Source organism: Lycorma delicatula, chromosome 12, assembly GCF_047948215.1.
Source record: "Lycorma delicatula isolate Av1 chromosome 12, ASM4794821v1, whole genome shotgun sequence".
NCBI classification, from domain to species: Eukaryota; Metazoa; Arthropoda; class Insecta; order Hemiptera; family Fulgoridae; genus Lycorma; species Lycorma delicatula.
Window position 1 is genome coordinate 71,477,502 of NC_134466.1, and position 144,179 is coordinate 71,621,680.

Genomic DNA, 144,179 nt, shown 5'->3' on the forward strand with positions numbered 1-144,179 from the left:
CCTCAGAGGAGTAGACACAGGCTTAGACCACTATGTAGTCAAAATTAAATTTACTTCTCAAAGAAAGCAACAAAACCAAGCCCCTAAAACTAAAAGAAAATTGAATCCTACCCAACTGATCAAGAGTGAAAATGACCAAAAAGCAATAGAAAAAAATAACAGTCACAGGTACACTCGAATATCTAGTTGATAACATTAAACAAATCACAGAAGAATTAGCTCCAATAAAATCCTGTAAAAAACATCAATGGTGACGAACAGTGAAAAAAGGCATCGAGCATGGCTATTTTACCAATCCCAAAAATCAGAAATATACTTCTAAAATCTAGTAAAACAAAGAAAAGAAACCATCCGAACCCGAAGGAGAATAAAGAGACAATATAAGGACACACTGAAATCAATAGAAGAATTCAATTAAACACAGTCGAGAGACTAGTACAAAATCTCCAAAAATACCAACTTCAACCCCAAACCCTGCTAATAAAGAATGAAAATGGTAAACTGGTCCATAATAATAAAAACTGTTTGGAAATCCTAGCTAAATATTTCAACAAACTCCTAAAACTGACTGAATTCCTAAATTTCAACACTAACACCCCAATAACAACACAACCATCATAACATCTACTCTCCCTCAATAAAAGAAATCTACCTAGCACTGGGTGAGATGAAGAATTACAAAGCGGCAGGAGAAGATCAAACTTTTGTAGAGATTTGGAAACTTGCCAGAAGATCAATAAAAATTGCACTTCATCAATAGCTTGTCAACATGTGGTTCAATGAAGAATTACCAGAACACTGGACGACAACCCTCATCCATCCGCTACACAACAAAGGGGACAAAACGACCCTAACAATTACAGGGGAATGTCACTCGCAACATAAAAAATTCTTTCAAGAATAATCTTCTGCAGGATCGGTCCACAACTCGAGAAAGAACTAGGAGAATACCAGGAAGGTTTCAGAGCCTGGAGGAGTTGTCCAGACCAGATCATGAGTCTCAAGCTAATAATGGATTACAACTGGAAAATAAAAAGAGACGTGGTCATAACATTTGGAGATTTCAAGAAAGCTTGTGACTGCATCCACAGAGAATCCTTACAAAAAATCCTGAGACACCCTGGACTATTTATCAAATTAATAAACATGATAAAACTGACCCTTGCATACATTGAGTCAGAATTAAAATTTAGAGGTGACCTCTCAGAACCTTTTGAGATCAAAACAGGACTATGCCAAGGTGATGGGCTCTCACCGCTATTATTCAACTGTGCTGTAGAAGTTTTAGTGAGGGAATGGAAAGTTTTAGTGAGGGAAAAACTGTTAAGTGTAATTTTGTATTCAATTTACGGCGCATAAAAATCAAGTCTGTTAAAAAATGTGAAATTCTGTTTAGTTTTGTTTTGAAAAATGTATCTTCACTAATGCCGAATATGCCGACATGATTTTCATCTATGGATTTTGCAATTGAAGTGCCGCAGCAGCGGTTACGGAATATAGGTCTAAAATTATTGTACCTACTAGACACATCTGTTTTCTTTTTTGTAACTTTTCTTCTAAGTTTTCATTGGTTTTGTTGTTAATTAAAGTCGACATGTTTAAAATTTTATTTCTTTTTTATTGACATTATTTACATCAATCTTCTTATAATTAAATTCTCTACAATTTATGTTTAAAAATGTATGATTTATTGCCAATTTAACGTAATTGTACGTCAGACGTAAAAAATGTGTTTTTTGACCCTATTTTTGGCGTTTTACACGGGATATCTTAGAAACTAAGAGAGATACAGTTCTGGGACATATTTTTTTTTGATTTCCCAGCTCAAAACCCATAAGAAACAATTGAATTTGCCCATTAATTGACCTTCCCAGAATTTCAGAAAGCCTTAATTTACCTGGAGGAACTAAAACTCGGGTGAAATGTTTCACCTGTATAACTCGTTAACGAAGCGTTTTCAGACCTATGTTTATATGATTTTTTTCTTACTTTTCAAGAATGAGTTGTCTATATATATATATATATATATATATATATATATATATATATATATACACCATCATATGTATATTTACATAACTAATTTACCTCCTTGTTTTTTTTTCTTCAAAACATCCAATATTTAAATCCAGTAATTAAAATTGTAATTAGCTGCTATAATTTTGTTGTGCTCATGAACTAAGTATTGCATTTTCAAGGTTTCTCTTACTGTATTTACTAGATTTATTACTATAGTTAAATTAATGTTTTTACTAACAACAAGGTCTTAAACCTTTGCTGCTGAAACTAAAATAAATTTGTAAAATAACATTAATATTTTTTTATTTTAAATGAATCAACAAAACTATATTTCTTTTAAAAATGTACAATGCTTGTATTGTATTGAATTTTGTATTATATATTTTAATGTATTTTGTTATTAAATAAATTAATAAATAAAGGTGACAGAAAAGTTAAATATTATTTGTTTATTGCCGACAAAATATACCTACATCTTAATCAACTGTCATTATCAGAAATTAATTTTTTTACAGAAATAACAGGTTGAATGAAGAAACAACGATGAAATAGACCGTTCTTCAATTCAAGTAGATATAGAAATTCAGTATTTCCATTAACCTTTTCATTTTTAAAAATATGTTCCCATATAATAAGAGGTGTTGAATTATATGACAAATTGAAAACCATCTCTATTATGACCTCATCTATTTGGGAACCAAAGTGAAAATTCATCCAAAGGAACTTGGAGAGAAGTTACATTAGATTCTACATTTTATTCATTTCACCTGGTGTTATAATGTAATTGATTTGGTCAGGTCTTGAAATTTCCTATTTATGACAGCAAGCGCAACCGTTAAGCATCATTACAATTTGTTATTCTCAATTGTAATATAACTTATATACATCACACCCTTTTTGAACTAGCATGAATAAGCTTGGTTCACTGCAAAATGACACACCAATTAGGTTGCTAATGGCAGCTTTAGAATATTATGGGCAGATGTAATTTTATGTATATGCATATTATTATAAATGTAATTATGTAAAATGTATAAATAATAATTTACTAATCGATTGTTAAGTGTATAAGTGCCCCTGATTTTAATATATATATATATATATTTTAATTCTCTGATTGTTTTTTGTTTTTTAACATTATATATATGTTATAATTTTTTTATTACTGTGAATTGAAACTAATGTCATTGAAGTTCTGGTTTAGTTAGTAAGAAGTAATTATGAAGAAAATAATAATAATAATAATGAAAAGAAATGTGAAGTTTTAATAATTCTTCATCGATTTGGCACAACACCTCTTCATGTGCTACTTTATCCACCCATCTGATTTTTAACGTTCTTCTATAGCATCACCTTTCAAAAGCTTCTAATCTTTTCTTTTCAGGTACTCCAATTGCTCGAGTTTCACTTCCATATAAAGCTACGCTCCAAACATATACTTTTAAAAATACTTTCCTTATGTTTAAATTAATTTTTGATATAAGCAAATTATATTTCTCAATGAAAGTTCATTTCACCTGTGCTAATTGGTATTTTATACTGCTCCTGTTTCATCCATCTTTAATAATTCTACTTTCCAAATAACAGAATTCTTCTACCTTCATATTCTTTTCTCGCCCTGTTTTTATATTCAGTGGTCCATCTACATTATTTCAACTACATTTCATTACTTTCATTTTGTTCATGTTTATTTGCATATGGTAGTTCTTGCGTCGGACATTATCCATCCTGTTCTTTGTTTCTTATAAATCTTTTTTACTCTTGGCTAGAATTACTGCATCATCAGCAAATTGTAGCATCTTTATCTTTTCACCTTGCACTGTTACTCTGGATCTAAATTGCTCTTTAACTGCTAGTTCTATGAAAAGATTAAAAAGTAGTGGGAATAGGAAACATCCATCCTTGTCAGACTCCCTTTTTTATTACGGCGTCTTAATTATGTTCTTCGATTATTACTGTTGCAGTCTGGTTCCTGTAAATGTTAGCAATTGTTCTTCTGTCTATATTTGAACCCTAAAGTTTTTAAAATACTGAACATTTTATTCCAGTCTGCATTAGCAAATGCCTTTGTTTTTCTTTAATCTTCTTTCTACTATTAATCTGAGCCTCAAATTGCTTCCTTTGTCCCCTATACTTTTCCTGAAACCAGATTTATCTTCTCCTAACACGTTTTCCACTCTCCTTTCAATTCTTCTGTGCAGACTTCTAGTTAACATTTTTGATGCACGAGTAGTTTAGCTAACTACTAACAATTAGCTATTGTTCTGTATTCTTCACATTTATCTGCTCCAACTTTCTGTGGTGTCATGACAATAACACTCTATTTGAAGTCTCACGGAACTTCCCCTTTTTTGTAAATATTACATACCAGTTTGTATAATCTATCGATCGCTTCCTCACCTGCACTGCGCAGTAATTCTGCAGGTATTCCGTCTATTCAAGGAACCTTTCTGCCATTCAAATCTTTTAATGCTCTCTTAAATTCAGATCTCAGTATTGCTTCTCTCCTTTCATCCTCTATAACACCATTTTCTAATTCATTTCCTCCATATAACTCTTCAATATATTCCACCCACCTATTGACCTTTCCTTTCATATTTAAATCGGTGTATCATCTTTGCTTAACACATTATTAGATTTTAATTTATGTACCACAAAATTTTCCTTACCTTTTCTGTATGCTCCGTCGTATTTTAACAATGTTCATTTCTCTCTCCATTTCTAAACACTTTTCTTTTGCTAGTTTGCACTTCCTGTTTATAGTATTTCTTAATTGTCAATAGTTCCTTTACGTCATCAGTAATAGTATTATATTTTCTACGTTCATCCATCAACTGCAACATATCCTCTGACATCCAAGGTTTTCTACCGGTTCTCTTTATTATGCCTAAGTTCACTTCTGTTGATTTCAGAATTTCCTTTTTAACATTCTCCCATTCTTCTACATTTTTTAACTTATCTTTTTTATTCAGACCTCTTGCAATGTTCTTCCCAAAAATCTTCTTTACTTCCTCTTCCTTAAGCTTCTCTAAATTCTACAGATTCATTTGACACTTTTTCTTCAGGTTTTTAAACTCCGTTCTACATTTCATTATTACTAAATTATGGTTGCTATATGGTAAGTATCGTCACATACGAAATATGTTAGGTGAAAGCTGAAATATATGCTTATTTGGACTTTCGCCGGTATATGTCGACAAACATGGATAAGCTCTGGTGGGAATTGAAACAATAATTAAAAATTAAAAAAAAAGAAGAATACCTGATATCAATGTACAAAGTAAATTTTTTTTTTGTCTTCAGTCATTTGACTGGTTTGATGCAGCTCTCCAAGATTCCCCATCTAGTGCTAATCGTTTCATTTCGGTATACCCCCTACATCCTACATCCCTAACAATTTGTTTTACATATTCCAAACGTGGCCTGCCTACACAATTTTTTCCTTCTACCTGTCCCTCCAATATTAAAGCGACTATTCCAGGATGCCTTAGTATATGGCCTATAAGTCTGTGTCTTCTTTTAACTATATTTTTCCAAATGGTTCTTTCTTCATCTACTTGCGCAATACCTCTTCATTTGTCACGTTATCCATCCATCTGATTTTTAACATTCTCCTATAGCACCGCATTTCAAAAGCTTCTAATCTTTTCTTCTCAGATACTCTGATTGTCCAAGTTTCACTTCCATATAAAGCGACAAACCAAACATATACTTTCAAAAATGTTTTCCTGACATTTAAATTAATTTTTGATGTAAACAAATTATATTTCTGACTGAAAGCTCGTTTTGCCTGTGCTATTCGGCATTTTATATCGCTCCTGCTTCGGCCATCTTTAGTAATTCTACTTCCCAAATAACAAAATTCTTCTACCTCCATAATCTTTTCTCCTCCTATTTTCACATTCAGTGGTCCATTTTTGTAATTTCTAATACATTTCATTACTTTTGTTTTGTTCTTGTTTATTTTCATGTAATAGTTATTGCGTAGGACTTCATCTATACCGTTCATTGTTTCTTCTAAATCCTTTTTACTCTCGGCTAAAATTACTAATTATTATTATCAGTAAATCGTAGCATCTTTATCTTTTCACCTTGTACTGTTACTCCGGATCTAAATTGTTCTTTAACATCATTAACTGCTAGTTCTATATAAAGATTAAAAAGTAATGGGGATAGGGAACATCCTTGTCAGACTCACTTTCTTATTACGGCTTCTTTCTTATGTTCTTCGATTGTTACTGTTGCTGTTTGTTTCCTGTACATGTTAGCAATTGTTCTTCTATCTCTGTATTTGAACCCTAATTTTTTTTAAAATGCTGAACATTTTATTGCAGTCTACATTATCGAATGCCTTTTCTAGGTCTATAAATGCCAAGTATGTTGGTTTGTTTTTCTTACAAAGTAAATAGATTATGAGAAATCATCGTAAAAAAAGGAAGTTAAAAATAAGCCAGACATAAGCTGTGTAACCCACTGAGTGGTGAATGCGTCTTTCCAAATCAGTTGAGTTGGAAGTCGAGAGTTCCTGTGTTCAAGTCCTTGTAAAGTCAGTTATTTTTACATGGATTTGAATACTAGATCGTGGATACCGGTGTTCTTTGGTGGTTGGGTTTCAATTAACCATACATCTCAGTAATGGCCGAACTGAGACTGTACAAGACTACACTTCATTTACACTCATATGAGTGTAAATATCCTCATTCATTCTCTGACGTATTATCTGAAAGGTTTTTACTGGAGGCTAAACAGGAAAAAGAAAGAAGACATAAGCTATACTCGCTAACCTCGTGTTAAATACACAAATTATATATGATATTCTCTAACACTCTGGAGGCGATTAATCAAATTCACCGCATTCAGTATCCACTGATGGTAGAAGTTGAATAAAGATATTTAAAAAAAAATTGAGCATTTTTGAACATTACCGTTCATCAATGCACTTAGCATATTCTTTATATCCTGATTGGCCCTTCCAAATTATAAAATGTGGAAAATTTGATTAACTTTTTTTATAAATGAGGTGAATTTGATTAATTGCCTCCAATATTAGAGATTAACATATATAATTTTTATATTTAACGTTAATTAGACGAGTTTAGCGAGCGTAGGTATGTTTTGCTTAAATTTAAACTTTTTTTTTTAGAAAGGTTTCTCGTAAAAAATTATTTACCTTAGAGATTGGTATTAGATGATTTTTGTTTTTTTAATTATTATCGTTTCGACCCTCACCATAGGTTAACTGTGTTTGTCGACATATACCGGCGAAAGTCTGAATAAACAAATATTTCACTGACTTATTTGGTATGTGTCGACATTCAACGGAGAATATCGATATGTGCCATATATTGATTTTTCACAGTAACATATACTAAGCTTTTATTATGATGATTAGTCAAGAAATTAAATTGGTATTACGTAATAGATATATCCGCCATACTGTGTGTGAAACTTCTATTTCAGTTATGTCAATCTGTAACCTTATAAAATTAATACATTCAATCGAGCTTGAATATATATATATATATATATATATATACGAGGTGTGTGAGAAAAGTAATGAGATTGACTTTTTACTTACTAAAGTTTTTATATGTTTCAAACAAAAATATTATACCCTTCAAAGTAGTTCCCTTGGGCAGCTATACACAGGCGGAGTCGTTGTTTCCACTCCTGGTAGCAGCGCTGGAAGGCTTCAACCGGTAGGGCTTTTAACTGATCGGTCACAATCTTTTGAATGTTCTCCAGAGTTCCAAAATGACGTCCTTTTAAGACACGTTTCAATTTCGTGGAAAGGAGAAAGTCACAAGGACTCGAATCAGATGAAGAGGAGGGTTGAGGAACGGTAGAAATGCGTTTTGAGGTTAAAAATTCCGTGATGGAAATAACTGTGACACGGGGCATTGTCATGATGAAGCATCCACTTGTCAGCAATGTCTGATCTCACGCGAATCACTGTTTTCCTGAGCCTTTCAAGGACACCTTTGTAAAACACTCGGTTGACAGTTTGTCGTGGAGGAACAAATTCTTTATGCACGATATCCCTACTGTCAAAAAAGCAAATCGGCACGGTTTTAATCTTTGATTTGCTCATTCGACATCTTTTCGGTCAAGGAGATGACGGAGTGTGCCACTCTTCGCTTTGTTTCAGGATCGTACTCAAATATCCAGGATTCATCACCTGTGGTCACACGATTGAAGAATTCTTGGTCATTGTCAATCCTCTCAAGAAGATTAACGCACACGTTTCTTCGATTGTTCTTCTGTCCCGTTGTGAGGTTTTTTCGGCACCGATTTCGCATGTCCAAATCGTCTGTCAAAATTTGATGTACGGTGAAAGAGTCTAAATTTAACTGTTCACTCATCATCCTTATAGTTAAACGACGGTCTGATCTCACAAGAACCTACACACGCTCAACATTTTCATCAGATTTTGAAGTTTAAGGTCTCCCTGAGCGAGGTTGATCTTCGACGTGTTCTCGGCCTTCCAAAAATGATTTGTGCCAGCTGAAAACTTGTGCTCTTGATAGACAGCTATATTTCAACAAAGTTTGTTTCGTTAAAGGACACTCAACTCAAAATCTAAGCTTACAAAATAAAATGCAACAGCCTGTGTTTGGACAGAAAATGAATACAGTAAAAGATCTGATGACATCTCATCCTTCTTTTTGATTGTTTGAATGCCACTAACCTTGAACCCTAGGGCATTGTTCGCCTTATAAGTGATGGGTGCGGAGAACAAAATAACAATTCTATTTTGACAACTATGATAGGTAATTGGTTATAAATTGCACCACCCCATATTGCAAAGCTGCAGATTGTATTTCCTATGACCGGGCATAGTTTCCTATCTCTGGGCTGAGTATTCAGAAATATCGAAAAAGGAGAATAAATATGATAAATATAAATATATAAATATGATGCTTTTTACGATAGAAATAAGATGAAAATAATTACAATGCAAACTTTTTTTAAAACATATAATATACCATGAGGTTGACTGAAGACTTGAGGTTGTGTTTTGTTCTGCCCTGCGATAGTACAATTTGTGATACGGTTTTATGTTTGTTAAAAAGGATTATTTTACGTATTAAGATTAATTTGGATGATGGACTATAACATGTTGCTGTTATTTTTGCGATTGGACCTGTTACACATAGGATACAATCTTTTTTTATATATTTTATTGTATATAGTATAGTTTTAATAAAAAAAAGATGTTTATTTGTTTACTGCATCGGCAGTAAACAACTTGTTTTGTTTGAACATTTAAATTAAATTGTTTCTTATCAGTGATTAATAATTTATTTTGACTTTAATAATAAATACTGCTCGAGGCATTCCAGAGGTCACCTGTGCGGAGTAGTAGTCTTGGTTCAAGTTCTGAAAAATACCATATATTATTGAAGAAAAGTGGAATGCAATTGTTAAGGTGTTTTGGAAGACCGATATTTTATGTTTGTGATGTCTTTGCCTGGGACATCTACTCCAGTTGAGAGTTTTTTCAATTACAGAAAACATTTGGTCTGTAGAAAGGAGTAGACTATCAGTATCTACTGCTAACCATCTGCTAAATGTTAAAATTAAGTCAGAATTTTCTTGTTATGAATTTTATGATGTAATTAAAACAAATCTTTTCTGAGAAAGACATGTCTAGTAAAAAATACAACTGAGTAAATAAAGTTTAATGTTTCAGTAAACTGCTAAGACTTTTAAATTATTTCAAAAATATGTCCTGGGTCGGACCCAAAAAAATATGCCAAGCCAATTTAATTTCACGTAATACACACATTTGTGTAAGCAGACGGTTATGCTGCTAAACTCAACACAGTTGAATATCTGATATAAGTTGGCTGAACATTATTTTTGTAATCAAACTACTATTAACAGAGAACAAAGTCATGATTACATAGTGATATATTTTAACTGCCACAATGTTCAAGGAAAAAGGTATCCATGCAGCTTTAAAACAACACAAAATTCATGAACTTCATAAACAAATTTACAAAATATAGTAACTCAGGAGTATATGCCGATTGAAATTTAGTAACTTCACAAATATAATATTAGGTAGATTGGATGCAAATTTATTTTCAGATATTTGGAAGATATGCTAGCAATAATGCAGTATTTTTTTAATGAATTTTGTAATTAAATTATAACCAAATATAAATCTGTAGTAATAGTTGATTTTGATTGAACTGTATTTAACTGCAGTTATCTCGCCCCTCACATATTAATCGCAGCATAAATTGAATTCTTTGGGCCATGAACTAACAGATATCTTATTCTGATGTTGTCAGTGGAAAATCTCATTAGACACGATCACAAAATACGAGGCGTGAAAATTCTGGCAACGTTAGGACTGCTACCTAACAAATGTTTTACAGATTTGACGTATTATTGAAGAATGATGGATCACATAATTGATCTTGCGGAAATTATTTCCAGCAAGTGAATCGGGACAATCATTACTAATTTCACTGTAAGATGCAAACAGCTTGTTAGGAGGAAAACTATATTTTTTAAAATATAGCAACATTGATGTAATTTCTGAAGCGAGGTTATTTGCAGAATATCACCCTTAAGTATTTCAATTTTATCAGTCTCAAATAGTACAGAAGGCAATAACGAAAACAAATTTCCTTCCTAAGGTGTCTCTGCCAATGAAACGTTATAGTCCATGAGAAGTTCTGAAAGTGATTGATAAATAAATAAATGCAAATTTAACTCCAGGTTTCAATTTAATCACCAGTCATGTATTAGAAGCATCACCAGAAGCACGTATTAGAAGCATTACAGTCTAATTTTCTATCTTTAAATATATATAAAAATAAATCTATTTTTTAGTTAGTTATTTTCAACATCATTTTATGAATCTGACATTTCTGCAGACTTTTGAAAATACCATAACTATTATGATTCATAAGCTGGTAAATATCTATATGGTGTGAAATCTTACGGATCCATTATTCTCCTTCCAGTGTTTAACTGTTCTTCAGAAGCTGAAATCATTTTTCTTTGATTTTATGAAAGGACAGCCATAGAACAAGTTTTTCCATGTTGTCAGATCGGACAACATTATTTTTGAATCAAAGGAACTGTTTTGACTGTATCTGGATGTTTGATAAGGTGCGGCATTATTTTAAAATGTAAAAAGAAGAAAGCCCTACCATAATGTTTTATAGATAGTTCTATACCTTGAAGTAAGCTGTTTTTAAACTAGATTTAAGATTTTCTCACAGATTTGTACGATATAAAATCCAGTATTCAACAAGGAAGTGTTCTTGGCCCAATATTGTATTAAATGTACACTGCAGATTTGCTTTAAACTGACAGCCATTCTTGTTTATAGAAATCCACGTGTTACCTCAGAGAAACTGTAAATTTTTTAAATAGTCTTTGAAAGCAGTCAGGTTTACTTATGTCACGTTTACAGTATCTAGAAACAACTTCCTATACAGGAATACTCAACGGTAAGTTTTGTTGACATCACTCAAGCAGATGATGTACATAGGATTTTATCTTGACCATCACCTGTACATGAAGAAGCATATACTATCTAAAAAGGAGCATACATCTAAGTCTACAAAAAATTTATCGGTTACTTGGACGCAAATCTAAATGAAATAATTGAGCATTTGAAAGCAAAAACGCTCACAAAAGTGTTATCAGCAACAAGCATATCAAGATCTTAAAACGATTACTGTTATGCATGAAATAATCTAATTCAGTTCAAATTATCAATAAAGAGTAATCAGTTTATCATCAAGTAAAGTGTAATAAAAAAAAAAGAACTAGGTATCTTTCAAATAAGAGTGAGTAATGATTATGAAAAAGGAATAATAAGGATACTATTTTGAAAGATAAAAAAACAAAAAAAGGAACAACAGAAGGCCAGAAGAAGAAAAACAAAATTGAGCAAAATGTACGGGGAAGAAAAATATAAAGTATTTTTTTTAATAAATATAAATAAAATATTTACCACAAATAATTCTGTCACGAGTAAATTTAGAAATAATATAGAAGAAAGAAACTATTATAACAAAAATGGAGTATATCAAATAAAATGTGAGTGTAACAATGATGTATATAGGACAAATGAGATGACAATTTAAAACAGGATTTAATGAAGTATAAAATCATATAAATATGGAAAAAAGGATTCAAATAATGCAACGCATTTGGTACAAAAAAGGACATATTACCAGTGAAATGATAAAAATCCTTAAAAAAATTACACGCAGATAAAGGAAAACTTTTAAATATTCTAGAAGACATGGAAATATTCATGCTGAAATTTAAAGATCAGCTGATAATTAATGTACAAATAAACACTCGATTTGATGTAATTTTTTTATAAAAATTTAAAATTGTTAAAATGAAGAATCAGGATTATTTTCAAGAAATTATATAACTATTAGAGCAGGAGGGACAAAGTAGAATGGACCATGACAGTAGTATGGATGGGTAGTGGGAGTGATATTTATTCGATGATCCCATCTCAGGAAGACTCAGTGCTAAAAGTAGTTAAGAGAATGGAGGTACTCTGAAATGCGTAAACTACAAATGCTAGAGTAACAATGCTAGGACGGGCAGAAAATAACACTCAAATCAATCAACAAAGACTAATGAACATCCAAATTTTTTAGCACTTAACCTCGCTGATAGTAGTTCATTTTGTAAGATTAAAAAGATACAATTTTATATAATTATAAGATTTTGATTTGACGGTTAAAATTTTGGGTAATTATTGTGTGTAATGTAAAAGTTTTAAATAGTTTAATTATATTAATATTGATGTTGCCATAACCGTGATGACATATCTTATCATTGACACCCTATTCTTCAACTTGTATAATTGCTGTATAAATAGCAAAAATAGTTCTAGAATCAGTAATGGATTTGATAATAAAAAAGTGGGATACATGTACACTTTTAAAGAAGAAGATAATATTGAATAATGTATCAGTGACCAGATTTCACAAGTCTTTTGTTACAGGATTGTTTTTAATTTCCTGGGATCATAGCTAAGAGCTATGCTGCAAGAAGTTAAGTATGGTAATCAGTCAAAAATGGGGTATGGGTTTTTTTGCATTTCTTGATGTTCCATGACCCAGGGACCCCAAAAAAAGTGGGGGGTAACATTTTATGTACATATGTACACGTGGATATACATACGATATCTTCTATCGGATCAATATCTCCACAGGGGTGGGGAAGATAGTTTCTTTGGGATCAATTTTCTCAAAATTTTGCCAACATAATCCCGCTTCATATTAAGCTCAGCAAATGTGTGAATGTGTCTCAACCATTTAAAAAGAATTTTGCCCCCAAATTCTCGCTCTTTCTAAAAAATGCGTATTTTTTAATTGGATTTTTTTAATTTTCAATTAAAATATCGACTCTTAAACTTTTTTCATGTATATTTATTTCTCCACTATGTAGTAATAAGAACCGATGCCAGGAAAGTATAAAACTTTGTCGCCGAGTTTTTTTTATTAGTGAAGAATTTTTATTTCATTTTTCTGTACAGGCATTATATCGGAGAGCAAAAGATGAACTCTGGGTTCACTATAAACCTTTTTTATTCCAACATATTGGAACACAATCTTCTTTAGATTTTTAATGAGAAAGAGAATAAAAAGAAAGAGAAATTTCTGTAATGAAATTTCTTAGCGGCTAATGCATCAAAGAAGATTGCGACTAACCGATTTTTGAGAGTAATTTTATTAATTTTAATTATACGCTTTGTTCAATATCAACTAATAGGATACATAGATTTAAATAAATAATAATTTTCATTATATTAATATTATTAATATAGCAAAATATATAAAATACTAAATAACAAATTATTAAATTTGTGCTTAAATAGTTGGCAGCTCAAAAACATCCACTAGAAACTGTTGATTGGGAATGGTTGCCCCAACAAAACCAAGTAATTATTATTTTGTATTGAATATTGATTCATATTAGAAAAGCCAGGAGGTAAGTAAAGTTTACTTATTTTTTGTGAAATAATGGGACCGAATAATAACTGCCCCGTTGGAATATAGGAAATTAGTCATGATAAACAACAGTCAGATATTCAGAATGATACAGAAGGCATGGGAAACTCATTGGTTCCACACACGTTTGTTTAGTAGAAGCCTTGAGAATCCATGGTGGTTGCTAACTTGCTACCCTATTTCATTGTTTTTACATATAAGGTGGTTGGTAGTCATTAAAGTTATTTTTATTTAGTGAAAGAAGTGCGTTTTATATACGTGTCGTAAGTATATTAATATAACTAAATATAATAATATAGAAAACTCTATAATAACACATTTAATAATTAATCACATTTGCATAGCCAGAAGGTAAGAAATACTTACGTATTTTTTGTGAAATTATATAAGCTCACCGGTGATGGAGTCAGACTTTCTAATTAGCTAACGGGAAATTAGTCGTGAACAAGAGACAGATATTCAGAATTATTCTGGAGGCGAAATATTTTATGTATTCGCAAACAAGTATAATAAAAACATTAAACACATTTATGGAAATAGGCAGATTTCGATGTGCTTGTTTTTTCAGTTGAAATCATATCCTGCATATATATAATATTTTTGATTAAATTTGATGTAGTGGGGTCATGATTGTACAATTCTCTGAAAGATAGTTGTGGAAGGTTCTTGTAAACTTTCTATAAAAAAGATAATCTCATATTTTTCTGTTAAATTTTTAACTTTTCCACAATGGCTTCTTTGTACCACAGAAAATTAATGCAGTTTGGCTTTACAAGAAACAGTGTAATAAATTTAGATGTTTAGTTAATTGTATGCTTCTCCTGAAATTTTCATGCAAAAAATCAGTAATGTCTTTATTAATGGTGCAAAGGGCTTATGAGAGGCAGTTTTACAAGTTTTCATGTCAAATGTTACTATGTCAGTTAATTAAAAGGGAAAGACGCTTGTCAATTACAGTAGCCAAATAGTATGCTTGTGTTAAAGTATAACATTGAAATGTCATATTATGCTAATCGATAAGTATCAACTCTGGCGTTTGTCAGTCGGACTTGTGTGACAGAGTTATAACTAGGGTCAGCTTAGGACACTCCTTTTTGACTCGTGTTCTTCTAATAGTTCATGGAAGACAGCCTTATTTTATGTTACTGGCATCTTAACTCTTGAATAATCTTTTTACCTAAAATTAAACTAAAGATTAAATTTTCATCTTTTATACAAGTGAATTTGCTTCCATTAATACTTAAAAAGCATGCAATAATCTTTGTTTAATTTAGCATCGAAGTCTATATACCTTGCCTTAAATAAAGGTGACTAACATATTCATTTTATACCCACATTTAACATCGTTTATGAAAATATTTTATTAAAAGAGTTCAAAGCTATCCTTGCCTTTATCAAGCATGTTCAGTTACGAGAAACTTTGTTATAGGTTTCGATAATCCTTATTCTGTGTCGCTGCATTTTTGTTTCCAAACAAGGTTGATTGTTTTTTTATATTTACACCAACAACCTGTTTCTTTTACCAAACCATTTAGATTGTGGTTAAGATCATTTTTCTATTGATCTATTAATTTACTGCAAATGCCTACAATATTTCACTTTTCTGGAACTATCATGTGTGATTATATATTGAAAGGTTCCAGTTGAATATTATTATAGAAGTACTCACATGGATGAGTTATTTCTATGAAAACCAATTTGTTTTATCATTGTAAGAAAAGTAGATATATTTTTAATATTTGTTAATTATATAAAGATAATAAATTATTATTATTATTATTATTATTTTATGTTTTGCTGCAGAGTATGGATGCACAAACTGATAGTTCATTTTTTGATGAAGATTCATTATCTTTGAGTATTAAAAAAGAAATCAAGCATGAAACAGAGCGAACAGAAAATTTGATTGCTCCTGTTGCTATGACAGATGATAAACCGACAACATCTAGACAAGTAAGATATTTTCATTTACTTTTTGACGGTTTACCTAATATTTAGCATTCTAGTTTAACACTAGATATTTTGATTAAAAGCTTAAAAAAGTGATACCAAACTGTATGTGAAATGATAAAACAGTATGTGTAGGATAGTACGATTGACAAGTCACTCCTGAAAACTCGTGGCTTTTGATAAAGAATAAACATTCCGAGCGAGGTTTTATATAAGGTCTCTTGTTTCTTTCTTCCTAGTGCCAAAATATACTGTTCCTCATCACACAACAAACCTACTGAAATGCAGCTGATATATTCTTGCAAGTAAATTTATAATCTATTCACAGAAACCAGTTTTATGAAGAACATTGTTGTCCTCAGAGAAACTACTTCATTGTGTCTCTTATGGTACTGTAAATGTGGCACAGCCATAACAAATTCTGTAACATATCAAACTGTTTACTACCTCCCAACAGACAGCATGTTATATTATTGCTGTTAAAACATCCATAAAACATAGAAATGAATAAACATAAGAAATATTGTACTTCTTAATACCATTCTTATTGATCTTTGATAACAGCCATGAGGCTACTCTTCCAGGATCTATAATTCATGCATAGTTTTTAGTATGGTATTTATGAGGGTTCCTTGTGATTTTTAATGTGGTTTTATGCCATTTCTCTAGGATTTTTCAGTATTCCTTGATTAGAATCTTTTTTTCATGCGTTTTAAATTATAATCGGTAATTATAATAAAATGATTATACAATAGTAATAATAGTACTGCATGATATAAACCTGAAAATTAGTAGAATGTATTGATATGCCACTATTTTTTAGCAAAAAAATTGCTTTTTTGAAGCCATGGTGTGCATCAGCTTACTCAAAACAATTTCGTAGAGTTTCTTTGCACAGATAATTTTAGAAAACTTCTGTTTTAAGTACATGAACCAGGAGTATTTTCAATGTCCTTGACGAAATTGTTCATTAATCCTAGTTTGATATGTAACAGAGGTAGATACACCTTTTTAGGCTTTTCTTTTCTAATAAATGTTTTTCTGTCCCTACTATCCCATTCCTACAATAAACAACAGTAGTTTATGTAACCAAGCCGCAAACCAAGAATAAATGCAATCACTTTCAAATCACCACAAATACTACATTTATATACTGCATATTGAAGCTTTTCCAATATAGATTTAATATTTTTTAAGTTTCTTTCATAGTAGCAGAGTGGGCCACAGGTACTGACGGGAATTTATTGCCATTATGCAGAAGCCGGCTTTTAAACTAACTTTAGAGGAATCTATGAACAAGTGCCATTCTGTTGGGTTATGTTCATTACAAAGTGGCTGCATAAGAGAAGAAATGTCATTACAAAACGCTAAGGCATTTTCTTCAGAAAAACAACTTTAAATTCAGAATGATGATTACGATAAGTGCTACATTTCTTTGTATTCCTTTGAAGAAGATTCCATCCTTTTTGCCGGGAAGCAAGCATTCCAGACTGTTTTTTTGATACTTTAAATCTTTTATGAGTTCGTTAAGATTTACTTTAATCAGTAAATGAGGCTCAGATGAAATGCTTTGTTCATAAGTTGTATCACCAGAATCTGTTTATTTTTCTTTCTTACTTCCACCAGACTCTGAGCTCCCTTCATCTAATGTCACATGTTCTGGAGACTTTGGTGTTGTCAATTCTTTGCAGTATGGATCTGTTCTCATTGCGGATTGTAAGTTTGATTACAACACTCTATGTTTTGATTTTGATGTAATCCCTTTAATGTTTGCTAAGCAGAAATAACAGTCGGAAGAGTGATTTTTGGGTTCCTCCAAATCATAGGGATAGCAATGGCATATAGCGTGTGGCATTTCTCCACACAGTGAGAAACCTAGAACATGATAAACAACAGATGTATGGGACCCAGGCCCTTGTTTTCAAGTTCAAGAAAGTAAAGTGATTTAACTAACATAATACAGATTCCTCTCCAGTATCTTAACATCAATTTTTTTTCATGAAAATATTTTTGAAAACCCTATTCAATAATTTGGAAAACTGCTGCCAGTGAACATTGCATTAATAATTTTTTAATCCATAAATTTGCAAAAAAGTAGAAGTTACATTTTGCACAAAACCCCTCAAAGAATGATAACAAGATAGAGATCTAAAAGTACTCGAGTAAAACTCAAAATTATAAGTATAATTTATTTTTTAATGATTTCTCAATTTAAGTTGAAGCTTAACAGATAATCATATAAACACATCACGAGATAACTGAATTTTAATGAGTGGTAGTATTTTAAATCTAGTTCTAAAATAACTATTTTTTCTTACTTAGTTTTGTTAGAACCAAGGCTTTTACAGAATTGTAAAACAGCTTATACTAATAATGCTGAACATGTGCCTCACCTCATCCAGTTAGGTGATTGCAGATTCTTCTTTCCTTTTATTCAACTGAGTTTTGTAAACAGTAAACTAACCCGTGGTACAATGAGATGTTGTACTATACAATTCCTTAAAAAATCAGGTTTTCTTTAAATTTGTATTTCTAAATTCCCTGCCCTTGCAGATCTGAAATCGCCATAAAAGTAGCTATAAGACTCCATTGAATGAAAGCAACATGTAAGTGGCATCAGCCACAATAATTACTTTATTCAAATTAATAATACTCACTATACAATTAGTTCCTTTCAAGGTGTCACTAGTAGGGTGGATTTACATTTTAGTAGGTTTGACATATAAATTTACAAAGAAGTATGATTAGCTCACAGAAGAAAGTAACGGAATACAACTTCACTTTTAAATTTCTTAAGGAAGCTCATCGTGGGATTCTTTTATCATGAGATTGATTTTGCAAATTCAAGTGCCAAATATCTCATGTAATGTTGCCAATAACGATGGTCAACATGATTTTTGTCTCATGAGTACCAATAGGTGTATTTAATGCAATTCTTTATCCTGTTTTCAAATATGTATTCATAATTTCTCCATTACCTACAGCTTCTTTGTTATTTTAATTTGTATAAATATTTAAAAATTTTTTTTTTTCATTGTCAACTAAAAGATCCTAGAGAATTATAAATATGATTGAACCAAATGAGCTAACTCAAAGAGTAGTGTTGTTATTGTTGTGTAGATTTAGACGTGTATAAATATGTACAAATGTTACCTAGTGCAGCATACATTCATCAGAACAATGCCAGTTGTGAGATAGTGAACCAGGAAACATGTCATTGTAAGTGCTTTGTGTGTTACATATTTACAATTTTATTTCTTTAAATTAGTCGTTAGTTACAAAATGCCTAGAGTTTTTTTAAATCTTTTAACTTCTTTTTTTATGTATGTGGTGAAGTAGTGCTCTAGTCCCAAAGGCGAACTTTATTTTGGGTGTAAAGTCAAGACCAAACAAGGGCCTGGGTCCCATATATCTGTTGTTTATCATGATCTAGGCTCCCCACTTCCTTCTCACTGTGTGGAGAAATGCCACACGCTATATGCCATTGCTAAATTTACTAAAATTACTCTTTTGACTAAATGATTTCTTACAAAAATTACATGTGAATTTCTTCAACAGTAGGAATAGAGAAATGTGTTTTTAAACTACAGCTTTCATTAAAAGTTTTTTTGCAAAAATTAAAAGTGAAATTTTTCTCATCTGTATTAGTAGAGATATGTGTTTTTAAATTACTGTGTCGAATAAATGTTTTTTGTTTTTTTTGACAACATGAATATTTAAGTGTGACTCTAAAGTAGAACTCTGAGTGAAAGACTCCTGACAAAAAACACATGAGTGAATAAGAAGATGAGAAGATATGACATTCCTTTCTGTAACAGGTTTTTCTGTAATTTGCAAGCATGTTTCTTTAAAAGTAAAAGTGTTGAAATCATCATATTCTTCATTGAAGACAATCACAAATGCACTTATAATTTAATTTATTGCAAATCACACATTTTGATGTCTGTAAAATACTTCCAGTAATTCTTTCTTCCACATCATCGATAACTTCTTCAATAAGATCCTTAAAAAAAAATGTAGCTGTTGAGTTAAAAATCTATCGTAAAAATTTGTTATTTTAAATAATGCCAACTACAAATTGAACACTTTATACTTTAATATTAAATATCTTATGTTCATATTTAAGCAAGCACTTTATATTTGTTTCAAAGTAGCAAAAATAAAAATTTTGTTAGTATTAGCAGTTAAAATACAGAAAACAAAATGTAACACAATCAAACTATATGCTACATAGCGCAGAAATTAAAACTGGTCAGTCAACAGGCAATTTCATAATACCAAATAAAAAAAAAATTTTTTTTAATTTACTGTAGTTTAATTCTGTTAATATTAACTGAAAATAGAACCCTGTAAATAAATGTAGATATTTTCCAAACTCATCCCCAGATTAAGTGATTGGTCATTACATTTGTTCTTAAAACATCAAAGACAGCGAAGAGTAATAAAATTGGTTTTATCATTTTTATTAGATATTCATCTACTGGAAGAATTGAATGAAATGAAAAATAAGAGAAAACAGGCTTAGTACTGGATGGGTGAGTCAAGTAAATAATGAAAGAATTATATACTGAAGATCCAAAATTATATTAATTGACCATGAAAATGTCAAACAAATTATTTTAATTTCTCTTTAATACATTCTGATGCACAAAAATGAGAGTGCCATGAGAAAAGCAGTGTAATAATTGTATGTTATTTATCTACAAGATTGAGCTACACATTTCTAGAGAAATGTTATCATGTTTCTAAATCACATATATTCGGATACATATCATAAGTTTTTAATGCAATTTATAACCTGCTGAGAAATTTCTTAAAATATTTTTAAATGTGTTTTGATTTTAAGAGAACTCTATGAGCAACAACGTTAGATCTTTAAAAACATATAAAGTAAAAAACGATTTAATAATTCATCATATTTCCATAGCCAGAAGGTAAGAAATACTTATGTATTTTTTGTGAAATTATATAAGCTCACCGGTGATGGAGTCAGACTTTCTAATTAGCAAAACGGGAAATTAGTTGTGAACAACAAGAAACAGATATTCAGTATTATTCTGGAGGCGAAATACTTGGAAGTATTCTGAAACAAGTTTAATAAAAACATTTAACATATTCTTGGAAATAGGCAGATTTCAGTGTGCTTGTGTTTTTTCAATTGAAATCATATCCTACATATAAATGATATTTTTTATTAAATTTGATGTACTGGTCTTGATTGTTCAATTGTAGAAGGTTCTCGTAAACTTTCTATAAGAAGAGATACTCTCATATTTTTTTGTCAAATTTTTCACTTTTCCACAACGGCTTCTTTGTGACACAGATAATTAATGCAGTTTGGCTTTACCAGAAACAGTGTAATAAATTTAGATGTTTAGTTAATCGTATGCTTCTCATGAAATTTTCATGCAAAAAATGTGTGATGTGTTTATTAATGGTTGGTTGATAATGGCATATGTGAGGCTGTAGTTTTACAAGCTTTTCATGTCAAATGTTACTGTGTCAGATTAATTAAAAGGAAAAGAAGCTTGTCAATATTTTACTGGCATCTTAACTTTTGAATTATCTTTTTACATCTGAATATTTTTTGATTCTGTAAAAATTAAATTCTCTTCTTTTATACAAGTTAATACTTAAAAAAACTTGCTATAATCTTTGTTTAATTTAGCATCTATACCCAATCCAAACCACGTAATTATAATTATACCATTATAATTTAGTCTATATACCCGGTGAATACTTTTCTTATGAAAAATATTGTATCATTTTTAGTAATAAAAAATGATGACCTCTACTGTTATTGTCTACTCATGTATATTTTTTGGAGATTAAGAAATTCATTTGTATCATAAACTTTGGTTTTCATGTGGTGTTAGTTATAAATATAGATTATTTGTATAAAAAGTCATTTCCAGACATAACCGACACATATTAGTGCTTTAAAACCCGCTTTGATAGTCACACTATTAATATTACTTTTGTTTTGCAGAGTTTGGATCCACAAACTAGTGATTCAGTTTTGGAAGAAAATCCATTATCTTTGCCCATTAAAAAAGAAAAAATGCATGAATCTGTGCAAGAAGAACATTCTTTTGTACATCTTTCTAAGACAGATGATGGTCTGACAATATTTAAACAAGTAAGCTATTTTCTTCTTTATCTTGTTTTAAGTTAAAAACATAAAACCTAGTTATTGTAAGAATTCTTAATTATTCTATTCATTATGATATTTTTATTTGCTGTTTGTTGCTCACATATAATCATTTTGCATTTATGTCTAGCTTGAGATATTTTGATTTATGGTGTAAAAAACATTTTAGTAGAGTATAGGACGGTAAATAGCTTTGTTTAACCGATTGCATCTAACATTTTGTACAACAATACGTAACAAATAAAATACAGTGAGCAGGTGCCTCACGCCTTAAATGAAGGTGACTAACATAGTCATTTTATACCCACATTTAACATTGTTTATAAAAATGTTTTATAACAGTACAAAGCTATCCTTGCCTTTATGAACCTTGTTTAGTTTGTTACAGAAACTTTGTTATAGGTTTTGATAATCCTTATTCTATGACATTTTTGTTTCCAAACAAGGTTGATGTGTTTTTTTATATTTACACCAACAACCTGTTTCTTTTACCAAACCATTTAGATTGTGGTTAAGATCATTTTTCTATTGATCTATTAATTTACTGCAAATGCCTACAATATTTCACTTTTCTGGAACTATCATGTGTGATTATATATTGAAAGGTTCCAGTTGAATATTATTATAGAAGTACTCACATGGATGAGTTATTTCTATGAAAACCAATTTGTTTTATCATTGTAAGAAAAGTAGATATATTTTTAATATTTGTTAATTATATAAAGATAATAAATTATTATTATTATTTTTTTTTGCTGCAGAGTATGGATGCACAAACTGATAGTTCATTTTTTGATGAAGATCCATTATCTTTGAGTATTAAAAAAGAAATCAAGCATGAAACAGAGCGAACAGAACATTTGATTGCTCCTGTTGCTATGACAGATGATAAACCGACAACATCTAGACAAGTAAGATATTTTCATTTACTTTTTGATGGTTTACCTAATATTTAGCATTCTAGTTTAGCACTAGATATTTTGATTAAAAGCTTAAAAAAGTGATACCAAACTGTATGTGAAATGATAAAACAGTATGTGTAGGATAGTACGATTGACAAGTCACTCCTGAAAACTCGTGGCTTTTGATAAAGAATAAACATTCCGAGCGAGGTTTTATAAAAGGTCTCTTGTTTCTTTCTTCCTAGTGCCAAAATATACTGTTCCTCATCACACAACAAACCTACTGAAATGCAGCTGATATATTCTTGCAAGTAAATTTATAATCTATTCACAGAAACCAGTTTTATGAAGAACATTGTTGTCCTCAGAGAAACTACTTCATTGTGTCTCTTATGGTACTGTAAATGTGGCACAGCCATAACAAATTCTGTAACATATCAAACTGTTTACTACCTCCCAACAGACAGCATGTAATATTATTGCTGTTAAAACATCCATAAAACATAGAAATGAATAAACATAAGAAATATTGTACTTCTTAATACCATTCTTATTGATCTTTGATAACAGCCATGAGGCTACTCTTCCAGGATCTATAATTCATGCATAGTTTTTAGTATGGTATTTATGAGGGTTCCTTGTGATTTTTAATGTGGTTTTATGCCATTTCTCTAGGATTTTTCAGTATTCCTTGATTAGAATCTTTTTTTCATGCGTTTTAAATTATAATCAGTAATTATAATAAAATGATTATACAATAGTAATAATAGTACTGCATGATATAAACCTGAAAATTAGTAGAATGTATTGATATGCCACTATTTTTTAGCAAAAAAATTGCTTTTTTGAAGCCATGGTGTGCATCAGCTTACTCAAAACAATTTCGTAGAGTTTCTTTGCACAGATAATTTTAGATAACTTCTGTTTTAAGTACATGAACCAGGAGTATTTTCAATGTCCTTGACGAAATTGTTCATTAATCCTAGTTTGATATGTAACAGAGGTAGATACACCTTTTTAGGCTTTTCTTTTCTAATAAATGTTTTTCTGTCCCTACTATCCCATTCCTACAATAAACAACAGTAGTTTATGTAACCAAGCCGCAAACCAAGAATAAATGCAATCACTTTCAAATCACCACAAATACTACATTTATAATACTGCATATTGAAGCTTTTCCAATTTAGATTTAATATTTTTTAAGTTTCTTTCATAGTAGCAGAGTGGGCCACAGGTACTGACGGGAATTTATTGCCATTATGCAGAAGTCGGCTTTTAAACTAACTTTAGAGGAATCTATGAACAAGTGCCATTCTGTTAGGTTATGTTCATTACAAAGTGGCTGCATAAGAGAAGAAATGTCATTACAAAACGCTAAGGCATTTTCTTCAGAAAAACAACTTTAAATTCAGAATGATGATTACGATAAGTGCTACATTTCTTTGTATTCCTTTGAAGAAGATTCCATCCTTTTTGCCGGGAAGCAAGCATTCCAGACTGTTTTTTTGATACTTTAAATCTTTTATGAGTTCGTTAAGATTTACTTTAATCAGTAAATGAGGCTCAGATGAAATGCTTTGTTCATAAGTTGTATCACCAGAATCTGTTTATTTTTCTTTCTTACTTCCACCAGACTCTGAGCTCCCTTCATCTAATGTCACATGTTCTGGAGACTTTGGTGTTGTCAATTCTTTGCAGTATGGATCTGTTCTCATTGCGGATTGTAAGTTTGATTACAACACTCTATGTTTTGATTTTGATGTAATCCCTTTAATGTTTGCTAAGCAGAAATAACAGTCAGAAGAGTGATTTTTGGGTTCCTCCAAATCATAGGGATAGCAGTGGCATATGGCGTGTGGCATTTCTTCACACAGTGAGAAGGAAGTGGGGAGCCTAGATCATGATAAACAACAGATATATGGGACCCAGGCCCTCGTTTTCATGTTCAAGAAAGTAAAGTGATTTAACTAACATAATACAGATTCCTCTCCAGTATCTTAACATCAATTTTTTTTCATGAAAATATATTTGAAAACCCTATTCAATAATTTGGAAAACTGCTGCCAGTGAACATTGCATTAATAATTTTTTAATCCATAAATTTGCAAAAAAGTAGAAGTTACATTTTGCACAAAACCCCTCAAAGAATGATAACAAGATAGAGATCTAAAAGTACTCGAGTAAAACTCAAAATTATAAGTATAATTTATTTTTTAATGATTTCTCAATTTAAGTTGAAGCTTAACAGATAATCATATAAACACATCACGAGATAACTGAATTTTAATGAGTGGTAGTATTTTAAATCTAGTTCTAAAATAACTATTTTTTCTTACTTAGTTTTGTTAGAACCAAGGGTTTTACAGAATTGTAAAACAGCTTAAACTAACAATGCTGAACATGTGCCTCACCTCATCCAGTCAGGTGATTGCAGATTCTTCTTTCCTTTTATTCAACTGAGTTTTGTAAACAATAAACTAACCCGTGGTACAATGAGATGTTGTACTATACAATTCCTTAAAAAATCAGGTTTTCTTTAAATTTGTATTTCTAAATTCCCTGCCCTTGCAGATCTGAAATCGCCATAAAAGTAGCTATAAGACTCCATTGAATGAAAGCAACATGTAAGTGGCATCAGCCACAATAATTACTTTATTCAAATTAATAATACTCACTATACAATTAGTTCCTTTCAAGGTGTCACTAGTAGGGTGGATTTACATTTTAGTAGGTTTGACATATAAATTTACAAAGAAGTATGATTAGCTCACAGAAGAAAGTAACGGAATACAACTTCACTTTTAAATTTCTTAAGGAAGCTCATCGTGGGATTCTTTTATCATGAGATTGATTTTGCAAATTCAAGTGCCAAATATCTCATGTAATGTTGCCAATAACGATGGTCAACATGATTTTTGTCTCATGAGTACCAGTAGGTGTATTTAATGCAATTCTTTATCCTGTTTTCAAATATGTATTCATAATTTCTCCATTACCTACAGCTTCTTTGTTATTTTAATTTGTATAAATATTTAAAAATTTTTTTTTTTCATTGTCAACTAAAAGATCCTAGAGAATTATAAATATGATTGAACCAAATGAGCCAACTCAAAGAGTAGTGTTGTTATTGTTGTGTAGATTTAGACGTGTATAAATATGTACAAATGTTACCTAGTGCAGCATACATTCATCAGAACAATGCCAGTTGTGAGATAGTGAACCAGGAAACACATCATTGTAAGTGCTTTGTGTGTTACATATTTACAATTTTATTTCTTTTAATTAGTCGTTAGTTACAAAATGCCTAGAGTTTTTTTAAATCTTTTAACTTCTTTTTTTATGTATGTGGTGAAGTAGTGCTCTAGTCCCAAAGGCGAACTTTATTTTGGGTGTAAAGTCAAGACCAAACAAGGGCCTGGGTCCCATATATCTGTTGTTTATCATGATCTAGGCTCCCCACTTCCTTCTCACTGTGTGGAGAAATGCCACACGCCATATGCCATTGCTAAATTTACTAAAATTACTCTTTTGACTAAATGATTTCTTACAAAAATTACATGTGAATTTCTTCAACAGTAGGAATAGAGAAATGTGTTTTTAAACTACAGCTTTCATTAAAAGTTTTTTTGTAAAAATTAAAAGTGAAATTTTTCTCATCTGTATTAGTAGAGATATGTGTTTTTAAATTACTGTGTCGAATAAATGTTTTTTGTTTTTTTTGACAACATGAATATTTAAGTGTGACTCTAAAGTAGAACTCTGAGTGAAAGACTCCTAACAAACAACACATGAGTGAATAAGAAGATGAGAAGATATGACATTCCTTTCTGTAACATGTTTTTCTGTAATTTGCAAGCATGTTTCTTTAAAAGTAAAAGTGTTGAAATCATCATATTCTTCATTGAAGACAATCACAAATGCACTTATAATTTAATTTATTGCAAATCACACATTTTGATGTCTGTAAAATACTTCCAGTAATTCTTTCTTCCACATCATCGATAACTTCTTCAATAAGATCCTTAAAAAAAAATGTAGCTGTTGAGTTAAAAATCTATCGTAAAAATTTGTTATTTTAAATAATGCCAACTACAAATTGAACACTTTATACTTTAATATTAAATATCTTATGTTCATATTTAAGCAAGCACTTTATATTTGTTTCAAAGTAGCAAAAATAAAAATTTTGTTAGTATTAGCAGTTAAAATACAGAAAACAAAATGTAACACAATCAAACTATATGCTACATAGCGCAGAAATTAAAACTGGTCAGTCAACAGGCAATTTCATAATACCAAATAAAAAAAAAATTTTTTTTAATTTACTGTAGTTTAATTCTGTTAATATTAACTGAAAATAGAACCCTGTAAATAAATGTAGATATTTTCCAAACTCATCCCCAGATTAAGTGATTGGTCATTACATTTGTTCTTAAAACATCAAAGACAGCGAAGAGTAATAAAATTGGTTTTATCATTTTTATTAGATATTCATCTACTGGAAGAATTGAATGAAATGAAAAATAAGAGAAAACAGGCTTAGTACTGGATGGGTGAGTCAAGTAAATAATGAAAGAATTATATACTGAAGATCCAAAATTATATTAATTGACCATGAAAATGTCAAACAAATTATTTTAATTTCTCTTTAATACATTCTGATGCACAAAAATGAGAGTGCCATGAGAAAAGCAGTGTAATAATTGTATGTTATTTATCTACAAGATTGAGCTACACATTTCTAGAGAAATGTTATCATGTTTCTAAATCACATATATTCGGATACATATCATAAGTTTTTAATGCAATTTATAACCTGCTGAGAAATTTCTTAAAATATTTTTAAATGTGTTTTGATTTTAAGAGAACTCTATGAGCAACAACGTTAGATCTTTAAAAACATATAAAGTAAAAAACGATTTAATAATTCATCATATTTCCATAGCCAGAAGGTAAGAAATACTTATGTATTTTTTGTGAAATTATATAAGCTCACCGGTGATGGAGTCAGACTTTCTAATTAGCAAAACGGGAAATTAGTTGTGAACAACAAGAAACAGATATTCAGTATTATTCTGGAGGCGAAATACTTGGAAGTATTCTGAAACAAGTTTAATAAAAACATTTAACATATTCTTGGAAATAGGCAGATTTCAGTGTGCTTGTGTTTTTTCAATTGAAATCATATCCTACATATAAATGATATTTTTTATTAAATTTGATGTACTGGTCTTGATTGTTCAATTGTAGAAGGTTCTCGTAAACTTTCTATAAGAAGAGATACTCTCATATTTTTTTGTCAAATTTTTCACTTTTCCACAACGGCTTCTTTGTGACACAGATAATTAATGCAGTTTGGCTTTACCAGAAACAGTGTAATAAATTTAGATGTTTAGTTAATCGTATGCTTCTCATGAAATTTTCATGCAAAAAATGTGTGATGTGTTTATTAATGGTTGGTTGATAATGGCATATGTGAGGCTGTAGTTTTACAAGCTTTTCATGTCAAATGTTACTGTGTCAGATTAATTAAAAGGAAAAGAAGCTTGTCAATATTTTACTGGCATCTTAACTTTTGAATTATCTTTTTACATCTGAATATTTTTTGATTCTGTAAAAATTAAATTCTCTTCTTTTATACAAGTTAATACTTAAAAAAACTTGCTATAATCTTTGTTTAATTTAGCATCTATACCCAATCCAAACCACGTAATTATAATTATACCATTATAATTTAGTCTATATACCCGGTGAATACTTTTCTTATGAAAAATATTGTATCATTTTTAGTAATAAAAAATGATGACCTCTACTGTTATTGTCTACTCATGTATATTTTTTGGAGATTAAGAAATTCATTTGTATCATAAACTTTGGTTTTCATGTGGTGTTAGTTATAAATATAGATTATTTGTATAAAAAGTCATTTCCAGACATAACCGACACATATTAGTGCTTTAAAACCCGCTTTGATAGTCACACTATTAATATTACTTTTGTTTTGCAGAGTTTGGATCCACAAACTAGTGATTCAGTTTTGGAAGAAAATCCATTATCTTTGCCCATTAAAAAAGAAAAAATGCATGAATCTGTGCAAGAAGAACATTCTTTTGTACATCTTTCTAAGACAGATGATGGTCTGACAATATTTAAACAAGTAAGCTATTTTCTTCTTTATCTTGTTTTAAGTTAAAAACATAAAACCTAGTTATTGTAAGAATTCTTAATTATTCTATTCATTATGATATTTTTATTTGCTGTTTGTTGCTCACATATAATCATTTTGCATTTATGTCTAGCTTGAGATATTTTGATTTATGGTGTAAAAAACATTTTAGTAGAGTATAGGACGGTAAATAGCTTTGTTTAACCGATTGCATCTAACATTTTGTACAACAATACGTAACAAATAAAATACAGTGAGCAGGTGCCTCACGCCTTAAATGAAGGTGACTAACATAGTCATTTTATACCCACATTTAACATTGTTTATAAAAATGTTTTATAACAGTACAAAGCTATCCTTGCCTTTATGAACCTTGTTTAGTTTGTTACAGAAACTTTGTTATAGGTTTTGATAATCCTTATTCTATGACATTTTTGTTTCCAAACAAGGTTGATGTGTTTTTTTATATTTACACCAACAACCTGTTTCTTTTACCAAACCATTTAGATTGTGGTTAAGATCATTTTTCTATTGATCTATTAATTTACTGCAAATGCCTACAATATTTCACTTTTCTGGAACTATCATGTGTGATTATATATTGAAAGGTTCCAGTTGAATATTATTATAGAAGTACTCACATGGATGAGTTATTTCTATGAAAACCAATTTGTTTTATCATTGTAAGAAAAGTAGATATATTTTTAATATTTGTTAATTATATAAAGATAATAAATTATTATTATTATTTTTTTTTGCTGCAGAGTATGGATGCACAAACTGATAGTTCATTTTTTGATGAAGATCCATTATCTTTGAGTATTAAAAAAGAAATCAAGCATGAAACAGAGCGAACAGAACATTTGATTGCTCCTGTTGCTATGACAGATGATAAACCGACAACATCTAGACAAGTAAGATATTTTCATTTACTTTTTGATGGTTTACCTAATATTTAGCATTCTAGTTTAGCACTAGATATTTTGATTAAAAGCTTAAAAAAGTGATACCAAACTGTATGTGAAATGATAAAACAGTATGTGTAGGATAGTACGATTGACAAGTCACTCCTGAAAACTCGTGGCTTTTGATAAAGAATAAACATTCCGAGCGAGGTTTTATAAAAGGTCTCTTGTTTCTTTCTTCCTAGTGCCAAAATATACTGTTCCTCATCACACAACAAACCTACTGAAATGCAGCTGATATATTCTTGCAAGTAAATTTATAATCTATTCACAGAAACCAGTTTTATGAAGAACATTGTTGTCCTCAGAGAAACTACTTCATTGTGTCTCTTATGGTACTGTAAATGTGGCACAGCCATAACAAATTCTGTAACATATCAAACTGTTTACTACCTCCCAACAGACAGCATGTAATATTATTGCTGTTAAAACATCCATAAAACATAGAAATGAATAAACATAAGAAATATTGTACTTCTTAATACCATTCTTATTGATCTTTGATAACAGCCATGAGGCTACTCTTCCAGGATCTATAATTCATGCATAGTTTTTAGTATGGTATTTATGAGGGTTCCTTGTGATTTTTAATGTGGTTTTATGCCATTTCTCTAGGATTTTTCAGTATTCCTTGATTAGAATCTTTTTTTCATGCGTTTTAAATTATAATCGGTAATTATAATAAAATGATTATACAATAGTAATAATAGTACTGCATGATATAAACCTGAAAATTAGTAGAATGTATTGATATGCCACTATTTTTTAGCAAAAAAATTGCTTTTTTGAAGCCATGGTGTGCATCAGCTTACTCAAAACAATTTCGTAGAGTTTCTTTGCACAGATAATTTTAGATAACTTCTGTTTTAAGTACATGAACCAGGAGTATTTTCAATGTCCTTGACGAAATTGTTCATTAATCCTAGTTTGATATGTAACAGAGGTAGATACACCTTTTTAGGCTTTTCTTTTCTAATAAATGTTTTTCTGTCCCTACTATCCCATTCCTACAATAAACAACAGTAGTTTATGTAACCAAGCCGCAAACCAAGAATAAATGCAATCACTTTCAAATCACCACAAATACTACATTTATAATACTGCATATTGAAGCTTTTCCAATTTAGATTTAATATTTTTTAAGTTTCTTTCATAGTAGCAGAGTGGGCCACAGGTACTGACGGGAATTTATTGCCATTATGCAGAAGTCGGCTTTTAAACTAACTTTAGAGGAATCTATGAACAAGTGCCATTCTGTTAGGTTATGTTCATTACAAAGTGGCTGCATAAGAGAAGAAATGTCATTACAAAACGCTAAGGCATTTTCTTCAGAAAAACAACTTTAAATTCAGAATGATGATTACGATAAGTGCTACATTTCTTTGTATTCCTTTGAAGAAGATTCCATCCTTTTTGCCGGGAAGCAAGCATTCCAGACTGTTTTTTTGATACTTTAAATCTTTTATGAGTTCGTTAAGATTTACTTTAATCAGTAAATGAGGCTCAGATGAAATGCTTTGTTCATAAGTTGTATCACCAGAATCTGTTTATTTTTCTTTCTTACTTCCACCAGACTCTGAGCTCCCTTCATCTAATGTCACATGTTCTGGAGACTTTGGTGTTGTCAATTCTTTGCAGTATGGATCTGTTCTCATTGCGGATTGTAAGTTTGATTACAACACTCTATGTTTTGATTTTGATGTAATCCCTTTAATGTTTGCTAAGCAGAAATAACAGTCAGAAGAGTGATTTTTGGGTTCCTCCAAATCATAGGGATAGCAGTGGCATATGGCGTGTGGCATTTCTTCACACAGTGAGAAGGAAGTGGGGAGCCTAGATCATGATAAACAACAGATATATGGGACCCAGGCCCTCGTTTTCATGTTCAAGAAAGTAAAGTGATTTAACTAACATAATACAGATTCCTCTCCAGTATCTTAACATCAATTTTTTTTCATGAAAATATATTTGAAAACCCTATTCAATAATTTGGAAAACTGCTGCCAGTGAACATTGCATTAATAATTTTTTAATCCATAAATTTGCAAAAAAGTAGAAGTTACATTTTGCACAAAACCCCTCAAAGAATGATAACAAGATAGAGATCTAAAAGTACTCGAGTAAAACTCAAAATTATAAGTATAATTTATTTTTTAATGATTTCTCAATTTAAGTTGAAGCTTAACAGATAATCATATAAACACATCACGAGATAACTGAATTTTAATGAGTGGTAGTATTTTAAATCTAGTTCTAAAATAACTATTTTTTCTTACTTAGTTTTGTTAGAACCAAGGGTTTTACAGAATTGTAAAACAGCTTATACTAACAATGCTGAACATGTGCCTCACCTCATCCAGTCAGGTGATTGCAGATTCTTCTTTCCTTTTATTCAACTGAGTTTTGTAAACAATAAACTAACCCGTGGTACAATGAGATGTTGTACTATACAATTCCTTAAAAAATCAGGTTTTCTTTAAATTTGTATTTCTAAATTCCCTGCCCTTGCAGATCTGAAATCGCCATAAAAGTAGCTATAAGACTCCATTGAATGAAAGCAACATGTAAGTGGCATCAGCCACAATAATTACTTTATTCAAATTAATAATACTCACTATACAATTAGTTCCTTTCAAGGTGTCACTAGTAGGGTGGATTTACATTTTAGTAGGTTTGACATATAAATTTACAAAGAAGTATGATTAGCTCACAGAAGAAAGTAACGGAATACAACTTCACTTTTAAATTTCTTAAGGAAGCTCATCGTGGGATTCTTTTATCATGAGATTGATTTTGCAAATTCAAGTGCCAAATATCTCATGTAATGTTGCCAATAACGATGGTCAACATGATTTTTGTCTCATGAGTACCAGTAGGTGTATTTAATGCAATTCTTTATCCTGTTTTCAAATATGTATTCATAATTTCTCCATTACCTACAGCTTCTTTGTTATTTTAATTTGTATAAATATTTAAAAATTTTTTTTTTTCATTGTCAACTAAAAGATCCTAGAGAATTATAAATATGATTGAACCAAATGAGCCAACTCAAAGAGTAGTGTTGTTATTGTTGTGTAGATTTAGACGTGTATAAATATGTACAAATGTTACCTAGTGCAGCATACATTCATCAGAACAATGCCAGTTGTGAGATAGTGAACCAGGAAACACATCATTGTAAGTGCTTTGTGTGTTACATATTTACAATTTTATTTCTTTTAATTAGTCGTTAGTTACAAAATGCCTAGAGTTTTTTTAAATCTTTTAACTTCTTTTTTTATGTATGTGGTGAAGTAGTGCTCTAGTCCCAAAGGCGAACTTTATTTTGGGTGTAAAGTCAAGACCAAACAAGGGCCTGGGTCCCATATATCTGTTGTTTATCATGATCTAGGCTCCCCACTTCCTTCTCACTGTGTGGAGAAATGCCACACGCCATATGCCATTGCTAAATTTACTAAAATTACTCTTTTGACTAAATGATTTCTTACAAAAATTACATGTGAATTTCTTCAACAGTAGGAATAGAGAAATGTGTTTTTAAACTACAGCTTTCATTAAAAGTTTTTTTGTAAAAATTAAAAGTGAAATTTTTCTCATCTGTATTAGTAGAGATATGTGTTTTTAAATTACTGTGTCGAATAAATGTTTTTTGTTTTTTTTGACAACATGAATATTTAAGTGTGACTCTAAAGTAGAACTCTGAGTGAAAGACTCCTAACAAACAACACATGAGTGAATAAGAAGATGAGAAGATATGACATTCCTTTCTGTAACATGTTTTTCTGTAATTTGCAAGCATGTTTCTTTAAAAGTAAAAGTGTTGAAATCATCATATTCTTCATTGAAGACAATCACAAATGCACTTATAATTTAATTTATTGCAAATCACACATTTTGATGTCTGTAAAATACTTCCAGTAATTCTTTCTTCCACATCATCGATAACTTCTTCAATAAGATCCTTAAAAAAAAATGTAGCTGTTGAGTTAAAAATCTATCGTAAAAATTTGTTATTTTAAATAATGCCAACTACAAATTGAACACTTTATACTTTAATATTAAATATCTTATGTTCATATTTAAGCAAGCACTTTATATTTGTTTCAAAGTAGCAAAAATAAAAATTTTGTTAGTATTAGCAGTTAAAATACAGAAAACAAAATGTAACACAATCAAACTATATGCTACATAGCGCAGAAATTAAAACTGGTCAGTCAACAGGCAATTTCATAATACCAAATAAAAAAAAAATTTTTTTTAATTTACTGTAGTTTAATTCTGTTAATATTAACTGAAAATAGAACCCTGTAAATAAATGTAGATATTTTCCAAACTCATCCCCAGATTAAGTGATTGGTCATTACATTTGTTCTTAAAACATCAAAGACAGCGAAGAGTAATAAAATTGGTTTTATCATTTTTATTAGATATTCATCTACTGGAAGAATTGAATGAAATGAAAAATAAGAGAAAACAGGCTTAGTACTGGATGGGTGAGTCAAGTAAATAATGAAAGAATTATATACTGAAGATCCAAAATTATATTAATTGACCATGAAAATGTCAAACAAATTATTTTAATTTCTCTTTAATGCATTCTGATGCACAAAAATGAGAGTGCCATGAGAAAAGCAGTGTAATAATTGTATGTTATTTATCTACAAGATTGAGCTACACATTTCTAGAGAAATGTTATCATCATGTTTCTAAATCACATATATTCGGATACATATCATAAGTTTTTAATGCAATTTATAACCTGCTGAGAAATTTCTTAAAATATTTTTAAATGTGTTTGATTTTAAGAGAACTCTATGAGCAACAACGTTAGATCTTTAAAAACATATAAAGTAAAAAACGATTTAATAATTCATCATATTTGCATAGCCAGAAGGTAAGAAATACTTATGTATTTTTTGTGAAATTATATAAGCTCACCGGTGATGGAGTCAGACTTTCTAATTAGCAAAACGGGAAATTAGTTGTGAACAACAAGAAACAGATATTCAGTATTATTCTGGAGGCGAAATACTTGGAAGTATTCTGAAACAAGTTTAATAAAAACATTTAACATATTCTTGGAAATAGGCAGATTTCAGTGTGCTTGTGTTTTTTCAATTGAAATCATATCCTACATATAAATGATATTTTTTATTAAATTTGATGTACTGGTCTTGATTGTTCAATTGTAGAAGGTTCTCGTAAACTTTCTATAAGAAGAGATACTCTCATATTTTTTTGTTAAATTTTTCACTTTTCCACAACGGCTTCTTTGTGACACAGATAATTAATGCAGTTTGGCTTTACCAGAAACAGTGTAATAAATTTAGATGTTTAGTTAATCGTATGCTTCTCATGAAATTTTCATGCAAAAAATGTGTGATGTGTTTATTAATGGTTGGTTGATAATGGCATATGTGAGGCTGTAGTTTTACAAGCTTTTCATGTCAAATGTTACTGTGTCAGATTAATTAAAAGGAAAAGAAGCTTGTCAATATTTTACTGGCATCTTAACTTTTGAATTATCTTTTTACATCTGAAAATTTTTTGATTCTGTAAAAATTAAATTCTCTTCTTTTATACAAGTTAATACTTAAAAAAACTTGCTATAATCTTTGTTTAATTTAGCATCTATACCCATTACATACCACGTAATTATAATTATACCATTATAATTTAGTCTATATACCCAGTGAATACTTTTCTTATGAAAAATATTGTATCATTTTTAGTAATAAAAAATGATGACCTCTACTGTTATTGTCTACTCATGTATATTTTTTGGAGATTAAGAAATTCATTTGTATCATAAACTTTGGTTTTCATGTGGTGTTAGTTATAAATATAGATTATTTGTATAAAAAGTCATTTCCAGACATAACCGACACATATTAGTGCTTTAAAACCCGCTTTGATAGTCACACTATTAATATTACTTTTGTTTTGCAGAGTTTGGATCCACAAACTAGTGATTCAGTTTTGGAAGAAAATCCATTATCTTTGCCCATTAAAAAAGAAAAAATGCATGAATCTGTGCAAGAAGAACATTCTTTTGTACATCTTTCTAAGACAGATGATGGTCTGACAATATTTAAACAAGTAAGCTATTTTCTTCTTTATCTTGTTTTAAGTTAAAAACATAAAACCTAGTTATTGTAAGAATTCTTAATTATTCTATTCATTATGATATTTTTATTTGCTGTTTGTTGCTCACATATAATCATTTTGCATTTATGTCTAGCTTGAGATATTTTGATTTATGGTGTAAAAAACATTTTAGTAGAGTATAGGACGGTAAATAGCTTTGTTTAACCGATTGCATCTAACATTTTGTACAACAATACGTAACAAATAAAATACAGTGAGCAGGTGCCTCACGCCTTAAATGAAGGTGACTAACATAGTCATTTTATACCCACATTTAACATTGTTTATAAAAATGTTTTATAACAGTACAAAGCTATCCTTGCCTTTATGAACCTTGTTTAGTTTGTTACAGAAACTTTGTTATAGGTTTTGTTAATCCTTATTCTATGACATTTTTGTTTCCAAACAAGGTTGATGTGTTTTTTTATATTTACACCAACAACCTGTTTCTTTTACCAAACCATTTAGATTGTGGTTAAGATCATTTTTCTATTGATCTATTAATTTACTGCAAATGCCTACAATATTTCACTTTTCTGGAACTATCATGTGTGATTATATATTGAAAGGTTCCAGTTGAATATTATTATAGAAGTACTCACATGGATGAGTTATTTCTATGAAAACCAATTTGTTTTATCATTGTAAGAAAAGTAGATATATTTTTAATATTTGTTAATTATATAAAGATAATAAATTATTATTATTATTTTATGTTTTGCTGCAGAGTATGGATGCACAAACTGATAGTTCATTTTTTGATGAAGATCCATTATCTTTGAGTATTAAAAAAGAAATCAAGCATGAAACAGAGCGAACAGAACATTTGATTGCTCCTGTTGCTATGACAGATGATAAACCGACAACATCTAGACAAGTAAGATATTTTCATTTACTTTTTGATGGTTTACCTAATATTTAGCATTCTAGTTTAACACTAGATATTTTGATTAAAAGCTTAAAAAAGTGATACCAAACTGTATGTGAAATGATAAAACAGTATGTGTAGGATAGTACGATTGACAAGTCACTCCTGAAAACTCGTGGCTTTTGATAAAGAATAAACATTCCGAGCGAGGTTTTATAAAAGATCTCTTGTTTCTTTCTTCCTAGTGCCAAAATATACTGTTCCTCATCACGCAACAAACCTACTGAAATGCAGCTTATATATTCTTGCAAGTAAATTTATAATCTATTCACAGAAACCAGTTTTATGAAGAACATTGTTGTCCTCAGAGAAACTACTTCATTGTGTCTCTTATGGTACTGTAAATGTGGCACAGCCATAACAAATTCTGTAACATATCAAACTGTTTACTACCTCCCAACAGACAGCATGTAATATTATTGCTGTTAAAACATCCATAAAACATAGAAATGAATAAACATAAGAAATATTGTACTTCTTAATACCATTCTTATTGATCTTTGATAACAGCCATGAGGCTACTCTTCCAGGATCTATAATTCATGCATAGTTTTTAGTATGGTATTTATGAGGGTTCCTTGTGATTTTTAATGTGGTTTTATGCCATTTCTCTAGGATTTTTCAGTATTCCTTGATTAGAATCTTTTTTTCATGCGTTTTAAATTATAATCGGTAATTATAATAAAATGATTATACAATAGTAATAATAGTACTGCATGATATAAACCTGAAAATTAGTAGAATGTATTGATATGCCACTATTTTTTAGCAAAAAAATTGCTTTTTTGAAGCCATGGTGTGCATCAGCTTACTCAAAACAATTTCGTAGAGTTTCTTTGCACAGATAATTTAAGAAAACTTCTGTTTTAAGTACATGAACCAGGAGTATTTTCAATGTCCTTGACGAAATTGTTTATTAATCCTAGTTTGATATGTAACAGAGGTAGATACACCTTTTTAGGCTTTTCTTTTCTAATAAATGTTTTTCTGTCTCTACTATCCCATTCACACAATAAACAACAGTAGTTTATGTAACCAAGCCGCAAACCACTAAATATAAATGCAATCGCTTTCAAATCACCACAAATACTACATTTATAATACTGCATATTGAAGCTTTTCCAATATAGATTTAATATTTTTTAAGTTTCTTTCATAGTAGCAGACTGGGCCACAGGTACTGACGGGAATTTATTGCCATTATGCAGAAGCCGGCTTTTAAACTAACTTTAGAGGAATCTATGAACAAGTGCCATTCTGTTGGGTTATGTTCATTACAAAGTGGCTGCATAAGAGAAGAAATGTCATTACAAAACGCTAAGGCATTTTCTTCAGAAAAACAACTTTAAATTCAGAATGATGATTACGATAAGTGCTACATTTCATTGTATTCCTTTCATTGTATTCAGAAGATTCCATCCTTTTTGCCGGGAAGCAAGCATTCCAGACTGTTTTTTTGATACTTTAAATCTTTTATGAGTTCGTTAAGATTTACTTTAATCAGTAAATGAGGCTCAGATGAAATGCTTTGTTCATAAGTTGTATCACCAGAATCTGTTTATTTTTCTTTCTTACTTCCACCAGACTCTGAGCTCCCTTCATCTAATGCCACATGTTCTGGAGACTTTGGTGTTGTCAATTCTTTGCAGTATGGATCTGTTCTCATTGCGGATTGTAAGTTTGATTACAACACTCTATGTTTTGATTTTGATGTAATCCCTTTAATGTTTGCTAAGCAGAAATAACAGTCGGAAGAGTGATTTTTGGGTTCCTCCAAATCATAGGGATAGCAATGGCATATAGCGTGTGGCATTTCTCCACACAGTGAGAAACCTAGAACATGATAAACAACAGATGTATGGGACCCAGGCCCTTGTTTTCAAGTTCAAGAAAGTAATAAATAATTTGGAAAACTGCTGCCAGTGAACATTGCATTAATAATTTTTTAATCCATAAATTTGCAAAAAAGTAGAAGTTACGTTTTGCACAAAACCCCTCAAAGAATGATAACGAGATAGAGATATAAAAGTACTCGAGTAAAACTCAAAATTATAAATATAATTTATTTTTTAATGATTTCTCAATTTAAGTTGAAGCTTAACAGATAATCATATAAACACATCACGAGGTAACTGAATTTTAATGAGTGGTAGTATTTTAAATCTAGTTTTAAAATAACTATTTTTTCTTACTTAGTTTTGTTAGAACCAAGGGTTTTACAGAATTGTAAAACAGCTTATACTAACAATGCTGAACATGTGCCTCATCTCATCCAGTGAGGTGATTGCAGATTCTTCTTTCCTTTTATTCAACTGGGTTTTGTAAACAGTAAACTAACCCGTGGTACAATGAGATGTTGTACTATACAATTCCTTAAAAAATCAGGTTTTCTTTAAATTTGTATTTCTAAATTCCCTGCCCTTGCAGATCTGAAATCGCCATAAAAGTAGCTATAAGACTCCATTGAATGAAAGCAACATGTAAGTGGCATCAGCCACAATAATTACTTTATTCAAATTAATAATACTCACTATACAATTAGTTCCTTTCAAGGTGTCACTAGTAGGGTGGATTTACATTTTAGTAGGTTTGACATATAAATTTACAAAGAAGTATGATTAGCTCACAGAAGAAAGTAACGGAATACAACTTCACTTTTAAATTTCTTAATGAAGCTCATCATGGGATTCTTTTATCATGAGATTGATTTTGCAAATTCAAGTGCCAAATATCTCATGTAATGTTGCCAATAACGATGGTCAACATGATTTTTGTCTCATGAGTACCAATAGGTGTATTTAATGCAATTCTTTATCCTGTTTTCAAATATGTATTCATAATTTCTCCATTAACTACAGCTTCTTTGTTATTTTAATTTGTATAAATATTTAAAAAAATTTTTTTTCATTGTCAACTAAAAGATCCTAGAGAATTATAAATATGATTGAACCAAATGAGCCAACTCAAAGAGTAGTGTTGTTATTGTTGTGTAGATTTAGACGTGTATAAATATGTACAAATGTTACCTAGTGCAGCATACATTCATCAGAACAATGCCAGTTGTGAGATAGTGAACCAGGAAACACATCATTGTAAGTGCTTTGTGTGTTACATATTTACAATTTTATTTCTTTTAATTAGTCGTTAGTTACAAAATGCCTAGAGTTTTTTTAAATCTTTTAACTTCTTTTTTTATGTATGTGGTGAAGTAGTGCTCTAGTCCCAAAGGCGAACTTTATTTTGGGTGTAAAGTCAAGACCAAACAAGGGCCTGGGTCCCATATATCTGTTGTTTATCATGATCTAGGCTCCCCACTTCCTTCTCACTGTGTGGAGAATGCCACACGCCATATGCCATTGCTAAATTTACTAAAATTACTCTTTTGACTAAATGATTTCTTACAAAAATTACATGTGAATTTCTTCAACAGTAGGAATAGAGAAATGTGTTTTTAAACTACAGCTTTCATTAAAAGTTTTTTTGCAAAAATTAAAAGTGAAATTTTTCTCATCTGTATTAGTAGAGATATGTGTTTTTAAATTACTGTGTCGAATAAATGTTTTTTGTTTTTTTTGACAACATGAATATTTAAGTGTGACTCTAAAGTAGAACTCTGAGTGAAAGACTCCTAACAAACAACACATGAGTGAATAAGAAGATGAGAAGATATGACATTCCTTTCTGTAACATGTTTTTCTGTAATTTGCAAGCATGTTTCTTTAAAAGTAAAAGTGTTGAAATCATCATATTCTTCATTGAAGACAATCACAAATGCACTTATAATTTAATTTATTGCAAATCACACATTTTGATGTCTGTAAAATACTTCCAGTAATTCTTTCTTCCACATCATCGATAACTTCTTCAATAAGATCCTTAAAAAAAAATGTAGCTGTTGAGTTAAAAATCTATCGTAAAAATTTGTTATTTTAAATAATGCCAACTACAAATTGAACACTTTATACTTTAATATTAAATATCTTATGTTCATATTTAAGCAAGCACTTTATATTTGTTTCAAAGTAGCAAAAATAAAAATTTTGTTAGTATTAGCAGTTAAAATACAGAAAACAAAATGTAACACAATCAAACTATATGCTACATAGCGCAGAAATTAAAACTGGTCAGTCAACAGGCAATTTCATAATACCAAATAAAAAAAAAATTTTTTTTAATTTACTGTAGTTTAATTCTGTTAATATTAACTGAAAATAGAACCCTGTAAATAAATGTAGATATTTTCCAAACTCATCCCCAGATTAAGTGATTGGTCATTACATTTGTTCTTAAAACATCAAAGACAGCGAAGAGTAATAAAATTGGTTTTATCATTTTTATTAGATATTCATCTACTGGAAGAATTGAATGAAATGAAAAATAAGAGAAAACAGGCTTAGTACTGGATGGGTGAGTCAAGTAAATAATGAAAGAATTATATACTGAAGATCCAAAATTATATTAATTGACCATGAAAATGTCAAACAAATTATTTTAATTTCTCTTTAATACATTCTGATGCACAAAAATGAGAGTGCCATGAGAAAAGCAGTGTAATAATTGTATGTTATTTATCTACAAGATTGAGCTACACATTTCTAGAGAAATGTTATCATCATGTTTCTAAATCACATATATTCGGATACATATCATAAGTTTTTAATGCAATTTATAACCTGCTGAGAAATTTCTTAAAATATTTTTAAATGTGTTTTGATTTTAAGAGAACTCTATGAGCAACAACGTTAGATCTTTAAAAACATATAAAGTAAAAAACGATTTAATAATTCATCATATTTGCATAACCAGAAGGTAAGAAATACTTACGTATTTTTTGTGAAATTATATAAGCTCACCGGTGATGGAGTCAGACTTTCTAATTAGCAAAACGGGAAATTAGTTGTGAACAACAAGAAACAGATATTCAGTATTATTCTGGAGGCGAAATACTTGGAAGTATTCTGAAACAAGTTTAATAAAAACATTTAACATATTCTTGGAAATAGGCAGATTTCAGTGTGCTTGTGTTTTTTCAATTGAAATCATATCCTACATATAAATGATATTTTTTATTAAATTTGATGTACTGGTCTTGATTGTTCAATTGTAGAAGGTTCTCGTAAACTTTCTATAAGAAGAGATACTCTCATATTTTTTTGTTAAATTTTTCACTTTTCCACAACGGCTTCTTTGTGACACAGATAATTAATGCAGTTTGGCTTTACCAGAAACAGTGTAATAAATTTAGATGTTTAGTTAATCGTATGCTTCTCATGAAATTTTCTTGCAAAAAATGTGTGATGTGTTTATTAATGGTTGGTTGATAATGGCATATGTGAGGCTGTAGTTTTACAAGCTTTTCATGTCAAATGTTACTGTGTCAGATTAATTAAAAGGAAAAGAAGCTTGTCAATATTTTACTGGCATCTTAACTTTTGAATTATCTTTTTACATCTGAAAATTTTTTGATTCTGTAAAAATTAAATTCTCTTCTTTTATACAAGTTAATACTTAAAAAAACTTGCTATAATCTTTGTTTAATTTAGCATCTATACCCATTACATACCACGTAATTATAATTATACCATTATAATTTAGTCTATATACCCAGTGAATACTTTTCTTATGAAAAATATTGTATCATTTTTAGTAATAAAAAATGATGACCTCTACTGTTATTGTCTACTCATGTATATTTTTTGGAGATTAAGAAATTCATTTGTATCATAAACTTTGGTTTTCATGTGGTGTTAGTTATAAATATAAATTATTTGTATAAAAAGTCATTTCCAGACATAACCGACACATATTAATGCTTTAAAACCCGCTTTGATAGTCACACTATTAATATTACTTTTGTTTTGCAGAGTTTGGATCCACAAACTAGTGATTCAGTTTTGGAAGAAAATCCATTATCTTTGCCCATTAAAAAAGAAAAAATGCATGAATCTGTGCAAGAAGAACATTCTTTTGTACATCTTTCTAAGACAGATGATGGTCTGACAATATTTAAACAAGTAAGCTATTTTCTTCTTTATCTTGTTTTAAGTTAAAAACATAAAACCTAGTTATTGTAAGAATTCGTAATTATTCTATTCATTATGATATTTTTATTTGCTGTTTGTTGCTCACATATAATCATTTTGCATTTATGTCTAGCTTGAGATATTTTGATTTATGGTGTAAAAAACATTTTAGTAGAGTATAGGACGGTAAATAGCTTTGTTTAACCGATTGCATCTAACATTTTTTACAACAATACGTAACAAATAAAATACAGTGAGCAGGTGCCTCACGCCTTAAATGAAGGTGACTAACATAGTCATTTTATACCCACATTTAACATTGTTTATAAAAATGTTTTATAACAGTACAAAGCTATCCTTGCCTTTATGAACCTTGTTTAGTTTGTTACAGAAACTTTGTTATAGGTTTTGATAATCCTTATTCTATGACATTTTTGTTTCCAAACAAGGTTGATGTGTTTTTTATATTTACACCAACAACCTGTTTCTTTTACCAAACCATTTAGATTGTGGTTAAGATCATTTTTCTATTGATCTATTAATTTACTGCAAATACCTACAATATTTCACTTTTCTGGAACTATCATGTGTGATTATATATTGAAAGGTTCCAGTTGAATATTATTATAGAAGTACTCACATGGATGAGTTATTTCTATGAAAACCAATTTGTTTTATCATTGTAAGAAAAGTAGATATATTTTTAATATTTGTTAATTATATAAAGATAATAAATTATTATTATTATTATTATTATTTTATGTTTTGCTGCAGAGTATGGATGCAAAAACTGATAGTTCATTTTTTGATGAAGATCCATTATCTTTGAGTATTAAAAAAGAAATCAAGCATGAAACAGAGCGAACAGAAAATTTGATTGCTCCTGTTGCTATGACAGATGATAAACCGACAACATCTAGACAAGTAAGATATTTTCATTTACTTTTTGACGGTTTACCTAATATTTAGCATTCTAGTTTAACACTAGATATTTTGATTAAAAGCTTAAAAAAGTGATACCAAACTGTATGTGAAATGATAAAACAGTATGTGTAGGATAGTACGATTGACAAGTCACTCCTAAAAACTCGTGGCTTTTGATAAAGAATAAACATTCCGAGCGAGGTTTTATAAAAGGTCTCTTGTTTCTTTCTTCATATTGCCAAAATATACTGTTCCTCATCACGCAACAATCCTACTGAAATGCAGCTTATATATTCTTGCAAGTAAATTTATAATCTATTCACAAAAACCAGTTTTATGAAGAACATTGTTGTCCTCAGAGAAACTACTTCATTGTGTCTCTTATGGTACTGTAAATGTGGCACAGCCATAACAAATTCTGTAACATATCAAACTGTTTACTACCTTCCAACAGACAGCATGTTATATTATTGCTGTTGAAACATCCATAAAACAGAAATGAATAAATGTAAGAATTATTGTACTTCTTAATACTTCATGTATAGTTTTTAGTGTGGTATTTATGTGTTTTCTGGGGGTTCCTTGGGATTTTTAATGTGGTTTTTATGGGGTTTTTCAGTACTCATTGATTAGAATCTTTTTTTCATGTGTATTAAATTATAATTGGTAATTATAATAAAATGATTATTCAATAGTAATATGACTATTGCATGATATAAATCTGAAAATTAGAATATATTTAAGTGCTATTATTTTTTAGCAAAGTATCAGCTTTCTCAAAACAAGGTTAATTTCTTAGTTTCTTTTCACAGAGAATGGAATTCATATTTAAATGGTAGTATAAATTAAATTTGTGCTTAAATAGTTGGCAGCTTTAAACATCCACTAGGAACTGTTGAAACCATTCCCAGTATTGAATTCACTTTGCACAGTCTCTGGCCAATAACTGTTGAATCGCTTTATATTGGACAAGACTGAGCTTATTACAAGTTGCAGTTGTTTTTCTGTTAAGCTAACTTTTGCATGGATTTGTTAAGACTACATCACATAGTTGTCTATACGTCTTCATCAAGTACTTATGGTGTACCACTTCACTCATATTTCTTTACTGATCCAATCTCCCCAAAGTCTTCGATTAGTATTCGTACGCTATATTGATTAGGAACCAGTATACCTGGAAATCTAATAAAATACTAATCTTTCACTGTCTGTATATACTCCTTATGCTTATGAAGATGTGTTAAATGAGAAATATCCACTGTTCAGTGTGCACATGGAATGACAGCTTCAATCATATCTTCTTTAGTTGAGACACATATTCTTGTCGCAACATCCTGATCGGGTCATGGAAGCTAACTGCATTCAATACAGAATTACAAACCTTTGTAGAAAACATTACTCATATTAACACAGAATAAAATCCCTCAACCTATAATCATGTTTATGTTGGTATGTAGTTACTTTTCGAATGCACTGGATTATGAACTTCCTGTTAGAGCTCGCGCTTTAGAATGGTATATTTTCATCAAGTTAGATGGTACCAGTGAATTTAATTGACAGAATCTGATAACTGCTGAATATTTTGTCTACAAAGATGCTAATGTTGTTACCAAAATAGCTGTGAAAAAAATATGTTTGGCTTTGTGTGAGTTGTAAAGGGTGAGACAAATTCAGTCTCCTTCTTTAAAAATTGACCATAAAATACAAACAACTTAGTGATTGATTTGCCCTGTTAACCAGTTTTAGAGATCTTAGCAATGAAATTTATATAATTTATTTATAAAGAGATGGTTTCATCATTACTCGAAATTTGATCAATATTGACTGTTGAAGAAAAATAAGTAACTTCTTAATAATCAACTAATTTTTTCTAAACGATGTGTTACTGAATTTGGATCTCAGGTGTTAATTACATGCTAAGATGCTATTGTACTGTTTTATCACATTGTTTGGCCAAAATTGTGCAAGAATGTTTCCCAAACATTGATACAATAAACTGTAGCTTTGATACTGCAATAAATCCACAATTGATCCGAAGTGATGTTCACTTTTTTTTGTCTTCAGTCACTTGACTGGTTTGATGTAGCTCTCCAAGTTTCCCTATGCAGTGCTAGTCATTTCATTTCGGTATACCCCTACATCCTACATCCCTAACAATTTGTTTTACATATTCCAAACGTTGCCTGCCTACACAATTTTTTCCTTCTACCTGTACGTCCAATATTAAAGCGACTATTCCAGGATGCCTTAGTATGTGGCCTATAAGTCTGTCTCTTCTTTTAGGTATATTTTTCCAAATGCTTCTTTCTTCATCTATTTTCCGCAACACCTCTTCATTTGTCACTTTATCCACCCATTTGATTTTTAACATTTTCCTATAGCACACCATTTCAAAAGCTTCTTATCTTTTCTTCTCAGATACTCCAATTGTCAAAGTTTCATTTCCATATAAAGCGACACTCCAAATGTATACTATAAAAAATCTTTTCCTGTAATTTATATTAATTTTTAATGTAAACAAATTATATTTCTGACGAAGGCTCGTTTCCCCTGTGCTATTTAGGATTTTATGTTGCTCCTGCTTCGTTAATCTTTAGTAATTCTACTTCCCAAATAACAAAATTCTTCTACCTCTATAATCTTTTCTCCTATTTTCACATTCAGTGATCCATCTTCGTTATTTTTACTACAATTCATTTCTTTCGTTTTGTTCTTGTTTATTTTCATGCAGTAGTTCTTGTATAGGACTTCATCCGTGCCGTTCATTGTTTCTTCTAAATCCTTTTTATTCTGAGCTAGAATTACTATCATCAGCAAATCGTAGCATCTTTATATTTTCACCTTGTACTGTTACTCCGGATCTAAATTGTTCTTTAACATCATTAATTGCTAGTTATATGTAAAGATTAAAACGTAACGGGGATAGGGAACATCCTTGTCGGACTTCCTTTCTTATTATAGCTTATTTCTTATGTTCTTCCATTATTATTGTTGCTATTTGGTTCCTGTAAATGTTAGCAATCATTCTTCTATCTCTGTACTTGAATACTTTTCCTGAAACCAAATTGGTCTTCTCCTAACACTTCTTCCACTCTCCTCTCAATTCTTCTGTACAGAATTCTTGTTAAGTTTTACTGCGCAGTAATTCTACAAGTATTCCGTCTATTCCAGGAGCCTTTCTGCCATTCAAATCTTTAAATGCTTTCTTAAATTCAGATCTCAGTATTGCTTCTCCCCTTTCATCTTCTTTGAAATCCACTTCTTCCTCTATAACATCATTTTCTAATTCATTTCCTCCGCATAACACTTCAATATATTCCACCCACTTGTCGACCTTTCCTTTCATATTATAAATTCGTGTACCATCTTTGTTTAACACATTGGATTTTAATTTATGTACCCAAAAATTTTCCTTAACTTTCCTGTATGCTCCATCTATTTTACCAATGTTCATTTCTCTTTCCACTTCTGAACACATTTCTTTAATCCATCCACTTTTCTTTTGCTAGTTTGCACTTCCTGTTTGTTGTATTTCTTAATTGTCGATAGTTCCTTTTTACTTTCTTCATCACTAGCATTCTTATATTTTTTACGTTCATCCATCAGTTGCAATATATCATCTGAAACCTAAGGATTTGTACCAGTTCTCTTTGTTCCACCTAAGTTCGCTTCTGCTGATTTTTAAGAATTTCCTTTTTAACATTCACCCATTCTTCTTTTACATTTTCTGCTTCATCTGACACCTTTTCTTCAGGCTTTTAAACAACAATCTACATTTCATTATCACTAAATTATGGTCGCTATCAATGTCTGCTCCAGGGTAAGTTTTGCAATCACTGAGTTTATTTCTAAATCTTTGCTTAACCATGATATAATCTATCATCAGATAGATTATATCTTGCAGTATCGCCTGGCTTTTTCCATGTGTATATTCTTCTACTATGATTTTTAAACTGGGTGTTGGCAATTACTAAATTATACTTCGTGCAAAACTCTATAAGTCGGTCCCCTCTTTCATTCCTATTGTCCAGCCCGTATTCACCCACTATATTTCCTTCCTTGCCTTTTCCAATGCTTGCATTCCAGTCTGCCAACTGTTATTTAATTTTCATCTCCTTTTAGGAGTTTAATTGCTTTGTCAATTTCTTTGTATACACACTACTTCATCATCATCGTAGGCGCTTGTTAACAATCATTGTCGGTTTAAGTTTTGATTTTATCCTTATTACAACGATTTTATCGCTATGCATTTTGAAATACTCTACTCTCTTCCCTATCTTCTTGTTCGTAACAAAACCTACTCCTGCCTGCCCATTATATGAACCTGAGTCAATTATTCTAAAATCACCTGATTAAACGTCGTTTTCCTCTTCTCACTGAACCTCGCTATTTTTTACTACAGCTACATTTATCCTATCCATTTCCCTCTTTAAATTTTCTAACCTACCAACCTTTTTTAGACTTCTAACATTTCACGCCCCGACTCGTAGAATGTTATTTTTTAATTTTCTGGTGACCCCTTCCTTAGTACTCCCCAGCCAGAGATCCGAACAGGGGACTAGTTTACCTCCGGAATATTTTACCAAGGAAGGCACCTCAATCATTGCTATACGAAAATGCAGAGAGCTACATTTTCTTGGAAAAAAAGCAGCTGTAGTTTTCCATTGCTTTCAGCTGCGCAGTACTCAGTCCTCTGAGTACTGCTGATATGACTGATAGGACTGAGTGATGTTGATATGACCATTTAAGTCGTCCTGACCTACACCCTTAACAACTACTGAAAGAGCTGCTGCCCTCATTCAGGAATCATTCCTTAGTCTGGCTCTCAAGAGATACCTCTCCGATATGATTGCACCTTCAGTCCAGCTACTCTGTATCACTGAGCACTGAAACCCCTGGCAAGACCTTGCTGAAACGGCAAGGTCCCATGATTTATAGAGGGAGATGTTCACTAGCTAACACTAAATGTCATTACTACGTGTTAATTAATTTTGTTATTTTTTTAAAGATCTATTTGTTGCTCATAGAGTTCTCTAAAATCAGAACACATTTAAGAATCATTTAAACAAGACAAATTATTTCTCAGCAGATTATAAATTGCATTTTAAAAACTTATGGTATGAATCTGAATATATGTGATTTAGAAAGATGATAACATTTCTCGACAAATGTATAGGTCACTCTTATAGGTAAATAACATACAATTATTTCAGGTTTTATCTCAGCATACATTGCTTTTCTCATGGCACTCTCATTTTTGTGTATTAGAATGTATTAAAGAGAAATTAAAATTCTTTGTTTGACATTTTCATGGTCAATTAATATAATTTTGGATCTTCAGTATATAATTCTTTCATTATTTACTTGACTCACCCATCCAGTACTAAGCCTGTTTTCTCTTATTTTTCATTTCATTCAGTTCATCCAGCGGATGAAAATCTAATAAAAATGATAAACCGATCGTATTACTCTTCTGTGTGTTTGATTTTTTAAGAACAAATGTAATGCCCAATCACTTAATCTGGGGATGAGTTTGGAAAATATCTACACTTATTGCCAGGATTCTATTTTCAGTCAATATTAACAGAATTAAACTATAGTAAATTTAAAAAATTGTTTTTTTTTTATTTGGCATTATGAAATTACCTGTTGACTGACAAGTTTTAATTTCTGTGCTATTTAGCGTACAATTTGATTGTGTTACATTTTGTTTTCTGTATTTTAACTGCTAATACTAACAAAATTTTTATTTTTGCTACTCTGAAACTAACATATTGTGCTTGCTTAAATATGAACATAAGATATTTAATATTAAAGAATAAGTTGTCAATTTGTAGTAGGAATTATTAAAAATAACAAATTTTCGATAGATTTTTAACTTAACAGTTACGTTTGTTTTTTAGGATCTTATTGAAGAAGTTATCGATGATGTGGAAGAAAGAATTACTGAAAGTAGTTTACAGAGATCAAAATGTGTGGTTTGCAATAAATTAAAATATAAGTGCATTTGTGATTATGTCATCGATGAAGAATATGAAGATTTCAACACTTTTTCTTTTAAAGAAAAGTGCTTGCAAATTACAGAAAAACCTGTTAAAGAAAGGAATGTCATATCTTCTCATCTTCTTATTCACACGTGTGTTTTTTGTCAGGAGTCTTTCACTCAGAGATCTACATTACAGTCACACTTATCTATTCATGTAGTCAAAAAAAACTTAAAATGTAATTTTTCTAAAAAAACCTTTAATCAAAGCTGTATTTTAAAAACACATATGTCTACTAATAGAGATGAGAAGAAATTCACTTGTAAATTTTGTAAAGAAACTTTTAATCAAAGCAGTAATTTAAAATCACATCTCTATATTTATACTGGTGAGAAGAAATTCACTTGTAATTTTTGTAAGAAATCATTTAGTCTAAAGTATCATTTAAAAAGACATCTCTCTATTCATACTGGTGAGAAGAAATTCACTTGTAAATTTTGTAAAAAAACTTTTAATCAAAGCTGTAATTTAAAATCACATCTCTCTATTCATACTGGTGAGAAGAAATTCACTTGTAAGTTTTGTAAGAAATCATTTAGTCTAAAGCATCATTTAAAATCACATCTCTTTATTCATACTGGTGAGTCGAAATTCACTTGTAATTTTTGTAAGAAATCATTTAGTCAAAAGCATCATTTAAAAAGACATCTCTCTATTCATACTGGTTAGAAAAATTTTACATGTAATTTTTATCTAAAAACTTTTACACAAAAGTTAAATAAGGTTGACAGAGTGGTATAAATTATCTCTTATTTAGTATAGGGTCTTTGCAGTTTGTAGCTAGTTTTTTTCTTATTTTTTTTTGCATTGCATATACACTATTATTAAAACTAATTATTTTATACATCAGATCATTTGGAATGATTTATATAACGTATGTACAATTCTTTTAATAAAAGAAACTTTTTAATGACTTGTATATTAAATGATTCATATTTCCTTTATTTCAGTTTTTCTAAGAAATTTGGAGACATTGTATGCCAAAATTGTGAATACATTTATGGTTATTGAAAATTAACATTTTGAGACCGCATGCAACATTTTTTTCGATAAACTTCTACAATTTTTGCGTCCACACAATAAACCCTACACTATAGAACTTCTACGGTTTCTGTTCACCGACCTTTTGGTGTACGGCTTATGGTTTTCACAGACCTTTTTTGAAACTAATTTAACACCATTCAGGTTGTTGTTGCAGAGACTGAAACAAATCGATTATTCTGATAAGTAGAAATAATAATAAAGATAGATTTCTAAAAATCTTTATAATTTATTTTTTTTATTTTTAACGAGCTGATAAACTGCATTTGAAACACCGAAACACAAAATTTGAGTTTAATAATATTAACGTATTTATCTGAGTGTTGAGAGTATGAAATAACCCCTCTCCATCGTTTACGCAAAACATTTAACGGGATAAACCGTTTTAAATAGTTCTAGGTATGTCAAAATGAATAAACGAAAATAGAATTTTCACACGGTTATTATCGCTTGACTTGCAGTAAATAGTTTATGTTCAGCTTATGGTTTTTTGAGAAAAATATTATAATACATAGAAATAGATACACGCCGATTTAAAGTTATTTTATATAAGACATATGCATTTGAAAAGAAAATAATAATTAAATAATATTAAAGCGTTTTGCTTTAACGTGATAATTTATTTTAAACAAAAAATATTGCAGCAAGATGTTCTAATAAAATGTTATTTTATTGAAATTACTTGAATTCTATTCCTAACAATCTATAGACAATCAGAAAAATATATTGGGATTTGGGAAAAAGATTCATAGTACTCTTCTGATCGAAAATACTCTTTAAAGATTAATCGATGCAAAACTCTATTATTAATTTTACCTATAGAATAAAAAAAATTGTTTTTATTGTATAAAATTAGGGTATTTTTAAAAACGGTGTGAAAAATAGTAATAAAATTCTTTAAAAAATGTTAGAAAACATTTTTTTTTTTCATTTAATCCATTTATCTTAAAAATATAGTTTTATGTTATATTTAGTTAATCGTGTTTCTAACTTACTAGAAATTTTATAACTCGTTGAAAGGGGTCCATTAAGTGTTGCTTTCACAATCTTTATGACTGTAACGTATGTGAAACATGTGTTGTACAAATGATATAGTTTAAGAGCAGTAATGCCGATCTGTATACCCAGTCCATGCGCTGTCCCAGTCCCAGCGCTGAATACATCATCTACTTTTGAACGACATTGTCATGCTGATACGTGAAAGTAAATTTGGTTCAGCGAAGAAGGTATGGAAAAGATACTTCATGCCTCGTTTATTTTAGTAAGCCTGACACGGGATGTTTGTAATTATCGGGAACGGCTACTTAATTTTTAAAAGTGATTTTTCCTGTGTCAGGTTGTCTATAATCCTTTTAATTACGATGCCCGTTATAACGGGTACCGAATTAAAAGAGAACCGCTAACGACTAAACCCAGTCGCCGCATGTAACATTTTACGAATGAAATGAAACGATGAAGACGTAAGTTAAATTAAATTCTATAACTGCATTAGCAAAAGTTTATATATTTACCAAATTTTTACAAAACACGTTCGAAATAACCGTCCGAAGCATGCATCTTTGTGCTTGAAAGAGCTTATTGAGAGACGCGTGACGCAAAATGTTGTTGAAAATTCGTTTTCAGTTCATCGATAATGGTGGAGGATTTGGTTCGTAAACTCTTTCCTTGAAAAAGCCCCAAACGAAAAACCGAAGAGAAATCTGGCAAACGCTGAATCCATCGTCCTCTACTGACAATTCGTTCTTTTACACAAAAAAAAAACCGTACGAACGCATGCTAGTGAATTTTTTTATGTTTCTCCGTCGTATTTGAAGAAGCCGTCCCCGTTTCACCATTTGTTAACCGATAGTAGAAATCTACAAATATTGTACGGTAATACTTCTGTATCGACAATCCGGTCGCAAAATGGTGCTGTTCGATATCAGAATCGTATCGTACACCGAATTTCTCATCATGAAATGGACGAATAAACATCCGCTGTGGCTTTTCAGTCATCCTGTACCTGGTGCCAATCGAATTAACACGCCCGGTTAAATGAAACCGTGTTTCGACCGACATGAAATTGAGCATCATCGGGTCTATTTCTTCATCGGTTTTTAAACGCCGGATAGAACAATTAAAACTTTTCGGTTTCTATTCTCTTAAATTTTTGCAAAATCGTTACACGATACGATTTCAAATTAAAATCGTGAAGATTCTTACGGCAAGATCTGCATTTTTTACCGCTTTGTTGTGATAACTTAAGTATAAATGTTTTCCGACCGGCAGAAATTCTTTGAATATCAGCTTTTGCCTCCGGAATCGTTCATTTCGTTTTGCCTTTGAAACCGATCCCGTTGAACGCTACTTTTTAAACAAATCGTGTACGCTATTCTGCTGAGCTACTGGCATTCGGAAATCTTTCCGCGAGTATTTGACGCGTTTCCTGAAAGGATCCAGAACGCACTTACCGTTTCCCTTTAAAACCCCTTCCCTCGACCTAATAAGGCGTTTTAGAAAAATATAACGGTAAAGAACAAAACTATACAGCGCTGAAGCACAAACGGTTTGCAACCGACAGTTCAGACGTAGTAGTAGAAAGAAGCAGCGTTAAAAGTGACCTCAAATAATTATATTTGGAACCGGGTTCGGTTCTGTTTTAAGTCTCTCATCTTGTGCATATGTATGTAATTTCGTTCCGTAATAGATCATTTCGAACTAATATAAACTGTAAAATAATCAAATACAGAATTAGTAAACGGAATTAGTTTACGAAATAATTCGTAAAATAATTTTTCAAACAAGTTTGAAAAATTATTTTACGAATTATTTATTAAATTAAAATCTGCTAGTAATTCAATAAATATAACGTTTGATATACGAAATCTGTTAAGAAAATTACCGAACGCTTTTAATTACTCGTCAACGGATATATTTAGTGACGTGCGGCTGGCAGAATTTGTTTCGCATACCCTCCTCTGAAACCACATGTTCTTGGATTGTTATTTGAGTGCAACTCAAATAACAGTAGAAAGAACATCGAGTGGATGTTTGTCGGCGATTTCTTGAACAGACCGATCACGTCAATTTCGAAGCAATGTTCACTTTTTTCGATTTTAGTGAATTTTTGCCTGTATGTGAAACAATGTGTTTTTTGACCCTATTTTTGGCGTTTTACATGGGATATATTAGAAACTAAGAGAGATACAGTTCTGGGACCTATTTTTTTCGATTTCCCAACTCAAAACCCATAAGAAACAATTGAATTTGCCCCTTATTAACCTTCCCAGAATTTCAGAAAGCCTTAAATTTACCCGGAGGAACTGAAACTCGGTCAAAATCTTTCACCCTGTATAACTCGCTAAAGAAGCGTTTTTGGATCTATGTTTATATGAACTTTTTTCTTATTTTTAGCCTCTAGAATGAGATGCTGAAGTCTTTCCCTATCACTCTGTATAACGGAATTTCGAAATAAAATACAATACTATACTCTTTTTTTTTTCCCAATTTGTCACTTAGTTTATTTCTACTTTCCGGCTACAGCGATATATACTGCTACAACAGTTACAGCTGCAACGGGAAATTACTAGTAAATCGGTCAAAAAAATTAGTATTTTTTTTTTTTTAAGTTTGGTGCCTTAAGGTAACGTTAAACCCCCCCTCACTCCAAATAAATTTTAAATAATCTGTTTAAATAAATTTTATATAATCTGAAAAATAAATTTTTTATTCCAATGCTCCAAATTCAAAAAAAATATTTGTATCGGTCGGACGTTTGTGCGTGTGTATGTTGGCTTGTGTTTTGTCTTATAATTTTGGAACCCGTGGACCGATTTTCTTTAAACTTGGTAGACAACAGGCACTATCTTGGAGGGGGAAATGTATTAAACGTTTGCGAAAACTGGAAAACGGGATCAGGGTGTTTGGCCAAAATAAAATTTCAAATTTTTAACCGAGGCACTTTAACAAACAAAAGTTGAAAACATTTTTAATCGATATGAGAAATAACAAAAAAAAATTTTATTTAATATTTTCCCCCAAAGAATTTTTTTTAATTTACTTTACTTTAATTAGGGGTACGGCCGGACCGGGATTAAATTTAATAGAATTACACTTATGCAGAGAAATATTTTTCCCGTTTTATGAATTTTTAGTTACCCTTTTTGGAAATATATTATAGAAACTCTATAACAGTTAAGCTACAGACTATCGACTGACAGACTTCAATACTGCAAACAACTGGTATATACAGCACTGTACCAAATTTTTAGATCCTATAATGCCTCTACAAAAATTAAAAATTTTTAAACGGCGATAAATACCCAGCTTTTTTAAATAAGTACAAAATTTTATGTTATCAATGCCTTATATTTATATGTAGATAAACCGCAATATTTGAGCTAAATTTCAATTTTTAATGGATAACGGGGTCACATTAAGTCGGCATTAAGCAGATAATGAAAACAATTACAACAAATATAATTATAAATACGAGGGTTATTTTTTTTTCAAGGTCCAATCACTCACAATGGTGCACCATTGGTGAGAGACTTCAATACCGCAAACTGTGTGCGAGATGAGTTCCCAAGATGCTGTCCGACCATCACAAATAATGAGAATGGATGCCTCCCTAACGTTTCTCCAGCACTACCACAATGAAGGAGAAGATTTTTTGAACAAAATTGTCACAGGGGACGAGACACGGGTCCATTTCGAAACTGAAGAAACAAAAGAACAATCCAAACAGTGGATGCATTCTCCTTCTCCCAGTAAACCGAAGAAGTTCAAGCGAACCTTCCTTCTCCAACCGAAAGTGTATGGCTACTGTGTTCTGGGACCAGAATGGAGTTCCCTTGGTGGAATTCATGGAACGTGGCACGACCATCACTGCGTGACTCTTCAACGTCTACGAAGGGCGATTCAGAATAAGGGGAGAGGAATGTTGTCATCAGGCATTGTCATTCTCCATGACAATGGTCGGCCGCACACTGCAAAGAAGATCCTGCAGCGTTTTCATCGGGAAGTGTTTGATCACCCACCATACAGCCCGGACTTAGCTCCATCTGATTTTCACCTCTTTACTCACATGAAACGCCGGCTAGGAGGACAACATTTTGGCACAGACATCGAGCTGCAGACCACCGTAGAAACATGGCTGAAAACAGGCAGCTCCGTTCTATGACGAGGGTGTCGGAAAGTTGGTACCTCGCTACGACAAATGTCTAAATCGGAGTGGCGACTATGTAGAGAAATAGCGTAACTATGTAAGTACTTGTTACAAATAAAAAATTTTTTATTTTCACTGTGTTTTTAATTTCGTGACTGATCGGACCTAGAAAAAAAATAAACCTCGTAAATAATATTTGTTTTTCTTATTTTAAATGCGATTAAGGATACCAAAGTATGCCATGTTCCGGCATTTGCCCTATTGTATCAAGGGAAACCGTGGGAAAACCTTGATAAGAACAGCTTGAAAATATTTTTGTCTATGATACATTATCAGATTACAGGCAAATAACATAAGTAAAAAAAAAACTTATAGGTTATGATAATACTAAAATTTTAATTATAATAAATCTTTATGATTTATAAATTTCTTCCACATCTGATATCCATCCTTTTTCCCTGTTAAAAAAAAAAAAAAACAAAAATTATTGTAATAACGATCTACAATCTCTTATCAATAAACTATTGTTACCTGTTATCCCTATCTTCAGGAGAATATACAAAGAATTGAGTGAAAAAACACATCTATAATGATGGTTCATTGCAAGTAAAAAAAAAAAATCAGTTATTTTTCCATTATAAATAAATAAAAAAATTATTGTGCTTTAATGAGCAAAGATTGTTTACTATGCTCAATTTACAATGTATGAACATAATTCTGCCTTTCGTATGAACAACGTAAACAAGCAAATCGATTTCAACTTTAGATGACTGAGATAACATTTAACGAATCAATCTTTTTTTAACTAATATTTCTTCTGCTACCTCTTTAGGCTTCGTATTGATGGCATATAGACCCACAGTCTGGTCATTGGAACTCTTGCTAATTGTAATCTTACGTAGCAATTAATTTACTGTTAAAGCTAAATATTTAAAACTTATATTTAGGTATAAAATAAATAATAGGGTACATAGGCATACTAGGAACAGACTTTCCTTTTATAACTAGACTGATTTGGCTCTTTGATTGATTTGGCTTTATTCATCTGATTTGGCTCCTAATGATTACTTCCCTTCCCAAACCTGATGAAATGGCTCGCTTGACAAACATTAATTTCAATGATGCTCTAAGGTGAGGGAACAGCTTGCATCACAGAGTTAGAAAAATCACATGATAATGAAAGTATTCAAAAGTTGAAAAATCTGAGTAAATGTATCGAATTGTAAATGAACTAAGTTGAACGTTTGAAGAACTTATTGCAAAATTTTCGGTCTTCTTTATCAAGCTATAATTTTTCTGAACAACCCCTATATTTGTTTTAAGTTGACTTATAATTTCTCAGAATTAAATTTGTAATAACTGTGTTTCCTAATTTTTTTTATCAGTGATTTACAAATAATTTACACTTGTCATGTGTAAAACAATTAATTTTGCCTCATAATTTATACCAAAAAAATTACAGTGTATTATTATTTTTCATTACCTACAACTAAAAAATAATATGTTAGTGGTACTGACATGTATCCGAGTGCATGAATGAATTACAAGGGACTAGTGGAAAGATTAAAAAATTTCCACAAAATTTTGGGTTATCTTTATCAGAACAAGAGTAGTTAATATTCGTCGTAATATTGTAAAATGACTCTTAGAGATGCATTTGTCTAATGGAGGTAAAACATTTATGAATTATCTCGTACAGCCTGAAAGTCGTTTTCTTTCAACCATTTTAAAATGTTATCTTTCAACTGTTTTAAAATAATTTAAATTTCTCACTTGTCTCTTACTGTGATATGTAGATTAATCTTTTCAACTATGAGTAAATTAAAAATCGTGAAGAATTAGATTTTTATTTGATAAGTGAAAAATTAATTTACGGTATAAATATTTTAACATTTCTGGCAACATAATAATTTTGGCAAGAGACATAGAGATGAAAATCAAAATTCAAGATTTAGAAAATTGTTTAAACAAAACTGGTACATATTGCATACAATTAAACAACATAGTTTCCTAATAATAGAAACAAAATCCCAATATTGAAAATTTCAGAAGGATAATAGAAGAAGGAATAGATAAAAAAATCAAAAATTTTAATATTTAAATATAAAAAAATTACATATTTAGGTGAAATGATTATCATTAATGTATATCCAAAAATATCTGTATATTGGACAGTGGTGGCATTACATTTTGGAGATTACCGAGGCTGAGGTTCAGCAGGTTACTTGCAGTTTTGCAAGACATAAAATGACTCCCGGGTATGATGGGATCACCGTGGAATGCTTGTTCGCTCATTAGGTGTCAGCAGTGGTGTTCTCACAAGAGTTTTAGTTTTGAATAGGTTAATAAAAGGTCACCAACTTGGTGGCCCTCGGCCTTGTATCAGTTGCATCGTTGGGCATGTACTGTTGAAGAGATAGGGAAGAGATGCTACAAAGTTACTTTTGTAACCGAAATGTATTGCTTCATGATGGTGGCATTGAAGTGAGCAAGATGCTGTCCAAGGGGTGTCCCTAAGGCAGTGTGCTGAGCCCTCTGCTTTGGGTTGTTTATCCTGTTTTTTTTTTCACGTATTCCAGATTGTTGTGGATTATTATCTATTAAAATAGTATAGTATTTATCTGTTAAAATTTTATTTGGCTATAACTCTGGAACCGATGAAAATAAGTACCACTTATGATATTGTTGAAAAGCTCTCGATGAGAGAGTTTATTACTATCGTTAAGAAAAAGTCTAAAATCCAAATTTTTTTGGATTTTGTGCTTTTTTGACACTCTTGGTTCGGTCAATTGCAATCAAAAGGGGAGGTGCACAAGTAGATGTTATGACATCCCTAAATCCAAAATGTCAACATCCTACGGCTAATTGTTTTTGAGTTATGCGAGATATATACTATACGTATGTACGGACATCACTCCAAAACTAGTCAAATTGGATTCAGGGATGGTCAAAATAAATATTTCCATTGAAATCTGAAAAGTGAAATTTTTCATGATGATAATACTTCGTTTACATCATACAAGCAAGTAAAAAGAAAAAAAAGACGAAAAATCACATACTTTACTAAGATTCAAAGAATCAGTGAGACAAGGTCTGTGTGACATGGTCTCACAGACAGATTTAATGTGAGCCACATGGCAATCAATATGTTAATATTATTTGCTTGTTCTTATATTTTTAATAAAGAAAGCTTGCATTAGAGTCAAGTATAACCTCATTCAAGCCACCATAAAGCATAAACCAGGACAATCATTAAGTAATTACAAGTGAGATGCTTATGAACATTCTTTTTTTATACATATATTTTTTTTATTATGGATGTTTATTTTAATCTTTGTTTCTGTTTTTTGGCTTTTTTGTACAGATAATGAATGGGCCTGAAAATAATACTTTTATTAATGAATCTATTCCTCTTAATAAAGATATTAAATTAGAGAGACCGATCAGCAGAAACGATATGCTTTTATTTACCACATCACACAACTGAAACTGATGCATCTGTGCGTGTAAGCTTTTTTAATTTTATTTTGTATGTTTTGCTGACTGAGGACCATGAAGTAGTATTTTGCATTCATTTCTTATTCTTCTATATATTTTCATTTCTTGTTTTCTAAGAGTTCTTCATTCTTTTGCTTTAAAGAAATCAAACAATTCTTTATCTAAATCATTCATTTATTATTTCTCCGACGTATATTTAAATTTTACTTATTGATTTTGCCATATTTTGTTTTTTGGGTCCTGGGGGGGATCTTGGTCTGTTACAAATTCTGCCTTTTTGAATAAATTTTTAGCCTTATTTTCCGTGCAATTTATTTTAGCTGGTTTTCTTGTTCTGCTGCCTTTTTGAGGTTCTCCAAGAAAATTGTAACATCATCGGCTAAGGTTAAGCAGTTAATTGCAATTTCTTTCTATTTCCAATCCGATTCTATTTAGGTTGTCTCAACTTTTTTCATGTTCTTATCCCATTCTATTATTACTTTCCCTAGGACACAGATAAAAAGAGTTTATGTTAAACCGATTTGTTGTCTTCTGTTTTAATTTCCAATTATCCTGATATTTCAAACATGAATTTTACTTCTGAAGTTCAGCTTTTTTTTTGGCTGTTTTCATGATTTTTTTCTGTAATTCCGGTTCAATCAAGCTTGCACCGTTGCCTTGTTGTTTATTTTCTGGATGATTTTTTCATTAGGTAGTTTGGATTTTTTAGTTCATATTGCTGAATTTGGAATTTAAATCTAACCTCAGATTCCTGATAGTTTAATAATTTTCGAAGTACTTGTTAGAATTTTGTGATTGTTGTTTTTCCTAAACCAAAGGCTAGTTGTTTGGTATTTGGTAAGTTTATAAATTTTGGAAGTGTTGTTAATTTTAATTCAGATAGACAAGCATAAAACCCATCGATACAAGATCACATTAAAAAAATAAAAAACATAAGTACATAACAAAATTAACATTCATAAGCAAGGATAGCTCTGTATAATATATTACAGAACGTCCAAAATTCTGCTAGATATAGCCAGATGGACCGTATTTAGGTGCAACTCAATTTTGGTGAAGTTATTGCGTTTGGAATTTCAAATTTTTAATTCAGTTCTGCAAACTTTTTCCATCCAGGATATATTACTCACACATTACAAACATATGCAGGTGTGCACGCTCAAACATTTGCAGATTTTTCATAACATATATAGAAAAATTTACACAGTAAGCTTTATAATTTTACCTACACACAAAATATTTCCATAATAATACATTTATATACTGGTATATTTATAGATAATTTCACTTTGTACAATATAATACACATATATACACATTTGTATAAATATGTATACACACACACATATATGTATACACACACACATATATATATTCACATATGTGTGTGTATATATATATATATATATATATATATATATATATATATATATATAGATATATATTTTACACATGAAAATCTGTCATTTTATACTGTAATAAACAAACAGTTGGTGTTATCTATTATTGCAGAATACTACTAAAAAAAAAAAAAATTATGAAATGGTGAATTATTATGACAGAACGAATTGTCACCAGACAAAAAGTAGACATCACATAGTTCCAATAAACACTTCAATTGTACTAATCAGCTACGTCAGAATATTCCGTCAAAGAGTGGTAAGGGGTTAATAATAGTGATTATAAGTACACTAGAAAAACACTTTGAAAATTGTGTTTTTTGTAAGTACTTTTGGTGCAGGACAATCAAGAATATTTTTAATACATTGTTGCAATTCATCTGCAAAAATTTCTATTTGAATATCAAGTCCCAGTCAAGCATGGCAATTTTCTTTTCCTACAAAATTCCATTTCCACGTTCCAGTCAAAAGCTTCATGTTTAAGTGGCTGTAAAAAAATTAATATTATTTAGAACCAAACTCATCAAGGAAATTTTGTATCTTCCAAAATTTATATTTTTATAATCTGGTATATATTTTTCAGATATGAGATGAATTCAAATTATGGTCAATGTGGTAAATGATATTTATCACGATAAAATATTTCACCATAAGCAATATTAACACTAATGTCAGTAAGATTAGAAAAAACTAAATCAGGAGAATTACTGCAACAGTTTAATACTTGTTTGATTGTAAATATTACAATTTGTAGCATAAGTTTTAAGGTGAGTAGCAGCACTTTAAGACTTAAATTTGGATGTTAAAATTTTACAAAAGAAACATTTTAGTGGTTTTCCCACGCAAAACCTTGCACATTAAAGTCTAATAATAATATAACAGTCGCTGAACTTTTAATGTGTGTTGAAAGTGAATTAGAGTTGCAATTTATTATTATTTTATAAATTATACAAATAATCATAAATATATTTACTTTATAGCATTCAAATTTTGTTTTGTATTACAGGAATTAGGTTTACTACAACTAAAAGAGGAACCGCCAAATGTTATTAATGGTGATATTGAAAAAGATCCTTTAGCAAAAGAAGAGATGAACTTTGTTATATTAGAAAATTTAAAAGTTGAAAATGAAAGAGTAAGGATACATATTATTTTTGCTAAACGAATTACAAAGATTCAGTTAAAAAATCAGTAAAATAAAGATTGATAAAAAAAATCCTTTTGAAAAAAATATTTATTTGATTAGTCTTTAAATTTTTAAAATAATGTATTAATTTTTTTTTTAAATTACTAAGAAGTGTAGTTAGTTGGATATCTGGAAAATTGGTGCTCCACTGTGTTAACTTTTTATTATGTAAATTTTGGATTACATACAGTTTATGTAAGCTTGTTTGTGTGTGTGTATATTTAGTCTACCAAGCTGATCTAATAGTTAACTCTTTGGAAATCAGTTGTTTAACAATTGAAAATTGTTTAAAACAATTCTTTTTTGGCCTATTTTTTCTTTTAATTCTTGGATTATTCATTCAATTTTGTTTTATGCCTTTTTCTAACTGAATTGTATATGCTGCTCTTAGCTGGGATTCTATTATTCAGAAATTTTTTAGCGAATATTTGATGTGTTCCTGGAAAGGATTTAAGAACACTGATTAGCAACCCATTCCTTGATCTATTAAGGCGTCAGAAAAGCACAACTCAAGGAATGAAACTTATTGCAGTGAAGCATGAATAGTTAACAACTGACAGCAGTAGGTTAGAGTAGTAACATACGCACCAAAAATGATGTTAATAGAAGCAGTGATAAAGGTACATTTAAATAACTGCAGTTCAAGCTCTCTCAGTTCAGTTTTATGTTTCTCACCCTGTATGTGTAAATATACATATTAGCGCTCTTGCAGTGTGCACCACTTCATCAGACGTATTAAATACATTGATGAAAAGTTGTGTACCACACAAATGCTAATTTGTAAGAATTAAAAAAAAGCAAACAGTAGGAGGTGTTTTTATTTTAATTATTATAAATTTATCATTGTATTATTTATATATATATATATATATATATATATATATATATACACACACTTTATAATCTACAGGATGTCCAGACTAAAAGCATCCAAAAGTACACCTTTTATTAAGAGCAATAACTAATCTTAATATAATTTAATAACTTTCTTTCTTTTTTTTTTAAAAATAAACTTAGCAACTCGTCATGTTTTAATGTACGTTAGTCAACTTCAGTGTATGCACTTTTTTTTAGCTGGTCAGATGCCTAGACAATAATCTAACTCTTGCCAGATGTTTGGGAGCATCTGCGGCATTATAAGACCTTTTTTTTTTGTCTTCAGTCATTTGACTGGTTTGATGCAGCTCTTCAAGATTCCCTATCTAGTGCTAGTTGTTTCATTTCAGTATACCCTCTACATACTACATCCCTAACAATTTGTTTTACATATTCCAAACGTGGTCTGCCTACACAATTTTTCCCTTCTACCTGTCCTTCCAATATTAAAGCGACTATTCCAGGGTGCCTTAGTATGTGGCCTATAAGTCTGTCTCTTCTTTTAACTATATTTTTCCAAATGCTTCTTTCTTCATCTATTTGCCGCAATACCTCTTCATTTGTCACTTTATCCATCCATCTGATTTTTAACATTCTCCCATAGCACCGCATTTCAAAAGCTTCTAATCTTTTCTTCTCAGATACTCCGATCGTCCAAGTTTCACTTCCATATAAAGCGACACTCCAAACATACACTTTCAAAAATCTTTTCCTGACATTTAAATTAATTGATGTAAACAAATTATATTTCTTACTGATGGCTCGTTTAGCTTGTGCTATTCGGCATTTTATATCGCTCCTGCTTCGTCCATCTTTAGTAATTCTACTTCCCAAATAACAAAATTCTTCTACCTCCATAATCTTTTCTCCTCCTATTTTCACATTCATGGTCCATCTTTGTTATTTCTACTACATTTCATTACTTTTGTTTTGTTCTTGTTTATTTTCATGCGATAGTTCTTGCATGGGACTTCATCTATGCCGTTCATTGTTTCTTCTAAATCCTTTTTACTCTCGGCTAGAATTACTATATCATCAGCAAATCGTAGCATCTTTATCTTTTCACCTTGTACTGTTACTCCAAATCTAAATTGTTCTTTAACATCATTAACTGCTAGTTCCATGTAAAGATTAAAAAGTAACGGGGATAGGGAACATCCTTGTCGGACTCCCTTTCTTATTACGGCTTCTTTCTTATGTTCTTCGATTATTACTGTTACTGTTTGGTTCCTGTACATGTTAGCAATTGTTCTTCTATCTCTGAATTTGAACCCTAATTTTTTTAAAATGCTGAACATTTTATTCCAGTCTACGTTATCGAATCCCTTTTCTAGGTCTATAAACGCCAAGTATGTCGGTTTGTTTTTCTTTAATCTTCCTTCTACTATTAATCTGAGGCCTAAAATTGCTTCCCTTGTCGCTATACTTTTCCTGAAACCAAATCGGTCTTCTCCTAACACTTCCTCCACTCTCCTCTCAATTCTTCTGTTTAGAATTCTAGTTAAGATTTTTGATGCGTGACTAGTTAAACTAATTGTTCTGTATTCTTCACATTTATCTGCCCCTGCTTTCTTTGGTATCATTACTATAACATTTTTTTTGTAGTTGACGGAAATTCTGCTTTTTCATAAATATTACACACCAGTTTGTATAATCTATCAATCATTTCCTCACCTGCACTGCGCAGTAATTCTACAGGTATTCCGTCTATTCCAGGAGCTTTTCTGCCATTTAAATCTTTTAATGCTCTCTTAAATTCAGATCTCAGTATTGTTTCTCCCATTTCATCCTCCTCAACTTCCTCTTCTTCCTCTATAACACCATTTTCTAATTCATTTCCTCCGTATAACTCTTCAATATATTCCACCCATCTATCGACTTTACCTTTCGTATTATATATTGGTGTACCATCTTTGTTTAACACATTATTAGATTTTAATTTATGTCCCCCAAAATTTTCCTTAACTTTCCTGTATGCTCCGTCTATTTTACCAATGTTCATTTCTCTTTCCACTTCTGAACACTTTTCTTTAATCCACTCTTCTTTCGCCAGTTTGCACTTCCTGTTTATAGCATTTTTTAATTGCCGATAGTTCCTTTTACTTTCTTCATCACTAGCATTCTTATATTTTCTACGTTCATCCATCAGCTGCAATATATCATCTGAAACCCAAGGTTTTCTACCAGTTCTCTTTATTCTGCCTAAGTTTGCTTCTGCTGATTTAAGAATTTCCTTTTTAACATTCTCCCATTCTTCTTCTACATTTTCTACCTTATCTTTTTTACTCAGACCTCTTGCGATGTCCTCCTCAAAAATCTTCTTTACCTCCTCTTCCTCAAGCTTCTCTAAATTCCACCGATTCATCTGACATCTTTTCTTCAGGTTTTTAAACCCCAATCTACATTTCATTATCACCAAATTATGGTCGCTATCAATGTCTGCTCCAGGGTAAGTTTTGCAGTCAACGAGTTGATTTCTAAATCTTTGCTTAACCATGATATAATCTATCTGATACCTTGCAGTATCGCCTGGCTTTTTCCAAGTGTATATTCTTCTATTATGATTTTTAAATTGGGTGTTGGCAATTACTAAATTATACTTCGTGCAAAACTCTATAAGTCGGTCCCCTCTTTCATTCCTTTTGCCCAGCCCGTATTCACCCACTATATTTCCTTCCTTGCCTTCTCCAATGCTTGCATTCCAATCTCCAACTATTATTAAATTTTCATCTCCTTTTACGTGTTTAATTGCTTCATCAATCTCTTCGTATACACACTCTACCTCATCATCATCATGGGCGCTTGTAGGCATATAGACGTTAACAATCGTTGTCGGTTTAGGTTTTGATTTTATCCTTATTACAATGATTCTATCGCTATGCGTTTTGAAATACTCCACTCTCCTCCCTATCTTCTTGTTCATCACGAAACCTACTCCTGCCTGCCCATTATTTGACGCTGAGTTAATTACTCTAAAATCACCTGACCAAAAGTCGCCTTCCTCTTCCCACCGAACCTCACTAATTCCTACTATATCCACATTTGTCCTACCCATTTCCTTTTTTAAATTTTCTAGCCTACCAACCTTTTTTAAGCTTCTAACATTCCACGCTCCGACTCGTAGAATGTTATTTTTTAATTTTCTGGTGACCCCTTCCTTAGTAGTCCCCACCCGGAGATCCGAACGGGGGACTATTTTACCTCCGGAATATTTTACCAAGGAAGGCGCCTCCATTATTGGTATGTGAAAATGCAGAGAGCCACATTTTCTTGGAAAAAAAGCAGCTGTAGTTTTCCATTGCTTTCAGCTGCGCAGTACTCAGAGGACTGAGTGATGTTGATACGGCCGTTTAAGTCGTCCTGACTCACGCCCCTAACAACTACTGAAAGAGCTGCTGCCCTCTTTCAGGAATCATTCCTTAGTCTGGCTCTCAACAGATACCTCTCCGATATGGTTGCACCTTCGGTCCAGCTACTCTGTATCCCTGAGCACTCAAGCCCCCTCACCAACGGCAAGGTCTCATGATTCATAGAGGAGGATATTTAGAGGAGGATAGAGGAGATATTTAAATTACATTTAAATATTCATACAAAAGAGATAAATTATGTTTGTACATTCTGTCAGAAGTCTTTTAATCAAAGTTCTAATTTAAAATCGCATTTAAATATTCATACTAAGGAGAAAAGTTATATTTGTAACTTTTGTCAAAAGTCATTTAATAATAAAACTTGTTTCGACACGCATATTAATATTCATACAAAAGAGAAAAATTATATTTGTAATTTTTGTCAGAAGTGTTTTTATGAAATTTCTAATTTAAATATTCATACTAAGGAGAAAAATTATATTTGTAACGTAATTATATTTGAAAAATTATCTATGTAAATTTTGTCAAAAATCATTTAATGCCAGAAGCAATTTAGAGACATGTAAATATTCATACAAAAGAATAAAAATAATGTTTGCAACTTTTGTCAGAAGTCTTTCAGGGAAAGTTATGCTTTAAAAGTACATTTAAATATTCACAGAAAAGAGAAAAATTATGTTTGTAACTTTTGTCAGTAGTCTTTTAATCAAAATTCTACCTTAAAATCACATTTAAGAATTCATACTAGGGGAAAAAATATATTTATAATTTTTGTCAAAAGTAGTTTAATAATAAAAATCATTTAAAGAGACATCGTAATATTCATACAAAAGAGGACGATTTTACTTGTAACTTCTGCCAAAAGTTGTTTTATCGCATTTGTGATTTTAAAAAACACATTTATTTCCACTCTAAATAAAAAAATTAATGCTTGTAACATTTATCAAAAATCTTTTAAGTTTTTTAAGCATGGCACATTGGTATGTAATATTTTTATACATAAAAAATCTTTTAATAAAGTTATATTTTAGAAAGATATCTTAACGTTATTCTTATTAGAGAATCGTTATGACCTTTAAAATTCTTATAGTAAGAAAATTGATTAAGAAAAAATTAATAGCATTCTTTCAAGTGTGTGTAATTTAAGATTCGGATAACAAAATTTATTTAATGTTTATAATTTATTTAACATTACATTTTTCTCACTTTTATATGTTGCAACTAAAGGTGGAGAGGTTTCAATTTATATATTACTGTATTTTATAATGTGTGGGTATGTTTATGAACATTTTAAGTCCAGAACCATGGCAATCAGAAAATTTGGTGTAAAGAAGTGTGTGTAAAGTTCTTAAGTGAGACTTGTTATACAAATCACAAGTTACATGTGTTTTTCTTGAACATTTTTTCCTCAAGTGCATTTTCACAAATAACAGTGACATGAATGAATTTAAAGCCTCATTGTGATTTTATATTAAATAAAGTTAACTTATCTGATATCTGTGCCGCAACTAGTTTCACTGTTTTCCTCCATGCTTTTATGAATACCATCATTTAATTTTAATGGTTCTGAAAATTCAAAATAAATTAAACTTTAGAAAAGGCAATAGAAATTGTTTGTTCAGTTTAAAAGATTATAATTTATGCAGCTTATTTTAATTTTACACATACTATTTGTTCCGCACAAGATCTTCCCTTTCTAAACCACCCTGATGTATTCTCAAAGTTGTTTATTGATGTGCAATGTGTATTCTCTACAACTTTTGTAAGATTTTATAGATTACTGAAAGAAGAGAAATTCCTTTGAAATTATTAACTTCCATTTTGTCTCTTTTTTCTGTGTCCCAAATGTTCTAAAAATAATTTCTCTAATAGATCATATATTAATTATCTAATATTCATAATTTTAAAAATTGCATTGTTATTCTCACCAGATGCTTTATTATTTTTTAGAAATATGATTATATATTCTTTATTTTTTGTTTATTTGGGGGATTTGAGTTTTTTAGTTAAGTTACTGGTTTCAAACAGTTGAGCTTTTCTTTGGGTTTCTTAGCTGTTTCAATAGTTTTTCATAATAATTTGCTAAAGTTTTGCTATCACAAGTTTATTCAACTTAATTAAAAATATTTTTACTTAAATTTTATCTGCAATTAATTTTTTAGAAATTAATTTTCTTTGTGAGTAGACTTATTTTATTGTAATGAAAATCTCAATTTATTTAAATTTCAGTTTTAGAAATACACGTATAAAATATAATTGTAATTCTTATGTGATGATAATAATATTTTGTTAATAATATAAAATATTTCAGAATTATGTATTTTGATTTTTTAATATATCTGTGAAATTGAAACTTATGGATTAAATGATAATTTATATATGTTTATTTAATTTTAAAAGTTGTATTATCGATTAATTTTCAAATGTACATTCCACGTGGTTCATTTTTTAATCTAATAAACAAAGTTTTACAGAAAACAGATTGTTTTTTTATTTAAAACATTCCTTTTTATAAAAATAAATAGATTGTATTAGTGTGACTGAATGCAAGTTTATTAAAAATATTTTGTGTTATTATGATCATTAAAACTAAATTAAGCTACCCTTTTTACCCAACCTACATGGTGAAAGTGTTACTAAAGTATGTGTACATCCAGGTCCTTGGATTTCTGTAACCTTAACCTTTCCATTTTAAATGTTTAGTGTTCCAACTGTGGAGTTCTGAGTTTGGTGGCATCTTATCAAAAAATAGATTGTTTTGAGATGCAGCATTTATAAAAATATCATTTTTTTGTTAATGAAAGTAACAACTAATTAAATGAAATAAGTTGTAAATATGTAATACACAATAAATAATTCAGACACATAAAGTATTCATAATGATGTGTTTACTGGTTCACTACTTTCACAACTGGCATCGTTCTGATGTGTGCTATACTAGATCATGTTTGTACATGTCTATACACATCTTAACCTGCACAACAGTAGCAGTGTTACCTTTGAGTTAGCTCATTTGTTTCAATCATATTTACAATACTCTAGGAGCTTTTACTTGACAATGGACAAAAAAAGTTTTAAAATATTAAAAAAAAATTAAAATAACAAACTGTGGGCGATAGAAAAATTCTGAATATATATTTGAAAACAGGATAAAAAACTACATTAAGTACACCTATTGATACTTGTGATACAAAAATCATGTTGACCAGTGTTATTTATTTATTGAAATTTTTTACTTGTTAATACTTGATGCGCAATAGATGAAAGGACCAGTTTATTGTGTAGATGTGAGTGGGTGTGTCCACATGCACAAGCATGTGATTAATAACATTACTATAATTATCATAAAAATAATAAATTCAGTATCAAATCTTATACCAAACAACATATGTGACATGTGCCTCTATTTTTTTTTTTTATATTAGTCCATTGTTTACACTAACTCTGATGTAAAATTGCCCTAAAAACTCAAAAACATTCTTGAGAGATATATCAGTAAAATATACCTGTTAAGATTCATGTATGCTTTCCTCTTTATTAATTGTAAATAAGCAAACTGTATCTTCTTATTTTTGTAAATGTACATGAAGTGGTTATATTCATTTGGCCTATTTCACCAGCTAACTTTTATAATATTACTATTAATTATTGTATTGTGCAGTCTAATTACATATTTAATGTAGTCATCATCTACACTATCATCAACAATGCATTATTCATTTTAAACATAAAACTTCAAATATGAAACATGTAATGGTCATTATAACATATTAAACTTATATTTAAACAGATTGATCAATGACTATTTTGATTCTGAACCGGCGAACTTATTATATAGAATAATGACATTTAACTAAGGTATTGAACCAAAGCGGTTTGTTATTCAACAATACCTTCAGAAAAAATGTAGTATTCTCTTAAATTCTGAAAGTTACAAGTATGAAACTACATTAAGTTAGAGTAGCGAGATTATTTTACAAGATCATATTGATGTTATAGCTGTATGTCCCTTATAGTAAATACAATTTTTCATAAAGTGGGAAAGATACAAGTAAGAAGCTACATATAGTTGTGGCAGTGAAATTATTTTGATGGACTACAATTGTATTCAATTCGGTTTGTATAGCTGCTGACTCTTAAGAGTATACTGAACAAATTTTTGAGATACATTCTGTCATTTGACCCTACATTTAAGAGATTACAATGACTGTTTTCTTAAATGTAGGCCATTAGTTTTGGATGCTTTCAGCCTAGACTTCCTGTATATAAAATGCATGGTTAGGTGTGATCAACATGCATATTGATAAAACTTATATAATAACTATATTTACCTGTTATAAATTTGCAAAATAGTTTTGTTTTCCTAAAACATACTTGTGATAATAAAGTTTTCAACCAAATGTGTAAATATAAGATAAGTAAAGTACCTTATTATAATAAAGTTAACTCATTTATAATTAATTAATATCCAAAACCACTTTGATTATGAATATATCTTAAAAATATTCAATTTTTTTAATACGTGTTTAGTGACTTTTTACAAGATATAATACTTAATGTTATTGGAATTCAAATAGTTTTACGTTATTCATAATTACCTTTGAATTATTAGTTATTTTTAATTTACAGGTTATTATTGATAAAGGAACCTACAAGGGAAGTACCAAAAATCGCATTACTCAAAAGAGATGTGTAAATAATTCAGTATATGATGGAATTATGAAAGAAAAATCCATTGAATATAATCAAAGTTATAATTCAAAATCACATTTACATATTCATAAAAAACGAAAAATTATGATTGTAATTTCTGCCAAAAAAGTTTTAGTGATGTTTCTTATTTAAAGATGCATATTAATTTACACACCAAGGAGAAAAATTATGTATGTAAATTTTGTCAAAAGTCATTTAATATTAAAAGCAATTTAACGACACATCTTAATATTCATAAAAATGAGAGAAATTATGTTTGCAACTTTTGTCAAATGTCATTTAATTGTAAAAGCTATTTAAAGAGACATCTTAATAATCATACAAAAGAGAAAAATTATGTTTGTACATTTTGTGAGAAGTCTTTTAATCAAAGTTCTATTTTAAACATATTTAAATACATAAAATATAATATTTAAATTACATTTAAATATTCATACAAAAGAGATAAATTATGTTTGTACATTCTGTCAGAAGTCTTTTAATCAAAGTTCTAATTTAAAATCGCATTTAAATATTCATACTAAGGAGAAAAGTTATATTTGTAACTTTTGTCAAAAGTCATTTAATAATAAAACTTGTTTCGACACGCATATTAATATTCATACAAAAGAGAAAAATTATATTTGTAATTTTTGTCAGAAGTGTTTTTATGAAATTTCTAATTTAAATATTCATACTAAGGAGAAAAATTATATTTGTAACGTAATTATATTTGAAAAATTATCTATGTAAATTTTGTCAAAAATCATTTAATGCCAGAAGCAATTTAGAGACATGTAAATATTCATACAAAAGAATAAAAATAATGTTTGCAACTTTTGTCAGAAGTCCTTCAGGGAAAGTTATGCTTTAAAAGTACATTTAAATATTCACAGAAAAGAGAAAAATTATGTTTGTAACTTTTGTCAGTAGTCTTTTAATCAAAATTCTACTTTAAAATCACATTTAAGAATTCATACTAGGGGAAAAAATATATTTATAATTTTTGTCAAAAGTCGTTTAATAATAAAAATCATTTAAAGAGACATCGTAATATTCATACAAAAGAGGACGATTTTACTTGTAACTTCTGCCAAAAGTTGTTTTATCGCATTTGTGATTTTAAAAAACACATTTATTTCCACTCTAAAGAAAAAAATTAATGCTTGTAACATTTATCAAAAATCTTTTAAGTTTTTTAAGCATGGCACATTGGTATGTAATATTTTTATACATAAAAAATCTTTTAATAGAGTTATATTTTAGAAAGACATCTTAACGTTATTCTTATTAGAGAATCGTTATGACCTTTAAAATTCTTATAGTAAGAAAATTGATTAAGAAAAAATTAATAGCATTCTTTCAAGTGTGTGTAATTTAAGATTCGGATAACAAAATTTATTTAATGTTTATAATTTATTTAACATTACATTTTTCTCACTTTTATATGTTGCAACTAAAGGTGGAGAGGTTTCAATTTATATATTACTGTATTTTATAATGTGTGGGTATGTTTATGAACATTTTAAGTCCAGAACCATGGCAATCAGAAAATTTGGTGTAAAAAAGTGTGTGTAAAGTTCTTAAGTGAGACTTGTTATACAAATCACAAGTTACATGTGTTTTTCTTGAACATTTTTCCCTCAAGTGCATTTTCACAAATAACAGTGACATGAATGAATTTAAAGCCTCATTGTGATTTTATATTAAATAAAGTTAACTTATCTGATATCTGTGCCGCATCTAGTTTCACTGTTTTCCTCCATGCTTTTATGAATACCATCGTTTAATTTTAATGGTTCTGAAAATTCAAAATAAATTAAACTTTGGAAAAGGCAATAGAAATTGTTTGTTCAGTTTAAAAGATTATAATTTATGCAGCTTATTTTAATTTTACACATACTATTTGTTCCGCACAAGATCTTCCCTTTCTAAACCACCCTGATGTATTCTCAAAGTTGTTTATTGATGTGCAATGTGTATTCTCTACAACTTTTGTAAGATTTTATAGATTACTGAAAGAAGAGAAATTCCTTTGAAATTATTAACTTCCATTTTGTCTCTTTTTTCTGTGTCCCAAATGTTCTAAAAATAATTTCTCTAATAGATCATATATTAATTATCTAAAATTCATAATTTTAAAAATTGCATTGTTATTCTCACCAGATGCTTTATTATTTTTTAGAAATATGATTATATATTCTTTATTTTTTGTTTATTTGGGGGATTTGAGTTTTTTAGTTAAGTTACTGGTTTCAAACAGTTGAGCTTTTCTTTGGGGTTCTTAGCTGTTTCAATAGTTTTTCATAATAATTTGCTAAAGTTTTTCTATCACAAGTTTATTCGACTTAATTAAAAATATTTTTACTTAAATTTTATCTGCAATTAATTTTTTAGAAATTAATTTTCTTTGTGAGTAGACTTATTTTATTGTAATGAAAATTTCAGTTTTAGAAATACACGTATAAAATATAAATTGTAAGTCTTATGTGATAATAATATTTTGTTTATAATATAAAATATTTCAGAATTATGTATTTTGTTTTTTTATTATATCTGTGAAATTGAAACTTATGGATTAAATGATAATTTATATATGTTTATTTAATTTTAAAAGTTGTATTATCGATTAATTTTCAAATGTACATTCCACGTGGTTCATTTTTTAATCTAATAAACAAAGTTTTACAGAAAACAGATTGTTTTTTTATTTAAAACATTCCTTTTTATAAAAATAAATAGATTGTATTAGTGTGACTGAATGCAAGTTTATTAAAAATATTTTGTGTTATTATGATCATTAAAACTAAATTAAGCTACCCTTTTTGCCCAACCTACATGGTGAAAGTGTTACTAAAGTATGTGTACATCCAGGTCCTTGGATTTCTGTAACCTTAACCTTTCCATTTTAAATGTTTAGTGTTCCAACTGTGGAGTTCTGATTTTGGTGGCATCTTATCAAAAAATAGATTGTTTTGAGATGCAGCATTTATAAAAATATCATTTTTTTATCTTTAGTGATCAAATAGTAATTAAGTGTCTTTAGGGGCATAATTAGAGGTTTTTAGGGGCATCGAATACTTCGGTCATTAGCCCCATCCCACTTCAAAAAAAAAAATTAAAAAAAGGTTCAATAAACACATTCTCATGAAAAAATGATCAAAATTTCACATTCTTCTATAATTTCAAATCCAAAAGTTACCGCCTAGGCTTTCCTTTCAGCCAACCTTTCTTGCGTTTTTCCATTCTGCGAACGGCCTCAACTTCCGATGACAGTGTGTCTGAGGCTTCGGACATGGCATCGTCTTCTCTTTCTGATGCCAATGACGTTCTGCCGGCTTACATCAGGTGATGAAAGCTTCATTGGTGCTGTAAGCATCGTTGCAATTGAATTTAAACTCGCAAGCGATGCACTTTTGGCGGCTGATGAACTTGATTCAATGTCTAAGTCTGTGCTTGGGCCGGCTGATACAGATGCTCTCGCCACAGCTGTTCTCTGAGCTTTTGGAGCCTCTGTACGTACAGTTTTATTATCGTCTGAGTCTGGTGCTTTTTCAATAATTACTTGCACCTTCATTTTGGTTGACTCAGATTTTTCTTGTACTCTTGTCACAGTATCACTTTGACTCGTCGTCAGAGTGATCTTTTGATCTTTGTCAGATAAATCAAGACTTTTCTTCATTACGTCTATTGATGGCGTTATAATCGAAGGTTTTGCCAGTTTTTTAAACTGCGCTGGTACGGGTCTTATGTCAACGATGTCATTCCGGGAATGAGCCTTCTCATGTTTACTTAGTTGTGTCTGATGAGTCGACTCGATCTTGGAATCGATGATTCTTTCTATCATTGTTGTGAGACATGGCCAATAAAGTAATACATCCGAGGAATTTACTCGTTAGCCCCGTTAGCCAGCTATACGTATTGTACATAAGTACAGCTGTTGCCGCCCTGGACGTGGAATGTAGATGTTGTGTTCCAGACGTGGGGATTACCTACCTCAGGGCAAATCTTTTATTTATCATTATTGTAATGTTACTTTATTTTCTTGTTATGGATAATAATTTAAAGATAATTTGTTCCAGCATTTTTTTTATTTTTGACTCATTTTCATTCTCTTTTTTTCAGTTCGTTTCTTGTTTACATGTGTTGTTTTTACACAAGTTTACATGTGTTTTAACCTAACAGAAAGTACATCAATGAAGTACTGAGAAAGTTCTTTTTGTCGGCTTCAAAAGCCTAAAATTTTTGTATTTTTTTAAAGTAAATTCCAACCTTGCAGTCTTGATCCTAACAGTTCAGCTTCATCTTTTCATAAATTTAAATCCCAAATCAAGTCATTTAATTCACGTTGTGATATAAGATGTGTCTTATTGGAAGATAATTCAAAATCAAAATCATTGTTGTTTTCTTCAGTACTGCCTGATTCTTCATCGCTGCTTTCCAAACATACATTCTCAGATGGCTCAGGAACCAGAATAATTTCACTATAGGTACAGGCCTGATTGTAGATTGCAATGAAGGGTATTTTACAGTCAGTATGTTTAGAATTTTTTACAAATTCCAGACACACTTGTTAAAAAAAAGTAACAATCGGTTACATGATCCTATCGTTCACACCAAACCATAGGTACACCAAATGGCAAAGCCTTTTGTGTACCTTTCAGCCATCCTATTAAACATACAGAAAAATTAATACATACTATATGAGGAGCCTGCATCTTATCCTGATCAATTTTACATTGAAAGTTCAATTGACATGCTTTTTTAATTAAAGGTGTAAATGTTTTTTTCTATTTGATTTTACGGTAAACTCGCCACATACATAACAAAGGCCACCCCCATCATATACACAATTTCGAGGCATTATGACACTGCACTATTAATAAACTTAAGACATCAATAAGACTGAACAAAATTAATTCATTCCTAAATTCAGTGCTTAATACAAACACAGCTGTGTTTTCAGCTACATGTTTTGGCCTATTTAGACATGATTAATATTGTCCGTGAAGGCTCACTCTTCAGTATTAGACATATGTGACACTCTTCAGTCACATATTAGACATGATGTCATAATATGTGACTGCGAACGGATTTAATTCTTTTTCTAGTATTGTTTATTTATATCTTACAAATTATGTTAAAATTAAGCGATAAAAAATGAGCTAACAAAATACAATATATAGGAGCTTAAAATGCTAACTTTACGGAAAAATGAAAAACATACTTTAATTAAAATTAAAAAAAATTTTCAAAAATGGTGGCCGATAGAAAGATTCTGAGTTCATACTTAAAACAGATTAAAATCATGTTTTACATGTTAATACACAAAAATTATGTTTATCAGTGTAATCAAAGAGGAACTTCTATTGTTTCAGTCACTTATACTTAGAGAATAATAGAAGGGCACATCAATAAACAATTTGAATACATCAGGACGGTTTAGAAAGGGAAGTTAATGAACACAACAAATAGTTTGTGTAAGATTAATGATCTGAGAAAGTATGGTGAAATATAAGAACTATATAATTATATTTTAAAAAGGTATGCGATTCTGCTGGTAGAAATGGACATAAATGTTAAACTTTTTAACTGAACAATTTCCACGCCTTTTCTAAAGTTAAATTTATTTTGAATTATCAGTACCATTAAATTCAAAAAATGCTTAAGGTAATGAGATTATGGTCCCTTTTAATTGTGTTCTAGATAGTAAAAAGAATGGAGGAAAACTAAATGCGGTAGGAAAAGTTTAGTTTACAAAAAGGACAATCTAGAAATTAGTAAAATTATGAATTCAACAGTCATATGAAATCAACAGTTTCAAAAAATAAAGACTGTACCCCATTTTTTATATAAAATTTTGATTTCTTCAACTGCACAGATTATAAACTACATAAATTTCATTATTTTACGAATTTGTGTCATATATTTACTAAAATGGGCACCCTGTCAACTACTAAAAATAAATATGATATCCATAAATTAAAATTTACTTCGTCTAGACAGCAATTCGTTGCAACACCTAGATCGCTGTATGCCAGCAAGTACCTGTCCACCATATTAAATCGCTTGGAGCCTTAATTGGCTCCAAGCGATTTAATATGGTCAGCCATATACGTATATGGTCAGCCATATACGTCTCTAGGTTAGCTTCACACAACAGTGCGGTAGGAGCCTTTTCCCTTAGGTAAACTACTGATGTCGGTTCAACGTAGAAACCGCACCAAGGAACTTACACACAGTCCGACAATGCGGCTCTCGCCACTTGTGAGTGGCCAATTTTACTCTTGACCTCTGAAGTTCCAGGGTGGCCCGGTCTCTGCCCTCCTCCCCTCCAACAAGAGCAGGGCAATCAAACATCAGGTGTTCATTTGACTGGACCTCCACGCAGACGCATAGATCATCAGCTGCAAGAAGCAACCGAAACAGATATTGGTTTAAATTAACATGGTTGGTGAGGACCCGGGCACCCGTTGTCCTTAAAAACGAGCTCCAGGGAAATCATCCCCCCAGATCCTGTATAAACTTATACAACGATCTTCTCTTAGTCGTAGTGTGCCATTCCAGCTGCCATGCTTCCATCACGAGGCTAGCAGCTTCTTCCGCGGGCGGGAGACGGGTTTAAATGAACGAAATTTAGATCCGGTGCATTGTGATCACCGTTCCGCTCCGGTACAGGCCCGGATCGAAACCGCATCCAAGTACTTCTTGGCAATCCCGACCTCTTCGCAATCTCCACATAGCTGCCCGAACTTTACCACTAAATCGAGTGGAAGAGCCTTTCCCAATATAGTGGTAGCCTTGTAGGAGGTTGTTTTAAAAATACCAGTGCATACAATTAAGGCTCTGTGCTGGGCACTCCTTAAATTTCGACAAGTGCTTTATTCATATGCAACCTATGCGCCCAAACTGGCGTCGCGTATGAGGTCATGCTTTCGAAGACTCCTCGGTACACCATGCCCAACAACCCATAGCGTTTCCGAGCAATCCTCCTAAGTTTGTGCATTATTGAGATGGCGTCCGCCGCTACTTGCCTAATGTGATTGCTAAACAGTAACTTTTCATCAAACAAAACACCTAGGTACTTATGAACTCTAACACGGCTGATTTCACAGTCTTTAATGTGAGGGTTACGACTGTACGATAATTTGTCTGCATCCTTGAGAAACATAAACAGTCTTGGGCACAGAAATCTTTAAATTTTAAATGTTCATCCAGCCCTCTGCGATTGACAAGGCCGCCTGCGCCCGGTCTTTCACCTGCGGTCGTGAATTACCACGAACTAAAAGAAGACAGTCATCAGCGAAAGACTGGGCCGTAACCCCTTCTGGAAATGTCAATCCCAGAAATCCATCGAATACCAGCTTCCACAGCAGGGTACCGAGAACTAAAACCTGCGGGCTTTTGCTGGTGACGGATTTTTCCACAACAAGGTACGCATACTTAAACAAGAGCCGTAAGGTTGACAAATAGTCACGTACCACGGACTGCAGGGCTACGGGAACATTGCGTTCCAACTCGTAGAGGACAGAACTCCAACACAAGGAAGGAAATGCTGCCTGTATGTCTATAAAAATTGCTAAAATATGTTTACAGTTAGCGCTTTCCACCTCGGAAATATAATTTAAGATGCAATCCTCGGTGCCAACCCCTTTCGTGAAGCCATACTGGCCTCGATTTAGAAAACAGTTCACCTCAATGGTTTCCCAGAGCTCCACGGGTTGAATATAGCTGATAAAACCGGTTGTAAGAGGAAATTTGAAATTTAAAAAGGAATTTTTTTTATTCGTGGACACACAATGAAGAGTTGTAATTACAGACCGGATACAATATTATTATTATTATTATTATTATAAGTTAACAATATCAAATGTAAAACTTAAAAATTGAACAACCATAATACAAAACAAATAAAATTAATAATTAAAACTTGCAATATCACAATGAAATAGCAATAGTAAAAATCTAGATTAAAACAAAATTACAATCTGGTATACGCCAAATAACATAAATATACAAAACACTACAATAACAAAGTATTCGAATACAGATGCAAGGTCTTAAGAAATTACAACGCAATCTATAAAACTGACATATTTTTACCTGAAATATTTCTAAATATTTTATTTAGTTAGCCCTAATTTAAATTTCCGATGCAATGCTGCATAACAAACACAGCCATAAGGGATGTGGTATCCCTTACTGTTCTTAACTGGGTGAAGTTTATTGCTGATGGTAGCATTCCACTCACTTTCCCTCCACTCATCATGAACCATCCTCTTCAGAAAACAGACAAGATCATTCAAAACAATGCGATCAGTGAAAGCAGCCTGCAAACAAGCTGCTGTTGTGGGCTATCAACGTGCCCATTGGCTGAAATTGTGTTATGGCTAGGGAAGCAGCAGAAGCTCACACTTGTATTACATTAAATCATCCCAGAAATAACAGATTGAATCTCACAGGGAACAGGTAGTTGAAAGTACAAGTTACTAATTGCCTGAAAGGAACTCATGGAATCTGAACAGAAAAGTACGTGACGATATGTTTGTAATTATATTTAAGCCTTATTAATAGCACAGCTCCACAACAAAACACTGACGATGCTGGTAAGGCCAAACATGTATGTTCTATGTCAATAGACATGCTTTCATAGTTTGACAACTACAAAAGCATTACCATGTTTAGAGCGATCTGTATAAACCATAGCATCCGGATTCATATTATTTAAAATAATATAAAATTCTTGTTGTAAAATAACCTGATTCATATAACTTTTTATGATATTGACAAAAACTAAAGCAGTAATTTATAAAAAAAGAAGAGAGAGAGAGAGAGAGAGAGCTGCCAAAGATAATAATATTGAGATCTGTAGATAATTATATATCTACAGAAACCTAGGCGGTAAGCTCTGATGCCTAGCAGGGCACTAGTCTGGGGTGTTCCTCATATTGATTATGATGTGGGATGGAGAACACCATGTCAAAGGGGTTGGACAAGCCATATAGGAGCACATCATTTAGTTTGTCTATACCAAAGAGTTGGCTTACTACTGTTCACTAAGAGACATACAACAGTGCTTGAACGAAACCCACCAGTAGCAAGATGGGCAAATGAATGATGGACTGCCGTGAGCATCCTCGTTCGAGTGGGGGCTTGTGTAGACAAATAAGCCACACAAACATACTCCAAGAAGGAACGGACCAGAGCTTGGTAGTATCGTAACATTCATACTTGATCAGCCACCCAACAAGTATTAGACAGAAACCTCAGCATGTCTAGCATTTTTACATATTTTACCTTCAGCTCCTTTATGTGACAATTACTGGTCAAAACAAAATCTTAAAATTCTAATCTGGATGCATGGTTCAAATAGTTCACCACATAAAAACAGATGAGGTCAACATCTTCACTCAACCTAGAAAAGCAGATGCATTTTGTTTTCTCTGGGAAAACAGGCAATGTTTTAATAGATCCCTTCACAGAGATCATTGTTGTTTGCTGTGTTAATTGGTGTATTGAATTTTATATAATAGCGATTGATTGAAGTGGTTTTCAGTAAACCAGTATTGGTCTTAGTAGCAGAAGTAACCATTCTCTCCTTGCCTGTGCTCAATGTTACATTAGCAGATGTGTGAGACTTTACTTAGTCTAAAAAACCCTTTACCATTCTGGTTAGTTTTTTGTACATTGTTAGAGAGAGCCTGGACAAGACTAACACCAGGTTGTACAAGATTTCTCATGCTGGGCGATTTTCTGTATTCCTGATGAGCCAGAATTTAGGAATGAATTAATTTTGTTCAGTCTTATTGATGTCTTAAGTTTATTAATAGTGCAGTGTCATAATGCCTCGAAATTGTGTATATGATGGGGGTGGCCTTTGTTATGTATGTGGCGAGTTTACCGTAAAATCAAATAGAAAAAAACATTTACACCTTTAATTAAAAAAGCATGTCAATTGAACTTTCAATGTAAAATTGATCAGGATAAGATGCAGGCTCCTCATATAGTATGTATTAATTTTTCTGTATGTTTAATAGGATGGCTGAAAGGTACACAAAAGGCTTTGCCATTTGGTGTACCTATGGTTTGGTGTGAACGATAGGATCATGTAACCGATTGTTACTTTTTTTTAACAAGTGTGTCTGGAATTTGTAAAAAATTCTAAACATACTGACTGTAAAATACCCTTCATTGCAATCTACAATCAGGCCTGTACCTATAGTGAAATTATTCTGGTTCCTGAGCCATCTGAGAATGTATGTTTGGAAAGCAGCGATGAAGAATCAGGCAGTACTGAAGAAAACAACAATGATTTTGATTTTGAATTATCTTCCAATAAGACACATCTTATATCACAACGTGAATTAAATGACTTGATTTGGGATTTAAATTTATGAAAAGATGAAGCTGAACTGTTAGGATCAAGACTGCAAGGTTGGAATTTACTTTAAAAAAATACAAAAATTTTAGGCTTTTGAAGCCGACAAAAAGAACTTTCTCAGTACTTCATTGATGTACTTTCTGTTAGGTTAAAACACATGTAAACTTGTGTAAAAACAACACATGTAAACAAGAAACGAACTGAAAAAAAGAGAATGAAAATGAGTCAAAAATAAAAAAAATGCTGGAACAAATTATCTTTAAATTATTATCCATAACAAGAAAATAAAGTAACATTACAATAATGATAAATAAAAGATTTGCCCTGAGGTAGGTAATCCCCACGTCTGGAACACAACATCTACATTCCACGTCCAGGGCGGCAACAGCTGTACTTATGTACAATACGTATAGCTGGCTAACGGGGCTAACGAGTAAATTCCTCGGATGTATTACTTTATTGGCCATGTCTCACAACAATGATAGAAAGAATCATCGATTCCAAGATCGAGTCGACTCATCAGACACAACTAAGTAAACATGAGAAGGCTCATTCCCGGAATGACATCGTTGACATAAGACCCGTACCAGCGCAGTTTAAAAAACTGGCAAAACCTTCGATTATAACGCCATCAATAGACGTAATGAAGAAAAGTCTTGATTTATCTGACAAAGATCAAAAGATCACTCTGACGACGAGTCAAAGTGATACTGTGACAAGAGTACAAGAAAAATCTGAGTCAACCAAAATGAAGGTGCAAGTAATTATTGAAAAAGCACCAGACTCAGACGATAATAAAACTGTACGTACAGAGGCTCCAAAAGCTCAGAGAACAGCTGTGGCGAGAGCATCTGTATCAGCCGGCCCAAGCACAGACTTAGACATTGAATCAAGTTCATCAGCCGCCAAAAGTGCATCGCTTGCGAGTTTAAATTCAATTGCAACGATGCTTACAGCACCAATGAAGCTTTCATCACCTGATGTAAGCCGGCAGAACGTCATTGGCATCAGAAAGAGAAGACGATGCCATGTCCGAAGCCTCAGACACACTGTCATCGGAAGTTGAGGCCGTTCGCAGAATGGAAAAACGCAAGAAAGGTTGGCTGAAAGGAAAGCCTAGGCGGTAACTTTTGGATTTGAAATTATAGAAGAATGTGAAATTTTGATCATTTTTTCATGAGAATGTGTTTATTGAACCTTTTTTTAATTTTTTTTTTTGAAGTGGGATGGGGCTAATGACCGAAGTATTCGATGCCCCTAAAAACCTCTAATTATGCCCCTAAAGACACTTAATTACTATTTGATCACTAAAGATAAAAAAATGATATTTTTATAAATGCTGCATCTCAAAACAATCTATTTTTTGATAAGATGCCACCAAAATCAGAACTCCACAGTTGGAACACTAAACATTTAAAATGGAAAGGTTAAGGTTACAGAAATCCAAGGACCTGGATGTACACATACTTTAGTAACACTTTCACCATGTAGGTTGGGCAAAAAGGGTAGCTTAATTTAGTTTTAATGATCATAATAACACAAAATATTTTTAATAAACTTGCATTCAGTCACACTAATACAATCTATTTATTTTTATAAAAAGGAATGTTTTAAATAAAAAAACAATCTGTTTTCTGTAAAACTTTGTTTATTAGATTAAAAAATGAACCACGTGGAATGTACATTTGAAAATTAATCGATAATACAACTTTTAAAATTAAATAAACATATATAAATTATCATTTAATCCATAAGTTTCAATTTCACAGATATAATAAAAAAACAAAATACATAATTCTGAAATATTTTATATTATAAACAAAATATTATTATCACATAAGACTTACAATTTATATTTTATACGTGTATTTCTAAAACTGAAATTTTCATTACAATAAAATAAGTCTACTCACAAAGAAAATTAATTTCTAAAAAATTAATTGCAGATAAAATTTAAGTAAAAATATTTTTAATTAAGTCGAATAAACTTGTGATAGAAAAACTTTAGCAAATTATTATGAAAAACTATTGAAACAGCTAAGAACCCCAAAGAAAAGCTCAACTGTTTGAAACCAGTAACTTAACTAAAAAACTCAAATCCCCCAAATAAACAAAAAATAAAGAATATATAATCATATTTCTAAAAAATAATAAAGCATCTGGTGAGAATAACAATGCAATTTTTAAAATTATGAATTTTAGATAATTAATATATGATCTATTAGAGAAATTATTTTTAGAACATTTGGGACACAGAAAAAAGAGACAAAATGGAAGTTAATAATTTCAAAGGAATTTCTCTTCTTTCAGTAATCTATAAAATCTTACAAAAGTTGTAGAGAATACACATTGCACATCAATAAACAACTTTGAGAATACATCAGGGTGGTTTAGAAAGGGAAGATCTTGTGCGGAACAAATAGTATGTGTAAAATTAATAAGCTGGATAAATTATAATCTTTTAAACTGAACAAACAATTTCTATTGCCTTTTCTAAAGTTTAATTTATTTTGAATTTTCAGAACCATTAAAATTAAACGATGGTATTCATAAAAGCATGGAGGAAAACAGTGAAACTAGTTGCGGCACAGATATCAGATAAGTTAACTTTAATATAAAATCACAATGAGGCTTTAAATTCATTCATGTCACTGTTAATTGTGAAAATGCACTTGAGGAAAAAATGTTCAAGAAAAACACATGTAACTTGTGATTTGTATAACAAGTCTCACTTAAGAACTTTACACACACCTCTTTACACCAAATTTTCTGATTGCCATGGTTCTGGACTTAAAATGTTCATAAACATACCCACACATTATAAAATACAGTAATATATAAATTGAAACCTCTCCACCTTTAGTTGCAACATATAAAAGTGAGAAAAATGTAATGTTAAATAAATTATAAACATTAAATAAATTTTGTTATCCGAATCTTAAATTACACACACTTGAAAGAATGCTATTAATTTTTTCTTAATCAATTTTCTTACTATAAGAATTTTAAAGGTCATAACGATTCTCTAATAAGAATAACGTTAAGATGTCTTTCTAAAATATAACTTTATTAAAAGATTTTTTATGTATAAAAATATTACATACCAATGTGCCATGCTTAAAAAACTTAAAAGATTTTTGATAAATGTTACAAGCATTAATTTTTTTCTTTAGAGTGGAAATAAATGTGTTTTTTAAAATCACAAATGCGATAAAACAACTTTTGGCAGAAGTTACAAGTAAAATCGTCCTCTTTTGTATGAATATTACGATGTCTCTTTAAATGATTTTTATTATTAAACGACTTTTGACAAAAATTATAAATATATTTTTTCCCCTAGTATGAATTCTTAAATGTGATTTTAAAGTAGAATTTTGATTAAAAGACTACTGACAAAAGTTACAAACATAATTTTTCTCTTTTCTGTGAATATTTAAATGTACTTTTAAAGCATAACTTTCCCTGAAGGACTTCTGACAAAAGTTGCAAACATTATTTTTATTCTTTTGTATGAATATTTACATGTCTCTAAATTGCTTCTGGCATTAAATGATTTTTGACAAAATTTACATAGATAATTTTTCAAATATAATTACGTTACAAATATAATTTTTCTCCTTAGTATGAATATTTAAATTAGAAATTTCATAAAAACACTTCTGACAAAAATTACAAATATAATTTTTCTCTTTTGTATGAATATTAATATGCGTGTCGAAACAAGTTTTATTATTAAATGACTTTTGACAAAAGTTACAAATATAACTTTTCTCCTTAGTATGAATATTTAAATGCGATTTTAAATTAGAACTTTGATTAAAAGACTTCTGACAGAATGTACAAACATAATTTACCTCTTTTGTATGAATATTTAAATGTAATTTAAATATTATATTTTATGTATTTAAATATATTTAAAATAGAACTTTGATTAAAAGACTTCTCACAAAATGTACAAACATAATTTTTCTCTTTTGTATGATTATTAAGATGTCTCTTTAAATAGCTTTTACAATTAAATGACATTTGACAAAAGTTGCAAACATAATTTCTCTCATTTTTATGAATATTAAGATGTGTCGTTAAATTGCTTTTAATATTAAATGACTTTTGACAAAATTTACATACATAATTTTTCTCCTTGGTGTGTAAATTAATATGCATCTTTAATTAAGAAACATCACTAAAACATTTTTGGCAGAAATTACAATCATAATTTTTCGTTTTTGTATGAATATTTAAATGTGATTTTGAATTATAACTTTGATTATATTCAATGGATTTTTCTTTCATAATTCCATCATATACTGAATTATTTATTTACACATCTCTTTTGAGTAATGCGATTCTTGGTACTTCCCTTGGAGGTTCCTTTATCAATAATAACCTGTAAATAAAAAATTACTAATAATTCAAAGGTAATTATGAATAACGTAAAACTATTTGAATTACAATAACATTAACACGTATAAAAAAATTGAATATTTTAAAGATATATTCATAATCAAAGTGGTTTTGGATATTAATTAATCATCAATGAGTTAACTTAATTATAATAAGGTACTTTACTTATCTTATATTTACACATTTGGTTGAAACTTTATTATCACAAGTATGTTTTAGGAAAACAAAACTATTTTGCAAATTTATAACAGGTAAATATATTTATTATATACGTTTTATCAATATGCATGTATCAGACCTACCCATGCGTTTTATATACAGGAAGTCTGGGCTGAAAGCATCCAAAACTAATTGCCTACATTTAAGAAAACGGTCATAGTAATCTCTTAAATGTAGGGTCAAATGACAGAATGTATCTCAAAAATTTGTTCAGTATACTCTTAGAGTCAGCAGCATATACAAACCTTTATGAATAACCACTTTATGAATAAAGTGACAAATGAAGAGGTATTGCGGCAAATAGATGAAGAAAGAAGCATTTGGAAAAATATAGTTAAAAGAAGAGACAGACTTATAGGCTACATACTAAGGCACCCTGGAATAGTCGCTTTAATATTGGAAGGACAGGTAGAAGGGAAAAATTGTGTAGGCAGGCCACGTTTGGAATATGTAAAACAAATTGTTAGGGATGTAGTATGTAGAGGGTATACTGAAATGAAACAACTAGCACTAGATAGGGAATCTTGAAGAGCTGCATCAAACCAGTCAAATGACTGAAGACAAAAAAAAAAGGTCTTATAATGCCGCAGATGCTCCCAAACATCTGGCAAGAGTTAGATTATTGTCTAGGCATCTGACCAGCCTAAAAAAAAGTGCATACACTGAAGTTGACTAACGTACATTAAAACATGACGAGTTGCTAAGTTTATTTAAAAAAAAAAAAAAGAAAGTTATTAAATTATATTAAGATTAGTTATTGCTATATATATATATATATATATATATATATAAATAATACAATGATAAATTTATAATAATTATAATAAAAACACCTCCTACTGTTTGCTTTTTTTTAATTCTTACAAATTAGCATTTGTGTGGTACACAACTTTTCATCAATGTATTTAATACGTCTGATGAAGTGGTGCACACTGCAAGAGCGCTAATATGTATATTTACACATACAGGGTGAGAAACATAAAACTGAACTGAGAGAGCTTGAACTGCAGTTATTTAAATGTACCTTTATCACTGCTTCTATTAACATCATTTTTGGTGTGTATGTTAGTACTCTAACCTACTGCTGTCAGTTGTTAACTATTCATGCTTCACTGCAATAAGTTTCATTCCTTGAGTTGTGCTTTTCTGACGCCTTAATAGATCAAGGAATGGGTTGCTAATCAGTGTTCTTAAATCCTTTCCAGGAACACATCAAATATTCGCTAAAAAATTTCTGAATAATAGAATCCCAGCTAAGAGCAGCATATACAATTCAGTTAGAAAAAGGCATAAAACAAAATTGAATGAATAATCCAAGAATTGAAAGAAAAAATAGGCCAAAAAAGAATTGTTTTAAACAATTTTCAATTGTTAAACAACTGATTTCCAAAGAGTTAACTATTAGATCAGCTTGGTAGACTAAATATACACACACACAAACAAGCTTACATAAACTGTATGTAATCCAAAATTTACATAATAAAAAGTTAACACAGTGGAGCACCAATTTTCCAGATATCCAACTAACTACACTTCTTAGTAATTTAAAAAAAAATTAATACATTATTTTAAAAATTTAAAGACTATTCAAATAAATATTTTTTTCAAAAGGATTTTTTTTATCAATCTTTATTTTACTGGATTTTTTAACTGAATCTTTGTAATTCGTTTAGCAAAAATAATATGTATCCTTACTCTTTCATTTTCAACTTTTAAATTTTCTAATATAACCAAGTTCATCTCTTCAATTGCTAAAGGATCTTTTTCAATATCACCATTAATAACATTTGGCGGTTCCTCTTTCAGTTGTAGTAAACCTAATTCCTGTAATACAAAACAAAATTTGAATGCTATAAAGTAAATATATTTATGATTATTTGTATAATTTATAAAATAATAATAAATTGCAACTCTAATTCACTTTCAACACACATTAACAGTTCAGCGACTGTTATATTATTATTATTAGACTTTAATGTGCAAGGTTTTGCGTGGGAAAACCACTAAAATGTTTCTTTTGTAAAATTTTAACATCCAAATGTAAGTCTTAAAGTGCTGCTACTCACCTTAAAACTTATGCTACAAATTGTAATATTTACAATCAAACAAGTGTTTGATTGAATTACTGTTGCAGTAATTCTCCTGATTTAGTTTTTTCTAATCTTACTGACATTAGTGTTAATATTGCTTATGGTGAAATATTTTATCGTGATAAATATCATTTACCACATTGACCATAATTTGAATTCTTATCTCATATCTGAAAAATATATACCAGATTATAAAAATATAAATTTTGGAAGATACAAAATTTCCTTGATGAGTTTGGTTCTAAATAATATTAATTTTTTTACAGCCACTTAAACATGAAGCTTTTTTACTGGAACGTGGAAATGGAATTTTGTAGGAAAAGAAAATTGCCATGCTTGACTGGGACTTGATATTCAAATAGAAATTTTTGCAGATGAATTGCAACAATGTATTAAAAATGTTCTTGATTGTCCTGCACCAAAAGTACTTACAAAAAAACACAATTTTCAAAGTGTTTTTCTAGTGTACTTATAATTACTATTATTAACCCCTTACCACTCTTTGACGGAATATTCTGACGTAGCTGATTAGTACAATTGAAGTGTTTATTGGAACTATGTGATGTCTACTTTTTGTCTGGTGACAATTCGTTCTGTCATAATAATTCACCATTTCATAATTTTTTTTTTTTTTTTTAGTAGTATTCTGCAATAATAGATAACACCAACTGTTTGTTTATTACAGTATAAAATGACAGATTTTCATGTGTAAAATATATATCTATATATATATATATATACACACATATGTGAATATATATGTGTGTGTGTGTGTATACATATTTATACAAATGTGTATATATGTGTATTATATTGTACAAAGTGAAATTATCTATAAATATACCAGTATATAAATGTATTATTATGGAAATATTTTGTGTGTAGGTAAAATTATAAAGCTTACTGTGTAAATTTTTCTATATATGTTATGAAAAATCTGCAAATGTTTGAGCGTGCACACCTGCATATGTTTGTAATGTGTGAGTAATATATCCTGGATGGAAAAAGTTTGCAGAACTGAATTAAAAATTTGAAATTCCAAACGCAATAACTTCACCAAAATTGAGTTGCACCTAAATACGGTCCATCTGGCTATATCTAGCAGAATTTTGGACGTTCTGTAATATATTATACAGAGCTATCCTTGCTTATGAATGTTAATTTTGTTATGTACTTATGTTTTTTATTTTTTTAATGCGATCTTGTATCGATGGGTTTTATGCTTGTCTATCTGAATTAAAATTAACAACACTTCCAAAATTTATAAACTTACCAAATACCAAACAACCAGCCTTTGGTTTAGGAAAAACAACAATCACAAAATTCTAACAAGTACTTTGAAAATTATTAAACTATCAGGAATCTGAGGTTAGATTTCAATTCCAAATTCAGCAATATGAACTAAAAAATCCAAACTACCTAATGAAAAAATCATCCAGAAAATAAACAACAAGGCAACGGTGCAAGCTTGATTGAACCGGAATTACAGAAAAAATCATGAAAACAGCCAAAAAAAAAGCTGAACTTCAGAAGTAAAATTCATGTTTGAAATATCAGGATAATTGGAAATTAAAACAGAAGACAACAAATCGGTTTAACATAAACTCTTTTTATCTGTGTCCTAGGGAAAGTAATAATAGAATGGGATAAGAACATGAAAAAAGTTGAGACAACCTAAATAGAATCGGATTGGAAATAGAAAGAAATTGCAATTAACAGCTTAACCTTAGCCGATGATGTTACAATTTTCTTGGAGAACCTCAAAAAGGCAGCAGAACAAGAAAACCAGCTAAAATAAATTGCACGGAAAATAAGGCTAAAAATTTATTTCAAAAAGGCAGAATTTGTAACCGACCAAGATCCCCCCCCAGGACCCAAAAAACAAAATATGGAAAAATCAATAAGTAAAATTTAAATATACGTCGGAGAAATAATAAATGAATGATTTAGATAAAGAATTGTTTGATTTCTTTAAAGCAAAAGAATGAAGAACTCTTAGAAAACAAGAAATGAAAATATATAGAAGAATAAGAAATGAATGCAAAATACTACTTCATGGTCCTCAGTCAGCAAAACATACAAAGAAAAATTAAAAAAGCTTACACGTACAGATGCATCAGTTTCAGTTGTGTGATGTGGTAAATAAAAGCATATCGTTTCTGCTGATCGGTCTTTCTAATTTAATATCTTTATTAAGAGGAATAGATTCATTAATAAAAGTATTATTTTCAGGCCCATTCATTATCTGTACAAAAAAAGCCAAAAAAACAGAAACAAAGATTAAAATAAACATCCATAATAAAAAAAATATATGTAAAAAAAGAATGTTCATAAGCATCTCACTTGTAATTACTTAATGATTGTCCTGGTTTATGCTTTATGGTGGCTTGAATGAGGTTATACTTGATTCTAATGCAAGCTATCTTTATTAAAAATATAAGAACAAGCAAATAATATTAACATATTGATTGCCATGTGGCTCACATTAAATCTGTCTGTGAGACCATGTCACACAGACCTTGTCTCACTGATTCTTTGAATCTTAGTAAAGTATGTGATTTTTCGTCTTTTTTTTCTTTTTACTTGCTTGTATGATGTAAACGAAGTATTGTCATCATGAAAAATTTCACTTTTCAGATTTCAATGGAAATATTTATTTTGACCATCCCTGAATCCAATTTGACTAGTTTTGGAGTGATGTCCGTACATACGTGTAGTATATATCTCGCATAACTCAAAAACAATTAGCCGTAGGATGTTGACATTTTGGATTTAGGGATGTCATAACATCTACTTGTGCACCTCCCCTTTTGATTGCAATTGACCGAAAGTGTCATCATGAAGCACATTTCGGTTACAAAAGTAACTTTGTAGCACCCCTACCTCTTCAACAGTACATGCCCAACGATGCAACTGATACAAGGCCGAGGGCCACCAAGTTGGTGCCCCTTTATTAACCTATTCAAAACTAAAACTCTTGTGAGAACACCACTGCTGACACCTAACGAGCGAACAAGCAGTTCCATGGTGATCCCATCATACCCGGGAGTCATTTTATGTCTTGCAAAACTGCAAGTAACCTGCTGCACCTCAGCCTCGGTAATCTCCAAAATGTAATGCCACCACTGTCCAATATACAGATATTTTTGGAGCCATTTTCAAAGAATTTATGTGGAGCCAATCTGGAAGTATTAAAATGCTTTCCAATATGTGTATACATACATCTTCCACAAATCAATATGGTTTTTTCTGTATTCTTTGGACTAAATTTTATGTGGTTTTATTTAAACCGCTCACTCTGTTCTCTCAAATATGATAAGGCTTCACAATTAGCCAACGCAATTGGAAACATTGTTCGACAACCTTGACTGTTGTTTCATTGCACTACTGGCTTGTTTCACAAGCACTACATTATTATTTGTGCACTTCGGATTAACATGTACTTCATCGCTAATGATGTTAAATTTATAACGATCTCATGATAAATATATCACTACAATATATATTTTAATGTTATTTTTCAGGAAAATGTTTATCATATTTTCCCTGGATGGGTTAGATAAGTTATTTTATAATAAATTACACCTTGCAAAAAAACTATTATTATAATTTTTTTTTAATATGAATTTATTATTTCTGGAGTATTACAAAAGACATTAACAATATATACATTTTATTTTTTTTAATGTGTACGTTGCAATTTGTCCGACTAGTGAACAATAAAGTAATTCTACTATGATCCAATTAGATGAGGATGATCTGTAATCTTTTACACTTAGGCCTACCATTCCTATCCCATTGACGTATGGTTAATTGAACCCCTACCACCAAAGCAAATAATTAGTATGCACGGTTTAGTTTTTAAATCCATATAAAAGCAACTAACTTTTACTAGGTTTAAACCTGAGAACCTTTGACTTCGAAAATCAGCTGTTAAACAACTGATTTATGAGTTAACCACTAGACCAGCTTGGTGGGATAAATATATATATATATACACATTCACGCACACTTGAGTTAAGAAATTAACTATATGGAATCCAAAATTTATTATGTAATAATAATGAAAAGTTAACAGTAGGGCACCAATTTTCCAGATGTCCAACTAACTACAATGCTTAAATTCAGAGTAGGTAATTTTTAAAAAAACTAAAACATTACTTGAAAAATTTTAAGACAATTCAAATAAATATTTTCCTTAAAAGGACTTTTTATCAATCTTTATTTTACTGGATTTTTTTAACAGACTTTTTGTAATTCATTTAGCTAAAACAACGTGTATATTTAGGCCTTTGTTAAACTAATTTCTACACACTGGTTTTTTAGTAGCACTTTACAGTTTTTTCTTACACTACATATATTCAAAAATTTATTTTAATATTACTGAAATACATTTATTTTTCTATATTTTTTTTCCATAGCGTATTACTTATTAAATATTAGAATGATATGTACGGTATGTATAATAGCCATTTTATAAATTACCCTTTCCAATTATCCAGCTTTGGCCTTGCAAAGATCCATCTGGGTAATTGGTTTTCTATTGAATACAAAATCTAATACACTTACCCTTTCATTTTCAACTTTAAAATTTTCTGATTTAACCAAATTGATCTCTTCAATTGCTAAAGGATCTTTTTCAATATCACCATTAATAACATCTAGCGGTTCCTCTTTCAGTTGTACTAAACCTACTTCCTGTAATACAAAACAAAATTTCAATGCTATAAAGTAAATATATTTATGATTATTTGTATAATTTATAAAATAATAATAAATTGCAACTCTAATTCACTTTCAACACACATTAACAGTTCAGCGACTGTTATATTATTATTATTATTATTAGACAACTTTAATGTGCAAGGTTTTGCGTGGGAAAACCACTAAAATGTTTCTTTTGTAAAATTTTAACATCCAAATTTAAATCTTAAGTGCTGCTACTCACCTTAAAACTTATGCTACAAATTGTAATAGTTACAATCAAATAAGCTGTTGAACTGTTGCAGTAATTCTAAATCAATCATAAATGTCATGTTCCAACTAAGAGAGAAATAACTACGATAAATATAAAAAAAAGTCAAAGATTTCTGGGAACTCCAGAACGAAACAAACCAAAGAAATAGAAATTGCACAAATTCAAATAGGAGGTTTTAATATCCAAATGGGCAGAGAAAGAAGGTACAGAAATATCATCGAAAAAAGGACACCACAGAAAAGGACCAACAAATATGGACAAAAACTTGTGGCACTCTACAAGACATATCACCTCATATCTAAATCAACATACTTTAAAATGAAAAAGAATAAACTTAAGACATGTAAACACCCAAATTGGACGAAAGGAGAGTGGCAACTAGAATATGTATGCATAGACAAGGAATTAAGAAAGGCAACGTCTGACAGAATGAAGAAATACTGTGAGAACAGGAAACTAAAACATCCTAACTAAACTTGACTAAAGTGGTCCTATGAAGGCTGTAAAGGTAGGAAAAAAATAATACATTCTGCATGCCAAAAAAATTGTACTTAAATTATAAAATTACATATTAGGTAATTATTAGTAAAAATACATACATTAAACAAAAAAAACAAGATACATTCATTTCTGTAAAAAAAAAAAACAAAAAACAAAGAAACTGGTAATGGGCTAATAAAAAAAGCTCCATAAACTTCATAAAACTACTTATTATCAAAAATTACTTAATAACAAAGTGTACGAGAGGGTGCTGAAAAGTTCCTGGCTTTGATGCCTTGTGGTTGAAATAGAAAAACAAATTTGGGCTCATCTGAAAGTTTGAAATCTTAGTACGTGCAAATATCAGGTGTTCAGGAATCACACTTTTTTTATTTTGTAGGTAAAACCCAAGGTGGCAGGGTTTCAAGCAAGTTTCTCATCAGTGGAGTTACGGGTCCTCATGAAGTTTTTGTTTCTCCAGGGAAAGTCAGCAAAGTCATTCACAATGAGATGTTACAAACACTGGGAGAGAAGCGTGCTTCCTACAGCACTGTGAAAACTTTGATATCCTGTTTCAAGACTGGCCATTTCACTGTTGAAGATGAGCCCCACAGTGAGCACCCTCAAATCACAGCTGACACTGCAACATGCAATGCTGTTCACGAGCTCATTCTTGAGGACCGGCGAATATCTGCCAAAAAGATACCCAGATACTGGACATCTCCAGGGAGCATGTTGGTTTCATTAGTAATACAATCCTTTGGGTGCCCAAATGTTTGAACTGTGATCAATGGAAGGAACGAGTTGAGACATCCAAAGCTGTTTTGCACAATTCTGAAGTTCCAAAAGCCTTTTTGGCTAGGCTGGTGACTGAGGATGAAACTTAGCTTCACATTTACGATCCTGAAACCAAGGAAAAGTCAAAGGAATGGTACCACGGCGGTTCCCTGCAGCCGAAGAAGTTCCGCACCCAGAAATCGGCCAAAAAAGTGATGGTATCCATTTTTCTGGGACAAATACAGTTTTCTGTTTGTGGACTATTTACCTCAAAGATCTAGTATAACCAGACAGTATTATGCTAGCCTGCTGAACCAGTTGAAGGAGGTAATTAGGAAAAAATGTTGAAGAAAGTTGGCCAAAGGAATCCTTCTGTTGCATGAAAATACACCTGTGCACACGTTCAATGTTGTAACTACCAAACTGATAACCTTGGGCTTCCAACCCGGTCAATCATCCTTCCTACTCACCAGACCTAGCCCCTTCGGAATATTATCTGTTTCTGAACTTGAAGAAACGCCTGCAAGGTATTCATTTTGAAGACATTGAAGATGTCAGACTGCTGAGAGCTGGTTTTGCGCCCAATCACAGGTATTTGATTTGCACAGACCAGAAAAGCTGCAACAACGATGTACTAAGTATATCAGTCTCAGGGAAGAATATATTGAATAAATAGATAATTTCAAAACTCTGGCTCTATTCCTTCTAGGCAAAGCAAGGAAATTTTCAGCGTCCCCTCGTACGTAGTACTCTTATAAAAATAATACTCTATTTATAAAAATTAAAATAAATTGCAACTCTAATTCACTTACAACACACATTAACAGTTCAGCGACTGTTATATTATTATTATTATTATTAGACGACTTTAATGTGCAAAGTTTTTCATGGGAAAATCACAAAAACCTTTCTTTTGTTAGGTTACCGGTTACATTACTGAAAACCCCAAAATGACTAGGAAATAATTTGATTTCTAAAGAAGAAACAACAGCTGAAAATTTGATTTCACATGCAGTAGCAACAGATAATAACGAGGATAGCTACCAAAACCTTCCAGTTATCAAAAAGGGTACTGGTTCTCTTTTTCAAGAAACACTTTCAAATCATAAAGAGGCTATATAGAATGTCAAAGCATCTGAATGAAATGAAGCGATAGGTAAAGAAATAAATTCTTTTCATCAGAATCAAACATAGCAGCTACCGAAGAAATATCCAGATTGCCAAGGGTGGATAGGTGTTTACTGTCAAAACTGATTTGGATGACATAATTAACTATAAAGCAAGACTCATTGCTAAGGGCTATATCCAACTTCCAGCAAACTTTTCGTTTACTCCTCGGAAAAAGGATGGAACATAACGCCGTTTCATGTAAAGACATTGTTCCTCAATGGACAACTAAACAAGAATGTACTCAAGTGATAACCTCAAGGATATGAGATTGAAAAAATATGTATGCAAACTATGAAAAAGTTGTTACGGCCTTAAACAAGCTTCAAAGTGTTGGTATAAATACTTAACGTACTTCTTATAACAGTATGTTCTAGAAGAAAGCAAGAATGATCCTTGTATGCATCACATTAAGAAATTGTAGTGTTTTTCATGTTGATAAGTCTTATTATAAGTCCTTCTTCAAAGATCATGGGCATAATAACAAAGTTAAATTCTGAATTTGAATTATAATCACATGAAGTTGACAATTATCTTCGGATAAAGATTACTTTAATGGAAAAATTTATACAGATAGATAAGTTATGCAATAGATATGACCATGCAAAGATAATTTTACAAAAATATAGTTTTGACAACTGTAAACCATTACTTTTACCACTTAAATTTGGTTGTAAATCTGGAAACTCTCCTCTAATCTCCCGGTGGACATTACAGGGAAATGGTTGGAAACAAATTATTTAGCTAGTGGAACTCTCCTTAATTCTTTAAAGACCACCTGACAGTTCTTCATCAGGTTCAGTTTATGCTAAAAAGACCAACAGCTGATTTTTTGTCAATCTCATTTTGAGCGAGAAAGAAGAACTGATGAAATTTCATCAGTATCAAAATGATGTTTCTACTGATCACATGTTTGGGTGTCAGGACAGTCCACTTGATAAGAGGTTACATTTGTTATTGTTCAAAGTCAAATATAACATCGCAATTAATATTCAGATGGTAAACAAAAATAATTACTTTGAACTTAACAACTGTTTATGCTTTTATTTTTATAGAACATTTAATCATGTTTGTTGTGTAATATAACAAACAAATAATTGTTATTGTATTGAGTTGGCTGTGAAATCATAGTTTGTTCAGAATGAAAAGGAAGCTTTATTACAACACAGTATTCTTGTGCGAACCTGCCATGTTCGCACAAGAATACGGAGGTGATTGCCGTAATTAACAAGTTAAATAACAAGAAGAGTCCGGGCCCAGATGGAGTTCCGGCAGCAGTCATTAAAGGCCTGGCCAGAATAGTACTGTGGGAGATGACGGAAATTTTGAGTTATGGGCTGCAACACCGCACTTCCCTCAATGCTGGAAGGAGGCCAGAACGGTTTTTCTTCCCAAACCGAATACAAACCCAGGCGTTTGCGAGTACCATCCTATCAGCCTCATAAATAATATGGGTAAGGCTGCTGAGAGACTTCTTGCTACCAGGATCCAAGAGGAGCTGGACCTAAACGGAAGACTACATTTGGAGCAATATGGATTCCGTAAGGGCCGTTCGACACTGGATGCGATAAACAGGGTGGTTAGCTGGGCGGCAGAGGTATGGAGCGGTACTTGGAGGACCAGAAGGATCCCATTGATGTTCCAGTTAGATATCAAAAATGCGTTTGGCTCGGTACCGTGGACGGCCATTGTAGCGGTGCTCAGAGAAATGAATGTTAGTGACCACTTGCTAAACCAGGTTGACTGCCTGATAGATGGACGGAGGTTCGCACTTTGGAGGGGGTGGTGAGATTTCCGGTCTTCGGTGGAGTTCCGCAGGGGTCTGTGTTAGGCCCCTTGCTATGGAACATCTTTTACGACCGGGTGCTCCGGTTGCCTTATCCGGAGGGAGTCAGCGTAGTCACTTACGCTGACGACATTGCACTATTGGTGGAAGATAAGGAAATTGGTGATGCAGAGAATAAAGCAAATCGCTCCCTCCAACTCATAGACAACTGGCTAATAAACAACAACATGGAGGTATCCCCGGCAAAAAGCAAGTGTATCCTCTTCACGGGTAGGAGAAGACTGCGCGGCGTTCTGGTCGTGATCCATGGAGAGGTTATAACTGAGGTCAAGGATACAAAATATCTAGGGGTGACAATAGATAAAAGTCTCAAGTTTGGTAGGCATATAGAAAATGTGTGCAAAAAAGTAGGGCTCACCATAAAAGCCATCAGGAGATTATTCGTGGAACACACAGTACCGGGGGCCTCTAAACGGAAACTGATTGCGTCGGCGGCGGTGTCTGCGGCGTTATACGCGGAGCCGGTTTGGGCTGACGCAATCAGGATACAAAGAAACAAGGATAAACTGCAAAGAATGCACAGAACGGCATTGTTGAGAGTGGTGGCAGGGTATCGTACTCTGTCATATGAAGCTATATGTGTGCTTGCGTCGGTCCCGCCGATAGAACTTCAGATCAAGAGCAGGAAAGCGAGAGCGGAAGGGTGTAGTAGAGCTGAGACCGAGGCGATGACCCGACAGTGGTGGAAGGAAGCAGAGACTAACGCTGAGGCCTTGACCGGAAGGTTAATAAGTGATTTGGACGCATAGCTGGATCGCCAACATGGCGAGGTGATCAGAGATGATGTCGGGTCATGGATGTTTTGGTTACTATTTAAAAAGATTCGGCAAGAGAGTCACACCCAACTGCGACTACTGCCAGGAGGTGGACGACGCAGAGCATACGATGTTCGAATGCCGAAGATGGGCACAATACAGACAATTCATAGCAGTCAATAACCTGAACGCGAATAACATAGTAGTGTGGTCGCTAAGGAGGGAGCAGAACTGGAACGTTTTTAACAATTTCGCCGGTACGGTTCTTCGCACTAAGGAAGAGGAAGTGCGACCAAGGAATCGTTAGGTTCAATCGTAAATAGGGTTAGGTGGACAGCCCCGTCTCTGAGAGCCTGTATGCCCTGGCGTGCAGGTTTCGGTGAGGGGACGGGGACTCCGGGGAGATTTCGCGGAGATAAAATTAAAAGACCTAGACCCGACCGGCGTGGCTGGTTTTGGGGGTGCGCACGCTCCTTGTGCTGGTCGCGCCGGTTTGAGGCAAATGGCACAAAGACCGAGATCGGGTTTCTGTCGGCGGGGGTGGGGAACGGCATAGCCGGGCTTTGCCCTCGTCGGCGGGAATTAGAGGCAGGCAAGAAAAGATCTAGTACCGGGGCGGTTGACCTGCCGCGCCGGGTGTAAAACCGGTGGACGGGAAAACCGCCTTAGAGTCAAAAGACACGTCTCTGAGCCGAGTATACTTAATTGGATGTCCGGCCCTGGGATGTAGGAAAAAAAAACCACTGTATTTATTGGCCTGTGGTATAGTTTATAGATAAGCAGAGAACACTGTACGTTTATCATTGTTTCTGATGTTTGCTATAATACATAAAATGGGAGGTAAATTTCAAACACGATTAATATTGATCAGAATCTTAGGAATGTTCAATCTGATAGTGATTTGTGTACTGACAGTTCTAAAAAAACATAATTTTACAGATTTGAATAAAAGTTATCAATTTCTAGTCAAAAATCATGAAATTTTCAGGTTTAGGCACTGTACAGTTTTTTTACCAACAATAATATAAGCATTTTTTTTAAACAATCTCCAAAAAATGTTCGAACCTCAAAGGGTTAAAACTGTGGCAGACCAGTTGTGTGGTAAAGTAATTGCAGAAATGAGCATCACTCTCTTCTATGAAACCTGAATGTTGCTGCAATAGAGACAACCAAATGGTTGGTTTGGCTTGACATCTAGTTAAAGTAAGTTTGTGCACTTGATGTTAATTCAAAGCCATATTAATCAGAGTGCCATTAAAGTTAAAAAAAAAAAACCCGATGTTCCACAATAAATACAAATCATATCGAAACTAGATACGACCATTATGTGAGGAAGCTTGTGAAAGCGGATAGCTTCATTGTCTGAAAAACAGGCAGCAGATACATTCACAAAAGGATCATCATCTGCTTAAAGGAATGGAGATTCTCATCGGTATTAAAATTCAGTATGAATTATAAAATTCTGTGAACTTGAATTATGAACAACGAGAGGCAATGTCATGGAATAAATATTTACGTAAAATGATTTACATCACAGGATTACGCCCACATTATCGATTTTTCATTAGAAAAAATAAATCAAACTTAAATTCTAATTATAGTATAAAATTACTTACTTGGTTAGATAAACAATTGAGAACCCCAACGAAAAATTAGTAAATAAATTAAATATATAAGTTTCTGTCACAATCCTTCAACAGAAATAGTAACAGTGATCAATGATGCCAAAACATAAAACTTTATACTACAATGAACGATGAGTTTGGGGGGAAAAAAATATATATATAAAAGATAATGCACATCAGAATTAATAAATAAATGTTTTTCACGAACATTTAAAAAAGTTCAATGAAAAAAAATGAATTTACTGAAATTTTTAAACATTTTTTTTAAACATAAAAATCAAATAATATTAACGTTAATATATTAAACAACCGTTAATAATTTTTAATTACTTTACAGATACATGTCCATGATCGGAGATCTGTATAGCGACAAACTGACCCAAATTTTATATATATATTTTTTTATACTTCAAATATTTTAGAAGAAATTAGTTTTTAGTTTTTTGGGTTTTTTTACGTCGTTGAGGACATCTACATACGCAAATAATAGCGTCCGGTAGGCATCGTGAATACCGGTGCTCTCTGGTGGTTGGGTTTCAATTAACCAGACATCTCGGAGCCGGCCCTGATGTGCGAGTGGTAGCGTCTCGGCCTTTCATCCGGAGATCCCGGTCAGGCATGGCAGTTTTATACGCTACAAATCGTTCATATCTCATCCTATGTAGCAATACCTAACAATGGTCTCGGTCGACCTGATTGTACAAGACTATACTTCACTTACATTCACACATATCATCTTCTGAAGTAATACCTTACGGTGGTTCCCGAGGCTAAATAGAAAAGGAAAAGGCATGAGACTATCGACTAAATTCTTTAATCTATTAATTCGTCGGCGATTAATTTTTATAATCGATTACTCCGATTAATATTAGTCGGGAAAAGTAAGTATTAAATAAGGCGCACTCATACGCAACAAAGATGAGGCCGGTTTTATTCATCATTGTACAATTAATTACAAATAAGACATTCACTCACATTAATATTCCATCACATTCTCTATTTATCTGCATAAATATTTAGTGCAACGCATTTTATACTAAACGACGTGTTTAATTGTAATATCTGCTGTTTGTCTTTGCTGGACGGTAATAATCTTAAGTAACTATTTAAAATACTGGATTCATTCTTATTTTATAATTCTCTTTCTATGTAGTTTATTAGGTCCGACACATAATAAATTTTTTTTTTTTTTCGTAATTGTAAGTTAGTTACTCTGTCCCGTTATAGTCGTTTACGAATTTTTTGGTTTGCTTTGTATTTCTCCCATCACCACCCCAATCGGTCGCCCAAAAGCATAAGACTAAATGTCTGTGCCACAAACTGCTACTGGGCCTCGAAACAGTTTAGCGACCAGTGTCCTAAATAGCTCCTAGAGCTTACCTAACAGCGTGAGCGGGCTAAGCGCGGTGCCATACACCACCGGCTTACGTTTCTCAACTGCTCACTTGTCATATATTTACTAAAATGGGTAGGCGCACCCTGTCAACTACTAAAAATAAATATGACATCCATAAATTAAAATTTACTTCGTCTAGACAGCAATTCGTTGCAACGCCTAGATCGCTGTATGCCAGCAAGTACCTGTCCACCATATTAAATCGCTTGGAGCCTTAATTGGCTTGTGGTCAGAGACGTATATGACGTCTCTAGGTTAGCTTCACACAACAGTGCGGTAGGAGCCTTTTCCCTTAGGTAAACTACTGATGTCGGTTCAACGTAGAAACCGCACCAAGGAACTTACACACAGTCCGACAATGCGGCTCTCGCCGCTTGTGAGTGGCCAATTTTACTCTTGACCTCTGAAGTTCCAGGGTGGCCCGGTCTCTGCCCTCCTCCCCTCCAACAAGAGCAGGGCAATCAAACATCAGGTGTTCATTTGACTGGACCTCCACGCAGACGCATAGATCATCAGCTGCAAGAAGCAACCGAAACAGATATTGGTTTAAATTAACATGGTTGGTGAGGACCCGGGCACCCGTTGTCCTTAAAAACGAGCTCCAGGGAAATCATCCCCACAGATCCTGTATAAACTTATACAACGATCTTCTCTTAGTCGTAGTGTGCCATTCCAGCTGCCATGCTTCCATCACGAGGCTAGCAGCTTCTTCCGCGGGCGGGAGACGGGTTTAAATGAACGAAATTTAGATCCGGTGCATTGTGATCACCGTTCCGCTCCGGTACAGGCCCGGATTGAAACCGCATCCAAGTACTTCTTGGCAATCCCGACCTCTTCGCAATCTCCACATAGCTGCCCGAACTTTACCACTAAATCGAGTGGAAGAGCCTTTCCCAATATAGTGGTAGCCTTGTAGGAGGTTGTTTTAAAAATACCAGTGCATACAATTAGGGCTCTGTGCTGGGCACTCCTTAAATTTCGACAAGTGCTTTATTCATATGCAACCTATGCGCCCAAACTGGCGTCGCGTATGAGGTCATGCTTTCGAAGACTCCTCGGTATACCATGCCCAACAACCCATAGCGTTTCCGAGCAATCCTCCTAAGTTTGTGCATTATTGAGACGGCGTCCGCCGCTACTTGCCTAATGTGATTGCTAAACAGTAACTTTTCATCAAACAAAACACCTAGGTACTTATGAACTCTAACACGGCTGATTTCACAGTCTTTAATGTGAGGGTTACGACTGTACGATAATTTGTCTGCATCCTTGAGAAACATAAACAGTCTTGGGCACAGAAATCTTTAAATTTTAAATGTTCATCCAGCCCTCTGCGATTGACAAGGCCGCCTGCGCCCGGTCTTTCACCTGCGGTCGTGAATTACCACGAACTAAAAGAAGACAGTCATCAGCGAAAGACTGGGCCGTAACCCCTTCTGGAAATGTCAATCCCAGAAATCCATCGAATACCAGCTTCCACAGCAGGGTACCGAGAACGGAAACCTGCGGGCTTTCGCTGGTGACGGATTTTTCCACAACAAGGTACGCATACTTAAACAAGAGCCGTAAGGTTGACAAATAGTCACGTACCACGGACTGCAGGGCTACGGGAACATTGCGTTCCAACTCGTAGAGGACAGAACTCCAACACAAGGAAGGAAATGCTGCCTGTATGTCTATAAAAATTGCTAAAATATGTTTACAGTTAGCGCTTTCCACCTCGGAAATATAATTTAAGATGCAATCCTCGGTGCCAACCCCTTTCGTGAAGCCATACTGGCCTCGATTTAGAAAACAGTTCACCTCAATGGTTTCCCAGAGCTCCACGGGTTGAATATAGCTGATAAAACCGGTTGTAAGAGGAAATTTGAAATTTAAAAAGGAATTTTTTTTATTCGTGGACACACAATGAAGAGTTGTAATTACAGACCGGATACAATATTATTATTATTATTATTATTATAAGTTAACAATATCAAATGTAAAACTTAAAAATTGAACAACCATAATACAAAACAAATAAAATTAATAATTAAAACTTGCAATATCACAATGAAATAGCAATAGTAAAAATCTAGATTAAAACAAAATTACAATCTGGTATACGCCAAATAACATAAATATACAAAACACTACAATAACAAAGTATTCGAATACAGATGCAAGGTCTTAAGAAATTACAACGCAATCTATAAAACTGACATATTATTACCTGAAATATTTCTAAATATTTTATTTAGTTAGCCCTAATTTAAATTTCCGATGCAATGCTGCATAACAAACACAGCCATAAGGGATGTGGTATCCCTTACTGTTCTTAACTGGGTGAAGTTTATTGCTGATGGTAGCATTCCACTCACTTTCCCTCCACTCATCATGAACCATCCTCTTCAGAAAACAGACAAGATCATTCAAAACAATGCGATCAGTGAAAGCAGCCTGCAAACAAGCTGCTGTTGTGGGCTATCAGCGTGCCCATTGGCTGAAATTGTGTTATGACTAGGGATGCAGCAGAAGCTCACACTTGTATTACATTAAATCATCCCAGAAATAACAGACTGAGTCTCACAGGGAACAGGTAGTTGAAAGTACAAGTTACTAATTGCCTGAAAGGAACTCATGGAATCTGAACAGAAAAGTACGTGACGATATGTTTGTAATTATATTTAAGCCTTATTAATAGCACAGCTCCACAACAAAACACTGACGATGCTGGTAAGGCCAAACATGTATGTTCTATGTCAATAGACATGCTTTCATAGTTTGACAACTACAAAAGCATTACCGTGTTTAGAGCGATCTGTATAAACTATAGCATCCGGATTCATATTATTTAAAATAATATAAAATTCTTGTTGTAAAATAACCTGATTCATATAACTTTTTATGACATTGACAAAAACTAAAGCAGTAATTTATAAAAAAAGAAGAGAGAGAGAGAAAGAGCTGCCAAAGATAATAAAATTGAGATCTGTAGATAATTATATATCTACAGAAACCTAGGCGGTAAGCTCTGATGCCTAGCAGGGCACTAGTCTGGGGTGTTCCTCATATTGATTACGATGTGGGATGGAGAACACCATGTCAAAGGGGTTGGACAAGCCATATAGGAGCACATCATTTAGTTTGTCTATACCAAAGAGTTGACTTACTACTGTTCACTAAGAGACATACAACAGTGCTTGAACGAAACGCACCAGTAGCAAGATGGGCAAATGAATGATGGACTGCCGTGAGCATCCTCGTTCGAGTGGGGGCTTGTGTAGACAAATAAGCCACACAAACATACTCCAAGAAGGAACGGACCAGAGCTTGGTAGTATCGTAACATTCATACCTGATCAGCCACCCAACAAGTATTAGACAGAAATCTCAGCATGTCTAGCATTTTTAGATATTTTACCTTCAGCTCCTTTATGTGACAATTACTGGTCAAAACAAAATCTTAAAATTCTAATCTGGATGCATGGTTCAAATAGTTCACCACATAAAAACAGATGAGGTCAACATCTTCACTCAACCGAGAAAAGCAGATGCATTTTGTTTTCTCTGGGAAAACAGGCAATGTTTTAATAGATCCCTTCACAGAGATCATTGTTGTTTGCTGTGTTAATTGATGTATTGAATTTTATATAATAGCGATTGATTGAAGTGGTTTTCAGTAAACCAGTATTGGTCTTAGTAGCAGAAGTAACCATTCTCTCCTTGCCTGTGCTCAATGTTACATTAGCAGATGTGTGAGACTTTACTTAGTCTAAAAGACCCTTTACCATTTTGGTTAGTTTTTTGTACAATGAGTATTCATTCTCTTTTTGTACATTGTTAGAGAGAGCCTGGACAAGACTAACACCAGGTTGTACAAGATTTCTCATGCTGGGCGATTTTCTGTATTCCTGATGAGCCACAGAAAAGGACAATTTGTGCTAAGTACAGATCTTTAATATAGGCTTTTCTTCCTTACAAAGGGATCGAGACCTTACCAAATGTGGACCTACACATTTAATACATTTTTCTATTTCAGCCCATGTGCTATCATCATGTCCGGTACACTTGCAATGCACAAAAATTTGTTCCTTCATCTAACCAATTTTGTTGTGAAAAAACTCCTGACACTGAAACAATGTCTGGGGTTTGGCGTACATAATCGCACATGGACAGAGAGGTAACCAACTTTTATTCAGTCACAGTAGAAAAAGCAAGGATGTTGGCACATCAACACCATTCTCCTTCATAATGCTCTGCACAGACATGACTGACAGCAGTAGTAACTCTTCTGTAATTTCCGAGAACTCAAAACATCCCTTCCATGCTGAAATTTAGCGCCTTATGGGGCTTTCTTTCTTTTTTTTGTGTTTATCTCTGCACCGTTTCATTATATTTAGTTCTACCACTCATTTTATGGCGCTAGTTTATGCTTCAACTTTTACAAACTTCAATATATGTTTTCCAGTTATATAATGATTAGTAGTAAAAAGGTAAGTAATGAAATTGAATTTACTCGTCAAGTGGTAAACTCGTCATCGTAATTCATTTGTTTAACAGCAGAGGTTCGCTGAAGGCTCAGAAGTTCTAATCCTAGTAAAAATAGTTTTTTTACTTTTATAAGAATTTGAAAAATAGGGGATACAAATTTGGCTAAAATATTTCTATATATGAGGCATTAATCATATTCATTTTTTTCAAAATTCATTAAAGTGGTTGTGGGATATTGTGAAAAAAAGAATTTCGATTTTTTTTTCGGAGGCATTTTAGAGAACATTATGAAAGAAAATTTATTACCTACAATTCATATCCAATAATTTAAAAAAAAAATCTTCCCAAAAAATCAACTCCCCCTCTTAAAATTGAAATAGGTTTTTTTGCTCTATCTGCCTTTGGAGATAGAATCTTAATATTAAATTTGTCAATTTCAAATTCCCTATCGCATCTAGTAGAAACTACAGCTTTGAAATTTCTCACACATTTAAATACAACTTTATCACATCAGCTGATACTTTTTCATATTACTAAATTTAAATTTTCTAAAACTTTTTATCCGTTTTTTGGAATTGTTAGCATCATTATACTAAGACTGAAAAAGATTACATGTCAAAAAAAGTATAACTAGCTGTACTAATACACTACATAGTTTCTCAGAAAATTTCATTTTCCAAGTTGAATGGTTCTCATGAAAAGGGTACAGAAAGTTAAAAAAATCTAATTTATGGAAAACGTGAATTAAAAGCGGCTGCTTATCTTGTTTTAGTGTATCCCTTCACCATATGACTGGTCATTTGGATTATCCTCTTCAGGAACAACAAATTATCTGCCAAATCTTTAAACACAGGCTTAACAACTTTGGCTGTAGCAAGTGGTACTGGTTTTTTTACAAGCACAATTTGCACCCTACCCTACATATATTTTTTCTTTAATCTCCAGGACCACCGTTACGTATTGCTTCAGAGGATGAGATGAATGATTTGTAGCGTGTGTGAAAATGCCATGCCTGACCGGAATTCGAATCCAGGACTTCCAGATGAAAGGCTGAGGCGCTACCACTCGCACCACGGAGGCCGGCTACCCTATATTTTTGCTTTATTACACTACACCAAGTTTTTCAATAACTAGAGCACAGTTCAAATAAATAAAAATTAGTAAAGTCTCAGTATTATGTTCTAAGTAGCAGCTGTGACAGATAAAAAAATATGAGTTTTTTTATATTTTGAATATATTTTTGGACATAATATGAGTTAATTCAATTCATATAAATTAAACTGAGAATCCAAAAACAATTCATATAATTGAAAATTGATTTTTACAACCAAAATTGTCATGCCTGTTCCCCTTAAGCATAAAATATCTCTCTCTCATATTATATACACAGACAGATATATCTGAGTAGTATACAGAAATACATTTGGTTGCTATCTATCTCGAACTGCATAGTCCCCTGTTCCGTGTCCAGTTGTCTGACATGCAAATAGTTGTTAACGGAAACTACAAGATATTCACTAATTCCATGCACCCTTGTGCCTCAACCACCACGGACCAAGGGCTATTAAAAACACACCTGACCCCATTTCACTTTGTTTTGTGTTAACTCTTAACCTCAACATATTTATCACAACTACATCCTAAATTATATGTTTTATTTATCCAGTTTTTTACCTTCTACATGTTACAAAGTTTAATCATAAAATTAACTAAACGTAGATTATTTAATATGTGACCCTAGCTAATATAGTTTTTCAAAACTCTCACAAATTTGATCATCTCTTATTCATCTTAACACCTTTTCAGTTTGGATTTATCTAATATTAGACTTACCTTAATAAACGTTTTCCTGTAATTGCACATTTCAAAGGTATCTATTTTTTTCCTCTTTTTATCTATTTACCTTTCACTATCATGAACTGCTACACTCCATACAAATAATTTAAAGAATCTCCTTTTAATACTTAGGTCTATATTTGATTTCAGTAGAGTTCTTTTGGTCTACTGAGGTCTGAGTGACTACCCATTTCTTTGAAACCGGTGAAGCTCATATTTCACAGTAGAAGTACCTACGTGTGGGCGATATCTATGTACAGAAAATAGTAGCAGCCTAGAAACTGGTTATAAACAAAGAAGTAAGGTATTATGCCAATGGCTGAAACCAAATTTAATAAACCAGTTTCTCCTACAGATTACCAAAGTTAAATAATATTAAGTTCTATCTCATTGGATGCTCTTGTAATTTTATTATTCATCGCAACAATTGACTTTTTTAATTGCTGGAGCAGTTTATATAACTAACAAAATAAAAACTTTCAGCTTTTTGGATGGTCCTTTATCTCGCTTATCTAAAAGTTGATTCAGAAACTGTCACTTTTCTTAAGTCTTTGTTCAGAATTATTTATTTTTTATATCAAATTAACAGGATATTCCATGAAAACAAAAAAAAAAATTAATAATAATACAATCTATAATAATAGAATTGCTGTAAGATAGTAGTACAAATATAAAATGTCTTCTTATAGTAATTAATCCTTGGATTTGTTTGCAGCAGTCTTCCTCCTCCAGACAGTTCTATCTTGTGCTAATTAAGGTTTTTCCATTTACATATTATACCCAATATCTTGTATGGTTTGTTCCATATACGCTAGCGAAAAAAAAAATATTTGCCAGCACTGAAGCATTTTTCAAATACAAGACATTACTAATAACAAATTTAATTTATTTATTCTCAATTGCAACATGAATACAATACGTATACACAAAAGACAAGTAAAACAATATAATGCATTATATAAAATATAAAGCACTTAGGTAATTAAAAAATTTAGGTCGCACTGATATTTAATCACATTAATATGTAAATAAATTAATATTCCGATAAAGATATTACTGTAATTGCATATGAAAATATATTACCTGCAAAGCAAAACCTTACAATTTTAATTAGAAAAACACTAAAATAAAATAATAACTTCTTACACACACCCAGTTTTCTTCAGTTATCTTTTTTCTCTCACATACACACTTAAACACACAACACAATATTGTTGCCAACCAGGTATGAATATAAGTATATTAAGATCCCATTTAGATTTAAAATTGGTAACTTTCACGACTAAATCACCACTGAATACAACGCTTTCACCTCATCGATTGCTAAGCAGAAATTCTATTCCTTTAAGTTAAATTTAAATTGATTCAGATTATAGGTGCTTCTTACATTACCAGGCAGTAAACTAAAGAACTTAGGTGTTAGAAAAAGAAAATTATTTTATACAGTATACAGTAAGGCCTAGGAACAGTAATATTTTCTGTAAAAATCTGCTAGTTATATAATAGCTTTCACCCTCAGCTATCACCACTCTGACATTACCACTTCTTTTGTAAAAGATTAGAAGCACCTTATAAAGAAAGAAATCTAATGGAAAACAAAGATATTTTCTAAAAAAAAAAAAAAGAAGTAATGTTCTATCACACCACACATTACCTGTACAATAACTTCTTACAAAATTATAATCAGATAAAAATAAGTGATGTAGATTGAGCCTCAGCAATGCAATCCATAATTTAATTTCGAATGAACTAGAAGCAAGTAAATTTGATTAAAAATATTTACTGGAAAAAACCTTTTTAATGCTTGAATTAAACTAATCATGATAATTCTGCATCATTCTATCATTCACGTACCAGTGCCGCTGATAACTTCATTAGATATTGTAACAAAGATTCATTAAAAATATTAGTAGCATCACCTTCAACACAAACAACATTACTATCTACACATTCTTTAATAGTAGAAATACCAGCAATCATTGTTTAATTCGTTCATCAAAGTGAATGATAATTTTTTTATTGATAAAAGCATCTCTGCTTTCATCAATATCATCCAGTCTTCCTTCATTTAGTTTTTAACACAAATCTTGATCTGCATTAAATGGTAATTTCATTAAACATTTTTCCCAAGAACAATTTTCAGCATTGGTATCTGCACCAGAATCAATCAACGATTAAATAACATCGATATCATCACCGCTAAAAAAATTACTTACTGCTAGCAGTAAGTAATATTGAATTTCCTACACGGTCATATGTTACATTAACATCTGCACCCATTTCTAATATTTATTTTATGAAATTTAAATTTCTTTTACTCTTCATAAATTTTAATGATAGTGAAACATATCTTACATTTGTAGTCCAAATATTGTTAAACTTAAAATAGTATCTATATAAAATTGTCTCGCATGACTCCATCATATTTATAGCATGGAAAATAGGTACAATTGGAAGAAAATTTCCTATATGAAGTAGAATTACTTTCAAACTGGCCTTGGAAGCATCTTTAAACAATCGCCATTGTTTTGGTTTATGTTCACATTTCAAATTTCATAATTCCATCAATGTCTGTGGCAAAGGTCATATTAAACTTTGAAGAAACGAATGTAGTAAATGTTTTTCACAATTGCGATAAACAGATGTTTTGACATTTTTCTGCAATAGATGCCTTTCCAGTAGTCTGGAAGCTAGGAGCTCTGCTTTTTTTTCAGTTCCATCTGAGAAATTAGGTGGGTGGCAAATAGTCCTCTGCTCCCAACCGGTCAAACCGTGAATTCTAATTTCTATTTGGAAGTAATGAAACGCCTCATGGGTCGCATTTGTCAAATCCGGCCCCAGTACCGGGATCTGGGCAGTTAGACTCTTGCACGATAATGCCCCGGTACAAATGACAACAGTTACTATGTCGCAAATCAAATCACCGTCTTATCCCACCAGACTTTGCTTGAGCAGACTATTTTCTGTTCCCAAAACTCATGCTGAAGATGAAGGCCGCTTTTTCGATGACATTCCGCCCATGCAAAGGGCTTGCACCGAACAGTTGAAGGCGATCCCACAAATTGATTTCTCCAGAGCATTTGATAGGCTCTACCGGTATTGCAACGAGTGTATAACTACAGAAGGGTTCTATGTAGAAGGCTGTTGTGAGTAAATCTTTTTTTCTTTAAATCTGTATTTTTATTTAATATAGTTTGGGAACTTTTCAGGCATACTGTGTGGGCACAGCAAAAGGCATTGAGCTTCTTTTTCCAGTATGCTAAGCTCTAAGGTCAGTTGCATAAGTTGAACAACACATATGTGGAGCCCATGGTTTGTCTTGACTTCTAACTGAGCAACCAAAATAAAGTTTATAAGCTTTCTAAATTAATGAAGTCACTGACCTCCTCTGAGATTTCAACATAAATTGTTCACAAAAATAACAAAAAACATTGCTGTTATTTACACACTTTCAAGAAGACATGTTGAAGCACTGACAATAGCATTAATATTCACATCTGAAGAAGCTGTTTTTTATACATCAATCCAGAAGATGAGAAAAGTAGAATTAACAATATTGCTTTTTATTATTTATTTGCAACATTTTGTGAAACATCATTGCGCATCACAGATATGAATTACAAAAACCAAAAACTGTATAAAAATGTATTTCTTGAAAATTGAGGGTGATGGGAATAAAATTTAAGGATTTTTGGCATTTGGCGGTTATGTTTTATTTATTTCAGTTGTAGTTTTACAGGAAGCAAAATTATTGTTCCACAGTGTTATCGATAAGAAAAATAGACAAGATGAAGTTGGTTTATAAATGCATCATTTTATTAAAAATAATAATAGTTTTTACTAATTAGTGAGTTTAAGAAACTTGTAGCTGTTGTAAAAATATATTCTTGTTTCAGGTAAATATAAAAATAGATTTCATTATTAATGACAATGATAAGATATTTTCTTTATAAAAAAAAAAATAAAAACATATTTTATAATAAACAGAAGTGGAAAACCATATCACACTGATATTTTTATCTCTTGAGGTAATTTTGATTCAAACTATTTTATGTGCAACACTTATGCTGCTTGGTTCAATTGCCTTATCATCTAGTAAAGGATATTTACTTTTAATTGGCCAACAAAAGTAGATGTTCTAACTATAATTTGGTAACTGTTAAAATTTCACTGAATATACTTTGATAAAAAAAAAATGATCCAAGGTATTATAACTTCATGAAAATTATATTCGTTGAAAACTGAGATTTTTTTAAAAGATCAGTGCAGGTAAATGTTTAGCATATGTTAATTTTGTGAAAATAACACCCCAAAATGTATTTGTTAAGAGTTAACATAACATCTTTATGAAGGAAACCCAATGTAGTAATTAATAAAAATGAAAAAAATATAATCAGTTAAAAAGTAACACAGGAAAGATATAATTATTGAAAATTTTTTAATTTATTTATTTACTACAAAATTTTTTATGTCTACAGATAATCAATTAGCAGAAATGTAATTGTAACATTAAAATGTAATACAAATATGTTGAAATTGTTGAATCTGTTAACAATTTAAAAAAAATTAGTAATCAAAGAAAACAAGAAGATATTTAACAAATAATTTATTAATATTGCACAAAGTTAGATAAAACAAACCATTAATCATATAAGACTCTACATCAATATAATAGTATCTTATCACTCAGTCCTTTGAAATCTAAAATCTAAACCAAAAAATAAATCTACAATATCAGTCATTACTCAAATTGTACTCATAATATAACAGAATAATTAATTACTTTCTATCAAAATTATAATGAAGCAAGCAATAAATTAACAACATGTCTATCGTACAAATATTTAGAAATACAATGTAATATGTCACAATTAAGAAAAACACACTCGCATAACTTATCAGAATGTTCAACACTACAACAATTATTTAAATCGGCTTCATATTTCTTAGGATCATACGATTTAATAGTTCTATTTGATATAATTAATCTCTCTAAAGCATTTATTAAATGTCTTTTACTTAAATATTTTCATAATAATTATATCATAATAAATTGGAAATAGTTGTTTAATTTTCTCATCGTTATAAACACAAAAATTATCAGATTCTGATATTAGATTCATCTCATATTTAGATAATTTACAACAAAATTTAAAAAAACGATAAATTATCTACTATATTTATAGATTGCATCTTTATTAATTCAGCATTACAAAAATTAATAAAATTAGTATATTGTAATTTTACTTCAGTGTATCTATCCAACTCTTCAGGAAGAACTAAAAGTAAATGTTTTATAAATGATTTAGCTGCATCATGAGGAAAGCCACCAGTAGCTAATAATATCCATTATTATTTCTTGCAGTAACATCAGCATTACCATTTATAATTAATGCATTTATAAGTTCGGGACCAATAGTGTAATGAAGTAGTGTATTCGATTCACAATCAACCAATTTTGCACAAAAACGTTTTCCTAAACAGTTATCATTTTAACTGATATTTCTTCATCTATATCCACATATAATAATGATCTATAGAAATCGAAATAGTTTATATCTAAGACAATACAGTAAAATATTTTTTCAGCGTAAATCGATTGACGACTTGAAAAAGTATCGAAAATTAGTTAATTATTTTTCTTTACTAAATCTGAATGATCAAAGATAAGCAAAATGGCAAGTTCAACATGACGAGAATATAATCGAGATAAAAATGATGTATGAAATGCATCATCATTCTCATTAATATCTTCTACACCATATAAAAGTTCAATTAAAATTTTAACATCTAAAAAATTATTACAAACAGAAATTAAAGGTGTTTTACTTTCACGAAGATTTGTCAGATATTTACGAACACTCGTTCCACTATCTAATAGTAAAACCAGAATTTCATTATAAAAGTGTCCTTGAAAAAATGCATGGCATAAAGCTGTTCGACCATCTTTATATAGGCACCATTTTCAATTAATGTAGATATAATTTCTGTTTTAATACTTTTTTCACTATATAGTACAGCATACATTATTAGCGTTAAACCTGTGATGATAAAGGTTTTGTTTTTTGGATATGGTCTTATAGGTGATAATGCAGTTAATCTAAATTGTTACATTTTTTTAGGCTAATATCTGAAACCAAACAATTTTTTTTTTTTTTTTTGCAAGATTGCATTTATTTTATATTTAAGATTCCCTTATGTGTTCCATTGTTTTTATGCATTTGAATTTTCTTATTTAATTACTGTACGTGATGTATTGTTTAACAGTTAATATATTTTAATATATTGTATTAAATACCTATTTTACCTATTTAAAATTATGATGTTCTAAAAGTTACATACATATGAAGAAAATAAAAAATTGTGGTACTTTTTTAAACATACTTAGCTTCAGTGTGGTAAATTTTGAAACAGTCAGGTATACAAAAAGGTACTGCACACTCAGAACACCACCGAGTAGTTTCCTTTTTTCTAGCTTTCCCTGAGGCTGCCTTTGTTTTTTCAGAGCAGACTTTACAGACCTTTTGAGGACTGCACTTTCTTTTCAGTTTGGGGTATTTTCTAAGGAAAGTGATGACCTGTAAGTCTTTGTTTTTACTGCTGTTGGTGTGGTTTACTGTGCAAGAACTCCTGCCTTTTATCCTAAAGACATTCCAATTGATATAATAAATTTTTCTAAATGACATTTATTCCCCACGGGTGATGGTCGTGATTCCCATGATAAAATAAAGGCACTGGCAATTTTGTTGATAAATAAATGGAAAAATAATTTTTTCAGCCATTTATTTGCTTACATCAGAATGGATAGTATGAAATAATCTGGTCATTTTTATCCATCAGTTTTATTTTTATTATAATTGATAATCATATACGGTTTTTTTTTTGAAATCAAAAACTAACATGTGCCCAAGAACGCATATGTACTTCACTTTGTCATTCTATGAACTGAAGATAAGTTAAATACATCTCTAGTGTCTTCAATTTGACACACAAGAGATGATTTCTTCTCGTGTAGACTAGTTTCTTTTTAGCTTTTTTTTTTTACTAAATTTATTTTTGGCAACTCTTTCCAATAGGACATCCATTAGTCTGTCACTGCCATAAAAAAACCAAAAGCAGCTGGTAACTGTAAAACCGGTCCGTGAATATTGTATGTCCTTTGTCAAGATAATCAGAAAAAAGTTTTTGGAAAACAAAACTTATGGAATTTTTGTTTTTTTTTACCAGTGAAAATTTCAAACTGAAGTACATATACGGTTGAGGAATCACAAACAATATATAGTTTTATGCCATAAACAAAAAATCGTATCCTGACTCTAAATCCACATACCTCATCATCAACTGTCAAATTTTCCCTTTGAGAAAAGGGTGATGGTTATTCAGAGATCAAATGGTTCAAAAAAAAAACCTTGGTTCACAGTCCAAATCTTCACAAGAATGGGATTCAGGTAACGTTTCACAAATTAATCTGGATCGTGAATATACATATTTGAAGAGAAAACTATATAACTTGGCACTAAAATATGCACTAACAATTATTATTTTTACTTACGAATAAAAAAAAATTACACACAAAAACGTAACTGCTTTGTTTACACTCAATTCCACACATTTTTGAACTGAATGACTACATTATGTTTTGGGTTGATGCAGATTGTGCATTTAAAATGATCCAGATATGAATAACGGTTCAAGTCCTAGTAAAGTCAGATATTTTTACACGGATTTGAATACTAGATCGTGGATACCGGTGTTCTTTGGTGGTTGGATTTCAATTAAGCACACATTTCAGGAATGGTTAAACTGAGACTGTACAAGATTACACTTCATTTACACTCATAATTATCATCCTCTGAAGTATCTGAACGGTATTACCCGGACGCTAAACAGGAAAAAGAAAGGGGGGGAAATATGAATAAGGGAAATTGTAATAATTACATTTTTTTTTTTTTGAAGAGAATTATTCTCCTCTTTACTCGGTAAAAGGAATCCTCCTTAACATAGTTGTACAGTTGCACAACTAATAACATTGTTCTAACTCATGTCTATAATGCAAGAGATTTTCAATTTATTTCATTATTCATTTACAGATGTCTAGGCTTCAACAGAAGGATGAGGTCCATTTTTAAAAGAGAATATACATTAGTATACTTTTATAACAACCCCTCTGTATACAAAATATGATTTTATATAGCTCTGGGATTTTTAATCCACGTCATGATCAAGGCACTGCCATACAATGTGTCCAACAATGGTCTCAAATTTGCTTCAAACATTGACTCCAATGTTTACTACTGTACATTCCGTCTCACCATGTGCTTAAAATTGGAGGCAATACAGTCTGAAAAACAGAAAACAGACAGCATTGCCTCCAATTTTATAATACAATAGTCATCGCAATGAAAATTATACAACTGGCTTCTTACCTTTTTCTTCGTCTTATAAGAAATATGAAGACACTTGACCATGGAGATAACCAAATAATGTGTTAAATAGAATAACACTACAAGCAAAGAAGAAATGACTTTTTGAGACCACTCATATATAGAAAATTCAGAAAAAACAGATTAGTATGAACCGATGTGATAAAATGTAAAAACAGTAACATGAGATAAGTATAGGAATGGTACATGCACTAAAGAAATTGCCAGTAAAAATTATAGTGTTATAGGAAGAGGGAAAGATATTTAAAAGGTGGAATAAGTGTATAAAGGAACAACACTGTTCAAAAGGAAGCCAAATGTTCTTATAAAGGCTGGAATAAAATGAAAACCTGAAGTAGGAGAAAAAAACTAAAATTGGAAGTTTTATCAGCATCAACAGAACTGATTAAGTCTTAAAGGAGGAGTTCAGGAGATAACAAAATTATGCAATGGGATCTACAACAGTGGGATGTAGTCAGATTTTCTTAAAACAATCATGATTTCATTTCCCAGAAGTGGTGTTAAATTTTAATCTTCTCTTCAACAAAAAGACTAAAGAAGAAAAAAAAGACAATTTTATATACATAAAACAAAATAGATTTACAAGGAATATAGGTATTATAGATGCAATTAGGCTAATCAAAACTATTAGTAATAGGTAAATAGAAAGAGATAAAGGAATAAAATATTGTGTCAAATAGAAAAACTAATGTAAATAATTAAAAGACAAAGAACACATATACAAGATTAATTACAGAATTGCACCTAAATTGGAAAATGGTTACTAAAATACTCAAATTGAGTTTAACCTAGGATGCTGCCTTTATTTAATATGTAGTTGAAAATATGATCAAAAATGCTCTAGAAAATGAAAAAATAAATTGTAAAATGTTTACAGAGATTATACAATTTATTTTTTGAAATGAAGCAAATGACATTAAAAATTGGAATACATTATTGCAAAATAGAGTAAAATGAATATTAAGCGAACAAAAATAATGAGATTAGGATAAAATAAGCCCATGAATATCTGTACTAAAAAATAAGAAAACAGTTGAAGAAATACAACAGTACTGATACTTTAATATGATGTCAACAAAAGATTGCAAAAGTGAAAATGAAATAAAAACAAGAATAGCAACAAGGAAGGAAACATTTAATAGAAAGAAATGGTTATTATGTGGTAAGGTGGTTGATGAAGTGTCTTGTGTATGTACCTCCATGTGCATATGAATCATGGAAACTAGGGGAACAGGAAAAAATTGCTAGAATTAGTTAAAATATCTGTAAGGAGGAAACCGGAGATTAAATGGATGTACTGAAAAATGAAGAGATAATAAGATTCTACAAGAATAACTGACTGGGATACATTCTGAAAGGAGAAAAATTGGTTAAAACAGCATCGGGCCATTCAAAACAAAAGAAGAGAGTAGCTGAGAAAGGGAGTCTATCTACTGCATGATAATGTTCTGCCCCACACCATACGCAAAATGATCAATCTCTTCAACAGTTTTTGGTTGGGAAATTCTGAACCGTTCAGCCTGTAGTCCCACCCTGGCACCAAGTGACATCTTTATTTTCACCCTTTTGAAAGACCGTATGGGTGAAACATTTTTCAACTGACAAAGGTAAAAAATGCTGTACAAGAATGGTCAAAGGAGATGGGAGCAGGGATGTGTGACACAGGAAACGAAAGTTGATACCCCTAAAGTTGACCAAATCCTTGGAACTGAATGGCAGATATGTAGAAAAATAATGGTATACTTGGGTATATGAAATATAAAGTTTCATTAATAAATACGCATTTTTTGATTTTTGTAAAAAATCTATCTAATCTACTTTGTTCTATTTCAATTCTTCTTTTAGTTGAAATCTCCCAAAGAAGTTTAAATAAATAAAAAAAAATGATGTTGACAACACATGACTTCCTTGTACTCCTATTCAATTACATTTACACATTTTTTTTTTTAAATGAAAAAGTACATAACATTTTATTTCATTAATAACTTCTGATTTTTTTTTTAAATTGTTATTGAATTATTAATAATAAAAAAAAAAATAATTTTGAGTGACATGTTACATACAAGTTCTCTGTAGTTACTGGACTTATGGTTTCCAAGGAAGTTGTTTACCACATTTTGAAATGATTTCCATGCAGCAACCTCAGTCATTCAAACATTCTTCAAATGCCTACACTCATTAGTTTTCTTATTTTGATAAAAGAAATACATCTTCCTTTATTATAGCATTACTTATATTACAGAATTTTTTAAATACTAGAACCCGGCACCATTACGATCCATTGCTTTAATGAAATGTTTTAATAAACCTAGCTTAATGTGTAGTGGCAGAAGATAAACTTTTTCGGGTTTTAACTAATGCCTTTCTTTTTCTTTTTCCTGTTTAGCCTCCAGTAACTACCGGTTAGATAATACTTCAGAGGATGATATGTATGAGTGTAAATGAAATGTAGTCTTGTACATTCTCAGTTCGACCATTCCTGAGATGTGTGGTTAATTAAAACCCAACTGCCAAAGAACACTGGTATCCACGATCTAGCATTCAAATCCATGTAAAAATAACTGGCTTTACTAGGACTTGAACGCTGGAACTCTCGGCTTCCAAATCAGCTGATTTGAGAAGACGCGTTCACCACTAGACCAACCCAGTGGGTTTGGGTTTTAACTAACTTTCTCTGGCTACTCTCTTTTATGTAATGTTGTTTCCTATCCCTGCTGTCCCTCTCAAACAAAAAGCAACAGAACTTAGTGTATCCAAGTTGCAGTCCAAGTAAAAGTGGTATTACTTTCAGATCCCACAAATATTTCTCATACTGATTCCTGCTCAATAAAGGTTTCATATTTTCATAAGATTCCTTCATGTGAACAGTGCATGCTAACTGTTCTGATGGTTATTTATTTCCAGTGTGATGTAGAAAGCTTTCAAACTAAGCTTTGACGAGTCAATAAAAAGTCAGGATGGTGGATATGTCCCAACGCTTCCAGTCCAAATCATTATAATAAGTTTTTGTACAGAGAGAAGAAATGTTCAAATGCTGACTTACAGAAATCACATATTTTACTGTTTGGTTGTAAAAGATGCATCCTTTAAGTCTTGATGCTAGTATTTCTACTTTATTCTTTGATCAATTTAGATCATGAACCAGATACTTTAATTCAAACTTATTAATTAAATGGGGTTCAGTATATCTATCTATTCTCTTAAAGGTTTGGATCTCTTTCTTCATCGCCTGATAAGTAAGCACAAGATTTGATATTTTCATCTTCATCTAGGCTCCAATGTTTCTGGTGGTAATGGAATTGGAAGCTCTTGGCTATGTGGCACTGGCCGCATGGCAGAGGGAATATTAGGGTACTTAAAATACATCTAGTTTTATCTGTTATCCCAAATATCTTTTTGTCCCAAAAATAATAATCTGTAGTGTGACCCTTTGGTTCTCTCCAAACCATTGGAATTGCAAATGAAATGTGAGAAGATCCATTTACCCAACCGGTCAGCAGTTTCACAAGAAGCACAGCAAATATGAGGAGCCCAAGATTTGTCCTGATCACCTAATTTACATCCAAAATACAGTTCATAAGACTTTATCAGTGAAGTAATTTCTTTTCTGAGACTTCAATGTTACCTCACCACAAGTAGCTGAAATTGTTTGGTTGATTAATTCAACTGTTGAGGCATTGTTAATACATTACAATAGCTAATATTGTTTAAAAAGAACACTTTATGAACACACTAATTTAATAAACATACTCACTTTACTGAACAACATAACTGCAAATATGAAAGCAAACTAACTGCAAATATGAAAGCAAACTACAAAACTGAATGTTACACACACGTGAATGAGAATAAAAAATATTTCTCTAGTCTGCACAACAGTGTGTGTAAATATAATGACAGAAACAACTAATGAGTGGATATGTTTATAGTAAGATGAAAATAGGAAGAATGAGTTTTGTTCATTTTAATTAGTGTGTAAATGATAAATATAATGACTTTCTAACAAATCAATGTGACAACAATTAAGGGCCTGTAATAGATAAAGAAAAGGTATTTAACTGACAAATAATATAATAAAAAACATTCACAAAATGCTATGTTTATGGAGTTCATGCAAAGTGACTATCTGAAAATAAAAATATTTATAACAAAACAAAGTCTGATAGAAGAATTCTGGTTTCATATTTGAAATCAGCATGAGAAATACTATAAGAATTGGTTATAAACGAAATGAGATATTACATTTGTAGTTAATTTGGAGCAAATGTTAAGACCCAACTTTTTTTGTACATTTTATCTGAAACTTTTGTTTGCTCTTATTGAACTTTTATGTTATTGCCCCCCTTGGTGGCCTATACAGTAAAACTTTCATGATGTTTCTTTTTTCTCTTAACTTTTTTTAACTAGTTACATAATATAGAACATTAGTTGTAACATCGTAATTCAATTTCTCAACTTGTTTCCGTGCATGTCAGTTATTACTGCAAAAAAGTGTTATGTTGCTAACATATATGTATATAAATATCTTTTTTTATTTATTTGTTGTTAAAAAAAAATTATCATATATTGCTGAGGTCATGAAATATTAATAGATGCCACAAAAATTATTTAAATCAGATGAGATGTAAAAAAAAAGTTATTAAATGTCGTTGTGTTTTAGGTTATTTAATACTCTTCAATTAATAGAAAATCTATTTCTCATTTATGAACACATGTAATATATTTTGAGTTACACACAAACACAATTAAAATTATAATTATTGTTTACTTTTAGATTCAATTTTTTCCCTATCATGCCATTTGATAACATCCCTAGTTCTAAACAAAATAATATGCCATCAATAAACTTGACATTTTTATTTCTATTCGGTATAATGTTGCTCTGGTTTAAAATTTTTTAGTCCATTTATTTTTTCTTCATCAGAAATTAAAAACCACTGCGGACAGATCGGATCTATATGGGAACTTACTTTATAAAGCAGTTAGTATACGGAATAAATCACAATATTAACCAGTATGTTGTCTTAGACATGATGGTAATATTTTTTACAGTATTAAGTTAATATTTGATAGCTTAAAAAGACTAAGTAAAAAATAAGTTTCCAAATATGTTTTCTATCCATATTCCCCCTTTTGGATATATATTATTATTTATGATAATATTTCTTGCGTTTTTCATTACGTCACTTTTGGTTTTTTTTTTAAATTTAAACTGAACATTTTTACATCTACGTATATATATATATATATATATATGTATATGTGTGCGTGTGTGTGTGCAGAATTTTTTTTTTTTTCATGTCATGCTCCTCATATTCATCTAAATGCAGTTCATTTTAAATTTATCACATATATATATAATCCATAAAAAATCTGTCTTGTACAGTCTGAGGTCGACCATTCCTGAGATGTGTGGTTAATTGAAACCCAACCACCAAAGAACACCGGTATCCACGATCTAGTATTCAAATCTGTACCATTACTAGGACTTGAATGCTGGAACTATCGACTATCAAATCAGCTGATTTGGGAAGACATGTTCACTGCTAAAGTAAAACGGTGGGTTTTCCTTTACTCACTTATAACAAGTCTGTGCTTTTATGGAAGCTCTTTTAATTGGATATTGGATAAAAAAATAACTTGGGTCTTTTTTTAACTTGAAGAACTATGCAACCTAGAATACTAAATTTTCCATTCCTATCTAAAATGATGAATGATTGTATACAACTATATACACATTTACTTAGTGTTCACAAGTATGGCAACTCTTAAATTTTTACTCCTTAAACGTAGAAAAATAAAATTTAGTTATTACTTTTCCTTAAAACAATTCAGAATAAGACCACCACCACACCTTGAAGCACCCAAAGGGCTTAGGGTTTAATCAAGAAACTTTAATGGGAAGGGTAGGGTTATGACACCTCATTTTGAAAAGCATTAAAAAAAAAGGCTATGAAAACATCAGGCTACAGCAATTCTAATCAAAATGGCAGCCATTTAATATTTTTCAAAAGTGGCCAGCAGTATAATCTATTTCTGTGGTATGAGACCACCGCTTCTTATGTTTGTAAGCTACTATTGAAACTAGCTGTGAAAGGTATTAAATGGCCTCCATTTTGGTCAGAGCTGTCTAATCATTTTTTATGTCAAAACTTTTGTTTTTCTTTGTTCTTTAAAATGTGTCATAACCCTTTTCCATAAATTTTTTCAATTATCCCCATTGTGGCTAGAGATGTGGTTTATGAAAAGTTATTTAAAATTATAATTTGTGAAATATATGTAATATATTTATTGTGTTTGTGTATGTGTGCCCATGCACACATGTTATGAACACATAATAAATGTTTGTGAGTGTGTATTCATATAAATATGTAATGCTTATATCACATATTTTATGTAATAAAAGCAAGTATTCTGTCCCCCACCCCACCGAAAAAACACATAATTGAAACTGCACATTGATACAGTTGCTAGCTACTTTAAGATCAGCTACCAGTGTAATTATCTTCTATTACTAAATAATAAATAATTTTCTTCATGAAAATCTTTTTCTTTCCTTATTTTTTCACCCATCCATAGTCCTGACTTCTTTCTTTTTTTAAATTCTTTCATTTAACCTCTCTCTCCTTCTTAGGTTCATTCACTTCTTTGAAAATTTAGATTTATCTACTAGTTTTATTTGTTAAAAAATTATTTCATTGGAAATATTTAATAATTTTAAATCTTTTTCAATTTCTTAAGTAGCTTATTTTGGATTTTTCATAAAATAACTTTTTACTTTTACTAGATTTTTCCTAAGAAATTCTGTAGGCCTTCAAACTGAATAAGACTTCAGGCAAAGCTACTGCTTTTTAGTGTCTTAATTTTGCTTTTTTGGATAAGGATGTTTTATTGTAACCGTTTCTTTAAAATGATAAGCCACTTACATTTTTTGTTTTGGCTTTTATTCCTTCTTTTTTAAAAAAAAAAGTCTAAGAAAGTTAAAAAAGTTTTACATAATTATCATATTTCTTTTTGTATGAGTGGCTTTTTGACATTGTCAAGAAATGGCCAGAACAATTTTCTTTATTACAAGACAAAATGGTGTTGTTATAATTGAGGCATATCAGAAATATTGAAAGAAAGCTTACACCAGTTGTTTGATGACATTTATAAAAAAATATTAGTAACATTATAAATAACAGAAGAATCATCTTTTCAAATATCAACAGATTATACTTCTGTTCAGTTCATTCAAGAGTTGCCTATAGATTGAAATTTGTTTAATAGCTTTCTTAATTTTGATCAATTACCCGATTATCAATTCTCTTGGTGCTTCTAAAAATTATAAAACTATATCAGTGTTAAAGATTCGTTGACTCTATTAATAGGACATCAGATAAATTGAACAATGTCTCCATTTATTAGTGTTTGAACAAACAAATTAATATTAGTATAGTGGAACCAGGGCAGTTTTGTTATTTGACGAATATTTTTGGCCCGGAGTATGCATATAGTCATAATTTATTTCATATAAAATCATTTATAATAGATTTAACAATAAAAAAGCTGATTGGAAATTGATGTCAAGCTCTTAATAAATCGTAGTGTGCAGTATACTTTATTTTAGAGAGAAGACATCTTATGGAATTAACAGTATCATTGTTGAAATGGTACATTGGCAATATTATGTACTTTCAACATCCTAGCCCTCAAAGGGGAAGACACCTGATGATCCTGGTTAGCATACCACCCCCTCCATTTCTAGCCAGAAGTTGCTTTACTGAAGGTCATCATCTTTTAGACCCTCTTAAACTTGATAACTCAACACAGTCGTCAGTTTGGCGTCTTTCAGGAGGCCACCGATGCAAATGCCTCGGCAGACATTTCTATCAGTGTATTTACACAATATACAACTGGCTCTTCCAATCACAACCGGCTACTGTAACTTACAACCCTCAACTATCAAATTAACCAATTTGTGATTGTGCGACCCGCACGCTATCCTCCAACATCAAAGGTTTCACACTAAAACTCTTTCCATATACAGAATCATCTTTTGCCTGTTCTACCAGTTGTAGAAATATTTTATAGCCGACAATTGCGGGTATTCAATCAGTGTTTTTTATTTAGCATAAAGAGAAGATTCAACAATCTATACGTACAATGAATCTAAAGCAAAAAAGGAGGCAAACAAAACAATATCATTCCTGCGACTTTTTACTGAAAATGTTTTAAACTCCAATATAAAAACTGTTTTCATATTCAATCATTGTTTTCAAATCGATAACACTGTGAGACTGGGAAAGGGAAAATAAATTGGAAAAGAGAAAAAAATTAAGTGGTTCACCTGAATCTGATAGGTTTAGAATAGTTGATATAAAAATGATAATGGTTTTTGTAAGAAAGGCATATGGGCCTGTAAAGGATCTTCCCTTGTTCAGAATAGACATAAGGTTTTTCCCTGTATACTAACTTTAAAAAATTGCAAATCTTGTCATTTAAAAAGTTTTATTCCTTCATTGTTTTACCATTAGATGGTAATGAATTCCATAAATAAAATGAAAGAAAAAAACAAAAAATGGATTTATAAAATTCTCTGCCGGTAGTCTACATAATATTACATAAAAAAAATTATTTAAAAACAGTTTTATCAGTAAGTACCTGATCAGAGTTCGCTTCACTCACCTTCCTGTTGTATCTCATTCTCTTCGCCAATTGTTATATCTCTACTTAAATAAACACACGTGTTTTCAAATCAAAACAATATCTATTTATTATAATATAATGAACAATGATGAAGAAACATTGAAATGCATATCGATAAAAACTGTCCACATAATCACTCCCATTCTCGATACATCGTTAGCTTATATCGATGTACACCAAATGTTTATAGCACTGGATCATCCACTATCTACGGGCTCGCTGAACACAATATACAGACTTTCAAGCAAAGGTTACTACAGGCAATGACTTCATTCAACAGGCAACTACTTATTCAAAGGAAAATTCACGAAATCTTAATGCAATATAGATCTACACCCCTCTCATCTGGTAAATCTCCATCAGAATTATACCTAAAACGAAGATTACATATTAAACAAGACTGAAACCAACACAATCACCTTCCAATATCACTCCCAGTGTACATCAACTAAGCGTGGGAAATGAAATAACATAGTGGTACCTCTCCACTGGCAAACTAATGTAGAGACAAGGATCTGTAGTCCAGAAGCTGGAAAACTTCACTACATGATTAAGGTTGATGGTGTCAGATATTCCCTGAAGAGATACATTGATCAACTACTGCAAGGTGGAGGGTCTACTAACTACTTTGTGCGAGGTTACACCTACCTCGGTGTGTGTGTTTATTTATATAGGTGTGTGTTTATTTATATAGAGACATTCCCATCCAGCCACCATCTACATCCTGATTGTATTCATTATCCTTGTGCTTGTGAAAATAATACAATACATAGAAAATAGAAAAGTAAAAACCATTTTCTCAATCACGTACAGTTTTTGTAAACATAAATGAATACTTAAAAATAGAATTTTCCATTGTGATAAAAGTTGAAATTTAAAGTAATCTATTAATTGTGATAATTAGTTTTAAATTATGAAATTTACAATAATTATTACATTATCTAGTCTTGTAAGTTTTATAAAAAATATTTATTACCACGTACGTGGTAGTTTATGTAATGCAGCCCATAGTATTCTAAAATATTTATAAATTGTAAATTATAATGAAAAAGCAGTTTGTACCACCCTTAGTAACAATGGTTATATTACATAATATACAAAATTAATGTTTTATTATGTACAATATCCCTCAGTAAATTAGTAATTATTATTGTGATGTAATATTTATTATTATATTAGTAATATTAAATAAAAATTAATACTTTTATTATTATGAATTAATAATTTTTAGTAAACAGAAATTAAAATTTGGTAAACAAATTTATAAAATATGTTTCAATTCTGATTTTTAATATATCATCTAGACAAAAAATATAAATTATGACTCCAATCAAACCAACTACTAAACATTTACATATTTAAAAAAAAAATAAAAGATACAGGTGAAATTATTTGAAGGTAAAATTATTCAAATTTTACTGCAATAGAATGTATGAATTCCAAATGTATACAATTATATCGGTTGTAAAATAAAAGGAATATTGGGACTTCAATTTGTTGCAATATCTCTTGGATAAGATGTACAGTGCTTAATTTAAGGCTAGAATCAAAGAACAAAAAGAATAGTTTTAGTTGTGCGCATGGAGACTTGGAAACTTGACCCCATAAAATTTAATTATGATCTCATCGTATGTAATAAAGAATTAACAACTCTCATCTTTCAGCAAGAATTTTACCATTTTCTATCACAGACAAACCCAGATGCAATAGTATACACAGATGGTTCAAAGCGGAATGATACCGACGGAACTTATGTGTTTGCTGATATTACAAGCGTTTACAATTCTGAACTGTACGCCATCAATATGGCTTTGAACATCATTGTCAAAATATCATCACATCTTTAACCGCAGTGATTCGTGTAATGCTCCCCAAGCTTTAGAGGATTTATCTAGACATCTGTCATTACTGATATTCATAGTACAATCTCTAAATTGAATCATCATTACACATAAGTGAATTTCTGCTAGATCCACGTGGGAATCCTGGGTAACGAATGAACAGATTCTGCTGCTAAAGATGCATGTACCTGACCACCATTCACCACTCAAGATACAACTACCGATTTTATTATAAACATTAAACATACTCTTCAAAGAAAGTATAAGCATTGGTCCAAGGACACGACAGAAGTGAAACTTCTTATGCAATATTATATGAATTATTGGTGTAAAATAATGTATACACGAATGATAAAGTTTTTTATTAATAAGAAATCTGAACTAAAAATAAATTAACATAAAAAAAATATTTATTTACATAAAACATAGAAAAATTTCAACATAATATCGAAGTTTAATCATTGCATTTTATCACAGAAATTATTGGTTTGTCGTAACTTAAGTAGATTTTATTCTATTTCTAGCAAGTATACGCTTTCTTAAAGATACGATTTGATATTCATTTTTTCTCCATCATGTCAAATTATAAGAGAAAAAAATTAAATGAAGAAAACAGAACATTTAATGTAGAGTGGGAGTTAGAACTTTTTGTTACTTCTGTGAAAGATAAAATGGTGTGTTTGTTGTGCAATACAATATTAACTACTTTGACTCGTTAAACATAATTATTTTAATTTAGAAGGTGAATCTTGACAAGCTGCGCTTTAGAAATTGAAAAATGAAAAGCATCAGCAGGCGTTTTTTGTGCTTTTGTAAAGAAAAATACCATTCCAATTGACGTTACTTATAAAATAGCACATATACTTGGAAAAAGAGGCAAACCAATTAGTGATGCAGAAATTAGAGAATGTGTTGTTGAAGTGGTGGGTATGTTAGATCCAGAAAAATTTGATAAATACAAACAATTGCCTCTTTCATGAAAAACTGTAACAGATCAATAGCAAGAATTAGCTGAAAATGTATCACAACAACTTCGTACAATTGTACAAAATGAAGATGTTTACTTTTCAATTGCTTTAGATGAAAGCACACATAAAACGCAAGTTTTACGTTTTATTCGTGCTGTAACTGAAGATTTTCAGTATTACGAAGAACTTCTTCCACTGGGTACACTAACTGGAAGAACTCACAGATTTGACATTTTCGAAAACTTCAGAGAAATATGTCATCGATTACAATTAAATGTCAGTAATTTAGCCAGTGTCTGCACTGATGGTGCACTTTCCATGAGAGGTAAAAAAGAAGGATTTGTTGCTTTATTAAAACAGGAAAACTTAAACTTGAAAAAATTGACTTCATTTCAATGTATTTTGCATTAGCAAAATCCATCATTTTGCAAGATGTTCTGGATAGAACTATTGCGATTGTCAACTATATTTGTGTAAGTGCAATGTGTTATAGTGAATTTAGGCAGATGCAAACTTTAGACTAGGAAAACGTAGTGTTAATCTACTGCACTACTGCAATAACAGGTAGGCTATCAAGAGGGCAGGTTTTGATAAAAGTTTTAATTTTATGACAACGAATTTTAAACTTTTATCAAGAACAAGAAAAATGTGATCTATCAGATGAAGCATTGAAAGATTGCATCTTTTTCTGATGTCAAGAAAGAAGCCGTAATAAAAAAGAGAGTCCGACAAGGATGTTCCCTATCCCTGTACTTTTTAAACTTTACATAGAACTAGCAGTTAATGATGTTAAAAACCGATTTAGATCGGTGCAAGGTGAAAAGATAAAGATGCTACGATTTCCTGATGATAGTAATTCTTACCGAGAGTAAAAAAGATTTAGAAGAAATAATGAATGGCATAGATGAAGTCCTGCACAAGAACTACTGCATGAAAATAAACAAGAACAAAATGAAAGTGATGAAATGTAGAAGGACCACTGAATATAAAAATAAGAAGAAAAAAGATTACAGAAGCAGAAGAATCTTATTCTTTGGGAAGTAGAATCACTAAACATGGACAAAGTAGGAATGACATAAAATGCTGAATAGCACAGTAGAAATGAAATATATTTCAGTCAGAAATATAATTTGCTTACAACAAAAATTAATTTAAATGTTAGAAAAACATTTTTGAAAGTATATGTTTGGAGCATAGCTTTATATGAAAGTGAAGCTTGGACGATTGTAGTACCTGAGAAAAAAAGATTAAAAGCTTTTGAAATGTAAAACAAAACAATTTTAATATTTTACGGCATGGTAAAATGAAGCATATATATGAAATGTGGCAAAAAAATCCAAGCGTTTCAAAAAAATAACATTTTTCAAAACATTGCTATCTCGCTCATATATATCTGCAGAACACTTCACGCAGTGTAAATTTCAGAATGGTTAATAATGGCGTCAATGCACATGATTTGTACCTATTTTGAAAATTCATAACTTTATTCAGAATCAAATTTTGAAATGTTTACTCTAGTTTGTTCTTATATAGACTTATATATATTATGTGGAAAAATTAAGATTTTTGTGCCAAGCCTGTCAACACAGATAAAAAGCTAAAACTTTCAAAAGTTAAAATTTTTTAATAATAATAAAAAAAGAATGAAAAGCTTTTCAGTTCTTACTCAAGCTACGGTGATTATGGTACCTTATGTAATAATAATTTTAAAAAAATAACTTGATATTTCACCCCTTCATTGCAAATTTAAACTGTAATAACGTAATTTGTTATTAGATATAAAATTTTAATGATCATTTTTACTTATTAACTTATTAAGGGTTTCAATGTAAAGGACCAAATTAAAAGGAGAATTTGATGAAAAAGAGATGTTTATCTTGCAATGTTTTGGCATAATCCAGTCCCAAAAACATTAAAGTTTATGCTAATGTCTGCAAAGCCAAAAATGAAACGTGCTGCTAAACAAACATGGCCACCAGTCACAAGCAGGCTGGGATAAAAATAGAAAAAGACCTGTTTTGGATTGCCAATTTATTAGGGAATAACTTATAAAAAAATTAAAAAAAAATGATGAAGTAACCAAAAATATTTTGGTTGAATGACTTCATATGGATTGATTCATTATAGTATAATGAATTTGCCATAACAGTATTTCTGACTGCAAATACTACTTTATTTCTCATCAACATGTTCTACATGATACACTGATTATAATGGAAAACTAACAGAACTCATTTTTATAGTTACAATATCCTGAAACAGTAACATTCCTGCAAATTCAATAATAACAAAACTACTTGCTTTATAAAAAAAAAAAAAAAAAAATGATATTGATATAACTATCTTTTTATAGTGACTTAATATATTTTTAGTAATATTTAACAAATACGCTTGTTTTTTTCTCAGTTCACTCCCCATCCCAAATCTGCATTAAGAAGCTTCGCTTCAAAAAATTATTTTTGATGTAAAATAATACGCAGTGTAATAACAAACTAAAATCATTTTATGTAAAAAATATATCTAAATTGTTATTACTCTATTATTATATGTTATAAAAGCCTGTTTTACAATACTGAAAAGAAATCAAAACTACTTACCCTTTAATGAAACAGTTTTTATAAATTACGTGTTAATTTTACAACCATGAAGTATTTATAATGAACATATCTTTTTAAAAGTATTATAAGTGGTGATTTTGTTTTTTGATGAGAAAAAAATTGTAAATTACAGCATATGTTAAAAAGTAAAATTGATGCAAATGTAAAAAAAACACTCAATATAGCACTAAATTACTCAGTAACTCTGAATATAATTTCCCTCGATGCTCTTGGCATATTTCAGTGGCTAAGGATCTTAGCAGACAATATCATCAAAAACAAAGAAGATGCTTATAAATGATAAATAAAAAAACAAACTTATTTTAAAGTAAGTAAATACATTTTGCAAATAACATTTTTCATGGTTAATAATATTAAATGAGGGAATGGATCGGGAGACCACAGAAAACTATAAATAAAGATATAATAAATGCATACAAAAAATAACTTTACTAAAAATTACCAAATAAATCAGAAATTAAATGTTTTTTGCTAAGTATAATTATATACCAAACAAAAATTATCTGTTAAACAATAAACCATATTCAGTAATTAAATAAGAAAATTCAAATACATAAAAACAATGGAACATGTACAGGAGTTGAAGGGAATCTTTGACAGAAAATAAAAACCAAACAAAAAAGCCAATAGCTTAACAAAAATACTAATTCTAATTATTAATACTACTGTTTTGTGAAAAAGCATTTGAGAAAAACAGTATCAAAGACAACTCTCATTTGTGAACTTTACATATCTACACCGCTTTTGCTGAATCGGTGAAATTCCTAAGGATCTACCAAAATATCTGATCGGTATGGTTCTCGGCTTAATATGTTCATAAATGTTATTCACATATTATAAACCAGAGTAATAGAAAAATCTACATTTTTTTTTTTTAAAGAAGTTTATAACCTAGGCTGGCCTCTGTGGTGAGAGTTCTAGTGTCTCACTCTTTAATCCCAATGTCCTGAGTTCAAATTCAGTCAGGTGAGGTATAGTATTTTTAACAGTATAAAAATTGCTATTTCATCTCATCCTCTGAGGTGGTATTAATATATCAACCTTAATCAATCTTAATATATGATTTTTAATGGTCAAAACCATTCTCTAATATTGATATTTCTTTTTAAAGTGTAGCTCTCGTTAAACATTTTTGACAAACGTTACAAACAATTTTTCTCTTGGTGTGTAAATTAATATGCCTCTTTAAATTACAAAGATCTTTTAAGGTTGGTAAAAAACCTTTTGAGAGAAGTTACAGACATAATTTTTCTTTTTCATATGAAACTTATTTTTTCCTTTTTTGTATGGGTATTAAGAAGTGTCTAAAGTGTCTTTGAAGTAATGTAATTTTAAAGTAGATTAAAACTTTTCTGACAAAATTTTCATTATGAGTAGTAGGTGGGTTTTTAAATCATTATCATGAATGAGAGACTTTATTTTTTCTTTAAATAAAATTTACATCTGAATCTTTTCATCGCAACATTCACAAACCAATTTCTTTCCTTTCTGAATAGGTAACTACTTATATTTTCGACTAAATTTTCTTCTGTTGTTACATCATCACCATATGCACACTTACATTTTTTTTTTTTTAATAATTCCATCACGCACAGAATTATTTATGGATTGCAACGCTTGGTACTTCCCTTGATAGTAACCTGTAAAATTAAAAATAATTAATAATTACCAAAGGTCAATTATTAAGAAATCTGTAATAATACAGATTTTTTAATGTCTGACAGAACAATAATGGCATCATCATGGAGCTCGCTGTTACAAGGCACACGTAACATTTTCGACATTTGAAAACTTTGCTGTTCCTCAGATTCCTGCAGGATACAGTTTCCAACACCAGGGCACTGGGGCGCACAGTATGGGAATCAGTGTATTAGAGAATAATAATACATTAGCAAGACATCTTTTCATCGATATTAAAAACCTTTTAAAAGAAGGCTGTGTTCATCCTTAGCCAGATTATGAAACTCAGATTTTTAACACCAGATTATTTGACTGACTAATCCTTCCTTTTTTAATTTTTATTTATTTTTATTAAAACGTTATATATATATATATATTTGCATACATTATCAGTCGTGTATGTTATTAATCTAATCAGTTAATAATATTACGGCTGTAAGTGTCGTTTCTCAAAGCCCTGATGGATCGACAAATGGGTTACTACAATGGAAGCTAAAATCGGTATTCTGAAATCCTTTGTATGATTACTTTAGCATTGATGCATCGGCTCAAAAAATGAAAAAAGGATTAAAGCGATTAAAGTCTACATTAATTGTTTATAAGAAACAAATGAAATAATGTTAATGTAAATATATAAATATACAAAAATCATCATTAAATAATTCACAATTCAGAGGGTGCTAATGAAAATTATTTTAAGCATATATTTGTGTATATTTTGTTCAGAATGCGGTTCAATTGAATCGTTTAAAACGATTCAGGAATTCAGGCCCTTACTTGTAAAATGAAGATTGTGTTGAGTTATACAAAAACAGCAGAACTGCTGTCCGGTTCGATTTAGATGGGATATTGTTATTTTATTTAAAATGTGACAATTTTTTTTTGCAAAGAATTGCATATTCATAAATAAACACAAGATTAAAATAAGATATTTAATTTTCTAAATATAGGTCTACACGCATACTTATAAACACCAGTAAACACCAGAGAATGATATGAACCCTAACAGGCTAAGAACATTTCATAGCAAAGAACATTTGCTATGAGAAAGAATTTCAAAATATCTATTTCCAAGAAAAACAAAAGAAATAACAGGACTAGGCTGAAGAATTACAGCAGACTTTTTTTAACGATAAGAAATGAATTTTGTACTGTATTATGAAATCATGCCAACCGTGATCAGGATTCAAACCTTCTCGATAAAGTTCATGATCGCTGTCACAGATGGCAACTTCGATGAACTGTAGTAATACCGATGAAATCTTAGCTACTATCGTGAAAAAAAATTTTTTACATTAAAATAGAAACAATAGAAATGATAGGTTATCTGTTATTTGCTACAATTTGTAAAGTAAAAATACAGTAGTAAGTTAATAAACCTAAACTTTAGAAATTATATAAATAAGAAATTTCCTGTTATCTGTTATTTGCTACAGTACAAACTAAAACTTTGCTTCATTAACATGCCAGCAAAATTTTTTAACCAGTGCTTAACAGTTTTCCATTCTTTACAATTAAAGAAAAAAAGAAACCTATATTTTGTTCATAACCACATTTATGAACAAACGAACCTTGATAAAAATTGGAGTGTGAATTTTGCTTCTATAAGTAGGAGCTTAATAAAATACATTTTTTTTAAATACAGATTTATCAGTTAAAATTCTACTTTCAAACTATACAACAAAACTGTTTTCTTATAACTAAACGCTTACAAGAAATATTATGCTTCCACTGAAATTTTAGATTTTTTTACAAAATTTGAAAAATCTTTCCACCAATTTATTTAAGATGCCTCAAGGATTTTCTTTTGTGTAAATAAATATTATTCTATCATTTTTAAATAATACTAATTAAAAGATAATTAAAAAGAAACTGATTTATCTGCATCTTGTTCAGAATGTACGTAAATTAATTTCCAATTGCGACTTCTAAATTGTGAATCAATTTGTGGTAATTTTTTTAAATCAAAAATTTCTTATTATAATCTGGTTATATTAATATAACCAGATATAATATATATTATATTAATTATCTTACACTGATTTCTGATTGATCTGTATAATATATTATTCTGATCAGAATAAAGACTAATTTATTTACTTAGTGGAAATGAAATAAAATATTTTATACGGTTAGGATACACTAAATGACAATAATTATGTTCAAACTTGGATAATTCTAACATTGTTACTTACTTGTATGAGCAGTAATGATAATGATAATATATATTTATCACCCATAGACTGAAATTTCTGGTTGTTATATTAGATGGCAACCTCTTAGGATTCCTTTTCTTTGGCTTTAATAAAACTTGTACCCATGACTATATTATGTTTATGAATATTCTTATCCGAAATATGTCATCTGTTTTTGAAGGAGGCTCCTTCAAAAAGTCAAAATAATAAGTTTCTAGGACGGGTTGTTAGATCGTTAAAACTTGTAAACCATCATTAGTTAGTTAGTTAGTTACATTTCTAACCTAAACCGAGTTATTTATTTTGTAAATAAGAATATTGCCAACAGAAAACAACAAAAATCAAAATTGAATCCCCGTTAACACAGAAGTTCAAATTTAATTATTTGTTATCTCTTTTTTTTTACAAATTTTTTCTACAAATATTAAATATTTAAAAAAAAATAATGGAGGATAAAAACCGAGGATAATTAAACAATTTCTTATAATATTATCTACAAGTGCCTCTATATGCGAGTGAGGCTTGCTTGGCTAATTTTATTGTAAAACAATTGTCAACAATGAACTGTTCTGATCAAGGCCGGGAGAACAGTAAATCATAAACGAGTTATTTCATCAGTCTGTGATTTCCACTAAAATTTATTCAACTTGGATGTCTTAGATGATTTAATGTCAGTTTATATTATAATTATTATGCAATAATAATTTAATTATAAATTATATAATTAACACGATAAAAGTATACAACCTAAAAAAGTGCAAGAGCAATCAGATAGTAAAAAATTAAAATTTATTGTTTAAACATTATATCAGGCAAACAGGATGTATAATCTAATCAACATATTCTGAGAACAAAAACTACCCCACTTAAATAACCGTGAATGTAATTTTTTTAGTGACGTTTTATTGCCCAGTGTGACCAACAGCAGTTGAGTGAGTAAAAATTTATCAGACCATCACACTAGTCATAAACATCATACATACATACATACATAACATGAACGGTATTTATAAAAGTTTCCACGTCACCTACGAACAATTGATCTAAAAACCAAGCGTACTAACCGCATGCAGTAGATCAGCTGCTTTTGATGAATTGTTGTAGATTTTTTAAACTTAAACATAAAAACATTTATTTTTTTTTTACTATTTAACCGTTTTCTTTGTTCTTTGTGGTATTCTCTGCTTTGGCTATGAAAGGCCAACAACACGAGCAGCCAGTGTTACCAGTGTTATTTAAATTTTGAATGTTAATATTTCATTTATAATCTTTTCTACAGCTTCAGAAGTTATTAAAAATAAAATAATTACGTAAACAATTTTTATTTATAATTTATTTATAAACAAGCAGAAGCAGAAAAATCATTTGTTAAATTTTCTTCTATGTTGTTTCATTGTTGAGAAGTTATATAAGAGGTACTATACACAGTTTTTGAAAGACATTATTGACTTGAAGTTTGTATGTCAAAACACTTCTGTTTAATGTCCTTTTGAAGTCTCATACCAAAAAAAATAGATCATTTTGAGGTAGAAAATATAAAATATATATATTTAGAAAATATATATATATTTCATTTTTTATATATTTATTTCATTTCATTTCAACAGTTGTACAGGAGAGATTTACTTTCATCTAGACAAGACAAACTTCAGTAAACACTAGATATAGTGTGCTGCTCAAACATTTCAAGTAACATTAAAAAAGAAGAGGTAATTATAGGTAGGTAAACCTTTAGGATTTAGGTAGGTAAGACAGAAATCTACCTCCATATACAACACTTTGGACTGAAGAGCAATAAATAAGGATGCAATTATATTCAATTATTGGCATAATATACATTTAATCTATTTCACCTAAAGACCATAAAGTAGAACACCTTTCTCCAAATATAATTCCATAACATTTTTGAAACACAACATAATTTTTAAATTACTTATATCAATAAATATATTACTTATAATCAATTACTTATATTTTCTATATATTACTTTTTTCTATTTCTGGAAGTAAATAATAACAGGAAAAATTTAATCGTTAATTAAAATAAAAGACCTGAATTCATTATAGAGACAGACCCTTTCACAATAAATCTAAGCAAATTTTGAAACTTTTTATTTTATTTTATAATTATATTTATAGATCCTGTTACTACGTAAAAGTTGTAAAGCTGTAAAATAAAACACGTTCAAAATTGATTTCTCATTTGATACTGGAACTTTTGTTTTGTAACATTTTTAACCGCTTAGAGGAACTGGTAATTTTGCCTTGCAGACATTGCCTCAGTCGACCCTAAGTGACATGGCTGTAACATTTCTCAATGTTAATTTTCTATATATTTTCAGTTAATACAACGGTAAAAGTATTATTCAGATTTGCCTGGCGGTTCATAAGTTTTATTAGAACCCGATCAATAATTAGAAACAAACACATAGGCACTGTGATTTACAAATAAATAAATAATCATACGCTACAGATATATTAAAACATACCGGCAGTGAATAATCTCTCCATGATTGTTTTAAACACTCTATATAAATAAAAATGATCTGAAGAAAACTTCCAATAACTCAGAAACATCACGGTGTAGTTCAATTTTCAAAATTTCCTTCTAACTGTCTGAAATATAATACAAAATTTAAAAATATTTTATTGTTTTATTTTATAAAAAATATTTATAAATATGAAAAAAAAAATGTTTATACATACATCAAATAGCAAAGGAAAGTAATAGCGTTATATTTTAGAAAGCCTTTCTACAATCAACAGGTGCTTTAACCATTAGGCTTGCGTAAATACTGTATAAAATACACAATTCTTAAATTCACAAACAATATTTGCCTACAAGATTAACTTTAAACTTTAAAAACAAAAGCGAAACAACAATTCCAAAAGAAGGTTAAAGAAAAGAGGGCAGTGAGAAACCATTGATGGAGAAACCGCATTATGAAGTAAACACTCTAATGATAAATGTAAATAATAAATGATTTTACATTGACCGGTCATAAAATTGTACAAATGCTGCGACTAAAAAATTAAAAAATTCCAGCACTATAAAATAAAATCGTTGAGTTTTGACTGCAATGAAAAGACAAAGCATCATTTCTCTATACAGTCAAAACTCAAGGATTTTATTTTATTTCTACAAACACTTTAAAGGTTGTCTCTTGTTTTTACTATTATACTGATTATTATGGATAGTGGTGCTCTTTGGTAGTTGGCATCTCAGGAATGTATTCACCTCATTCATACGCTTTTTTTAAATTTCAAGTTTTTTAATAAAAGTTTTGTATAGAGTCATATAAATAAAAGGGCAGCATGGATCCCTATCCAACACAATGTTAACTAACATTGGTACACTTACCTCTTGAACGAAATAAGGTATACCTTCTTTTTTTTCATTTTATACGTTGGTATAATTGAGCGATTGTAAGTTCACGGAGAGTACATATATCGGTCCCCAAATCAAAACTTAAGGATATAACTTTTCAGGATAAATTTAGGGAATGTGAATTAGCTGCATGGAAGTCCTTCAAAGACATTGTTTACGCATTTTTTTGGCAACAGAAAACATGAAAACTATGTTTTTACGGTTAATAAGCGGTTAAAAACCTACAAACATTTAGCATGTAGGATGTTATTAAAAATTCATTTCCTACACTCCCACGTAGACTTTTATCCTGAAAATTTGAGCTTTGTCAGTGATGAGAGCGTTTCCGGCAGGATATTCTGACTGTGGAGCATCATTACCAAGGAAGATGGGATCCTGAAATGACGGTTGACTATTGTTAGTTTTTATTTAGAGAAACCGATCAAACATCATAAAAGCGAAAACATTTGTCAACGTATTTTAAAAATTCGGTTCGGATGATGTAAATGTTTAAAAACTGTATCGAATATATTTCAATTCATCTGTATTTCAATAAACAGAAATTTAGCAGATTTAAACAAATTATAAATGAATAAACACAAATAATAACTTTTTTGAAATATTGTTATCACACTGATTATGCATTAATCGGTATAGTATGTATCTAAAAATGCGATGTATTACACAAAATTTTATTATTTTTGAATTCAGCACCCAAAATTTGTTAAAATCACCATGTACAATTCTAGATATACATATTTCTTTTTTTATGTTTTGCTGCGTTTTAAAAATTCTGTTAGACATTTACTGTACTTACTTTTGATTCAATCCGGATTTGAAACTACGGTTGATAGTCACTTTAACTAAAATTTTCTTTATCTTTCATAGTCATTTTCCACTTTCAATATTACATTTGAGAATCGGTAACCTTTTTTTTGTCACAGCTTCCGTGAGTTTGTACCTCCAGTACAGAACCTACAACTCAAAATCATTTGGCAAAAAGATTAGTAATGTACATAATATGAATAGTTAATTTTTTTTTTTTTTTTTTTTTTTTTGTTTTGCGTAGGAGGAGGGAAAAGCTCTAGCAGCCACCGTCTGCGCCCGCAACAGACGGTAGTGTCGGGCTCGCACCGACTAAAAACCCTCCCCCTTTATGAAATAGGAACTGGACCTAACCACAAGGCACACGGTTGTGTGCCAAATACATTGAAAAAATTATATTCGATGGGGAAACCTACTGGGACCCTATTAGGGATTGGGATCGCAGACGCGACTTAACTAACTAATAATAAAATAATATCTACGTTGAACCTGAAAAAACATACACAACATATACAAAATTTTACATCTATTTTCATAAAACTTAATTTATACTACTTGTCTAAGTAATTCTAATGTAAAATTTACGTCGAACCTGAAACAGAACATACACAAAAATACACATAAAAAATTCCTACAGATAAGTTCCTATCAGGGAACCCTACTGGGACTTGGACCTACCGCGATTTTATATTAATATTATACTATCAACTTAAAAACTACACAACTTAATTGTAACATGCAAATTTATAATATTAAACAATAATAACAAAATGTAAAATTTATGATGAACCTGAAACAGAAACACATACACAAAAAAATACACATAAAAAATTCCTACAGATAAGTTCCTATCAGGGAACCCTACTGGGACTTGGGACCTACCGCGATTTTATATGAATATTATACTATCAACTTAAAAACTACACAACTTATTTTTAACATACAAATTTATAATATTAAACAATAATAACAAAAGTAAATACCTTTAGTAGAAAATTATCCTACAGTAAAAGGGAGTACCGCAATGTAAGGAGGGCCACTTACATGGCAGCTCTCCCTTAGAATATTAAATGAACCGTTGAGTTACCTGAAACAAAAGAAAATAAGACAAATTCAATTAGCGGTTGTGAAATTAATATAGTTTAAATTTAATATAGAAATAGAATCGCTAGCTAGGTAGGTACATAAGATAAGCTATACCCTCTTCCACTAGATAGATACCAAGAACACTGAATTTTTTACATCTCCGACATCGTTAGATATCCTGTGAGAAATCATTGAAAAACACCATTTTAATAGATCAAGGTGGAAGAAAATAAAGGAATAAAGTGGATGTTAGAAAGGCGTAATCCACAAGGATCGCTAAACAAGACAACTCGCTCAAAGAAATTCTAAGCCACTTTTAAGGCAGCAGGGATTCCTCTCTTACAAGAACAGAGTGCTTTTACCAAGAATAGAAGCAAAAAAATTATTCTGAATTAAGCTCCACTGATGTAGATGGTAACAGATCTATAACACATCCAGGAATGTGTGTTATATGAACCTATTTGGACGAGCTAAAATTTTCAGCTAAGAATAATGTTGAATACAGGATGTCGGTTCGGTACACCACCTGATCCTTTTACTAATTTTTATATTATTTTTTTTCAAATCATACTTAATTTTTTTGTAGAATGAACTACATCATTTATTTTCTTATTGTTTCCACTTGCTTTGATCGCTCTGGTATTTAAAATTCATGAAATATTTATTTATGTACCATATACTTTGAAAGTACCTTCTACAACAAGTTTTAACAGAGATGCGACCATGGTTTCATTAAATTTTCAAACTGCTGCCAGGCAAGAGATTCATCGCCAAAGCAAGCAAAACAATAAAGGACTAAACAAAATTTCTATGTCAAAAAAGAAAAAAAACTTGTGAAACCACTTCTAAATTTTCACACAGTATATCTTCTATTAAAATAATATGTTAAATGAAGATATCGCTTTGTTTCATCTATCAAAACCCCGTTCTCTATCTGTAAACGTACATAAAATTCATTTTTATTATAATTAAAAGTTTGGGGGTATCCAAGTGAAAAGATGACTGTCACGACAATAGTTTGATAATTATTTCATTCATTTTACACGATGAAATCTCTCAATATCAATCGTTTTTCATGACTATTCTTTACATTAGAAACAAATAATTGTTGTCAACAAAAAGAATAATTTAGTTAAATTATATATTGCATTTCAATTTTATTAACAACGATGAAAAAATCAAGTGATTTACTGCTAACCGATAAATACTCAAAATATTATTAGGAAGGTTAAAAATATGAATAACAGTCCCTTGAAATATAAGCCAACAAATGTACAAGATAATCTTATGAAGTTTCATTGCAGTAACTAACAAAATTCATAAAAATTTGTGTATATATATATATATATATATATAATTTTAACATTATATGAAATATAAACCACCTAAACACAGTAATTACATTACTTATACACTTACCTTATTTATTTCCAATAACTAGTTTGTGCAGTCAGTACCTTAAACCTTCAGTTTGTATTAAATTGTAACTTATTCTTTTTAATTGATTTGTATTTTTTTTTTCATTATAAATATTTCCACAGCTACATTTATGTTCATAATATAATTTAAAATTTCACAAGTAACATTATAATTTATGTTAAAAAAGAGAACTCATTAAAAAGAATAAGTTTTAATGCGATAAAAACAGAATTTAATACAGACTGAAGATGCAGGGGTACTGCGAAAAACAGTCAGTGCAAACTTATATGGCAAGTTTATTTTATATAATTACTGTGTTTTGGTGGTTTATATTTCAAATAAAATATATATGAGAGACAAATGAGTCATTGACCGGATACTGGCACTTCTCTATATGTAATGCTACTAAGTTTCGTCTCTTTATTATACTGATGTTTCCTTTATTGCATTTATATTGTAATTTGCCACACAAAATTTCTGTGTCCCAAATGACATTGAATATCAGATCTACCTAAAATTTTTTTAAAAAGTTAGAAATAAAAATAACTGCAGTATCACTAATGTCCTGACCTCTTTTTCTGTTTAGCCTCTGGAACCACCGTAAGATATTACTTCAGAGGATGATATGTATGAAAATTTAAATGAAGTGCAGTCTTGTTCAGTCTCAGGTCAACCGTTCCTGAAATGTATGGTTAATTGAAACCCTACCGTGAAAGAACACAGATATCCACAATCTAGTATTCAAATCCATTTAAAATCTTTACTAGGATTTGAACCTTACAACTCTCGACTTTGAAATCATTTGACTTGCAATGACGAGTTAACGACTAGACTAGACCGGTCGGGTAATGCCCTAACCCTGGCCCCTAGTACAAGTTAAGTGATAATGGCTGGTTGAAGCCACAGAGAAGCTCCATTACTTGGTCGTTCTAACTGAAGCTAAACATTACATAAACGGATGGAATCTTTTAATAAATACTAATATTATTGTGAAATATATATAATGTAGTAAAGAATTAATAGTACCTTAATATTATACCATTTGGCTACACAGCTTTACATTCATCACCACGGCTAATCCAAGGATCAAATCCATCGAGCAGCTGAAAGAATCGATCGATCTGGTACTCTGAAGATGTAGGACGCAGGATGAAGTGACGAAATGTTGAATATAACCTGGTAATCTGTATTATTTCAAGTCTCATTTTTATTTATAGTTTGTAAATTTTTATAGTGAGGAAGATAACGTTCACACTTTGATCTTGATCGCACTTTAATTTCACACTTTATTTACACCAATCACTTTATTTACCCCACAATTTCAGAATATGAAAAAGATAAAATAATTACATACTAAAAACCGGGGTCAGTTCACGCCTTTTTAATGTGCAAGGCAAATATATTACATATAAAAATTATTAAATTTTGAAGTAATTTGGATTACTGTTATGCTAGATGGATTTTTTCAAATAATCATTCTCCTTAGGTGTTTACCACAAAAAAATGGTAAATGTTGCAACTAAGTTAATTTTTTTAATAAAAAAATAAGCAAATAAAGTTAAATAATTTATTATGGCACCTCTAAAATCGGCTGACCCTGGTTTGAAAAAATTAAACTAACATGCAAGCATGCATCTTCTTTGAAGCAGGTGGCTGGCTGAACGCTGATTGGGAAAAGCAAAGGGGTATTCAAAATTTAAAATACTTCAAATAAGATAAAAAATTCTTAAAATTGTAATTAGATATAAATATGCTCTAACCTTCAATTTGATTAACACCTACCAAAAAAATTTAAGAAAAAGCTTATGTAATATAATAAATATAAAATATATATATAAATAAATGTATATTATATCCTACGTGAACCAGATTTAAAAGCTACAGTTAATTAAGAAATTGCTTCTATATCTTTACTTATTTTTTAAATTTCTTGAACTAAATGATTAATTTTGTCAATGAAATGAATAAAATTTAAATAATTTATAAAAAGGGTAATTTTAAAAACCTACTAATTAATATTTCAAATAAAATTTTATAAAGCAATTAAAACTACAAAAGGAATTTTTACGTGATGTAATACTAAAAAAAAAATGTGAATTGGTTTATAGGGAGGACTTCAGCCACTGGTCTGGTAGTGAAGTGATGAGCTGAAAAGACAAAGAAACATAATAAACATAGAGCAAATATAAATAAACTATATCACCCCCCAATATATAGACACATTTATATACACAGCACCCCCCAACCGAAACCCGATGAACGATATCGGGATGATGAAATACGGTCACGACGCGGTTGACACGGTACGAATATTTTATGTACCCAGCACTCGCGAGAGCTATTCATTGCATACAACATAGATATTTAAAATGTCAATATGTAATCAAGAATAATAATTAAAAATAATTCTGTATCATATTAGGTACCTGATAAGCTAAGATGCGAATAATACACCCGGAACTGTGCAAGAGCACATCGAATCTCCTACCCGTTAAGGAAAAAGTTGAAATAATACACCCCGAACTGTGTCAGAGCATATCAGCTTTGCTATGTGTTGATCAAAAATCTAGAATAATACACCCTGAACTTTGTCAGAGCATACCAGATTTGCTATCTGTAGAGGAAAAATCGAAAATAATACACCCCGAACTGTGTCAGAGCATATCAGATTTGCTATGTGTTGATCAAAAATCTAAAATAATACACCCTGAACTTTGTCAGAGCATACCAGATTTGCTATCTGTAGAGGAAAAATCTAAAATAATACACCCCGAACTGTGTCAAAGCATATCAGATTTGCTATCTGTAGAGGAAAAATCTAAAATAATACACCCTGAACTGTGTCAGAGCATATCAGATTTGCTATGTGTTGATCAAAAATCTAGAATAATACACCCTGAACTGTTTCAGAGCATATCAAATTTGCTATGTGTTGATCAAAAATCTAAAATAATACACCCTGAACTGTTTCAGAGCATATCAGCTTTGCTATGTGTTGATCAAAAATCTAAAATAATACACCCTGAACTGTTTCAGAGCATATCAGCTTTGCTATGTGTTGATCAAAAATCTAGAATAATACACCCTGAACTATGTCAGAGCATATCAAATTTGCTATGTGTTGATCAAAAATCTAAAATAATACACCCTGAACTTTGTCAGAGCATATCAGATTTGCTATGTGTTGA

General features: G+C 30.9%; 1 protein-coding gene and 2 long non-coding RNA genes across 3 annotated transcripts; 1 reads left to right on the top strand and 2 right to left on the bottom strand.

Annotated features, from left to right (window-relative positions):
• The first annotated feature begins 15,929 nt into the window (after positions 1–15,929).
• LOC142332806 (uncharacterized) lies at positions 15,930–62,507 on the top strand. The gene is made up of 10 exons (XM_075379422.1): positions 15,930–15,980; positions 21,967–22,116; positions 22,890–23,039; positions 29,038–29,187; positions 29,961–30,110; positions 36,111–36,260; positions 37,036–37,185; positions 43,101–43,250; positions 50,087–50,383; positions 62,319–62,507. The coding sequence occupies exons 1-10, from the start codon at positions 15,948–15,950 to the stop codon at positions 62,505–62,507; spliced, it is 1,569 nt and encodes a 522-aa protein (XP_075235537.1). The 5' UTR covers positions 15,930–15,947.
• Positions 62,508–84,040: 21,533 nt separating this feature from the next.
• Positions 84,041–100,233, bottom strand: LOC142332948 (uncharacterized). Its single transcript, XR_012758451.1, has 5 exons — positions 100,148–100,233; positions 93,098–93,226; positions 90,638–90,773; positions 88,134–88,262; positions 84,041–86,202 (listed from the first exon to the last, which is right to left on the bottom strand). It is a non-coding gene; the product is annotated as an uncharacterized LOC142332948 (long non-coding RNA).
• A 30,596-nt stretch (positions 100,234–130,829) lies between these two features.
• On the bottom strand, positions 130,830–134,582 carry LOC142333205 (uncharacterized). Its single transcript, XR_012758553.1, has 2 exons — positions 134,295–134,582; positions 130,830–132,059 (listed from the first exon to the last, which is right to left on the bottom strand). It is a non-coding gene; the product is annotated as an uncharacterized LOC142333205 (long non-coding RNA).
• Between the last annotated feature and the right edge of the window lie 9,597 nt (positions 134,583–144,179).

Coding starts and splice junctions, on each gene's coding strand:
- LOC142332806 (XM_075379422.1), top strand. CDS start 15,948: ATGACAGATGATAAACCGACAACATCTAGACAA. Junction 30,111..36,110: donor AACCGACAACATCTAGACAA/GTAAGATATTTT, acceptor TTTGTTTTGCAG/AGTTTGGATCCACAAACTAG. Junction 50,384..62,318: donor AGTCACACTTATCTATTCAT/GTAGTCAAAAAA, acceptor TTTGTATTACAG/GAATTAGGTTTACTACAACT.